General features: G+C 38.5%; 15 protein-coding genes, 2 long non-coding RNA genes, 2 other non-coding genes and 2 pseudogenes across 27 annotated transcripts in view; 14 read left to right on the top strand and 7 right to left on the bottom strand.

Moving 5' to 3' along the window:
• Positions 1-1,029, top strand: part of LOC109187451 (subtilisin-like protease SBT1.4) — a 2,536-nt gene extending 1,507 nt beyond the window's left edge. The window contains exon 1 of the mRNA XM_019337638.1: positions 1-1,029. This exon is cut by the window's left edge and continues 1,507 nt beyond it. Coding sequence (XP_019193183.1) covers positions 1-1,029 — 1,029 coding nt within the window.
• A 1,842-nt stretch (positions 1,030-2,871) lies between these two features.
• LOC109187724 (subtilisin-like protease SBT1.4) lies at positions 2,872-5,486 on the top strand. Its single transcript, XM_019338019.1, has one exon. The coding sequence runs from the start codon at positions 2,995-2,997 to the stop codon at positions 5,290-5,292; it is 2,298 nt and encodes a 765-aa protein (XP_019193564.1). The 5' UTR covers positions 2,872-2,994; the 3' UTR covers positions 5,293-5,486.
• Positions 5,487-9,706: 4,220 nt separating this feature from the next.
• Positions 9,707-9,788, top strand: TRNAS-GCU. Its single transcript has one exon. It is a non-coding gene; the product is annotated as a tRNA-Ser (tRNA).
• Positions 9,789-12,334: 2,546 nt separating this feature from the next.
• On the top strand, positions 12,335-13,318 carry LOC109187452 (subtilisin-like protease SBT1.4). Its single transcript, XM_019337640.1, has one exon. It carries the CDS (start codon positions 12,335-12,337, stop codon positions 13,316-13,318), a length of 984 nt encoding a protein of 327 aa, XP_019193185.1.
• A 3,350-nt stretch (positions 13,319-16,668) lies between these two features.
• Positions 16,669-16,750, top strand: TRNAS-GCU. The gene has a single exon. It is a non-coding gene; the product is annotated as a tRNA-Ser (tRNA).
• Positions 16,751-17,785: 1,035 nt separating this feature from the next.
• Positions 17,786-21,892, top strand: LOC109187726. The gene is made up of 2 exons (XM_019338022.1): positions 17,786-17,880; positions 21,422-21,892. The coding sequence occupies exons 1-2, from the start codon at positions 17,800-17,802 to the stop codon at positions 21,752-21,754; spliced, it is 414 nt and encodes a 137-aa protein (XP_019193567.1). The 5' UTR covers positions 17,786-17,799; the 3' UTR covers positions 21,755-21,892.
• A 14,577-nt stretch (positions 21,893-36,469) lies between these two features.
• On the top strand, positions 36,470-52,570 carry LOC109188246 (annotated as a pseudogene).
• On the top strand, positions 39,371-39,829 carry LOC109187453 (classical arabinogalactan protein 6-like). Its single transcript, XM_019337641.1, has one exon. The coding sequence runs from the start codon at positions 39,371-39,373 to the stop codon at positions 39,827-39,829; it is 459 nt and encodes a 152-aa protein (XP_019193186.1).
• On the top strand, positions 42,113-42,583 carry LOC109187454 (mucin-1-like). Its single transcript, XM_019337642.1, has one exon. The coding sequence runs from the start codon at positions 42,113-42,115 to the stop codon at positions 42,581-42,583; it is 471 nt and encodes a 156-aa protein (XP_019193187.1).
• LOC109188245 (linoleate 13S-lipoxygenase 3-1, chloroplastic-like) lies at positions 43,607-48,036 on the top strand. Its single transcript, XM_019338836.1, has 6 exons — positions 43,607-44,074; positions 44,163-44,443; positions 45,351-45,588; positions 45,669-45,995; positions 46,080-46,575; positions 46,826-48,036. Exons 1-6 carry the CDS (start codon positions 43,711-43,713, stop codon positions 47,847-47,849), a joined length of 2,730 nt encoding a protein of 909 aa, XP_019194381.1. The 5' UTR covers positions 43,607-43,710; the 3' UTR covers positions 47,850-48,036.
• Positions 48,494-50,953, bottom strand: LOC109188248 (annotated as a pseudogene).
• Positions 52,423-54,927, bottom strand: LOC109188247 (subtilisin-like protease SBT1.4). Its single transcript, XM_019338837.1, has one exon. It carries the CDS (start codon positions 54,910-54,912, stop codon positions 52,627-52,629), a length of 2,286 nt encoding a protein of 761 aa, XP_019194382.1. The 5' UTR covers positions 54,913-54,927; the 3' UTR covers positions 52,423-52,626.
• A 5,155-nt stretch (positions 54,928-60,082) lies between these two features.
• On the bottom strand, positions 60,083-62,181 carry LOC109188466 (putative receptor-like protein kinase At1g72540). Its single transcript, XM_019339164.1, has 5 exons — positions 61,653-62,181; positions 61,426-61,561; positions 61,208-61,344; positions 60,993-61,116; positions 60,083-60,800 (listed from the first exon to the last, which is right to left on the bottom strand). Exons 1-5 carry the CDS (start codon positions 62,043-62,045, stop codon positions 60,190-60,192), a joined length of 1,401 nt encoding a protein of 466 aa, XP_019194709.1. The 5' UTR covers positions 62,046-62,181; the 3' UTR covers positions 60,083-60,189.
• A 5,056-nt stretch (positions 62,182-67,237) lies between these two features.
• LOC109187988 lies at positions 67,238-84,569 on the bottom strand. The gene is made up of 3 exons (XR_002055340.1): positions 83,345-84,569; positions 81,076-82,642; positions 67,238-67,249 (listed from the first exon to the last, which is right to left on the bottom strand). It is a non-coding gene; the product is annotated as an uncharacterized LOC109187988 (long non-coding RNA).
• LOC109187987 (probable GTP diphosphokinase RSH2, chloroplastic) lies at positions 75,163-79,342 on the top strand. 2 transcript variants are annotated; one of them, XM_019338440.1, is made up of 7 exons: positions 75,163-76,287; positions 76,374-76,559; positions 76,862-77,322; positions 77,440-77,598; positions 77,687-78,038; positions 78,260-78,494; positions 78,839-79,342. In XM_019338440.1, exons 1-7 carry the CDS (start codon positions 75,559-75,561, stop codon positions 78,907-78,909), a joined length of 2,193 nt encoding a protein of 730 aa, XP_019193985.1. In that variant the 5' UTR covers positions 75,163-75,558; the 3' UTR covers positions 78,910-79,342. The 2 variants fall into 2 exon arrangements, with proteins under 2 accessions (XP_019193985.1, XP_019193986.1); XM_019338441.1 differs by lacking the exon at positions 78,839-79,342 and having other exon boundaries at positions 75,164-76,287; positions 78,260-78,736.
• A 112-nt stretch (positions 84,570-84,681) lies between the features above and the next one.
• LOC109187989 lies at positions 84,682-86,027 on the top strand. The gene is made up of 2 exons (XR_002055341.1): positions 84,682-84,733; positions 85,742-86,027. It is a non-coding gene; the product is annotated as an uncharacterized LOC109187989 (long non-coding RNA).
• A 755-nt stretch (positions 86,028-86,782) lies between these two features.
• LOC109187315 (AP2-like ethylene-responsive transcription factor AIL1) lies at positions 86,783-89,780 on the bottom strand. Of its 3 annotated transcripts, none has more exons than XM_019337498.1 (8): positions 89,320-89,780; positions 88,794-89,241; positions 88,618-88,709; positions 88,429-88,517; positions 88,244-88,317; positions 88,070-88,120; positions 87,783-87,859; positions 86,783-87,354 (listed from the first exon to the last, which is right to left on the bottom strand). In XM_019337498.1, the coding sequence occupies exons 1-8, from the start codon at positions 89,507-89,509 to the stop codon at positions 86,963-86,965; spliced, it is 1,413 nt and encodes a 470-aa protein (XP_019193043.1). In that variant the 5' UTR covers positions 89,510-89,780; the 3' UTR covers positions 86,783-86,962. The 3 variants fall into 3 exon arrangements, with proteins under 3 accessions (XP_019193043.1, XP_019193044.1, XP_019193041.1); XM_019337499.1 differs by having other exon boundaries at positions 89,374-89,779; XM_019337496.1 differs by having other exon boundaries at positions 88,794-89,231; positions 89,310-89,779.
• Positions 89,781-90,833: 1,053 nt separating this feature from the next.
• On the bottom strand, positions 90,834-92,733 carry LOC109187306 (ubiquitin-like protein ATG12). The gene is made up of 5 exons (XM_019337485.1): positions 92,531-92,733; positions 92,320-92,378; positions 91,529-91,597; positions 91,389-91,451; positions 90,834-91,175 (listed from the first exon to the last, which is right to left on the bottom strand). Exons 1-5 carry the CDS (start codon positions 92,550-92,552, stop codon positions 91,116-91,118), a joined length of 273 nt encoding a protein of 90 aa, XP_019193030.1. The 5' UTR covers positions 92,553-92,733; the 3' UTR covers positions 90,834-91,115.
• A 769-nt stretch (positions 92,734-93,502) lies between these two features.
• Positions 93,503-96,698, bottom strand: LOC109187312. Of its 4 annotated transcripts, none has more exons than XM_019337493.1 (9): positions 96,450-96,698; positions 96,035-96,118; positions 95,852-95,910; positions 95,594-95,689; positions 95,400-95,477; positions 95,110-95,172; positions 94,857-95,030; positions 94,487-94,582; positions 93,503-93,714 (listed from the first exon to the last, which is right to left on the bottom strand). In XM_019337493.1, the coding sequence occupies exons 1-9, from the start codon at positions 96,634-96,636 to the stop codon at positions 93,631-93,633; spliced, it is 921 nt and encodes a 306-aa protein (XP_019193038.1). In that variant the 5' UTR covers positions 96,637-96,698; the 3' UTR covers positions 93,503-93,630. The 4 variants fall into 4 exon arrangements, with proteins under 4 accessions (XP_019193038.1, XP_019193037.1, XP_019193036.1 ...); XM_019337492.1 differs by having other exon boundaries at positions 95,852-95,913; XM_019337491.1 differs by having other exon boundaries at positions 95,852-95,916.
• Positions 96,699-100,141: 3,443 nt separating this feature from the next.
• On the top strand, positions 100,142-104,530 carry LOC109188221. Of its 3 annotated transcripts, none has more exons than XM_019338803.1 (9): positions 100,142-100,404; positions 100,597-100,750; positions 101,167-101,341; positions 101,647-101,744; positions 101,953-102,762; positions 102,897-103,010; positions 103,609-103,899; positions 104,019-104,075; positions 104,198-104,530. In XM_019338803.1, exons 2-9 carry the CDS (start codon positions 100,619-100,621, stop codon positions 104,369-104,371), a joined length of 1,851 nt encoding a protein of 616 aa, XP_019194348.1. In that variant the 5' UTR covers positions 100,142-100,404; positions 100,597-100,618; the 3' UTR covers positions 104,372-104,530. The 3 variants fall into 3 exon arrangements, with proteins under 3 accessions (XP_019194348.1, XP_019194346.1, XP_019194347.1); XM_019338801.1 differs by having other exon boundaries at positions 100,143-100,404; positions 102,888-103,010; XM_019338802.1 differs by having other exon boundaries at positions 100,143-100,399; positions 100,599-100,750; positions 102,888-103,010.
• A 901-nt stretch (positions 104,531-105,431) lies between these two features.
• Positions 105,432-110,693, top strand: LOC109188222 (developmentally-regulated G-protein 2). Its single transcript, XM_019338804.1, has 12 exons — positions 105,432-105,586; positions 106,655-106,739; positions 106,829-106,896; positions 107,134-107,210; positions 107,658-107,838; positions 107,954-108,010; positions 108,090-108,164; positions 108,762-108,881; positions 108,986-109,156; positions 109,697-109,810; positions 109,946-110,116; positions 110,270-110,693. Exons 2-12 carry the CDS (start codon positions 106,670-106,672, stop codon positions 110,363-110,365), a joined length of 1,200 nt encoding a protein of 399 aa, XP_019194349.1. The 5' UTR covers positions 105,432-105,586; positions 106,655-106,669; the 3' UTR covers positions 110,366-110,693.
• Positions 110,694-113,668: the final 2,975 nt, after the last annotated feature.

The following is a 113,668-nucleotide window of genomic DNA, read 5'->3' on the forward strand; positions in this document are numbered from 1 at the left end:
ATTTCTAACGTGCGTCATCAAGGCTACGAGCTTGTCGCCAATGCTGATATGATTCCCACGGCAGTGGTTACCGCAGCCGACGGAGATATAATCTATGATTATGTAAAGAACACTAAATCGGCAACTGCCAGGATTGTATTTAGGGGAACAGTAACCGGAAATTCTCCGTCTGCACCGCGTGTGGCTGCTTTCTCAAGCCGGGGACCCAATTTCTTGACTCCTGAAATTCTCAAACCAGATGTGATTGCGCCAGGAGTTAACATTCTAGCGGCCTGGACTGGTGCAATAGCGCCCTCCGAAAGCACCAAGGATAATAGAAGAACGGAGTTCAATATTATGTCCGGCACCTCCATGGCATGTCCTCACGTCAGTGGATTGGCCGCCATGCTTAGAAAGCTCTATCCAAGTTGGAGCCCCGCTGCCATCAAGTCTGCGCTCATGACAACTACTTACACTCTGGATAATTCCGGGAGGAGTACTCTCATAGATCTTTATACTGGTTACCCATCCACCCCCCATGCTCATGGATCTGGACACGTTGATCCAACCAACGCAGCAGATCCGGGTCTGGTCTATGATACCGGAGTTAATGATTATGTGGATTTTCTATGTACCATTGGGTATGATAGCCAGAAAATTGCCCTGTTCTTGCGGAATTCTCCTCTGGTGGATTGCAGAAATCGGAATTTGGGTAATCCAGGCGCGCTAAATTACCCTTCCTTTGCAGTTGTTTTCAAAAACAATCTCCAAACCATAACATACAAAAGAACTGTTAAAAACGTAGGGAAGGTGAAGAATGTTGCTTATCAGGTAACAGTGCGTACGCCCTCAAATGTTCGTGTGAATGTGTCACCGAGTAGGCTGGTGTTTAGTGACAGAATCGATAAACTATCTTATGAGGTAACTTTTCAAAGCGTTCCGCAATTTGCTGATCCTTCATTCGGTTCTTTAAGCTGGAGTGATGGGACACATCTTGTTACTAGTCCAATAGCTGTAATTTGGGAAGCACGTTCGGTCTCTGATCTCTAAACGTATGCACGGATGAGCCTATCTAGTTTTTTTCTATGTAGTCCATGCAATAAAATAAATTATCTATTATAGTGGATATATCCTATCCATAAATAAATGTATGCAAAAATGGGCCTAGTTCACTATTATGTAGCCCATGTTATGAAATAAAATCACCCATAATCTATTTAGTCGTTATATCATGCACCGCGGTGCATAATCGATTATGCATCGCGCATCAAAATGGTGTCGTTTCTGCAGTTATAATATAGTGACACTACAGTGTGTCTAAATTGACAGTGTCTCACGTATTATTTTTATATTATCAAATTAAACTGCAGATATATTAAAATGATACTGTAGTTGTGGTAAAATGAAACTACAGTATATATAAAATGAAACTGAATAACATTTCACATATTTGAGTGTATATTGTACAATGAAGCTGTAATTATATTGAAATGATTATGTAGTTGTGTTTTAATGAAACTATAGTGTATATAAAATAAAATTAATTAACATTTTCACATATTTGAGTGTATAAATTAAGCTGTATATCGAAATAAAACTATAGTAGTGTTGAACTGAAACTGCAGTATATACAAAATGAAATTGATGAAGAACAGAGTTGTTTTTTGCGAAGATTCTGTTTCTTTTCATTAAATTAAACGACGTCGTTTTGATGCGCGGTACATGCATAATCGATTATGCACCGCGGTGGACGATATAATTTGCCTAATCTATTATGGTGGGCAAATGTTTTCATGATATTGTTTTAATAACTATTGCAATATATTGTCATTAATATATGTAATTATATATTTTATGAGTTTACCACCAAAAAAATCCACACATAACTTGTTGTGCTACTCTCGATCATCTCAAAAAGGGTTCCTTATTAGTGCTGGAAATCATCCAAGAATCTCCTCTCTTTTTTTTCACTTCCCTTGTGGTCGAACCGTCGAAGATAAAAATTAAACACCTAAAGATGAGAAATAACACTAGTAAGCCTTATGTGCAATGAAATAAATGGGCCAAATTAAGCACAAACTTGGTTAAAGAATGGGGGTAAAATATGGAACAAATTAAATACACTTATCAGTATCAATAATTGTAATACTTTTATGTATGAATTATGAATCATTAATACATTCAACTACGTACCAGGCAAGTTCAATTTTTGTTCCCATGCTGAAAATAGGACCATCTGCAGTTGATGGTGAATTTACAGAATAATGGTGGGAAGAAGATAAATACACATACAATGACAAGGGAGTGTATTGACGATATGATTGTTGAGAAATTAAATTAATTGGACCACAATATAATAATGAGAAATTTGGGTGAATCACATTTAATTTATAGGAAATAGAAATCGTGTTTCATGCAAAACTTCCTTCATTCTTATTTGCATCTTCATGAGCTAGCTTTCTGTGCATGTAGCATTCACTCATACCCACTCCGTCCCTTCATTCTTATCTGCATATATATTCATCAGCTTTCTGAGGGAGAAGCACTCATTCATACTCACCTTCATAGTCGTTACTACCATGCATGAATCCTCATCATCAATTGCTTCTCCCTCTCTCGCTTCCTCCTTCCTATTTATGTCAATTCAACTTTCAAAATTTAACTAGTAGTGGTCCTCCTGGAAGGACCATGTGCGATTAAAATTTAATAGTACTATACAGTTGAAGGGATGATTAACTCAGATCAATATAATAGATGGTAACAATTTAAAAATCCAAAAATTTAGAACTAAACGGGGCACTCATCCTAGTTTTGGACATTACATTTGTGGACCACGGTCCCCGCAATAGCAATTGAATAAGCCATGTATCAGGCCAGCTGGCTTTGCAGCTACTACAATAATTATTTTATGTTCCCGCCTTAGCTTCTTCAATTCAATTCGCCTCTATATATATCCACACCCACTGCCATGCAGAAAGGCATCCTCATCATCAAATCAACAATATAATATATATAATGGGAGTTCTCGCTCCAAGTTCCTTTCTCTTCATATTCATCTTATGTCTCCTTTCAGTCTGCAGGGTTTCGGTTTCTTCATTGGAGGAACCCAAGAGCTTCATCGTTTTCATGATGAAATCTGAGAAGCCTCAGCTTTTCTCTACCCATCATGACTGGTATTCATCCATCATCCATACCCTTTCTCCTCTCTCTAACCACTCAAGATCATCTGAGCTCTTGTACACCTATGAACATGTTGCGCATGGTTTTTCTGCACGCCTCACTCCCTCCCAAGCGTCTGAACTAGCAAACGTTCCGGGAGTGATCTCTGTCCTTCCGGATCGCCTCGTCGAGCTCCAGACCACTAGGTCTCCTCAATTCTTAGGCTTAATTTCTGGGTCATCTAATCTGGGGCCTAGCTCTGATTACGGAGCTGATATTATAATCGGTGTTCTGGACAGTGGAATCTGGCCAGAAAGGTCTAGCTTCTCCGACAGGGGTCTAAATCCCATTCCTAACAGCTGGAGGAACAAGTGCGAGGTTGGTCCAAATTTTCCGGCGACTTCGTGTAATCGGAAAATCATTGGTGCTCGTGCTTATTACAGAGGCTACGAAGCTGAAATTGGAAAGCCAATAGTTGGTGAACCTAAATCAGCGAGAGATGTGAACGGGCATGGCACACATGTTGCCTCTATTGCAGCTGGATCTGCTGTTGCGAACGCTAACGTAAACGGACACGCACGGGGTGAAGCCAGAGGCATAGCCACAAACGCCAGAATAGCAGTTTACAAAGTTTGCTGGCTGGGAACGTGTTCCAATGCCGATATTCTTTCCGGGATGGATCAAGCTGTTGCAGACGGTGTGCACGTGCTTTCGCTTTCCCTTACTTCTAAGAGTAAGACGGGCTTCGCTCTGCCGTACGATGAGGATCTCATTGCGATTGGAGCTTTTGGTGCGGTGCAGAAAGGTGTGATCGTCTCCTGCGCTGCTGGAAATTATGGCCCCGATCCATATACTGCCGTCAACCTTGCGCCATGGATTCTGACCGTCGGTGCTTCCACTATTGATAGGGAATTCCCGGCGGTGGTGACACTAGGGAATAGCCGGAGCTTCACTGGCACCTCCTTGTACTCCGGCGTACAACCAAGCCGAATCCAAGTTCCAGTGGTCTACGGTGGTAGCGCCAACAGCTTTTACTGTTTTCCCGGACAACTTGACGCTTCAAAAGTCAGGGGCAGGATCGTGTTTTGTGAGCAAGGAGACGATACTTCCATTGTTGATAAAGGAGTTGCTGTAAGTCAGGCTGGTGGCGTAGGAATGATCGTTCCTAACCTACCTAACGAAGGCTACCAGCTTGAGCCCAACGCTGATAGGATTCCCACCGCCGTCGTTACCGTAGCGGACGGAGAAATAATCCGGCAATATGTAAGGACGGCTTCATTTCCAACTGCTAGAATTGAATTCAAGGGAACAGTAATCGGAAATTCTCCGTCTGCACCGCGTGTGGCTGCTTTCTCATGCCGGGGGCCCAATTTCTTGACGCCTGAAATTCTCAAACCAGATGTGATTGCACCAGGAGTTAACATTCTAGCTGCCTGGACTGGCAGCTTAACGGAGTTCAATATGATCTCCGGCACCTCCATGGCATGTCCTCACGTCAGTGGATTGGCCGCCATGCTTAAAAAGATCTATCCAAGTTGGAGCCCCGCTGCCATCAAGTCGGCGCTCATGACAACTGCTTACACTGTGGATAATTCCGGGAGGGGTACTCTCATAGATCTTTACACTAGACAGCCAACCACCCCCCATGCTTATGGATCTGGACACGTTGATCCAACCCACGCAGTAGATCCGGGTCTGGTCTATGATGCCGGAGTCAATGATTATGTGGATTTTTTATGTACCATTGGGTATGATAGTCGGAAAATTGCCTTGTTCCTGCGGAATTCTCCTCTAGTGGATTGCAGAAATCGGAATTTGGGTAATCCAGGCTCTCTAAATTACCCTTCCTTTTCAGTTCTTTTCAAAAACAATCTCCAAACCGTGATATACAAGAGAACTGTTAAAAACGTTGCCAAGGTGAGGAATGTTGCTTATCAGGTAACAGTGCAAACGCCCTCAAATGTTCGTGTGACTGTGTCACCGAATAGGCTGGTGTTTACTGACCGAATCGATACACTATCTTATGAGGTAACTTTTCAAAGCCTTAGACAATCTGCTGATTCATTCGGGTCATTAAGGTGGAGTGATGGGACGCATCTTGTTACTAGCCCAATAGCTGTGAGTTGGGAAGGACGTTCGGTCTCTGAACTCTAACTATATGCACGGATGTCTGCCTTGTTTATTCCTATGTAGTCCATGCAATAAAATAAATCCATTATAGTGGATATATCCTAATCCTATCCATAAGTAAATGTATGCAAAAATGGGCCTAGTTCACTATTATGTAGCCCATGTTATGAAATAAAACCACCCATAATCTATTATGGGGGACCTATGTTTTTATTTTATGATATTGTTATAAATCCACGCAAGAGACAGACACATGTTTTAGTGTTTTACAATATAAATAAAATTAAAATTTAAAATTACATCGTTCATGACTAGGGCGGTAAATGAGCCGAGTCCCAAGTCGCTCGCGAGCTACTCACGAGTCGTTAGGTCAAAGTTCGACTCGAGCTCGGTCAAAATTGAGCTCGAGCACTTTGTTTGATAATCGAGTTCAAGCCAAGCCTAAATATTTTAAGTTCGTGGCTCGTCGAGCCGCTCGCGAGCCGTATAATATATAATATTTATAATATATAATATAACATAATATATTATAATATATAAAAATAACAATTAAAAAGTTCAAGATCAAGTTCGAACTCGAGTTCGAGCTTGAGCTCGAACAATCGAGCTAGAACTTGAGCATCAGTTCTTGAGCTCGAGCTCGAACCGAGCTTCCATTAACGAGCTCGAGCTCGAGCCTACCCAGGCTCGAGCTCGGCTCGGCTCGTTTACACCCTTATTCAGGATCATAATCCACAGTGCACTGTGGGTCCTAGTCCACGGTATAACAACTACTTCACATGTAACAATTTAAAATTAAAGTCGAAGAATTTTAAACTAGACGTGGCAAAATCACTATACTCTGAAGACCTCATTTCATCTAGATGGTATTAACCACTAGACTAAGCAAGCAAAAAGACTTCTGCTGTTAAATACGCATACAATGGCAAGAGATCAAGTGTATTGACGAAGAAATTCAAAATGTTAATTGTTAACGTAAGGATCAAATATCCGCTCTATAGATGTAAATCGCGAGTTGTGAAATCAATTCGCCAGTCAGATCATATATAGTCTTTATGTGCACACAAAGGGTCTAATGATAAGTGCTTATTTGTCTATATTTTCCCCCTCTTTCTCTAAGCCATTTTGCATATAGATCATTCCAAATTTCATGAGATTGGGACTAAATTGTGTTATTTTGCAAGGAGATTGGTTTGGAAAGCATTGGAAACAAAGATGAGTATTTTCAGGTATTTTGGTGGACATTGGAGTCAAATGGAGCGTTTTGGATGGATTAGGAGTCCATGGGAGCCAATGAGAAGTTAAGAGGATGGACAAATACTTCCAAGGGAGCCTAAGAGTGGTGTATTCAATGGTCTTAGTCATTTGGGCAAATCAAAACAAAAGAGGAGCAAAAGATCAAGACATTGTAATTTTCGCTCATTTTGGATACTGTTTGGTTTTTTGACCATATCTCGGCCTATGAATGTCCAAATGAAGTGATTCTTGCACCATTGGAAAGAAAACTTAAAGGGCTACAACTTTGTCGAAGACCATAAGTGCCAATAAAATGGTTTTAGAGGAGGAAAATATCCTAGAAGTCAAGACAAGTGCATAGAATTCTGTTTCCAGGAGCCTCGTACGCCCTGTCGTACGCCCGTACGCATGCCAGTACGCATCTCTTCGCCCTGATCCAGTTTTCACTGGAAATGCACCAAAAAGCGTACCCCCTGGCGTACGCCCATCCAAGAGGCCGTCCCAACCTGCTCTGCCTCCTTTTAACCCCGTTTTCTCTCATTTCTACATGGTTTTGACCCATATCATGGTTGAGCCCTAGCTTCTCTCTCTCACTTCCTTTCATATTATAGTGTTAGATTAGGTTTAGATTTAAGTTTCTTAACATTTTTCAAGCTTGTAATCAAGGATTCAACACTTGGATTCCAAGATTTACCATCCATTTCTTAGTGAAGTTTTCTTCTCCCTTTTATCTCTTTATCTTGCAATGTTTATGTTTTACATTTATGTTTTTGTGTTCTTTATGATATTGAATCATGAGTAGTTAGTTTATGGACTTGAGTTAGGGTTGTATTATCTATCTTGATGCTTGATTTGTGATTATTGCAAAAAAAGGGAAAGAACTCCAACCTAGGGTTCATGTGTTTGTGAAGGTTTTGTATTTATATCTTGTTAATGTTTGATGTACACATTCATTAGCTTGTTTTTAGAGGATTCCTTGCCTCAACGAGAGTTGGATGATGAATCCAAGCCACCCCTTGCATAGACCTGATTTTTCCTATGAAAATGGGGGAAATTTGGGGCTTTAGATGCTTTGTGTGCCTGATGGACTTGGAATTGATTCACCACGAAAGCGGGGCAATTCCTTGTTCTAATCCTTGTTTATTAATCACGAGAATGGTTCGTAGACTAGGATACCTACGTGCATTCCCGCTTGGTTCCTTGGTTACTTGTTCTCCCTAATCCCTTAGGTTGTTAAAGCATTTAGATGATAATGCTCCCTAGTTTGAGTCCTATTTCTTTATTTCGTATTTATCTCTTGTTCATATGTGTTTTTGGTATTTTGTTTAGTTACCGTTGTCTCATCCTCGTTATGGTTTGCTTAGCTTCTTGTTGATTGCCTAGTGCTAGTGCCTAGTTTCTTGTGATTGCGTATTGCGTGTCATATCCCCCAATCCCTTGAGGACGATTTTTCACACCTGAGCTCACATCTTATTTTTGCTACATCATCTAACTAACCTCAGCTCGACCTTCTAATATTTTTGGACAATTTTTCCTATACATGTTTCCAATGAGATTTGAATTAAACTTCACAATGATCCCACCAGTTATGATCGCGACAAACCAACTATCCTAAATCCCGGAAGAATATCCTAATCCTTAGCACTACAATGTGGATATCTTAGGTACACTTAATTTTGAATCATTAATTCATTCAGCTACCCAACCTCCTTTAAAATGACAAGGGGGTGTATTGACGAATGTAGAGAAAGTGGACCACATCCAATAATGAGAAATTTAGGTGAATCACATTTAATTTATAGGACATCTTCATAAAATTTAAATTAGTTTGTTTACATATTAAAATTTAACATTTCGTTTTCCAAAAAAAAAGTAAACACTTTTTAAAATAAAACTATTAGCATGATCATGATCTAGCATTCCATAATGAAGTAGCAATATTGTTGCGAATCTCCTTCATCTCCATAGAGGTGTGACTTAAATTTTCGTTGATGGAGATATTACTACTTGAATCTTGAAGTTCATCGGGCGGTATGTAATCTGGATGCTGCTCAAGCACATTAAACATCATGTCATCTTGTGAATTCTTCCGAATATAATTATGTAGTGCAAATGTGGCCATAATAACATCAATTTAGATCTCCTCACTAAACTGCGACATTTTAGCAAATATTTTCCATCTCTTATTCAATACTCCAAACGACCTCTCAATACAACTTCGAAGAGAAGAATGTACACGATTGAATGCTTCTTGAGCATTAGTTGGCGGCTCTTGTTCAATTTGAGATTGAAGCCATATTGGTAATTTTAAAATAACATTAATAATAATAATAATAATAATAATAATAATAATAATAATAATAATAATAATAATAATAATAATAATAATAATAATAATAATAAGCTAAAGTTTCAACATAATTGTTTAGCAGGAAACAAGACTAAGGAAGGGATTGACGTAAAAGTTGGGATAGGGGAAGAGAAAGTGTTTTAATTCATAAGGTTAAAATATGTCATTATTTTAAAATAATAAGGGGTAAAGATGGAAAAAAAGTTAGGAAGCTAGTAGCTTATTTTGAAACGCTACCTAAAGTAGCGTTCCAAAATAAACTCTTATTTTGAGCTAGGAGCTTATTTTGGGAACATTACCAAACAGAGCTTATAGCTTATTAGTAGTTTAAAATAAGCTATAAGCTCCTAGCTTAGCGTTGCCAAACAGAGCCATAATCGTGTTTTTCATGCACCATGAGTACGTGGGAATCGTGTTTCATGCACGACTAATGTGTGCACGCATGCAAAAACCAGGTCAGGCCATAGTATAGGTGATTTTACGTAAAACTAAACGTGACAAAACAACCATACTCTAAAGACCTCATTTCATGTATTGATGAAGAAATTCAAAATGTTAACTGTTAATGTAAGGATCGGATCAGATATATACTCCATAGATGTCAACCGTGAGTCGAGAAATCACTTCACCCGCTAAACCATAGTTTTTATGTGCGCACAAGAAATCCAATCTATTCTGACCTTTTAATATTTTTGGGCAATTTTTTCTATACATGTTTCTCATGAGATTCGAATTGAACCACATTGAGAAATATATTGTTTATAAAGTAAGAGTGAATGTTCCGTCAAATATATAGGGAATCAAACTATTTTATTGTATAATCTATATTTTTCACAATCAAGACAGTGTGAAGATGCTTTGGCCGAGTGGTTAGGGCGTGTGCCTGCTAAGTTCATGGGGTTTCCCCACGAGAGTTCAAATCTCTCAAGTGTCGGCTCATCTCCTTCTGGTTTTCTTTTTTGTTTGTTTTTATTCATGACACTTAAAATACTCCGTTCCATGTTCCTCCAATTCTGGGCAAACTATGTTGTGCATCCGTATGCACCATGCATGGTGCATACGGATGCAAAAACGAATACTCCGTTCTATGTTCCTCCAATTCTGGACAAATTATGTTGTGCATCTGTATGCACCATGACGACGTCGTTTTATTAAAAACGCGCGTCTCCCCTTTAAAAAAAAATTCAGGTTCGATTCCCTGCAACAACATATGAACTATAATTCCATAATCGATGAACTATAATTCCATAATCGATGAACTATTGTTAGGAATAATTGTAATATAGTTTTGATGAGCCAAATTGTATTTTTAGAATTCCCCACATTTTATTTTGAGTCTAGTGTACCAACTTCAAAATAGGCTTGAACCAAATATTCTACACAATTCAAAGGAAAAAGAAGTCCTCTCAGAATATTGGTACTTAAGATATGTTTGCAGAATTTATGTCCAAAGGTTTTAGTAGGTCAATGGACAAGGCATTGTTTTACTTGGTAGAGAAGTTGTGTTTGAATCCCTGTGGTAACTGTTTTGCTTGGAGCTGAAGGTTGAAGACTTGAAGTGCGAGAACTACACGCTACTTCTGGTAATCTTGGTTGATAAGAATTTCAGATCACTACACAACCAAGAAGTTGTAATGGAGTATTGGTGAAAGGTGAGGATGATATTGCGAATAGGTATGGGTTCAACTCTCACCTTAAGCAATTTTTGGTGTATGCATGCTGCTTTATGCTTATCACGTGGAAGTGAAGATGGGCTACAATAAATTCATGTCAGAAGCATTTATTAGGGGAGAGTTACGGATAATTTTACATAATTAAATTGAACTACAGTCTCAATTTAATTAAAGAAGAGCCACGGTCTTATTATGATTAAATTGAACTACAGTCTCAATTTAATTAAAGAAGAGCCACGGTCTTATTATGAGCTACGGTACATAATTAATTCATGGAGATGAGCTACGGTCTAAATTTATTAAAAAGAAGGAGCCACGGTTAACAGTGAAGGAGAACCAGGGATCAAAACTCATCAGAGACATTTGAAGAGTGAAGGAGAACCAGGGACCAAAACTCATCAGAGACATTTGAAGATAAGAGCCACGCTCTAAATTTAATAAAGGAATGAGCTACGCTCTAAATTTATTAAAAGGAAGGAGCCACAGTTGAGAGTGAAGGAGAACCAGGGATCAAAACTCACCAGAGACATTTGAAGAAAGGATCCACGCTCTCTATTTATCAAAGGGATGAGCTACGGTCATATTTTAAGAAAGAGAAAAATTAAAAGAATCAGCCAAGGATTTAATTCATGAGCTAAGGATTATTGAGGCAAGCTAAGGTCTTAATTAAATTAAAAGCTCAAGTCACGCTATCAGCCAGGGAAGATCAAGAAAGATCTCTGACAAGTTTTAATTACAAAGTATGGAGACCCATTACAAAGTATGGGGATTACTTGCAAAGATCAGAGAAATCACACAAAGTCAAAAATCATCCTGACATCTGAAAATATTTTTTCAAAATTTCTAAGCGGCAAAATCCTAGTACAAGATTTCAAAATTTGAAATTGCCTATCTCCAACGGGCAACTTCAAAAATTCTCAACTATAAATATGGGCAAGGATTGAAGACTTGAAGCAGAGGAAATACACACGATCAGAGAGCAAGATTTGTCAAATATCCAGTGTATTCATTTGAGCTTTTCACGTAGAAATCTTCAAGTCTAGAAGAGAAATTTGTTTTCTCTATAAAACAATTTTCTATAGTGTGTAGAAAGAGGGTTGAGTGTAGCTGTGTGCAAAACACTACCCTGTTGAGTGTAGCTGTGTGCGAAACACTCGGAGTTGCTAAGTGTAGCTGTGTGCATGATGTAGCAAAAATAAGATGTGAGCTCGGGTGTGTAATGTCGTCCTCAGGGGATTGGGGGTTATGGCACGCAATATGCAATCACAAGAAACTAGGCACTAGCATAAGGAAATCAACAAGAAGCTAAGCAAACTACAAGTTTAAGGAAATGATAAAACTAACACATATACACAAAGATAAACACAAAATAAGAAATAGGACTCAAGCTAGGGAGCATTATCATCTAGATGCTTTAACAACCTAAGGGATTAGGGAGAACAAGTAACCAAGGAAACAAGCGGGAATGCACGTAGGTATCCTAGTCTACGAACCATTCTCATGATTAATAAACAAGGATTAGAACAAGGAATTGCCCCACTTTCGTGGTGAATCAATTTCAAGTCCATCAAGCACACAAAGCATCTAAAGCCCCCAATTTCCCCTATTTTCGTAGGAAGAAATCGGGTCTATGCAAGGGGTGGCTTGGATTCATCACCCAACTCTCGTTGAGGCAAGGAATCCTCCAAAAACAAGCTAATGAATGTGTACATCAAACATTAACAAGATATAAATACAAAACCTTCACAAACACAAAGAGCTTCCTAACAAGCCTATCCAAGGCAAAGAGCTTCAGGCATATGCTGATATGATTCCCACCTCATTTGTTACCTCAATCGACGGAGCCATAATCCGGAATTATGTACTGTCGGCTTCATCCCCAACTGCAAGATTTGAATTCAGGGGAACAGTAATCGTAACTTCTCCGTCGGCACCGCGTGTGGCGGCTTTCTCCGGCCGCGGCCCCAATTCTGTAACTCCTCAAATTCTCAAACCAGATGTGATTGCACCAGGAGTTAACATTCTAGCGGCTTGGACTGGCGCAAGAGGCCCCTCCAAGAATAAAGCTGATACAAGAAGAACCGAATTTAATATTATGTCCGGCACCTCCATGGCATGTCCTCATGTCACTGGATTGGCTGCCATGCTTCGAAAGATGCATCCTTTTTGGAGCCCGAGTGCCATCAAGTCTGCAATCATGACAACAGCTACCTCTTTGGATAATACCTTAAGGACTTTCATAGATCTTTCCACTGGACTAACATCTGTGCCCAATATTTATGGATCTGGACACGTTGATGCAGTCGAGATGCTAGATCCGGGTCTGGTCTATGATGCTGGAATTAATGATTATCTGGATTTCTTTTGTAACATTGGGTATAATAGTACCACAATTGCCAAGTTCGTGGGGAGTTCTTCTCCTCCCGTGGATTGCCGCAGGCGACAATTGGGTAATCCAGGGACTCTAAATTACCCTTCCTTTTCAGTTCTTTTCACTAATACTCTACGCACGGTAACCTACAAGAGAACCGTTACAAATGTAGGGCAGGACAAGAACACACTTTATGAGGTAAGTTGGAATATATCCCCCGCCACCGTTAATGTGGTTGTGAATCCACGTTTCCTCGCATTCACTAATGCAGTCACTGTACTATCTTATCAAGTAACTTTTACAAGCCTTACCCCAACTCCTAAAGGGGCATTTGGGTCATTACTCTGGAGTAATGGGTTACACAATGTTACCAGCCCAATAGCTGTCATGTGGGGAACATCTTTGCACTCTGATCTCTAAATGTATGTATATATGTATGTACAAATGGGACGGGCCTAGCTACTTTATTCCCTATGTATTATACATGTATGTATGGGCCTAGTTCATTCCTATCCTACCCTATCCTATGTAATGAAATAAATAAATCCACACATAATTTATTATGGTGGACAAATTAGGGGGCGTTTAGTTCACGGAATCTTGAATTACCTTAGGTAAGAGGATTACTTCCAAAAAGGTGATGTGAGATTTTGAAAATGTAAGATTACCTTGTGTGTTTGGTTTGGATTGTATAATATAATATTACTTTGTTTGGTTAAAAGTTATATTTTAGGTTATATCGACGATCAACTTACTATAATGTCCTCAATAATATATATATATATATATATATATATATATATATATATATATATATATATATATCAATGCTTAAATATTAAAAACCTAAATATTTAAATATACACACATGTATATTTAATTATATAAACATATTATTATTATTATTATTAATTAAGAAGGGCAAAGTTGAAATAATTCAAGGTAATCTAAGATTACCTAAGAAAATGAGGGTAATCACATTACCACCACATCAATTTTGAGGTAATATAACATTATCAGACTCAGATGACCTGAACCAAACGTCCCTAAATATAATGTTTTTTTTTTATGATAACGTTGATACAAATGGCTACTTTGGTACTTGGTAGTCAAATGGCTTTGCGTCATTTTGAGCCAATGACCTAGGAATATGTAGTACACATTGTTAGATCCCAATAACCATTCTTTGGATAATGAGTTTACAATCTACACTGATTCAAATGGCTACTTTGGCGTTCACTCAAATGGCTTTGCGTCATTTTGAGCCAATGACCTAGGAATATGTAGAGTGCACATTGTAAGAGCCCAATAACCATTTTTTGGATAATAAGTTTGTAACGTTTTATCCGTTATTATTATTATAACATTAGGATAAGTTATGGTAATATTTAGTGTTTGATATGTGGTGCAACACTAATAACCTAATAGCTAGACTACCATTATGATTAGGAGTTTAGTTAGGGTTTAGGAGACCTAAAGACATACAACTACAATGATGGCCAGTGGTTATTTAAGGTCATTATATTAGTCCTCTCATTGCTCACACTACATACCTCATATACCATCTAGAGAGAGCTGAGTAAAGTGAGAGACAAAATACTCGTGTTATCTCTGCAGCAGTCCGGATCGTTCAACCTTCTCAAGAACTATGGCGGGAGGTTCGTTCAACCTTCTCAAGAACTATGACTGGAGGTTAGTCGGTCCTGTATCACATGCATATTATATGCTTGTGATATATTTAGTCTAACAAAAGTTTACAATCTACACTTCTTTTTTTTTTTTTCTTTTTTTCTTTTTTGGTTTTGGTGAGGTTACAATCTACACTTTAAATGTATGTAAAACATGACTAGTTCTTTTTTATGTATCCCATGAAATTAATAAAATAAATTTAGATACAAATTATCATGATGAAGAAATATATACTTTTAAAATATTAGAATAGCTATTGCATTCTTGTTACTATGAGTAGATATATTATCCTACTTATGATATTAAAATAGTTATTGAATTGCAACCTCGTTACTATGAGTGGATATTTCCTACAATAACGATAAAATGTTATCCTGTTTTAATTTGTAATTAAGCATAAGCATTCAAATTTTAAAAATTAAAAAGATGTAACCCGAGTTAGGGAGGCCGCATTAGAGAAGACCGCTGCCGACCAAGGCCCTCGCAACAGCTTGCCCCGCATGGGACACCTATAGTCATTCCTATTTCTTGTTTAAAAATCTAGCTTGTCTCATTATTATAAATTGTATGTAAGTATGTTACCAAATAATCCGTAATATTACCAGGATTATATGGTCTAATGGTACCCGGGTTGGATTTCTATTTGGAAGATTATGAGTTCGAGCCTAAGTGGAGGCGTTATTGGTTCTTTGTGAACAGATACTACAATGTAATAGAGCCAGTAATTTTCAAAAAAAAAAAAAAAAAATCCGTAATATTTTTATCTTGGGAAAATGGCACTTTTTACCCCTGAGTTATATACTTATAGCACTTTTTCCCCCTCAATTATTTAGGTAAGCACATTAGCCCCCTCAATTATTCTAAGGGGGCGTTTGGTTCAGGTTATATAACATAACCAAGGGAATGTGACATTCCAAAGCTCACATTCCGGTGTTTGGTTCATATTATCTTAGGGAATCTAACATTCCCAAGGAATGTCACATTCCCTCCACATAGGATTTTGAAGGGAATGTGATTCCCTTCAAAATCTTAGGTAATGTAAGATAACATTGGTTATCTTAAGGATATTATAGTGTGTATAAAAGATAACCCTAAACCAAACATGATTATATTACATACCCCAAAACACAGGAATCTAACATTCACAGGAATCTAACATTCACAGGAATCTAACATTCACAGGAATCTAACATTCACAGGAATCTAACATTCACAGGAATCTAACATTCACAGGAATCTAACATTCACAGGAATCTAACATTCCCTAAGGTAATCTGACATTCCGTGAACCAAACGACCCCTAAAAGTGGTGCTTTTTCCCCCTGATATATTAAATTGACATTTATACCCTTAAAGTAAACATTTTATTTATTTTACTACTCCAACAAATTATTGCGTATACGTAGGGATGACCACGGTTCGATTTGAATTGAACCGGATACTAAAGCAATCGAATTAATAGTTTACGGTTATAATTCAGATCTAGAATCCAATATTTAAATGTCAATTTTTATTAAAATTATGTATCAAAAAAATTGAATCTTGAACCGTGAACCGGTGGTTCCGGATCTGATTCGCGGTTTTAAACTGTCTTTATTTTAAAATTTTATTTTTTTAATTTTAAAATAGTCTAAATTCAACAATAAATGTATTTTATTTTTACAGTTCGGAACATGAACCGTCCGTTCCGGTTCACAAATTTAATAAACTCTAAATATCGAATTTCGATTCTAAATTGTAATTGGAATATTTCGGTTTGGTTGCTATAGTGTTTGTTTAGTTTGAACCAAATTATGGTCATAATTTGTTGGAGAAAAAAATAAATTAAATATTTAGTTTAAGGGTAAATATGTCCATTTAACATTTCAGGGGGAAAAACAACCACTTTAATAATTTAGGGGGAAAAAATGCTATAGATATATAACTCGGGGGGAAAAAGTGTCATTTTCCCTTTTATCTTTTGCGGGCATTCTTCTTAACTTTATATCTTTATCCTTTCATCTAATTGGGTACTGGTAAATTTTCTCCATCACAATATATTTTATGAATAAAATATTTCTTCACAATCGAGGCATTGTTAAGACGCTTTGGCCGAGTGGTTAAGGCGTGTGCCTGCTAAGTACATGGGGTTTCCCCGCGAGAGTTCAAATCTCTCAGGCGTCGAATTTTAGATTGATACTTCGTATTATTCATGACGCTTAAAATACTCCGTTCCATCCTCTCCAATTCTGCAAAATGCGCTTCAAGTGTGGATACAGAACTCATCAATCACTCCATATATTAATCTTTTGAATACATATTATTAATTATCATTTATCAAGTTACTTAGGTTTTGTATTTTAGGTATATGAGAAAATATCAACCTTGCTTTAATTTGAACTACACTACCATTTATCAAGTACTTTTAAACAAATTTGAACCAAATAAATTATAATTTGGTTGCCCATATTTCACCTGAATAAACTAAGGGTGGAACAAATAGATGTGTGTACAGTATATATATAGTTTAATAAATACGACGTTGCTCTCCCATGTAGCCGTGCGGACGTATCTGGACCATTGAATACATTCAGATCAATGGTTGAAAATTAATGAAGATGAGAAAAATTGTGGCGGTATTTTGATAATTTCCTGCACCTTGTATATTTCGGCGGTGTACCACAAAGTACTGATCTATGGTGCAATAATGACAAAAACACGGTGATATTTTTGTAATTTCTTGCAACAAGTTAATTATCTATGTGGTACATATATTAAGTGTTTGTTTTTTTAGTACTACTGACTCTGTTACAATGTAATATCAGTTCAGTGAGGATCGAACTCCAATTGGGAGAACCACTAGACACAAGGACGTCATTGGTACATTAAATGTTAGTATGTGTTGCATGATTTACATCCTCCCAAAATGCTCTGTCGGGCCGGGGGTGTGGGGCCCTTAAAGTTGGGGTTCAGCCTTTGGAATAATGTTTGTATGTGTTGCATTTAAGAATGATATGTGGTGCAACTAAAAATGAATACAAAATGCTTTTCATTTACTAGGGATGAATTTTATATATGTATAACAACTGTATATGAAAATAACCTGAGCACCTATTTCTTATCTTTTATATATATATATATATATATATATATATATATATATATATATATATATATATATGGGTCTTCATTAAATCTGCACCATTCTGAATTCTGCGTTCTCTCCCTAAATAATGGCTTCACACCCTAAAGCTTCTTCCAACAAAAGCTTCATCCATGCCCCTGCACAGCTCGCCCCCACCACCGCCTCCGCGGTGGCTTCATTTCGAGCGCCGGCGAGCCGCAGGAAGTTTTGCTTCCGGAAGCGGGGGAAGCTGCCAACGGCGCGGCTGGGAGGGAAGAAGCCCCGGCGGGGATTCTTTCTGGTGAAGCTTTTCAGGCGGGCGAAACTGCGGTGGCTGCGGCTGCACTACTCAACCATGCTGAAGAAGATCAAAGATTATTACCAGCGCCTGATAAAGGATATCGTCGACGGCGGCGGAGACATTGATTCCTTCCAGCAACGGCTGATCATGGAGACGTCTTTTGCCGTTCCGGTGATGGGACTTTCTTTCTACTCTTTTCCTAACCATTACGGCAAATAGCTCGCCGGCGCCGTATTTTCTTCTTTATCCGGTAACTCCCATCTCCTTCATTCTCATCTGTAACTTTCTCAAGATCAGATCTTCCCTGGGCAATAAACAAAAAATAAATAAAATGAAATTTTTTTCAATTTTCTTTTCAAGAAAATGATTTACCAAGTTATTCCCTAATTTTCTGGGAGCTGAACAAAGAAGGATACTGATTAGTTAATTAATTAATCTTGTATAGTCCACATTATTACACTCCAAATTTATTTTTAATTTTTCACAAATATATGTTTTTTATTTTTTGTATTATTGACTCTCTTACAATAGAATGGTTGGGTCAAAGTACCTATGAGGTCCTTGTACTATAACATTTTGTTCAATTTAGTCCTTCTATCTTAATTTTGTTCAATTTAGTCCCTGTACTTTAAAAAGTGAAACGATTAAGGACAATAATTGATATTTATGTATTTATTTTGGACATATTATGTAATATATTGGTGGTAAAAAGAAGTAATTTTAAATATTTATAAAATAATATATGAGTTGGTATGTAAGTATGATGATGTGACAGATAAGATGTCTACGCCATATCAGCGATTGTCCTTAATTGTTTCACTTTTTAGAGTACAAGGACTAAATTAAACAAAATTAAGATAGAAGGACTAAATTGAACAAAAGACTATAGTACAGGGACCTCATAGGTACTTTGACCGAATGGTTGTGTTCTACTAGAGAGTTTAACTTGGTGCCATTTTCACCCGACTACTCAAGGAGAATCGCCAAATGTGGAAATCGAACTCGAGTTATCCCGGACGTTGGATTGTGGCAATATATCAAGTTGAAATAAGAGTCAAATATATCATCCAACCGCACACGATAATGCAATTTGGCCACTAAACATTAAACAAAAAATAATCATTAAATCCCTAAACTAACATATTTCATACATTTTGTAAAAGGAATTAATACTTTTCGTAATATGAAATTTATCTAATCAGTTAAGAAAATTGACAATACACACATTACATCCATAATTAAAGGAGATTAAAAAAATTATGATCATTATTTCAATTCACAGATTATTATGCTAATTCACATATTATTATGTCCATACAATTATGCAAACTATTCCAATTCATATATTATTACACATATAGAAGTATGATAATGGTTACTTTTGAATAAAATTTTAATAATTATAGTAATTAATAAATTAATTCACACATTATACTTTCATTAATCTATATTTTATACTTGTCGTAATATAGATTGTATCTAATCAATTAAGGAAATTAATGGTACATATATTACGGACATAATTAAAGAAAATTAAACATACACATATTACATCCATAATTAAACAGACGTCATAATTAGCATAACATTAATTAAGAATAACATATACTCCTCAATTACCATATAGTAATAATCATAATAAAACGACCTCAATTTTATTGGAAATAATGATATTTTTCTTACCCATATAGGAAATTAAACATACACATATTATGTCCATAATTAAAGAAAATTAAACATATATTACGACGTCCATATTACCAATCTGTATTTAACACCTTAATTTTACTACGGTATTAAACATAGAGATTTCATTCATTTGATTATAGTATATTTTGTTACTTAAAATAATACGGAGTACAATTAGGAATGCTCTTTTTTTCTATTTTTGTTTAGACTTTTCCTAATATAATTTGTAAGTAATCAGTTCCAGCACTAACAGGACGTTTGGTTGGTGGGAATTACAATTATATTCCCACTTAATTCCGAAGGCAAGTAAATTCCTTCGTTTGGTTGGAGAATTTCATGACCCCCCCCCCCCCCCTCCCTCCCCCCATTGGTATTTCAATTCCATAAATTTTAGGAAGGAAAATATAACTTTTAAGACAAAATTACCCATCTCCTTCTTTAATCTAAAATTGGTGTTTGACCTCTCTCTTTCGATTATAGTTTGCATTCTTCTTCTACTCTCAACACAAAACGTCAATCAGTAGGTCAACCTCAATCAAATATGCTTTTTCAAAACTCCCTTATATATCTTATTGCATTCATTATGCAATTTTATAATTTATTTACAACGCGTGTTACATAAATTTTTAAAAACAAAATTTGAATTTGGTAATTTAGGATTAACAACAACAACAACAACAATGAGCATTTTAAACTTTATACTACTTATTCCCTTTCAATTCTCAGGTATACCAAACATTGAAATTGAAATTTCCAGTAATTTTATTCTTGTAAACCAAACACTGAAATTTAAATTTTCACTTTATTCTCCTTTCTCACGTAATTCTCTCACTGAAATTTAAATTCTCACTTTATTCTTCTTTCTCACTTAATTATCTCCATTCAACCAAAACGCCCCGTAATATACAAATCTTATAATTTCAAATATTCATGTTAGATCTAGCACTGCACTATGTTCACTTCCCCGGGGATCACTCATCGCGGGATTGCAGGACTTAACCACAGAGTTCTATGGTACCTGATTGCCATATCCTACTCAAAACCAATTGGTTCAAAACGTCAAAAACGTCACCCATCTCCGGCACGTCAAAATTTTTTTGTCAAAACGGACAACCAAGTCAAAAGTTATGCTTTCCCGAATAAATAAATAAATAAATAATAAACGCCGGTTCAGCCAGCTAGGCGATCAAGGCGGCCGCCTAACCGGCCGACCGTGGAGGATGCCGATTCCAACCTTCCACGTGGCGGCCGGCGGGCGCATACGTGCGATTTTTGCAACCATAGTATAATTACATAAATCATATTACATATTAATTTATTCTAAATAAATACAACAAATGAGTCATATATTATTCAACTAATTAATTGATATTTTTATAATAATTTTATAATCAAATAAATATAAACTTTCACATGTTAAAATTATTTATACTTTCATCTTTAATTTTATTATCTAAATATATAATTAAAAAAAATTATCCAGACACAGGTAATTTCTTAGTATGTATAACAGCTATATATGAAAATAACCTGAGCACCTATTTCTTATCTTATACGGAGTATTTTATTTATACTCCGTATTTTTTTTTGAAGCCATTTAATTTATATTTATATCATAGGGTCTTCATTAAATCTGCACCATTCTGCGTTTTCTCCCTAAATAATGGCTTCACACCCAAAAGTTTCTTCCAACAAAAGCTTCATCCATGCCCCTGCACAGCTCGCCCCCACCACCGCCTCCGCGGCGGCGGCATCTCGAGCACCGGCGAGTCGCAGGAAGTTTTGCTTCCGGAAGCGGAGGAAGCTGCCAACGGCGCGGCTGGGAGGGAAGAAGCCCCGGCGGGGATTCTTTCTGGTGAAGCTTTTCAGGCGGGCGAAACTGCGGTGGCTGCGGCTGCACTACTCAACCATGCTGAAGAAGATCAAAGATTATTACCAGCGCCTGATAAAGGATATCGTCGACGGCGGCGGAGCCATTGATTCCTTCCAGCAACGGTTGATCATGGAGACGTCCTTTGCCGTTCCGGTGATGGGACTTTCTTTGAACTCTTTTCCTAACCATTACGGCAAATAGCTTGCCGGCGCCGCCGGAGCCGTATTTTCTTCTTTTTTTTCCGGTAAATAACTCCGATCTCCTTCATTCTCATGTGTAACTTTCTCAAGATCTTCCGTGGGCAATAAACAAAAAAATAAATAAAAAGAGATTTTTTCGGTTTTCTTTTCAAGAAAATGATTTACCAAATTATTTCCTAATTTTCTGGTAGCTGAATACTAATTAATTAGTTAATTAATTTTATATTATCCACATTATTGCACCGCAATTTATTTTTCATTTTTCAAATACATGTATTTAATTTAATTCTGAATACACTATAGTTAGGACAATCTTAGCCAAATTAGTGAAATAAGTAACTTAGTAATTACAAGATTTTAAGTTTGACTTATATTTGAACGATCAGCTATTAAATTTATTTCCTTGAAATCATAATATACATTTCACTCAAAATATATTTCAAATCAAAGTTGTATATGTTCTTAAGCTATAGTTTCGTACGTTGCAAGTTAATTAGACGTAGGAGATCACATGCCTCGTTGACTCCTTTTGATCTTTGGGGAACCATATATTCCTTTTGTTCCCAAGTTGTGACAATCATTTTGGCATTATTAGTATGCCAGGAGGGATCAAATTAAATGTAATAAAGTGAGCTATATCTATATTATATTCTAAGCTATTCCATCACGAAGTAAATTCATGTATGTATATAATAATATCTTTAAACAAATTATATATTGAAAAGAATGGACTTAAACTTAGAATTAGTTCAACCTTGTAATATTTAAATACGAATTCGAAATGCAAAGAAATGCACACAACTTGTCAAAATAAATTGTTAAAAACTTTATCAAGTTAATTAGATTAATCCGAACATCTTACCTCGGCAAACAAATATTTTATATTTATTATCCAAAAAATATATATTTTACAAGTTAAAAGATGAATATTAATGTGAGGGTAAAGAAATAAAAAAGATCGAACCGTACGACTACTTGTGACATATGGTGTCAGCACTTCCGTCACTATTCAAATTTATTTATTATTGTAATTATACAATTAGGAGATTCTAAATATGACACTGATTGTACATCACAACTCAACAACTCTAAGAGCTTCACCAATAGTTTTTAAGAAATTTTGCATGTGTCACTAAAAAAGAGAAAATGATAGGAGAAAAAAAATCAAAAAGAAATTAAAGATTTACGCACCAGTCACGCTCTCACACACTTGGTTGGGCGCGATATTTGCCTCTCACGCGAGGCAAAGTTCCTTACCTTCTTTTTTGATGACGCCTACAGAGTTGACAAAAACTTAATCCTTTAACAAAGGCTAAGATTCCTCTATCTCCTCTCTCCTCTACTTAGCGTGACTTCCTTAAAAACTACGGATGAAAATGCTCTAAGCCACACAAAATTAAACTTGTAATGGGCGGATGTGTACTAATTATCTATCATTAATCTTTAATCTGTTCCAACTTCTACATTATCCTTTCTTTTTAGTGTATCATTAACCCGGCACCAAGTCACCAACTAAGACAAAATTTAATATGAATGATTAAATTTGTTTCGGACATGAACGTCGTAACAGTTGCAGAATTTTTAATAACGAGGTCAACGCTCATGGCTTTCCAGCTGTAAATGTATTATTTTCCCATATATTTGTTTTAATTTCGCCTGGGCAATGGGCATTTCCCAAAGAGTTAGAATGCAACAATTCAATCAATATAATAATCGTGGACGGCTACTTATATCAAATTTATTTCATTTTTGTTAAATCATAAGGCCATTCGCACCTATGAAAGGGTGCATATAGCCAAGGAATATATATATATATATATATATATATATATATATATATATATATTGATACTGCTAATTCTACGCAAGCAATATAAAATAAACCCGAGACCAATTAAAGCAAGTAAAAGATTTTATTGATCACGGTAAAGGCCCTAAGTACAATCTACTTGGTTGCTCTGAGTACCGACTGACTGCGGTCGGGATTCTCTAGTAACAACCTATCGATCGTCCAAAAGTCCCTTCCACTGTAGCTACTGTGGCTATTTATAGCCGCTATGCCGGGGACAGGATTCCAGCCGTTCGGCATGTCCTCCACGTAGCCACCACGCGTCATCCTCCCGGGTGCCCTGTCTGTCATCGTAAAGAGCCGCCACGTGTCCTTTTGTCAGCTCTCTTGCCAAAGGGCTATCGCTCGGCGGTCGACACCGATGCTCGGGCAATTTCCGGTTGCTTCCCGACCGGGTTCTTCATAAAAGCCCGACCTGTTACCTGCAAAGACAAAAAGACAAAGACAAAGGCAATCCGGTCGTGGTGGAGCTTATGTCGGTCGGGATATTCCCTACCAAAAGCCCCCCAGCCCGGGCCTTTTTGACCATCCGGGAAAAAACGGGACGGGATGAAAAAGCCCAACCGTCAGCCACCAAACCGACCGGCCAGCTGTCATTCCCTCCCTCGCCACGTGTCGGCCACTGCCGGCCTCAGAATCAGTGCGGGTCGTATCACGCAAGTGGATTGGTTTCCCGCCTAAATGCTCTCCTATAAATAGGCCCTTGAGGCCTCCATTTGAACTTTCCTCAATCCACTGAAGCAGTCGGTACCCTCAGAGAGTCCCGAGCAGCAATTCAGCGAACCAGTCGAGCAAAGCCAAGCTTCAAGTTCTCTTCAAAGTACCAGCAGTCAGTAAGCTCTTGATCCCTTAGCTTTTTACTTTGTTTTTAGCTTTGCGTAGGAGTAGGATAGGACTAACTCTGAACTAACCTCCCGACTCTGTACTAACCCCGACCGACCTTTAGGTAGAAAACATGTCGGATTCGGATAGCCAGAACGCCTCGATCGCAGACTACGACAACGCAATCGAGCACAGCATCGAGGAGGTGGACATCATGTCCTATTCCCCAGAGGTCGAACAACGACCACAACCCACTCCCGATCGAGCCCCCGAGCCAGCAGGGTCATCAAGCTCGTCAGGGACCTCAGGGTCGAGCTCCAGAGGGTCGGGGAGCGAAGCAACGTCCACGAGCGGACGAAACCTCCCGGACGAAGGTGTTAGGGAAACGCCTACGAGGGTAATAGGGGATTACCCTCGAGCCGAGCCTGAGGGCGGAGACCGGGCCAACGAAGCCGAAGCGGATGAAGAGGACCCGACCGGGGCGGCGCCGCCGGGCGGGGACGGGTTTGAGTTCCTCAACAGCGAGAACGTCGAAGGCCAGAGGAGCTTGCTGACAAAGGGAGAAGCCAGCAAAATCGCGGCAACTCTCGCTGGTCGGGTCGAGTTCGACACCAGCAGGCAGCTCGGAAATATCATCGAGCGGCACTAGGGGAAGTGGATTGGGATGCATTACGATTCGCTAATGGCCCCGATCACGTTCCCCTTTTCCAGCCTTCTCACTGCATTCCTGGGCTACTACCAGGTTATGCCCGGGCAGATTTGGCCGAACGCGCATCGGATCATCGCGTGCTTTCCCCAAATCTGCAGTCGGCACGACGTAGCCTGCACGATGGAGCTCTTCAACTTCGTCTACCAAGTGAAGGTGCTGGCGGCTGCGTACGGGGGTGGATTTCTGATGATACAATCCCGAGCGGACAAATGCTCGATCGAAGGGCTGCCCGGGAACAACCGGGGGTGGAAAAACCGGATCTTCTCAGTGAAGTATGATTCGTGGATCCTCCCGGTCGAGAGGGTCTGGAGTCAGCGTTTCCGAAGACAAGTCATCCCAATCGAGACCCAGGCCCTTATAGACGCCGTCACCAAAATCTCGGGCGAGATCTACGAGTACCAAATCTTCAAGACGCCCGAGTCCCTCGAAGCGGCTGACTTGCCCTAGCCCGTATATGATATACCTCATAAGTACAAGCCCGAGCCCCGGGGCGTTACGATCGCAACGATGCCCGCCCGGGGCAAACGAAAGGGCAAAGGTGTGACATTAGCCCTTTTCTCCGAACTCAAAAGCCCGACTGGGCCTTTAGCTCGACCTAACCTACTTTGTTTTGTTTGCAGAAATGGCCGGTTTCGGAGACGAGGACGTCCCTCTGCGCCCAGTGGCCTAGATCTCTCTTGGCAAGAAGAAGGGCCAAGCTAAGCCGGCCGGGGAGAAAGAGATCCCGGTTGCCCGACCCATAGGGGCGTCGACCGTCACTACGACCGAAGGCTTCGTGGTGGACGCCTCGGAGGTCCTGGTCACCCGAGTGGCGGTCGGGAAGGGGAAAGAGAAGGTGGCGGAGAAGACCGCCTCAGAGACCGGGGCCTTGAAACGGCGCCGGGAACAGCACAGCCCGACACCCTCGGGCGGGGGCAACAAAGGCGGATCCTCGATCCTCGCCCGGATCGGGAATGCCGGGTCGGCCAAGGAGGACCTCTCCAAGCTGACCCCGAGCCAGGTAGCCGAGAAAATCGGCTATGACTTGGCTGAGGTAAGCGTATTTTCCTTTCTTGAATTTTTTTTGGAGTATTGCCGTTCGGCTAACTTGATTGTTCGCGTATGCAGATCTCCCGAGCGGCCCAGTTTCTTCAACAGCGAGCCCTTCAGGCCAACGAAGCTGAGGCCTTGAAGAAAGTCGCCAACCGGCGACTACAGGAGATCCGGGACCTGGAGGCTCAGCTGAAGAAGGTCAAAGCTGAACGGGATCTCTCCGAGCAAGTCGCCCAACAGGCGATCGGGGAGGCAGCCGAGCTCAAGGCTCGTCAAAACGACCCGGATAAGCTCGCCCAACATCTCTTCCAAGATACCAAATCGGGCGCTCGCTTTCTCCAGTCCGTTCGGGGCACAGAGGTCGGGGAAAAGCTGATATGGACGTTTGGCTGGTGGGCGTACAAAGCCGGTCAACGAAAAATGCGCGACCAAACCAAGAAGATCATGGAGCAGGCCCTTGAAGGGGATGATCTTCAGCTGGTCTTGACCACACTCCCCGACGACGTAGCCGACCCGGGGCCAGCACCTTTTGATCCGAAGGATCGGGCTACGGAGAGCGGAGCTGAAGCCGCTCCGAGCGGGGGGGAAGCGCCGAGGAAGGGCGATGCCGAGGCGAAGAAGTAGGATAAATTTTAATTCTGCTTCTTTTGTGTGACATCAATCGGGAGCCCGGTCCCGAATTTGTACCGGGCACTCTTTTCAATCAATGAAACTCATTTTTTGTTAAACTTATGTCGTTCGTCCCTCCTTCCGTATCTTTATTTTTAGTCATGCACATGCCGACCCTTAATGCTCGACCTCATGGCCTTTTGGCCCGGTCCTGCACTACTCGACCCGCTCGACGCCCGACCTTATGACCTTATGGCCCGGTCGTGCGTCCGAGATTTCGACGTCCAACTGGCCAACCTGATCGGGTTTACCCGATCTCCAGGCCTTGTCAAAATTTTTGAAAATAAGTAAGCCTCTACGGTCGGGATACTTCCGAACGATTTTTGAAAATAAGTAAGCCTCTACGGTCGGGGATACTTCCGAACGACGGGCCTGTAGAATAAGTAAGCCTCTACGGTCGGGATACTTCCGAACGACGGGCCTGTAAAATACTTCCTTCATCCCAGCCCCCACACTATTGTGCGCTCGAGGCACGAGTGGGTGCAGTCGTGGAAAGAAGTTGGACGGATCGGGGAATTATGCTGAGAGCTCCTGGCTTCCCGATCAGTGGCGTGACTCGGATGTCCGCCGATGTGGAGCGCATCTGACCGGTCGATAGATTCGCCCGGTCGGTATAGCTTGAAGATAAATGGATCTGCATGCACTGGAAGTATAGAGAATAACCGATCGGGCCGCCGCATGCAAGCGGTCGAGCAATCACCGATCGTACATACATTAATTCTTTCCGCTCGCAGGCGGTTTAGTAAATATTTACAAACATTGAAATTTTAATTACAAACGACGACCGGGACCTACACGCAGATCAAGCCCCCACTTCGTCCAAAGATTACAAAAAATAGGCTTAATGCCTAAACATAACGAGGTGCTCGGAATTCCAAGTCCCCTCGATTACCCGACCAGTTGTCGTCTCCAATCGGTATGTACCCGGCCGTATGATCGCGCTGATGATGTACGGCCCTTCCCAGTTTTGAGCTAGCTTTCCGCCCTCTGAAGGTTGACTGGCCTCCCTTCGTCGTAGAACGTAATCTCCAACTTGGAAGTAACGAGGGTTGACCCGAACGTTTTTCGAACTCTTAACACGCTTCTGGTACTCGGCCATACGCCGAGCGTCTAGCTCTCTTCTTTCTTCGACTCCGTCGAGATCCACGACCATCGCATGTTCATTTTCCTCCGCGTTGTAGGTTCTTTCTCGATCGGTCGGGATCCAAGCCTCGATCGGGAGTCGGGCTTCTGCTCCATAAACCAGGGCGAAAGGGGTCTCCAAAGTAGCTTCCCTCGGGGTCGTCCGATAAGTCCACAACACATATGGCAACTCATCGGCCCAACTACGACCAGCCGAATGTAGCTTCTTTTCCAGACCTTCCAAAATCGTCCGGTTTGCATTTTCCACTTGACCGTTTCCCTGCGGGTAAGCCATCGACGATCGGACGTGAGTCGTCCCGATCGTGGCCAAGAAATTCTGGAAATATTGGCTTACGAATTGGCGACCGTTGTCGCTGATGAGATGCACGGGCACGCCAAAGCGGGAAACCACATTGCGCCAAAGAAAACGAGCACATTGCTGAGAGGTGATCGTGGCTAAGGGCTCGGCTTCTATCCACTTGGAGAAGTAATCAATGGCGACAATCACGAATTTTCTCCGACCGGAGAGCTGAGGGAAAGGACCCAAGATGTCTACCCCCCACCTAGCGAAAGGAATTGCGGTCGTGACTGGCTGATAGAAGGTTGCCGGTCGTCCAGGCATCCGGGCGAACAGTTGGCACGTCTCACATTCCCGAGCTAACTTTTCACAGTCTAGCTGGAGGGACGGCCAATAGTACCCGATCAGCATGATACGACGGGCCAGGGATCGGCCTCCTTGATGTGAAGAGCAAATTCCCGAGTGCAGTTCCTTCATGACTAAATCGGCCTCAAATGCGGTCAAGCAGCGCATAAGAGGGCCTTCATACGATCGCCTGTAGAGACGACCGTCCAAAACTTGGAACCTTGGGGCTCTAAGCTTGGCCTTCCGAGCACGTTGTGGGTCGTCTGGGAGGCGACCATGCTCGAGGTACTCTTTCAGATCGGTGATCCAATTGTCTTCTACCGGTTGGATTGGATTGACCGGTAGACGATGAATGCTGTGTCTCGGGATCACCAAAATCCGAGCTATCTTCGACATGTATTCCGGGGCGTCTTGAGCTAATTTAGATAAGATATCTGCGTCGGCATTATCCAATCGGGGTATGTGTCGGACGGTATACCCCCTGAACTGAGCAAGCTTCTCCATGGCAAGGTCTCGGTACAGTTGCAAACGCTCTCCATTGACTTCATAATCCCCGAGGACTTGCCCGACCACAAGCGTGGAATCTGTTTGAGCTCGGATGTATTCAGCCCCCAAGTCCCGAGCGCACTGTAAGCCATTAACAAATGCTTCGTATTCGGCTTCATTATTGGTTGGGTGGAACTGATACATGAGAGCGAAATAAACCTTGAATCCTTCCGGGCTCGTGACCACTACTCCTCCCCCGGCTCCTTTCTTGCTACTCGACCCGTCAGTAGCCAACGACCACCACTCAGCCTCGGGATCCGCAACCTCGGGGGGTCGGGTATCCCGGGCGGTGCACTCGACCAAGAAATCAGCAAGGGCCTGACCTTTGATAGCCGGTCTCGGTCGGTATTCGATCGCGTACTGGGTCAGCATTAACGCCCATTTGACTAAACGTCCGGATGATGAAGCAGTTCGGAGGACTGGCCCGATCGGCTGATCGGTCAACACGCGGATTGCTCGACCTTGGAAATAGGGAGCCAACTTCTTTGCGGCAATGTATAAGGCGTAGACGACCTTCTCTAGCCGGGAGTACCGGAGCTCAGGACCATGTAGCGCGTGGCTTACATAGTACACCGGTCGCTGGACCCCTTCCGGATCGGTTCGGCACAACACTGCGCTTACTGCACGATCGGACACGGCGAGGTACACGTCTAGCTCTTCTCCGAGCTCGGGCTTTGAGAGCACAATTGGTGACATGAGATACTCCTTTAGCTCATCAAAAGCCGCTCGGCATTCTTCGTCCCAGACGAATCCATTGACCTTTCGCAATACCTTGAAGAAAGGTAAGGAGCGCTCGGCTAACTTGGAGAGGAATCGGCTGAGGGCTGCCAACCGACCGGTCAATTGCTGGACTTCCCGAACGGTAGAGGGTGGTTGCATGTCCAGAATCGCTTTCACTTTCTCCGGGTTGGGCTCGATTCCTCTCTTGGTCATCATATAGCCGAGGAACTTGCCGGTCTGAACCGCAAATGTGCACTTAGTCGGGTTCAGCCGCAACTGGTACTTCCTCATGATCTGGAAACACTCCCGGAGGTCCCGAGTTTGGTCGGATCGGTCCCGACTCTTGACCAGCATGTCATCGATGTAAGCTTCCATCGTTCGTCCCAACAGATCGGCAAAGAGCATGTTGACCATCCTCTGGTAGGTCGCTCCTGCGTTCCGAAGGCCGAACGGCATCACTCGGTAGCAATACAGCCCATCCGGGGTCACGAAGGCTGTCTAGCTCTCATCTTCATGGTGCATCATAATCTGATGGTACCCCTTGAAGGCATCCATGAAGCTCATTAACTCGGCCCCGGCTGTTTCGTCGACCATCTGGTGAATGCTCGGTAGAGGATACGGGTCGAGCGGACAGGCCTTGTTGAGGTCGGTGAAATCAATGCACATCCTCCAAGCCGGAGGTTTAGGAACAAGGACGATGTTCGCCACCCACTCGGGGTACACCACCGGACGGATGTGCTCGATCGCCGCCCTCTTTTTGACTTCTTCTCTCACAAACTCGCGGCGATCGGATGACAGGTGTCGTGTTTTCTGCACGACCGGCTTGGCTGCGGGGTCGACGGCCAATTTGTGACAGATAACCGATCGATCGATCCCGGGCATATCTTCGGGCCCCCACGCAAAGATATCGGCGTACTCCCGGAGTATGGCCAAAACTTCCGCTCGAAGCTCGGGGGTGAGGGCTCGGCCAATCTTGATCTTCCTATCCGGGCGGTCCTCGGATAGGGGAACTTCTTCTATTTCTTCGGAAGGCTCAGGTTGTTCCTTCCGATCCTTAGCCTCTTCTTTGGCTATGGTGTTCACCCGGGAAGATGGACCGGAGTCGCGTCTATTAACCGCTCGGGTGTAACATTTCCGGGCGGATTGGACATCGCCACGGACCACACCGACCCCATTGGGGGTGGGGAATTTCATGCACAGGTGGGGCATAGAAATTATCTCACCGATCTTCATAATGGCAGGTCGGCCCAAGATAATGTTGTGGACGCAATGGAGGTTCACCACAACAAATTCCAGCTCCGTCTTGATCGACTTTGGGGGTGCGCCGATCTCGACCGGGAGCGTTATTTTTCCCTCGGGGTAAATAAGAGCCCCGGTAAATCCTGACAGTGGTACACCGACCGGAGTCAGCTCCTTCCTGTCGAGGCCAAGCTTCTCAAAGACGTCCAAGTATAGGACGTTCACACTGCTGCCCGTATCAACCATAACCCTCTGGACGTCCGTCCCCTTAACGTCAATCGTGACCACGAGCGCCTCCATGCCGTGGTCACTGCTTGTAGGTTGGTCTTCCAGGGTGAAGGTTATGGGTTCCATCTTTTGCCTCTTCCCGGTTTCCCGAGAATCCACTATAGCGACCGGGCAATTGCTTCGCGGTCGGGAAGCGTCTTCCAATCCACCGAAAATGACGTGGATGGTCGGCTTTCCTGCTGGTCGGCTGCTAGACGGAGGGTCAGGGTCCCGTCGGTCATCACGACGATCATCTCTTCGATCGTCTCTTCGGTCCTGACCTGACCGATCGGAGCGGTGATGAAAGCGCCGCTGTTCTCTTCGATCGGTATTCCTCTTGGGGTCTTCTCTCCTCCCCACACACTTGTCCAACTTCCCTAGATTGAGCAGATCTTCCAACAGTTGGAGCAAGTGAGTACACTCTTCAGTGTCATGCCCAGCACATCGATGGTAAGCGCAATGCTTACTCTTGTCAGGGCCATCTCGATCGGGATGGGGAAGCTTGATGAAGTTGCATGACTGGGCATACTGCATGGCCTCCGCTGCGGATCGGTTCAAGGCCGTAAACTCACCAGTCCTGGTGCGGGATCGAGGGTGGTCATCACCCGATCGGTGTTCCGCCCGGCCGGCCGGTTTACGAGATGAAGACCCGACCTCCTGCGAGCGCTTTACGGCGTTCGCCTCGCCAGCGTTGGCATAATCTGTGACCCTTCGAAGGGCCTCTTCATACGTGGCCGAGGGGTGTAAAATGAAGTCCTGATATAAATGCCCCGCTCGGAGAGATATGTGTAACATGTGGGTGGCGGTGGTATCGTCCATGGGCTCTACCTCCCCGACCGCTGCCTTCCATTTGGTGAGGAAGTCGGTCAAGCTCTCGCCTTCAAGTTGCTTGGCCTTCTCCAGATACATATAAGGCTTCCTCACCACTTTGGAAGTGATGAACTTCCTCACAAACTTGACCGCCAGGGTGTCAAACCTGTCGATCGAACCCGGCTGTAGAGTTCGGAACCACTCCGCCGCTCGACCGGTAAGCGTGGAATAGAAAGCCCTGCACATCACGGCATCTGACACACCCTTCAGCGTCATATTGCTGTAGAAATCATTGACGTGAGCCTCAGGGTCCGTCCGACCATCGTAACTTTTCTCTCCAGAGACCTTTAGATCGAGCGGGTAAGGCTGAGCCATTACTGCCGCTGTGAAAGGCGTCTGGTGCAGGGTCGGTTGTCCAACCGGGGCTGCTGCAGGGTGCGCATTTCTGAATTGCGCAAATTCCGCCTGGAGGTTATAGAGTAATCCTCGGGTCTCGTTGAGCTCAGCGGCTTGGGCGGCTTGGGCTGTATCCCGAGCGCGTCGCCGTCAGTGAGATCTCGACCCGCTATACCCAGATGAAGCCTCCTGGCTAGCCTCCTGCATCTGTACGTCTTCTTGCCCGCGGTTCGGGTCTTGGGGTCCCAAACGCTGGCGCATCTCCGGTCGAAGGCGATCGCTTGCTGGGCCTGCGCTGGTGCCTCCATCGCATCAGCACCCCCCGACCCCAACCGCGAATGAGCCGAGCGTCGAGCCCGAGAGGCTGATCGACGCTGCGGCTCTACCTGTGCGGTCGGCTGTACTGGAGGGGCGGCGGCTGGAGCTGTGTAGGCAGGCGTGTATGGTGGATAACCAACCGGGGGAGTGTAGTATATCGGTTGGCCTGGCCAATACCCGTACGGCGGAGGGGGGGCCGGGTATGGATATTGACCGGGATACATCATCGGCTGCTGCTGATATGGTTGGCCGGGTGTTGGGTATCCCGGTTGTATGTAGTTCACCGGTTGTTGGGCGACCGGGTATGTGTTAGATGGGTGTGGTGGTGAGAGATTGAGATTCAGCTCTACCGTTTGACCCTGCTGTTGGGTGGCATGGTGCCCAGATGAGCTAGCTGCATCCGCCTGGTCGTCGGCGAAGTTGTTTTGAGCCCACGGATACATTGTTGCAAAGAGACCGAGTGCTCGTCAAGACGTTGCTTTCTCGCACGGATCCCCACGGACGGCGCCAAAATGATACTGCTAATTCTACGCAAGCAATATAAAATAAACCCGAGACCAATTAAAGCAAGTAAAAGATTTTATTGATCACGGTAAAGGCCCTAAGTACAATCTACTTGGTTGCTCTGAGTACCGACTGACTGCGGTCGGGATTCTCTAGTAACAACCTATCGATCGTCCAAAAGTCCCTTCCACTGTAGCTACTGTGGGTATTTATAGCCGCTATGCCGGGGACAGGATTCCAGCCGTTCGGCATGTCCTCCACGTAGCCACCACGTGTCATCCTCCCGGGTGCCCTGTCTGTCATCGTAAAGAGCCGCCACGTGTCCTTTTGTCAGCTCTCTTGCCAAAGGGCTACCGCTCGGCGGTCGACACCGATGCTCGGGCAATTTCCGGTTGCTTCCCGACCGGGTTCTTCATAAAAGCCCGACCTGTTACCTGCAAAGACAAAAAGACAAAGACAAAGGCAATCCGGTCGTGGTGGAGCTTATGTCGGTCGGGATATTCCCTACCATATATATATATATATATATATATATATATATATATATATATATATATATATATATATGGAAGTATTCAGGTGCGGGAATGGCTTTTCGTGCGATTGGACGCACTTTAAACATTAAAATGACGCACATTAAGTATTAACTTTGCACGTCTTAGTTTATAACACGGACGCACTTAAGCATACCAATCACGCACCGGCCTTAAGCACACTACACACGCACATTAAGCGCAAAACTCACGCACATTAAGGACTCACACACCTTAAATTATAACAACTATTCACATTACGCACCTTAAGCACTAACCCCACGCACCTTAAGCACAAACTCCATGCACCTTAAGCACAAACTTCACGCACCTTAAGTTTCAACAACTACGCACATTAAGCATACAACCCACACACTTTATGCACAAACCCCACGCACCTTAAGCACAAACCACACGCACATGAAGCATAAAACTCACGCACATTAAGCCGAAACCCAAGTACCTTAAATTTACCTAGATGCAAAAATTACAAAATTACCACCGCGTTTTTTTTTTAATTTTGGTAATTTTGGACGGTGATTTAAGCAAGATCAATGGCTCAGATTTAACCGCACAACCGCACCAGAACCTAATTCTATGTGTGTGTATGTGTTTATATATATATATATATATATAAAGTGAACAAATATATCACTACACTATTGCACCACAGCATTGCACAACTACACAACTGCACCGGATACACCATTGCCCTACTCATCAGATCTCAACCGTCCAAATTCACATACATCTCAATGGTGCATAAAAGTTTACAAATTCACACTCAAATAGTGGTTCTCACCTGAACCGGACTCTATATATTATTTGTTTTAATCGCATAAAATTAATACTCCGTATTACTATGGACCCATTTTGTTACCGCTAATTATAAAGATGAAATCCATCGTCCATGGCTCAGAAATTTTAAAAACTAAAAATAAAAATCTCACAATCATGATTATACATGTTAAATTATTGTACAATCCATTATAGGCCCAATCCATTAATGACTCAAATAGTCCAAAGTATAATTTGCCGCTATTTTATAAATTTATTATAATCCATGATTGGATTGGATTTCGTTGGATGTGGACCAAGATAGCTATTGGGTTTGGACAAAAGCTGCTATTTGGCAGCAAAAATTACCATCATCATAGTGAAAAAAAACAAGGAAAAGGAAATTTTCTTTCCTGAAAATTCAAGACTTTCAAGGTGGCCGGAGGACTTTATCTATTATAAAATAATGTATATTCAGTACAAAAATAATATATATTGTATATAGTGGATATACATTATTTTTATTTTGAGTGTATATTATATTGTATAATGAACATTCAGTACAAAAATAATATACATTTAGTATATTAAAAATATACTTTTTGTTATAATCCACATAACATTGTGTGGACTATGGTCCATACAATAATTTGCCCAACCCAAGAGTATGTGTCCTTCTTAGAGCAATGTTACGTCCTAATTACTAATGAGTTGTAGGCTTGTAGCAGACAAGATCTACGGCTCTTCCATGTATGTGCACTCAACTGATTCTACTTGGTTTGGAGTTGAAGTGCTACATTGGTGAAACATATATAATTTATACGAGGTTGGTTCAACTTCTATTTCTTTTTCATTTATTATTACATTCAACAATTCTTTCAATTTTTCATTTCACAAATAATACTGATTTAATGTGCCAACCGAAGTAATTGACAAATTAACGTTTAGTCTTGCTTTCAATCGTTGCCCTTATTTTAACTATAAAGTAATGGCTCAATCAAATGATGGTTCGAATTCCACTGAAAACTTCAGCCATACAAAACAAATTATAGCATGAACGTAACAAGGATCCACTTTGCATTATGAACTTTGGTCCGAAATGACATTCAAATTATGTGACCTCATTTAACATATTATGGGTCTGTTTATTTCAGAAAAATATTATATGTTTTCTAATTTTTCAATTTTCATTCTCTGTTTATATAAGTAAATGCAAGTAGAAAACATATATAGAAGATGGTGATAAGTAAAATAAGATGATACCGAATGTAATCATAGTTATAAATAAATATGTATGTAAATAATAATGGTGAGAATGTAGTTATGGACTTATATACTGATATATATATAGCCAAAAAGATTATAGATGGTTTTGTTTTCTATTTAGAAAATAATTTTTAAAAGTTTTATAATTTTTTAGAGAGGAGAAAACTGAAAAATATTTCATAACTAATGCCAAAGCTTGAACTATTGACCTTTGGTTAAAAATGAATGAGTTCCTTCCACTCAACCCCACCCTCTAGATTGTAGATACATATTTTATTAACTGAAAGTATGAAACTACATATTATATAGATACATAATTTTTAGATTTAATCTATATAAGGTAAACCATGTACAAGGTATAACAATTGTCCATGCGGTACATATGCGTTGGGGAGGGTACAAATAAATAATAATTTTGTATACCAAGTAAGTAGGCTCGTGGTGATTTTTGTAGAATCACTTTCGTTTTCAGAGCCTATAAATAGAGCTTTTTGTTTGTAATAATATTCATACTCACTAACTCACCTCCACATACATCAATGGCGACTCCCTCTTTTGCTTACACCTTCCTTCTCATATTCTTATGCCTTGTTTCAGTCGAGCTCTCCACCTCATCGGAGAATCAGGAGACCTTTATCGTCTTCATGTCGAAATCCAAGAAGCCCCAACTTTTCTCCACCCATAATGACTGGTATTCCTCAATCATCCACCGCCTTTCTCCTCTCTCTCACCACCCATCTGAGCTCTTGTACACCTATGACCGCGTCGCTCACGGCTTTTCCGCTCGCCTGACGCCTTCCCAGGCGTCTGAACTGCGAAACATCCCCGGCGTGATCTCCGTCCTGCCGGATCAAGCCCGCCAGCTCCACACCACCCACTCCCCTGAGTTTTTAGGCTTAACTGAATCGTCTGGCCTCTGGCCAAGCTCTGATTATGGAGATGATGTTATAGTGGGGGTTCTCGACTCTGGAATCTGGCCGGAGAGGCCTAGCTTCTCCGACGAGGGTCTATCCCCCGTTCCCTCCAGCTGGAAGGGCAAGTGCGAGGATAGTGCAGACTTTCCGGAGACTTTGTGTAATCGGAAAATCATCGGCGCTCGTGCTTTCTACAAAGGCTACGAAGCTGCTAAGGGGAGTCCGATTGATGAATCGGTAGAATCGAAATCTCCGAGAGATAGGAATGGCCATGGAACGCATACTGCCTCAACCGCCGCCGGCGCGATTGTTGCCAACGCGAGCGTTTTCGGATACGCGCAAGGGGAAGCCAGAAGCATGGCGATAAAAGCCAGAATAGCGGTTTACAAAATCTGTTGGAGCACAGGCTGTTACGATTCCGATACTCTCCGCGTTCGATCAAGCCGTTGAAGATGGGGTCCACGTGATTTCGCTTTCCGTTGGCGCCAAGGGCTACGCGCCGCATTACTTTAGTGACAGCACTGCAATCGGAGCTTTTGGAGCAATGGAGAACGGCGTTGTCGTTTCCTGCTCCGCCGGAAATTCCGGTCCCGGTCCATTAACTGCCGGCAACATCGCGCCATGGATTCTAACGGTTGGTGCTTCCACCATTGATCGGACATTCCCGGCTGACGTGGTGTTAGGAGATGGCAGGATCTTCACAGGCGTGTCCTTGTACTCCGGTGAACCGCTCGGCGACTACAAACTTCCGCTGGTCTACGGTGGCGATGCCAACAGCACTTACTGTAACTCCGGAGAACTCATCGCTTCCAAAGTCACCGGAAAGATCGTGTTCTGTTTGCCCGGAGGCAATCTCGACGTTGAAAAAGGATTTGCTGTAAGAGATGCCGGCGGCGTTGGAATGATCGTTGATGGGAATGTTGGATGGGGTGAACTCATTCTTGCAAGCGCACATGTGATTCCGGCGGCAAACGTCGACGAAACGGACGGAAAAAAAATCAAAGAATATATACAATCGGATCCGTCGCCAACTGCCGCAATTGTATTCAGGGGAACAGTAATCGGAACCTCGCCGTCGGCGCCCCGCGTAGCGTCTTTCTCAAGCCGCGGCCCGAATCTCAGAACACTTGAAATTTTAAAACCTGACGTCATCGCTCCGGGGGTTAACATCTTAGCGAGTTGGACCGGCGGGAACAGCCCGTCGGAAGCAGAGTTGGACCAGAGACGGGTAGAATTTAACATCATCTCCGGCACGTCCATGGCGTGTCCCCACGTCAGCGGTTTGGCTGCTTTGCTTAGAAAAGCTCATCCAACATGGAGCCCAGCCGCCATCAAATCCGCACTCATGACAACTGCTTACACCGTCGATAATGCCGGAAACAATTTTATCGATCAAGCCGCCGGCGAGCAATCCGTCCCGTATATTCATGGAGCCGGCCATGTAGACCCGAATAGAGCATTGGATCCGGGTTTGGTTTACGATCTGGGAGTGAGTGATTACGTGGCCTTCTTATGTACCATCGGATATGACATACATCAAATATCCCTGTTCGTAAAGGATTCCTCCACAATAAATTGCGGCGTGCAGAATCTGGGCACACCCGGATCTCTAAACTACCCAGCATTTTCAGTTATTTTTTCGGACCAAAACGAGGTAAAATACCGGAGATCAGTTAAAAATGTCGGGAGCGAAATATATGCTGTTTATGAGGTCAAAGTGAATACTCCATTAGGGGTAGATGTAAGCGTATCACCAACCAAATTAGTGTTCGATGAGACGACTGATACGCTGTCATACGAAATAACTTTTATCAATGCTCGCTCAGGAAGCTATGATAACTCATATGGGTCAATTGTTTGGGAAGATGGGGTGCACGTTGTTAGTAGCCCAATAGCCGTTCTTTGGAAAAATGCAGCACGATCTGCACTTTAAATGTATGCAAAAATGGACCAGTATAACCTATGTATTAAAATAAATCCACTGTACAAATTATTGTGGACTATCTATTAATGAATAATGATGGTTATGCAAAATCATTTTTATTTATTTCATATTATTTTCTAAAATATATTACATTTATTTTTATTTTTATGTTATTTTTATCTGATGATATTACATAGTTTAATTAATTACAAAAATAATAGGCCAAAGTTTTTTATTTGTTTATCGAATAATTTTTTTCCTTAGAAAAAATATAGGTATATTTTTTTTATAAGTTAAAACTTAAAAACAAAACCAATCTCCACCATGCATGCAAAGATTTTTGATCCGCAAATAACTTTGATGAATATTGGATATCGGAAATGAAGCTTATCCACCGCTTCCTCCGCCATCTCCGGTGCCGTTCCGCCGTATAAAAAGCCTCCAAACATCACCGTTCAATTCACCCTTTGGCCGTGCAGTATTTCTCTATACTTTTTTTCCTTTCTCCATTGTTTTAGAGAAATACTGCCATAACAAAGGATCGGAAAGCAACAATAATGGCCAACCAGGTTGTTGTTTTTGCTCTCCTATTCGTCGCCGTTGCCGGAATGGCCTCGGCCGCCAGCTCCCCGAGCAGCACCGCGTCATCTTCTCCTTCCGCCGCCCCAGCTGGCGCACCGAAGAAAGCTACCGGTGCTACGGCAGGCGCACCAAAGAAAGCTAGCGGTGCTCCCGATGCAGCCTCTCCGTTGGCGGGCAGCCCATTGGCCGGATCTTCGTCGGAATCCCCCGCTGCCGCCTCACCTAAGACTGGATCCTCGGCAGGCTCCCCCGCCGGATCCCACGAAGCGGAGCCCTCATCACCTCCATCCCCAGCCAGCGCCGGCAGCCCAGCAGCTGATGAGGTTTCCGATTCTCCTGCTGAGGCACCCGTAGATGACTATGACAGCGGCGCCGCAGCTTTAAAGATCTCTGCTGCTCTCGGAGCTGCTGCCGTTGCCGGATTCTTCTTCTAGATCCCGTGAAATCTTAAAGAACTAAAATGCCAACCAAAAATAAAATAAAAAAAAGTTCCATACTACGTTGTTATTAGGCATAAATTCTTACACTCTAAGGTGGTGACTCCATTGTCAAGTACTGATGAGGCTCAAGTTTACGGCTACTATTCTCCGGCAAACGGCGACATTATTCTTATTATAATCCCCTAGTATCCACTTTATGGATGTTAGTTGGATCATGAACTCTTGTGTTTCAATGATAAAAGAAATACAACTTATTATCACATGGCATGCAATTGTTGGTGTGAGAATTTTTTTACTTTCAATTTACTTACTAGGTGTTCAAACTCTTAATTGAATCATAATCACTAGGTGTTCAAACTCTTAACTGAATCATAATCTTCCAATCTAACTTTACTCATGAAATTAATTAGTTTGAATGTTATCAAGAATCAAACTTTTTAAACTTCTAGTACGAATTGAACATGGGGTGCACATTGTTAGTAGCCCAATAGCTGTTTTTTGCCTATATGAGAATCAGATCAATCCGCAAATGTATGCAAAAATGGGCCTACTATAACCCATGTATTGAAATGAATCCACTATATAGCCAATCGTTATGTTATGCATCCGTATGGATGCAAAAACGACGTCGTTAACTAAAAAAAAAAAAAAATTAGAATTGCATAACTACACATCCATAATTTCATAACTATACATCCAGAATTACATAACTACACATCTATAATTTCATAACTATAAATCTAGAATTGCATAACTACACATCTAACTATACCTCCATAACTTCATAACTATAAATCCAGAATTGCATAACTATACATCCATAACTTCATAACTACACATCCAGAATTGCATAACTATACATCCATAATTTCATAACTATAAATTCAGAATTGCATAACTATACATCCATAACTTCATAACTATAAATTCAGAATTGCATAACTACACATCCAGAATTATAACTATACATCCAGAATTTCATAACTAAAAATCCATAATGAATGAACTAAAAAATGAATAACATAATGTTGTTGCTGGGGATCGAAACTGTTTTTTTTTTTTTTTTTTAAGTAGGACGCGCGCTATTATGCAAAGTCGTTTTTGAATACGGATGCACAGCATAATTTGCCACAAATAATGATGGTTATGAAAAATCATTTTTATTTATTTCATATTATTTTCTTTAATTTATTAATATTAAACAAATCAATTTGTTACTTAAATTTAAAAAGTAGTGATGGTTATGCAAAATTATTTTTAATTCTTTATTATTTTCTTTTATATATTTGAATATAATTATTATCATTTTAAAATTGAACAAGTTCACTTGTTTGAAACTGCCAATGACCTTGTAGTCTAGTGGCAAGTGACTCTCAATTTTATTGGGGTTTTACTTCATGCAATTTTAGTATTTTTGTTGGCCCTGCTTGATAATTTATCTCTAAAAAGAAACCCGGTATGCGCGCTTAAATGAATTTTTGACTTTTTTTTTTCTTTTCTTTTGATGTTAGCGTTTTTTTTCTTTGCTTCTTCTCTCCTCCTCCCTCTCTTTCTTACATGGAATGACAAAAATCACTAAAAAAAAAAAAAAAACTAAGACTAGTGTGGATGCAATGATGCATGTTAGATCTAAATAATTTAACGATACAGAATAATGATCTACGAGAAACCTGACCTCGTAGTAACGGAAGCGTCTGTGTTGCATCTCGAACGGTAGATCGTTAACTTTTTTTTATTCCATACTTGACTCAGAACCACGGATGATACGGTGTGTTGCATCTCAAACGGTAGATCGTTAACTTTTTTTACTCCATACTTGACTCAGAACCACGGATAATACGGTGTATTGGTGCCTACTAAGGAGTCAATGTTTATATTAGGCCAAAGTTTTTTTTATTGGAGTCTATCGATGATATTACATACTTTAATTGATTAAAAAAATAATAGGCCAAAGTTTTTTATTTCTTTATCGAATAATTGTTTTCCTTCTCAAAAATATAGGTATATTCTATTTTGTTTTTGTTAGTTAAAACAAACCATGCATGCAAAGATTTTTGATCCGCAAATAACTTTGATGAATATTGGATATCGGAAATGAAGCTTATCCACCGCTTCCTCCGCCATCTCCGGTTCCGTTCCGCCGTATAAAAAGCCTCCAAACATCACTGTTCAATTCACCCTTTGGCCGTGCAGTATTTCTCTATACTTTTTTTTTTTTTTCTTTCTCCATTGTTTTAGAGAAATACTGCCATAACAAAGGATCGGAAAGCAACAATAATGGCCAACCAGGTTGTTGTTTTTGCTCTCCTATTCGTCGCCGTTGCCGGAATGGCCTCGGCCGCCAGCTCCCCGAGCAGCACCGCGTCATCTTCTCCTTCCGCCGCCCCAGCTGGCGCACCGAAGAAAGCTACCGGTGCTCCTGCAGCATCACCGGCAGGCGCACCAAAGAAAGCTAGCGGTGTTTCCGATGCAGCTTCTTCGTCGGCGGGCAGCCCATTGGCCGGATCTTCGTCGGATTCCCCCGCTGCCGCCTCACCTGAGACTGGATCCTCGGCAGGCTCCCCCGCCGGATCCCACAAAGCGGAGCCCTCATCACCTCCATCCCCAGCCAGCGCCGGCAGCCCAGCAGCTAATGAGGTTTCCGATTCTCCTGCTGAGGCGCCCGTAGATGACTATGACAGCGGCGCCGCAGCTTTAAAGATCTCCGCTGCTCTCGGAGCTACTGCCGTTGCCGGATTCTTGTTCTAGATCCCCTGAAATCTTAAAGAACTAAAATGCCAACCAAAAATTTAAAAAAAAAAAAAAAAAAAAAAAAAGTTCCATACTACGTTGTTATTAGACATAAATTCTTTAACACTCTGAGGCGGTGACTCTATTGTCAAGTACTGATGAGGCTCAAATTTACGGCGACTATTCTCCGGCAAACGGCGACATGATTCTTATTATAATCCCCTAGTATCCACTTTATGGATGTTAGTTGGATCATAAACTCTTGTGTTTCAATGATAAAAGAAATACAACTTATCACTTGCCATGCAATTGTTGGTGTGACAATTTTTTTTACTTTCAATTTACGTGAAAGGTGTTGACAATAATCAAACTCATAACTGAATCATAATCTTCCATAAAATTAATTAGTCTGAATAATTGTCAGGAATCAAACTTTTTAAACTTTTAGTACGAAAATGATGCTCTAACAACCCCTGCCAACTTTTTTGAATAGAATGATATTATTATAAGCTTCAACTTTAGAGCAAGTGATTAATTTAATTGTTCCGATCAGTTGGGTCTCCGCAGCAAAACCGACCACTTCGTTCACACAAGCTAGCTCAGACAAGGTGAAGTGGACGACTGGACGGTGGATTATATTTTGCGGCATTCTCGACGACTACTTCAAACTATGCTCTAGACAGAGCTCCATAATCTTATCTTAAATATAGTTAATTAACACTAACAATATAATATGTATATTATTGTTTCATTTTTCCAATTAAAGGATTAAGAAATTTTTGATGATGTGATAGCCTAAATGCATATTACCTTACCGGCTGGTCGGTGCTTGCAATGCAGAAACCTTTTAATCTACCGTTTTATCTTTTTCTTGTTTTGTCAACTTCTCATCTTTCCCATAAACATAAAGTTCACTTTAGTTGACACTAGTAGAGCAAAAAAGGATCATCATACTAATTTTACAGATATGACATTAATTGATTAATACAACATCGTACATGGTTTGTGTTTGTCACTGCCAAATAATTGTAAATTTAACGGCCTTAATAAACGACGCTCCCCATATATATATAAAAACCCCCGTTTGGGTGGAGAGGAATCGAAACCGACAACCTTAACTTCTGGGTCGAGATCGAAAGCTAAGCATGGCTCTTGCGAATGAATTCTGGGGTTTATCTGTGATGGACAAGACGAAGATGAAGACGAAGGCAGGTTCATTCCTTTCTTCATCGAGTGGGATGGTGAATCTTGAGAACCGGGTTCACGTGAACCGGCTGCGTTTGAAGAGGGGCGTGAGGATCGCTCCAATGGCGTCTGTCAGCGTTGAGCAGAGAGTGTTTAAGATGGTTCCTGAGAAAGCGGTGAAGTTTAAGGTCAGAGCTGTGGTGACTGTGGGGAACAAGAAGGAGGCAGGGTTTAAGGAGGCTTTGATCAAACGTTTTGATGCTTTCACTGATCAGTTGGGAAGGAATGTTGTGTTGGAGCTTATCAGCACAGAAATTGATCCTAGTAAGTTCATTCCTATACACAATGTTACTTTCGTGTTCTGGTGTGGTTTGTTTTCTGAGATAGAATCGAAACTTTTTTGTTTTTGCAGAAACCAAGGGTCCGAGGAAGAGTGAACCGGCGGTGTTGAAGGACTGGGCGGTTAAAACTGGGATGAAAACAGAGACAGTTAATTACAGTGTTGAGTTTGAATTGGACACCAATTTTGGGTGTCCAGGTGCTATAACGGTGGTTAACAAACATCAACAAGAATTCTTTCTTGAAAAGATTACTGTTGAAGGGTTCTCTAGTGGTCCGGTTCATTTCCCCTGCAGTTCATGGGTTCAGTCCAAGAAAAACTATCCCAGAAAGAGGATTTTCTTCTCCAATAAGGTATATCTGCTTACTTTTTCTTGCTTTTCTTCGGGTTCTTCTCTTTTCGTTAGCGTCGGTGATGACCCCAACAATTTTTTTTTTTTTTTCCTTCACCCTACCGCTGCAATGTACATTTTTATTAATTCGTACATGATCTTAACTTGTAAAATACATTATTCTAACTCATAAAATATATAAGTACATTATTATAATTCATAATATTCAATGATGTTATTTTGGACTGTGGTCCACACAATTATATAATGCACGATCACACAATAATTTGCCGTGATAACTCGAGTTAGGCATATGGTGGTTAAAGAAGGCAATTTATATTGTGGACCAAGGTCCACCACTATGTACCCTGGTCTAATACACAGAAATTGACTTCATAATGTTCATAATGTACAAAATTTATGTTCATAATACATACACATAAATACGATATAATGAAGACACATAAACACTTAACATTCGCAGAATTCATATTCATAATGTACAGAATTCATGTTCATCATAACATGTTTATATGTATGTGTATTATGAACATAAATTCTATGTATCATATATGAACATGAATTCTGTACATTATGTAGTCAAATTATGTGTATTGACATGGTCCACGATATAACGATTGGGCTAAGAAAACAAAACTAAAGTGAAAAGAAAGAGCTTTTTTTAAAGAAGGTTTGAAAAGTTAGGAAATGGTGAAATAAAGGGCATCATGATTTGTGGTAATGTTGATGGGATATGCACTAATTTTTGGTAGTCTAAAGTAGCCAACGAAGCATTCCATGTTGTTAAAGTGCATTTCATTTCAAACACGTTTTCCATGTTTGGTTAGGGACATTGAAATCTGGGATAGTTTTGTTTGAGTAGTAATAATAATAATAATCGAAATGATGTTTGGGTTTTTGATTGGCAGCCATACTTGCCTCATGAGACACCTGAAGGTTTGAAAGCGTTAAGGGAGGAAGAGCTCAAAGATTTAAGGGGAGATGGCAATGGCCCCCGGCAATTACATGACCGGATTTACGATTTCGATGTGTACAATGATCTGGGGAATCCTGATAAGGGTATTGATTTTGTTCGTCCCACGCTCGGCGGTGAAGCCATTCCTTATCCTCGGCGTTGTCGGACTGGTCGCCCGCCATGTATCACTGGTGCGTTTTTGTTCTCTGTTTTCTGTTTTCGTACAAATTTTGATTTGGTTAATGATGTTTTATTGATGTGGTTTGTTTAGACCCGAGTTGTGAGAGGCGATTGGAGAAGCCTGCACAAATGTATGCTCCAAGGGACGAGCAATTCGAGGATCCAAAGCGCGATGCTTTTCTGAGTGCGAGGCTGAGGGGAACAATGCACAATTTACTTCCAGGGTTACAGGCGAAACTGTCGGAGAAGAACATGGATTTTCAAGGTTTCCAGGATCTTGACAGCATTTACAGTGAAACCCTCTTTAACAAGCTGGGAATTAAGGAAGATGTCGTGGAGAAACTCCCACTGCCCAAAATCGTCCACAAGTTCAAAGACGCCGACGTTTTCAAGTTCAACATTCCCACCATCCTCGGAAGTAATCCCAATCCCACCATTCTTCTTTAAACCTTTTTCTGTTTCTGGGTCTTACTTTACTCTGTTCTGTCATTTAATTTCTCAGAGGATAAGCTGGCGTGGCTGCGAGACGGCGAGTTTGCCAGGCAAATGTTAGCAGGGATCAGTCCCGGCCATATCGAACGGCTTCGGGTTTTTCCTCCGGTCAGCAATCTTGATCCGGCGGCGTACGGGCCGCTGGAATCTGCGCTCAAAGAAGACCACATTCTTCCTTATCTTAACGGGATGAGTGTCCAAGAAGCCCTGGATTCAAACAAGTTGTACATTGTGGATTATCACGACGTGTATTTGCCGTTTGTTGATCGGATTAATGCCCTTGACGGCCGTGCAATTTATGCTACCCGGACCATATTTTTCCTGACGGATAATGAAACGCTTAAACCAATTGCTATAGAGCTTTGCCTCCCGGCCAACGGCCCTGTTTCCCGGTCGAAACGGGTCGTCACGCCGGACGGCAATGCAACCTCGTTTTGGATGTGGCAGATAGCTAAAGCTCATGTCTGGGCAAATGATGCCAGTGTTCATCAACTTATTCACCATTGGTAAACCTTATCACACACAACTATAATTAATTCGAGATAAATTAATTGAAGCATGTGTTCCATCTTAACTAAAAGTTTAACCTGATAGTTGGATTGCATATTAATGTGGCTTTGATACCAAATTGAAGTATGTGCTCCATCTCAACTAAAAGCCTAAGCTGATAGTTGATTGCATGATTATATGCTCAACAAACTGTTAGAAGTTGTAGTTTGTCTTTGAGATTAATGGATTTTTGTTTGATAAATGCAGGTTGCGGACCCATTCGTCCATGGAACCTTTCATTCTATCTGCACATAGACAATTAAGTGCGATGCATCCAATCTACAAGCTTCTTGATCCGCACATGAGATATACGCTGGAAATCAACGCCTTGGCTCGTCAGACTTTGATCAATAATGAGGGCGTTGTTGAATCTTGCTTCACTCCCGGGCGTTATGCGATGCAGATTAGCGCGGCGGCTTACAAGAGTTTCTGGCGATTCGACCTTGAAAATCTCCCGGCGGACCTGATTCGAAGAGGAATGGCGGTGGCGGACCCGACGCAGCCGCACGGGCTAAAGCTTCTGATCGAGGATTATCCGTACGCGGCGGATGGGCTGTTGGTTTGGGAGGCGATTCAGAAGTGGGTCACGACTTACGTGAACCATTACTACCCAGATTCCGACGGGGTCTGCAACGATCGGGAGCTTCAGGCGTGGTATTCCGAGGCAGTCAACGTCGGCCACGCCGACCTGCGTAATGCGGAGTGGTGGCCCACTTTAGAATCTCCGGCGGATTTGGCTTCCATTCTCACCACCATCATTTGGCTATGTTCCGCCCAGCACGCCGCGCTAAATTTCGGGCAGTATCCCTACGGTGGGTACCTGCCGAACCGGCCGACGCTGATGCGGCGATTAATCCCCGACGAGAACGACCCGGAGTACGCCGTGTTCGTCTCCGACCCGCAAAAGTACTTCTTCAAGGCGCTGCCGAGCAAGCCGGACGCGACGAAGCTGATAGCCGTCGTGGATACACTGTCTACTCATTCCCCGGACGAGGAATACTTGGGAGAGAGACCGCATCCTTCGACGTGGACGTCGGACGCTGCCATGGTTGAGGCGTTCTTTGAATTCTCGGCGGATATTGGTCAGATTGAGGAGGAGATTGATAGCCGGAACCGCAACCCGAGCCTGAAGAATAGGTGCGGTGCCGGCGTTATACCTTATGAACTTCTTGCTCCGAGCTCCGGTCCCGGGGTTACATGTAGAGGTATTCCCAACAGCGTCACTATCTAATTGTTCTATATATAAATCTAATCATGAATGTAACTATGCAAGTTTATTTTGTGTGGACAATATAATGTTGAATATGATGTATCTATGCTTATTTATGGTTTTATCTATGTGTTTTTCTGTAAAAGTGAATGTTTATGTGATTCAAACTCTTATCATTTTTATTTTGGTAAAATTTATGACTATTTTTGTACTCACACGGGATCAACTCGAAGGGTCACCTTGAAAACATTTTATAAAAAGTTGATTCACTTTTGATATATTAATTTATGTGGATATTACTTTTGATTTGATTCAGGTTGAAATATATAGATTTGAATTCTCCTAGATGAAAGACTTCAAAGTAATATTTTTTTCACATTAAAAAAATAAATGGGATTGCATATTCACAATTCATCTTTTTTAAGAAGTTTAAATTGTTAATTAAGAGGTTCTATCTTGCTAATCTACTACATTGTACTATTGTCAGTAGTACTATATTAATCAACACCATGTACTCAGATGTCATGTTGTGATTGAGCCTTATGGAGGCGGTGTTGACTCTTTGTGATTTAACAGGTTGAGAAAGTATAGATGAACAAATATTACAATGTAATAGAGTCCATAGCTTTCAAAAATAAAATTAAATTAAAGGAGATATTAAGAAATAAATAAAAATGATTTTGCATAACCATCATTATTTATGAATAGATAGTCCACAATAATTTGTATAGTGAATTTATTTCAATACATGGGTTATACTAGGCCCTTTTTTTCATACATTTAAAGTGCAGATCGAGCTTCATTTAGCTAAAGAACGGCTATTGGGCTTCTAACAATGTGCACCCCATCTTCCCAAGCAATTGACCCATATGAGTTAACAAATCTCACTGGTTGAGCATTTGTAAAAGTTATTTCGTACGATAGTGTATCAGTCATCTCATTAAACACTAATTTGGTTGGTGATACACTTACATGTACCCCTAAGGAGCATTCACTTTGACCTCATAAACAACATGTTTTTCACTCCCCACATTTTTAACTTATCTCTTGTATTTTACCTCGTTTTGGTTTGAAAAAACAACTGAAAATGCGGGGTAATTTAGAGACCCGGGTGTGCCAAAATTCTGCACGCTGCAATTCACTGTGGAGGGATCTTTTACGAACAGGGATATTTGATCTATGTTGTATCCAATGGCACATAAGAAGGCCACGTAATCACTCACTCCCATATCGTAAACCAAACCGGGATCTAGCGCTCTATTCGGGTCAACATGGCCGGCTCCGTGAATATACGGGATGGATTGATTGCCGCTGGCTTGATCGATAAAATTGTTTCCGGCATTGTCGACGGTGTAAGCAGTTGTCATGACTGCGGATTTGATGGCGGCGGGGCTCCATGTTGGATGAGCTTTTCTAAGCAGGGCAGCCAGGCCGCTGACGTGGGGACACGCCATGGACGTGCCGGAGATGATGTTAAATTCTACCCGTCTCTTGTCCATCTCCGATTCCGATGGGCTCCTCGCGCCGGTCCAACCCGCTAAGATGTTAACCCCCGGAGCGATGACGTCAGGTTTTAAAATTTCAAACGTTAAGAGATTCGGGCCTCGGCCTGAGAAAGATGCTACGCGGGGGGCCGACGGCGAGGTTCCTATTACTGTTCCCCTGAATACAATTGCTGCAGTTGGCGACGGGTGCGACTTTATATATTCTTTGATTTTGTTTCCGTCCGTTTCGTCGACGTTTACCGCCGGAATAACATGTGCTCTTGCAACAATGAGTTCACCCCAACCAGCGTTCCCATCAACGATCATTCCAACGCCGCCGGCTTCTCTTACAGCAAATCCTTTATCAACGTCGAGATTGCCTCCGCGCTCACAGAAGACGATCTTTCCGGTGACTTTGGAAGGGATGAGTTCTCCGGAGTTACAGTAAGTACTGTTGGCATCGCCACCGTACACCAGCGGAAGTTTGTTGTCGCCGAGCGGTTCACCGGAGTACAAGGACATGCCAGTGAAGATCCTGCCATCTCCTAATACCACGTCAGCCGGGAATGTCCGATCAATGGTGGAAGCACCAACCGTTAGAATCCATGGCGCGACGTTGACGGCAGTGAATGGACCGGGACCGGAATTTCCGGCGATGCTGGAGACGACAACGCCGTGCTCCATTGCACCAAAAGCTCCGATTGCAGTGCTGTCACGGAAGTACTGCGGCGCGTAGCCTTTGGCGCCAACGGAAAATGAAATCACGTGGACCCCATCTTCAACGGCTTGATCGAACGCGGAGAGAATATCGGAATCGTAACAGCCTGAGCTCCAACAGATTTTGTAAACCGCTATTCTGGCTTTTATCGCCATGCCTCTGGCTTCCCCTTGCGCGTATCCGAAAAGGCTCGCGTTGGCAACAATGGAGCCAGCGGCGGTTGAGGCAGTATGCGTTCCATGGCCTACCGTATCTCTCGGAGATTTCGATTCTACCGATTCATCTATCGGACTTCCCTTAGCAGCTTCGTAGCCTTTGTAGTAAGCACGAGCGCCGATGATTTTCCGATTACACAAACTCTCCGGAAAGTCTGTACTATTCTCGCACTTGCCCTTCCAGCTGGAGGGAACGGGGGATAGACCCTCGTCGGAGAAGCTAGGCCTCTCCGGCCAGATTCCAGAGTCGAGAACCCCCACTATAACATCATCTCCATAATCAGAGCTTGGCCAGATGCCAGATGATTCAGCTAAGCCTAAAAACTCAGGGGAGTGGGTAGTGTGGAGCTGGCGGGCTTGATCCGGCAGGACGGAGATCACGCCGGGGATGTTTCGCAGTTCAGACGCCTGGGAAGGCGTCAGGCGAGCGGAAAAGCCGTGAGCGACGCGGTCATAGGTGTACAAGAGCTGAGATGGGTGGTGAGAGAGAGGAGAAAGGCGGTGGATGATGGAGGAATACCAGTCATTATGGGTGGAGAAAAGATGGGGCTTCTTGGATTTTGACATGAAGACGATAAAGGTCTCCTGATTCTCCGATGAGGTGGAGAGCTCGACTGAAACAAGGCATAAGAATATGAGAAGGAAGGTGTAAGCAAAAGAGGGAGTCGCCATTGATGTGGATTGTGGAGGTGAGTATGAATTATCATTACAAAAAAAGCTCTATTTATAGGCTCTGAACGCGGAAGTGATTCTACAAAAATCACCATGTAGAAGAGTCACATTTATATTGTTGGATCACAAGGTATGTGTCTATTATATTTATGTATAATGCATTAAACATGTGAATGAAATTAACATATTATGTGTTTTCAATTTATTAAGTGTACATAATTTGTTAACTAGAAACACATAAAGGACTGTTTACTAACTAAAAAAATTTTAAATTTTTAAAAAATTTAAGAATTAGAAAATATGAAACATAAAACATGTTTACTAGCATAATTTTAAAATTTGAAAACTAAAAAAAATTATAAATTGTTTTCTAAATGAAAAAACAAAATAATCTTTCATCTGTTTGGCTATATATATGAGGCCGTCTTACAAGAGTTTCTGGCGATTCGATCTTGAGAATCTCCCGGCAGACCTTATTCGAAGAGGAATGGCGTGGCAGACCCGATGCAGCCGCACGGGCTAAAGCTTCTGATCGAGGATTATCCGTACGCGGCGGATGGGCTCTTGATTTGGAAGGCGATTCAGAAGTGGGTAACCACTTACGTGAACCATTACTACCCAGATTTCGACGGGGTCTGCAAAGACTGGGAGCTTCAGGCGTGGTATTCCGAGGCAGTCAACGTCCGCAAATTATGCTGTACAACAGTGTGCACCATGCAAAAATGACGTCGTTTGGACTAAAAATGTACGTCCCACTTAAAAAAAATCATGTTCGATTCCTAGCAATAGCATTTTTTGGGGCATAATTTGAATTATATATCCACAAATTCATAACTATATATTCACAAATTCATAACTATATATCCACAGTGAATGAATAACAAAAAACCCAAAATGAATGAACTAAATATCCAAAATGAATTAACTAAATATCCACAATAAATAAACTAAATATCCATAAATTCATAACTATATATCCACAATAATTCATAAGTATATATCCACAATAATGTTGTTGAGGGGAATTGAAACTGATTTTTTTTTTTTTTAAATGTGACGCGCGTTTTTAGTCAAAACGACATCGTTTTGCATCCGTGTGCACAATGCGGGTCACCTCGAAAACATTTTATGAAAAGTTGATTCGCTTTTGATGTATTAATTTATGTGGATATTACTTTTGATTTGAGTCACGATGAAATATATAGATTTGAATTCTCCTAGATGAAAGATTTCAAAGTTACATTTTTTCTCACATTAAAAAAATAAATGGGATTGCATACTCATAATTCATCTTTTTAAAGAAGTTTAAATTGTTAATTAAGAGGTTCTATTTTGCTAATCTACTATATTGTACCAGAGTCAGTAGTATTATATTGACAAGCACTTTGTGCTCAGATGACATGTTGTAACTCTCTCATATGGGAGGTAATGAGATTGAGCTTCAATGGAGGCGGTGTTAACTCTTTATGCTTTAACAGATTGAGAAAGTATAGATAAACAGATACTACCATGCATAATCATCATTATTTATTAATAGATAGTTCACAATAATTTGTATAGTGAATTTATTTCAATACATGGGTTATACTAGGCCTATTATTTATTAATAGATAGTCCACAATAATTTGTATAGTGGATTTATTTCAATACATGGGTTATACTAGCCCCATTTGTTCATACATTTAAAGTGCAGATCGAGCTTCATTTAGCTAAAGAACAGCTATTGGGCTTTTAACAATGTGCACCCCATCTTCCCAAGCAATTGACCCATATGAGTTAAGAAATCTCGCCGGCTGAGCATTTGTAAAAGTTATTTCGTACGATAACATATCAGTCGTCTCATTAAACACTAATTTGGTTGGTGATACGCTTACCTGTACTCCTAAGGGAGCATTCACTTTGACCTCATAAACAGCCCGTTTTTCACTCCCGACATTTTTAACCGATCTCTTGTATTTTACCTGATTTTTATATAAAAAATCAAGTGAAAATGCTGGGTAGTTTAGAGACCCGGGTGTGCCCAGATTCTGCTCGCTGCAATTTACTGTGGACGGATCCTTTACGAACACGGATAATTCATCCATGTTGTATGCAATGGTACATAATAAGGCCACGTAATCACTCACTCCCAGATCGTAAACCAAACCCGGATCAAGCGCTCTATTCGGGTCAACATGGCCGGCTCCGTGAATAAACGGGTTGGATTGATTGCCGGTGGCTTGATCGATTAAATTGTTTCCGGCATTGTCGATGGTGTAGGCAGTTGTCATGAGTGCGGATTTGATGGCGGCGGGGCTCCATGTTGGATGAGCTTTTCTAAGCAGGGCAGCCAAGCCGCTGACGTGGGGACACGCCATGGACGTGCCGGAGATGATGTTAAATTCTACCCGTCTTTGGTCCATCACCGATCCCGACGGGCCAATCGCGCCGGACCAACCCGCTAAGATGTTAACTCCGGGAGCGATCACGTCAGGTTTTAAAATTTCAAATTGTAAGGGATTCGGGCCTCGGCTTGAGAAAGACGCTACGCGGGGCGCCGACGGCGAGGTTCCGATTACTGTTCCCCTGAATACAATTGCGGCGGTTGGGGACGGGGCCGAGTTTATATATTCTTTGATTTTGTTTCCGTCCATTTCGTCGACGTTTGTCGCCGGAATCACATGTGCGCTTGCATAAATGAGTTCACCAGTTCCAGCCGTCCCATCAACGATCATTCCAACGCCGCCGGCTTCTCTTACAGCAAATCCTTTATCAACGTCGAGATTGCCTCCGCGCTCACAGAACACGATCTTTCCGGTGACTTTGGAAGCGATGAGTTCTCCGGAGTAACAGTAAGTGCTGTTGGCATCGCCACCGTAGACCAGCGGAAGTTTGTTGTCGCCGAGCGGTTCACCGGAGTACAAGGACATGCCAGTGAAGATCCTGCCATCTCCTAACACCACGTCAGCCGGGAATGTCCGATCAATGGTGGAAGCACCAACCGTTAGAATCCATGGCGCGACATTGGTGGCAGTCCTTGCACCGGGACCGGTATTTCCGGCGACGGTGGAGACGACAACGCCGTGCTCCATTGCTCCAAAAGCTCCGATTGCAGTGCTGTCACGGTAGTAATCCTCCGGGTAGGCTCTGGGGATGGCAACGGAAAGCGAAATCACGTGGACGCCATCTTTTACAGCTTGATCGAAGGCAGATAGGATATCGGAATCGTAACAGCCTAAGCTCCAACAGATTTTGTAAACCGCTATTCTGGCTTTTATCGCCATGCCTCTAGCTTCCCCTTGCGCGTATCCAAAAAGGCTCGCGTTGGCAACAATGGAGCCGGCGGCGATTGAGGCCGTATGCGTTCCATGGCCATTCCTATCTCTCGGAGATTTCGGTTCTACCGATTCATTTATCGGACTTCCCGTAAAAGCTTCGTAGCCTTTGTAGAAAGCACGAGCGCCGATGATTTTCCGATTACACAAAGTGTCCGGAAAGTCTGCACTATTCTCGCACTTGCCCTTCCAGCTGGAGGGAACGGGGGATAGACCCTTGTCGGAGAAGCTGGGCCTCTCCGGCCAGATTCCAGAGTCGAGAACCCCCACTATAACATCATCTCCATAATCAGAGCTTGGCCAGAGGCCAGACGATTCAGTTAAGCCTAAAAACTCAGGGGAGTGGGTGGTGTGGAGCTGGCGGGCTTGATCCGGCAGGACGGAGATCACGCCGGGGATGTTTCGCAGTTCAGACGCTTGGGAAGGCGTCAGGCGAGCGGAAAAGCCGTGAGCGACGCGGTCATAGGTGTACAAGAGCTGAGATGGGTGGTGAGAGAGAGGAGAAAGGCGGTCGATGATGGAGGAATACCAGTCATTATGGGTGGAGAAAAGATGGGGCTTCTTGGATTTCGACGTGAAGACGATAAAGGTCTCCTGGTTCTCCGATGAGGTGGAGAGCTTCACTGAAACAAGGCATAAGAATATGAAAAGGAAGGTGTAAGCAAAAGAGGGAGTCGCCATTGATGTATGTGGAGGTGAGTGTGCATTGAAGTTGTTATAAATAAAGCTCTATTTATAGGCTCTGAACGCCTAAGTCATTCTACAAAAATCTAAAAATTATGTATCTAAATAATTAATAAAATATGTGTATACTACAAATAATATATTATGTATATGCAGTACATGTAAATGAAATTAACATATTATGTATTTTTAATTTATTAAATGCACATAATTTGTTAACTAGACACACATAAGGTCCATTTACTAACTAGAGAATTTTTTAATTTTTTGAAAAATTGAAGATTTAGAGAATATAAAACAGAAAACATGTTTACTAGTACAATTTTAAATTTTGAAAACTAAAAAACTTTTGAAAATTGTTTTCTAAATGAAAAAACAAAATTATCTATCATCTATTTGACTATATATCACTATAAGTCTATAACTACATTCTCACCATTATTACCTACTTACATATTTATTCATTACTATGATTACTTTCTTTATCATCTTCTTTTACTTATCACCGTATTCTATCTTTTCTACTCGCATTTACTTATATAAAGATAACTTATTTGATTACGCTAAGTTATATATTACTCATATTATCAAAATCAAAACTTGATATCTACATACACCAAGTTTTAGATTTTTATTGAACTCAGTAGATTATCGGTTCAGATATTTTTAGTTATGTTATATCGTAATGCAAGTTTTGTTTTTTTTTTTAGTATGTCCAACTATGGTAGGGAAACATATCTTCATTATTTAGTTGGGCATTAATTGGAACCAAAAATTGATTATTTAATATGTCCAACTAATGATGGGGATTATGTCTTTATTTGGTAGTTGGTCAAATCAATTATGGGTATGTATATTATTAAATTCACTTTATTAATGTCGCTAAAGAATATCTTAATCAGTGGGAGTAATCATTTAGAAAAAGATCATTAAGTTACTCCACTAAAGATTAATTCCTTTAATGATATAGTAAGCAATATAGTTGATATTGAACTTTCACATATATTAGACTTCAAAATATGTGTGTGTGCGTATGTGTGTGTAGGCTAAAAAAAAAAAGATTAATATTGTCTAAACTAAATTTTATGTGAACTTAATATGTTACTGGTTCATACATCAAATGTAAAAATCTTACATATATTTGACTTAAAAGTAAAAATATAATTATATTTATTCTTTTTTTTTAAAAAAGCACAAAGAGCGAATAACGCCTCCACTAAGACTTGATGAACTCAAAACCTCCCATATGAAAATCCAACCCAAGTGACATCTATGCACAAGGTGCTTGTCTTAATTATATTTATTCTATTTAAATAAGCACATTTAAAAATATTTTAAATATAAGGTTTAAAAATCATTTGAAATTAAACTTGTGTTACTTTTAACGTATCTAAAAAAATAAATTTGAAAAAATGAGTGTTACTAAACTAGTTTTCTAAACAGAAAAGATAGAATAGAAAACAGATAATGAAAATTAAAAAATTAGAAAACAGATGATAGTTTTTTTGAAGTAAACGAACCCAAAATATGTTAAATGATGACACATAATTTGAATGTCATTTTGGTCTAAAGTACACAATGCAAAGTAGATTCTAGTCTATGATATAATTTGCCGCATATGGTTGAAGTTTTTAGTGAGGTTTGAACCATCACCTTGATTGAGCCACTACTTTATAATTGAAAATAAGATCGATGATTGGAAGTAAGACCTAAATGTTAATTTGGACTTCGATGGGCACATCAAATCAATATTTGTGAAATGAAAAATTGAAAGAAATGTTGAATGTAAAATGTAAAATTTTGAAATACTTTTTACTAATAAAAGAAAAAGAAATAGAAGTTGAACCAACCTCGTATAATTTATGTTTCACCAATGTAGCACTTCAACTCGAAACCAAGTAGAATCAGTTGAGTGCACATACATGGAAGATCAGAGCCGTAGATCTTGTCTACTTCAACTAATTAGTAATTAGGACTTAATATTGCTCTGATAAGGACAGTAAAAAAAAAATTACTTCTCTTTGTTTTTCAGTATGGCTTGCAAGCTTGCAATAATTCCATCTTTGTCAAAGCTAAATTCATAAGAAACTTTGCATATTTACTTTCTTCCTTCAAGACATGAGAGACCTTTATAAAACCCTGGTAGGACAATAGCTTTTCATAGGGTAAAAGTATCTATGAGGTTCTTGTACTATAGCGTTTTATTCAATTTAGTCCTTATACCTTTATCTTGTTCAATTTAGTCCATTTACTTTCAAAAGTTGTGCAATTAAGGACAATAGTTAACGGTGTTAATATTATCGTTAACTTATGATACGTGACGCTAATGATATTTATATTCCTAGTCATATATTACTTTATAAATATTTAAAATTAATTATTTTTACCACTAATATATTAAATTAGTATGTCCAAAATAAATAATTACAACTATGTTCTTAATAAGATTTAGACAATTATCCTTAGTTTCACCACTTTTTAAGGTAGAGAGATTAAATTGAACAAAATAAGATAGTACAAGGACTTCATAGGTACTTTGACCCTTTTCATAGTCTTTTGGAGCCCATAGCAGTATAATCTTAACAATGAAACCAATAATTTAATTACAAACTGATTAATCAAATTAATTTGATTTGGTTAGTTAGTTAATCAGTTTTTAATCAAATTATATACACCAAGAGCATCCTAAGTCAAACAAATAAGAGGATGGTCCAACATAAGAATGCCCAAAAATAAAGAGAAAGCCTATGTGGAAATAGCCCATTAATCAACACCATAATGGGCTATGGACCTTGATTAATATGTATATGTCTAATGTTATGAGTTTTTGTGTCTTATGTTATAAAATTTTGTATTTCAAAAATATAAATTTTGTACCTTAAACAAATTAGTAATTATGTTTTATGTTATGAATTTTTGTGTCTTGTGTTATGAAATTATGTATCTATGACCATAAACTATGTATCTAAATTATATTTAAAAATTAAGTAAACATATAACATGTGTATGTGCCTTATGTTGTGATTTTTTGTGTTTGTATTATGAAATTTTGTACCTCATTGTTTCGATCTAAAATTTATAATATTATGTAGGCCTGGGTCCATGATATAAATTGTCCCGTTTGATTAGGTTTACCTAATCAGAATCTGGGATAGTCAAGTCCCAAAAATTGAGCCTACAGAAAACACATTATGTCGTTTTCGGACGTTGTGGAAGAATGTAAACACAGGCTTTTGAACAGGAAAATTGGAGGGCACTGATCTTCTCCAACACGTACGTGCATATATACTCCAACCAATAAGCAAATATTATATATACATTCTAGAACTTATGATTTGTACATTTCACTTATCCATAGAGTCCTCATTATTGAAGGTAGAAGGTTGTTAGAACATCAACTAATGAGCATTGACAATTTTGTTCGTTATTTATGGTGCCGGAATTTGTTAAGTTGTTCTGATTTTGCTTGAATATGTTACATAATATGGTTTACTTTTTAAAGTAAAAATAATATTGCGGAGATACAAACAATCTTATTTTTCTTTCAATGTATATATTGTATCAATCTATAAGAACGTTACATTCCTAAATATCATTTTCTTTCATCATTATTCACTTCTCACTATCTATACATCTTTATACTTCCTAAATCTCTTTTCCACTCCCTAAATACCTTTATATTTCCTAAATCAGATCTTCATTCGGTTAAACATTCCACTCTACCATAAATACCCAATTACCATTAGTATATTACATTACCATATGCTACTACTATTTCACTATAAAAGACCATAATCAGAGATAAGAAAACGACATCCTCCTCTTGATCTTCAACATCTCTCTATCTACTCGATCAACTTCTCTTCTTCTCAAAAATTATACACGTATTGAAATTACTGTAATAAGATTAGCAGATTTTGACTTGACATCGTTGAAAAAGACACATAATTTTTACGTTAAAAATATTGTCTCAATTATTTTTCCCTCATCTTATATATATTCTATCTATTTATCTAAACAGTTGTGTTGGTTGATCATCAACTACCTGTTAGTCATAAAACCAACACAACTCAATTTTAAAAACTTCAAGTAAAAATATTAATTGAACAACAAATAAAAAAATATATTTGCCAACAATCACAATGTGCAAAATCGGAATCTTACTAAATACTAAAAGGCATTAAATTTGCCTCATTATGAATTCAAATATATAAATATTTGAATATTAATTATTCAATAAAAACACATTTCATAATCTATCTTATCTATCCGTCTTTAGACAAAAGCCTCACTCTTACATTTAGGTTTCAAAATTCAAACTTATAAAAAAATTCAAACTTATAAGAGAAATCTCCTAATTCAACACTTCCAACTTTTGTCGGTCATTGGCGTTTGATTATTTTTATTATGAGTATTTTTTAAAAAATAATTCTTCATTGCGTGTGCTTGCAGTGTACCGTACAGGAATTTGTGTGTTCTTTGGCAACTTGCACTATTGTATACTATAGTGCACAGTATATACTATTCATACGACGAACTTTTAATATTAATTTAAACATAAATTCTTGGAAAACATAGTTTAAGATTCTGGTCAATAGTTTTAATTAATTTTTCCTGCAAGAACCAAAAATTAAATAAAAAAAAAACTCATATGCATGTTAGGGTCACAGAACCGATTTCACCCTAAACACATATTTAGATAGTAGTTGGGGATCTGGACTTTTCATAAATCAAAATAACTAGTCAATCTCCTTGTAATCATTTACTAACTATGATCACGAGATTTAAGTAGAAGTCGTAAACTTTTCCATAAATCAAAATAACTATTCAATAATTTTAATTAATTAAATTTCCATCAAGAAACAAAGAACCCATAATAGTCAATGGTCTTCGTAATCACCCATTATCTTCTTATCTTAGTTTCTGGAAACCTTGTGGAGTTGTGGACATTAGACAATGACGTTTAATGTACACACGCCTTGGGAAGAATGTTGTTGGGGAGTTTGTTACTTTTGCACTAGCTAGGCTTTAAAAGACTTATTTGTTTTTTTAAAAAAGGCTTTAAAAGACTTTGAAAAATGGGGCATATATATGCAAGTTGCAAGTCTGAATTTTATGTATATATCTCACCTACCACCTTGCAGGAGATGGCACAAGGAATCTTGAATAGAAAATATCCCCACTCCAATCATTACTCTATTGCACAGTAATTAATGAACCTTAATTAACATGATTAACAAACAAAGTAATTAATGAACCTTAATTAACATTTAATTAACATTTATTTAGTTCTATTCTATTTGGTTCACTGTATTTCGTAGGTTTTAGCTCATTCCTTAAAGTTCTGTATAGAGCTGTGTCGGAATAAACAGCAGCTAACTTCGTTCTGTGGTTGTGTCTCTCACCATGTTTGCGTCGTTGCTTGCTGTTCTCTTGTTTCTCTGCTACTTTCTTTTCATCTTCACATGGAGATTTCTCCATTGTTTCTTCCTTTTTAGCTTCATCGCCATTACTAATTGGTCCCTTTTGGCTCGTCTCCGAGGGTGCAACGTAAACAAATGTTCCAATTGGAATGTCCTTTAAGTCCAACACGGGCTCCAGCCTCTTGACCACATGGCTCATTGTGGGCCTGCATTTTGCATGGTGGCTCAGGCATTGGTATGCCAATGCAGCCACCCTCTTGGCCCCCTCGGTCGAGTATTGATCTTCGAGCCTCGGGTCCAGTATCCTGTCAAGTTTATGTGGATCTTTCAGGTATGGCTTTGCCCATTCCACCAAGTTCTGCTCCCTGTTTGGCCTCTTTTTGTCCACAGCTCGTTTCCCGGTTATCAACTCTAGTAGAACTACCCCGTAGCTGTACACATCGCTCATAGGTGTCAAATGACCTAAAATCCAGTAAAATTAGAAAGTGTTAGTCTCCATTATTCGATGGAAACCCGCCTTGCGACTTTGATATCTAAATCAGCATAAGTTGTCATAGCTGATTGACACAATTAAGAAAGTCAATAGAGAGTGGAACTTGTAATTGTGGTTTTAGTGACATCCTTAATTAGCTTTTAAGGATTAAGGAAATTTACCGGTCATGAGATACTCTGGTGCAGCATAGCCATGGGTGCCCATGATACGAGTTGTGACGTGGGTGTTATCCCCTTCCGGACCGTCCTTAGCTAGCCCAAAGTCGGAAAGCTTGGCAGTGTAATCCTGAAAATTGTAAATCGTCCCCCATTACAATGAATCCCACACATCATCATAGTAAAAAACATTGTTACAAATGTCCTGGAATTCCTCGTACCGAGTCCAGCAGGATGTTTGAAGCCTTGAAGTCCCGATATATCACCGGCTGTTCTTCCCCGTGGAGAAAAGCCAACCCCTTGGCGGCGCCGACGGCAATCTTGATCCTTGTCAGCCATGGCAGGCAAGCAGAACACCCTGCAGATATCAGAGAACCAGTAAGTTAAAGCTTATATTATCAGACATTGCAGATCAGAACCAGTTAATGTTGTTTCTCACTTCCGAATAAATGGTTTTCTAGGCTGCCTCTTGTCATGTACTCGTAAACCAGCAGCCTATCTTCATCTTCCCAACAATATCCGATCAACTTCACCAGATGTGGGTGTTTCAGTTGAGCAAGGATTATGACTTCAACCTGAACAAAAACATTAGAACAATCAAGAAAACATGGAAACCTCAACTAAAACAAAGTTGTTAGGTGGAAAGAATGGATGTTTAATTCTTACCAGCCATTCTCGGTGACCTTGAGTTCCTTCCAAATCAAGCCGCTTAACAGCGACGGTCTGAGCTTCTAACCCGGGCCGGCTCTTGTCAACAACGAACCCTTTGTGGACCGGCCCGAACCCTCCTTCCCCGAGAAAATTCGCCGCCGAGAAGTCGCCGGTGATCACTTTCAGCTCCGACAGTGTGAAGATATGCAGGTTTGAACCTATAACAGAATTGGAGGACAGATCGTTGGCAGATAATGGCGAGCCGGGATCGCTCAGATCGGAAACCGCCAGCCTGTGGCGGCCGGAAGGCTGTTGAGAATCTTGAGTTCTTGATTCGATGGCGGGATAATGATTCCTGGCCTTGAAGCAACTGGGGATTATATGATTCATAACAAGCTTGAGAGTCATATTTTTTGGTTCTTGATTGATTGATAAACTTGAATGTATGTAATTAAACAAAAACTGATCAAAACTGGTGAGGTTCCTTGTCAGAGATGGGACCAACAAGGAAATTTTGAAAGTGAACAAGGCTGCTGATTTTCAAGCAATATCATTCCAATATATACACACGCAGAGAGAATGCATACATGTATATGTATATACTATACGTATGAATACGTGTATGTGTAGTTGTGTACTGAGTATAAAGTCTTTCTACACGGTTCTTGACTTGACTTTGAAATGGAGCACGTGTAGAAAACTATATGCATATATATACTATGAAATATTACAACTTAGTTGAAGCTTCTATCCATAATAATAAAAAAAATTCTTATGAATTTATTATTATATGTATTATTCTAATTGGATATATTATTATAGGCATGATTGCAGTAGACATTAGGCACTAGTCTGGTGGTAGAGTAGCACCTAAACGGCGTAGGTGATCAACTAAAAAAAAAAAAAGAAAAAAAGTGCATGTGTAGGTGAATATATGTCATATATATATATATGCATATATATATATATATATATATATATATATATAATTAACAAGGCCGAGTCAGTCAAATTAACCCGGCTAATCAATTGAACTCCCCTACTGATCGGGAGGGAGGATTTTAATTTGGCAATAATCAAATAAATAATGTAAATTATACTAGCTAAAAAAATCATAAATGTGTAACGAATTTGACCTAAAAGGTATTGATGGGCTTAACATAGACTATAAGATATAGGTAAGAATCAAATAAGTAAGATAAATCACATTAGAAATAAAATAATATGCTCTATTCATCTTTTTACTTGAAACAATTTAAAAGTTTTGGGGATCTTGTTACTCGACACTTGTGCGCGGCAGCTCGCTCGACCAAAAAAAGGGTGAATAATATATAAAAACTATTGCTAAACACATTTTTAGTGTACTTTGTCTGGATTCCACTTTTTATGATGATCTTGTTTTTTGTTATCTTTAATAATGTCCCTACCATCTATAATCATCCTTATGTGTAATGATGTGTCGCGTTTCAGGCCACTACCATGTAGGAGATTTTGAAAATGGAGAATGGTAAAAAGGTAATTAAGGAAAATGGAATTTTGTTTTCAGGTAATAATAGCTATAAGCTATGCATTATAATAATATTTAAATTTTTAATTGAAGTAGTAAAACATGTATTTTCTGGGGTTTGGATATTTGAGATTATTGTGCTGGATGGATGCATGAGTTGATAAAAAATACTTGATGAAATTAAAGATAATAAATCCGACATCGTTCACAATTACTTTCTCAACTTACCACAAAAGGTCAATATCCATTTAGAAGATCAGACTCATTTTGTGCCACTAAATCACAAAATCATTGGCATAAAAAATTTATTTTTATTAATATAATAATAATAATAATAACATTTAAAAGCCCAAAAACAACTTTTTAAAATTAATTAATTAATTCATTATTTATTTATTTATTTAGATTTCAATTCATATTTATTACCAAACAAAGTGACTCATTGTACTTAAACTCATTACCATTATCAAATATTTGAGTTCCATTACTATTTCGATTCTAATGTTCGAACCAAACACCCTTTACTATAGTGATATTTTTTGTTCCTTGCATCCTTAACATACTAAAACTCTATTTTACTGTCTAATTTAATTATTTTATTTTGAACTAGTTAGTTCTGAAATCACACTTCACCCAAATAAATCTTGTATGTTTTATCATATCAAATTTTTTTTTCCCAGTGTTTGGACTATGACACCATGCATTCTTCGTGTAGAGTTTGTCAATGCAACCTGTTGAAAAATATAATGAAGAAAATGGTGACACTACATTTTGGAATATTTATCAGAGATTTCTTTGGCGGAATCATCATGCATATGAAAAACAACAATCACAAAAAGGCGAAATCCAAACCGCTTCCATACTTCCATATCAGCACACAACAATTTAATACATTATCTTACTCAAGAAGTTTTATTATTCTGACTCATAAAGTACAATATTTTAACTCATAAAATACATTATCTTACTCTAGAACATTCATTAGTCCATTAACTGAAAAACAAATTTTTATTTTTATTTGTTTTGGATCGTGATCCACCCAATTATGTGGATCATAATAATTTGCGGATCTAGATTGGTCGAGACTTTTTTTTTTTTTTTTTTTTTTTTTTGGAAATAGATTGGTCGAGACTAAGAAGTCCTCTTTGAAAAATCCGACATTTAGCAACTGAAATAATTTTTAAATAAAAATAATCTCTTTATTACAAAACATTAACCACAAAAAGTCTAGGTTTGTTTTTTGATCGGCTATAGCCTATATGTATGCGTACATATAATTATTACGACATATTTCCGCCAAATTTGAAAGAAGGTAGCTAGGGGTGAAGATCGAAGAGAAATGATGGTAGTTTTTAGCCACTTGATCAAAATACTAATTATTAGTGGGTGGATAAGATGTATAATTTTCATTAGATTGACTATATATATATACGTGCAATTTGAATTCTATTATCTTGGTTTGATTAAGTGGAAAATCTTTTATAGATTGCATCCGCAGGATGCCTATTTAGAATGTTTCTCAGGTTGAAAAGAAGCCATGGAAATCAATGAATAAATAAAACCTAGTCCAAAAATATAATAACATAATTAATAACAACGCATTATCAAAATAAACATGACTCGATAAATACAAAAAAAAAAAAAAAAAAAAAAAAAAAAAACTAAAAACTAAAAACTAAAAAAAAAAAACCTAAAATATAATAATCCGTGCATAAAAATGTGTCATCACTTTCTCCCAAAAAAAAAAGTACAGTGTTGTTCTGAGAGTGACGACTAAGTGGGTGAAACATAATTTTCATATTAGAAGATCAGATTACGAGTTCAATTATTGTTAATGTCCTCTCAGTCAAGCTCATTGCACGGTGTCTTCTTAACTAGTGTGATTTATTTATCTTATGTAGTTTGTGTGTTACTACATATGAGCAAGGTTTACTCCGAATAAGTTTAGCACTTTTTGGGGAAGTTTCACAAAAGTAAACATTGAACCCCCCCCAAAAAAAAGGTTTATTAAGAAACTAAATTGTCCAATTGCAGTATTGTGAAGTTGAATGATATGATGATGTTTATTATGTTCCTACGGGGGAGCTGATCGAGAAACCACCATAGAGATTATACGGAGATTGATTCAAGCTTCGTCCGAGTCAACTCGCCGAATATGAAGCTTTTCGTTCACATTTTGGATGAATATATGGTATCGTTTTAGTGAGAATATATATTACCACAATAATAAATGTACTAATTAATACATGCTTGACATAGCGTGTGTGATATAAATAGTTTGGTTGATCTTCATTCAAAATGATATCTTGTACTCACTTCAGTACATACATTTCAATCACTTATTGTACTTAATTGTCCAGAATTTCTTCACTGACTAATTAGTATCTGATATATAAGCACTTGCTCTACTTCATTGTTCGCATCGATCGTAGCAAACTCTCTAAACTCTGGTCTAATTTATGCTATATATCAATCGCTATACAAAGATGATTGATAACTAGTTAGGCAGAGAAACGTTTTATATTACACGTTTATAGAGAGTATAATTAATTTTCTAGCGAGCACTTTCCTACTCCTTGACCATAAAGATTTGTGGGTACCCTCCCCTTCCTTCCCCTCTTTTGTGACTATTGAGTAAGTTGAGACCATATAGGATAATTAAGTGTCCCTTGTAGGTTCAAATTCAACCATTTAGGTATGTTCTAGCTTGTGGAAGAATCTCTGATCTGTGGGAGATCAGACGTACCACGTTAAAAAGGCAACACGACAAAGGTACTGTGGAAGAACATGGCATAAGATGAAGTTGATTCCCATGGAAAGGACCTACAAGCTAGAATCCAAATATGTCACAATAATTGCTATGAATACACACCGCGTATATACTATTGCTTTCTCTCCGGTCTAGCCCATGATAGATGTGAAAATTTTCCATTGTCAAAGAGGACTGAAATCACACCAAAATGAAACAGTAGTGACTGTGCCCAATGACTTCAAAATTCTCCATGCCAAGTGCTGCAAGAAAAATGCTAGCTAGGGGTGTGAAATGAAAAATATTTTACATCTATTTCCCATTTGATTGGGCGAAACATAATAAAAGAGGGGAAAAAATCTCTTTCATAAGTTAAGAAATAATATCTACTTTGAGTTTTGCCCGTCTTTACCCAAAAAAAAAAAAAAGGCTATGTCTGCCCTTATGAGGTGGTAGATGCTAATTTTTTTTACTCTTGTTTTTGGTCAACTAACAGAGCCAACCTAGTCCTCGATCAAGTGGCAAACTCCATATCCTTGACCCCCTACCTTTGGTCAAGTGATGATAGGTGTACGCCAAATCTTAGACACCTATCCTCGGCCTAGTGACAAGTACAAGAACACTTAGAGGGACAGAAGTCGAGATGATAATAAGAGTTTTCTTCAAAAGCTATCTTCGGCAAGTGTCCTTAGTCAAACAATTCAAATCTTGACGAATCTTGCCTGCATCTAGTATAATGTTTGTGGGCAAGTCTAATGCTTGTAATTTCATTACTTTGATCGTTAAGTATTAATGATTAAAAATAATTTTTATTGAATGTCCATGATGGTATAAAAATCACCAAATACAATAAAGAGGCAGAGACACGTTGTTCTAATTCAAACAACAAAATTGAATCTATGAATCAAGTATTTCACAAGTATTATATTCTCTCTATAAGTACTTATTCTCACAAGAAAATCTCTAATACACATTTTTTGAATTTATGTTAAATTACTCCCAATAAAACCAACAACATATAAAAACTTTTTTTTTTTATGGAGTCATTAAAATTGAATTACCTATACCAAATTAGTGCAACTTTTATTTTATTTATTTGTATCTAGTAATAATTATGTAGGGAAAATGTGGTGTTGCCAATCTGAAATAAACCTCCGTCAATACCTACCAACTTTAATTTAATGAATTATTTTCAATTATATTTACAATATATTCTCTTCATTTGATTGGCATTGACTCGCCGCCTGCTTTCTTGGAAATTCACCCATTCCTACGGCAACCGGCATGAACCACTCAAGTGTCAAACCATATTCCTATTCGCATAAATTATTTCTAATGCAATTTATTTCTCTTTATCTTTTTTTTTCTTCTAAATTTTATTTTACAGGCTATTACATATGAATGGAGATTATCTAGTGCACACTATGAAAGAAAAAATGAAAAAGTAATACTCAATAATATTATTGATAATATGTTGTTACGATCCCCATAATATTTGTCTAGTGATTGAATAAGAAGTCTCATTTAAGACTTATTTTCAGTGGCAAGATGAGAGTTTGATCTAGGGATGGCAATTTCAATCCGACCCGTGAATATCCACCCGAATCCACCTCGCATGGATCGAGTTTTTTTGGGTGATGGTGGGTGGTGGGTCGGGGGTGGGTCTTAAAAAATCAAACCCGCGGTGGGTCGGGTTGGATTCGGGTTCTATGTACAAGACCCGCCTAGAACCCCACCCGACCCACCATATGCGTGTGTATATATATATAATAGTAAAATAAGTACTAGTATGTAGTTATTTATAAAAGTTTATATAACTTCGTGTATCTTTTTACTATTTTTTATATCAAAACTACTAATTTTATTTTAAAAAATTAACAATTTAGTTATTATATTTAAATATTTCAATTATTTATGTTTTAGTATCACTAATGAATTTTATTTTTTTATTATGTGTAAATAATTTAAATATTATTTTTTAAAAAACATAATAAGATGATAAGTGGTGGGTACCCGTAGTGGGCACCCGCACCCGGTGGGGGTGGGGGTGGGTTCTGAAAAAGTCCACCCGATGCGGGTTGGAGGTGGGGGTGGGTGGAGAAAATATAAGGTGGGTCGGGTGATGGATGTAGCCCTCCCCGACCCACACCCGACCCATTGCCATCCCTAGTTTGATCCTACAAGAAACATTAGGGTTTGGGGTTGGATTGAGCTCTTTATGAGTACGTATAAGTGTATAATTCAGTGTTGCGTCTCGAAACTAGATTTATCTCATCATGAGCATGGGGTTTGTGTAGCGGATTCATGGGGTTTAGGATATAGTCCAAGTTAATAGAGCAATGATTCATTAAAAATTTAATACTTGCTAACATCCTCTAAATTAAACTCGATGTATAAAGTAGCAAGTAAAAGTAAGAACACATATAATTTAGAGTTAATTTCATTTTGTGTCCTAGAATTATAGGTGATAGTTTACTTTTTGTCATTTTTTATTAGAACATCCCCTTTAGTCATAGTATTAGTGTGTCATGATCATTTTTTGTCCTCTATCAACAAAATCATTGAAATGTCGTTAAATACAAGGACATTTCAATATTTTTAATATAAAGTGTATTGACCCGTTATATTTTTTATTTTTATTTTTTTTTTGAAAAAATTCATAATTAAAAACCGAAATGTCTCTATATCTAACGTCATTTAAACTGTTTTGTTGATAGAGGGTCAAAATAATCATGCCACAATAATACTAAGACCAAAGAAAAATACTTTTTGAAAAGCTAAGGGACTGGACTGTCACTTATAAATTCAAGATAAAAAAAATGAAATTAACTATATAATTTATCATAGAGTAAAGATAAAATAAAATACCTTAGCTTCACTTGTCATATTCCACTCAAGACTTTTTCTTTTCTCTTCTTAATTTCTCCATTTCATATTGAATTATGTTTTTTTTTTCATATTCTAATATTATTCAATCACGAAAGCTTTCAATTTGTAACGAAGAATGCAACTGGTATTATTATTACTTATTATTAAAAACTAAACCTTTTATATATGTGAACACACAATTACAATAAATTTTAGATGATCATAAATTTTGTAATTTCTACAACTTTTTGTCCTTTTCTCAATGCAACAAGGGGAAAAAAAAAAACAATGAAAAGATTGATAGCACAACAAAACAACAATATATAGTATCAACCAAGAGAAAATTTTAGATATTGTGTCATCTTTTTATCTAATAATTAATTACTTTGAAAATCTATGCACAAAAATAAAAGTTATTACTGTGTCAAAACCTAATCATCCAAATTTGAAATGAGAGCTTTGGTTGGTTTAATTTGAAAATTTTGCATATTCTAAATTCACTAAAATCCCAATCCACAAGTTTACATGTCACATCAACATCAACCGGTCCAAAACATCACAACACACATATTATGTTTTATCAAAATTGAAATCAAATTTTCTTAATAAGAACTATTTCAAGTCCATCCACTAAATGGGAGAAAAATATACATGGAAGATTCAAATAGATGAGATAGGATTAGATATCCTATAATACTACGTCAACATTCGTTCTTGTGTAATAGCTCAACCGAGACTCCAAGAAAGTATTAGCAATAATTAAACTCATAACTTTCTAGTACAAGAAGTATGTTCTACCTACTTGGTCACCCTTTTCAGGACAAATTTAATGTAGCAATGTATTATTAATTGGGTCAAATTTTAATGTGGTATTTCAGAAATATCTACTATTATTTCCCTAGTTAGCTAGGATGTTTGGCAATTAATTACTTTAAACTTTGATGTCATCTTTAATTGTCAAACATAGGAATTGCTGAGCACAAGGTTGTAGCGTGTGCTGCGTTCAAACTCGGCAAATCTTTCTAATCATCATCATATATATGTTGTTTTAACCACCAAATCTGTATATAATTTATTAGTTTGTAGCCAAGAAAGTTTCTTTGATCCCTTTTTGGTTGGTGAAAATTGAGACGAACTAAGTTGAAAGTGCTAAATATTCAACCTTATAGCGTCAAGATTGCGCACAAAATTACTAGGTGTTACGAGGAAAGTGTGGTTACCACAACCTCTTTACACTTTAATTAGGTGTTGTTTTTTCCTCTTTTTTTTTTTTTTTTTGGTTTTTTTCTGTTTGATAGCTTAGATTTTCTTACTTCAAGGTATTATATTTTAGACATCATGAATCCGTCCTACATCCTTAGAGTTAATTTATTTTCGAGACTCAACACTAAATTGTACACTTTTACACATAAGAAGTTCAACCCAAACTCAAACCCTCGTGATAAGAATTGAACCACTGCTTACTGCTAGAAGTAAGTTTTGTATGAGACTTCCCATCCACTAGTAGGGGTGTTTATTTTGTTAATTCAGTTAATAACTGAATCGAATTAATCGAGTTTGAAAAATGTTTTAACCATTAACCAAACTAAAATTCATATTTTTAAATTAACTTAACCAAAACCTATTTTGGTTAACTGAAATATTTTATTCCAATTTAAAAAACTTTAAAATTTATAAATCAAAGTTGTAAATTCATCGTTTCACACCACAAAATAGTCATTACAAGTTACATGAATATATAAATAATAAAATTTGAAACCCATTAATGAATTATAAAAAAAAAAAAAAAAATTAAAACACACACACACATTATGCACACCCAGAATGGCAACTTCAATAGATAAAATTTTTAATGAGTTTTTGTCGGTCCAAGTGGGAGATAGGACTATAGGAGAGAGAGGAAAAAGAGGTTTAAAATTTTTATTTTTTTTTTAAAGTAATAATAATAATAGTGCTAGTTTGGGGGCTTAGGGCCCATGGGCCCTGTGTTGAACCAACAGAGCACAAAATGCTTGGGCCTATGGAAAGGTTGAATCTTCCTACAAATTGCGGGCTTGATGATTGGGCCAATCTCTCTACACCAACTTTGTACTAAATGTTTTATCGTTTTTTTTTTAGAAGAATGTTTTATCGTTGAGTACTTGGAATTGCTATACCATTCATCCTATTTATTTTTTAGAACTATCGGAAAAGTGGAAAACCCTAGTATTTTGCAGAGCTAAATCAAATTATTAGTTTATTAGGGATTATCAATTTAGTTAATCTACAGACATGTTTAATTTCAAATAGGTGAAATTCTTGAAGTTTTACCTCGATTGTTGTAACTTTTTTAGTATTTTTCAAAAATAATTTTATGTAATTTGAATTATGTTATTTTTAAATATTCGAATCTAATTTACATATTGATATAAGATAATAATTGTGAAAAGGAAATAATATTTATTATAAAAAAATAAAAAAGACTTTTGAAAAATGAGTTTGAATTGCATGGATATAGGAAAAAGAAAGTGAGAGGATATTGCAGGAATAAACCTGGCCTAATAATATTAGTGAATTGCTTGGATACAAATAATATATTTTGCTATGAGATATTATATTATGATAAGTAGAGCCGACTTTGAGGTCACAAATTCAATTCCCAACTAGGGACAACCTATTAGCCTATCAATTGAACCGATTAACTAGCGGGTTTGTCTATACTAGTTTATTTTTTTTTAAAAAAATAATTGTGAGTTATGTTCTCGATGACGATTTAATTTTATCCTATGCACATTCAAACATCCTTAGATCTACGGATATTTTCATAAAACAAAGAGTAGAGCAAAAGTAATTCTAATAAGCACGCAAACTTGAGAAAACGTGCATACATAAATGGAAAAACCTGGAAAGGTGTTAACGTCAAGAGAGAGCGACACTAAACAAGAAAGTTGATTATGGGTGCCTGCAAAAACGCCCATCAATTTATGCATCATTATATTGTCCAATTTTGCTTGCTACAGTTCATCGTTCATCCATCTTTATGCTTAACTTGCACGTCTCGCAAACCATTGGTCCTACGTTATTGCCTGTTGGTCCATATCGCCATACGCCTCCACGTGCCGCCCAGCCAACATTCGTAGATGACACAAATATTTCATTTTTTTCAATATTAACGTTTACTTATTAAATAAAAAGAAAATTATAGTAAAAAGCACAAATAATTAGGTTGAGTTTGGAATGAGAGTGAGAGATGAGAGTAGAAAAACAAATTAAAGGCCAATATAATTGAGCTACGTGCCGGGCTGGGCTAGAATTCGAGTTTCTGATTTGGCACTACGTACAGCATTATATTTGATCTGCATATATAGTACGCCAACGCACAACGTTGACAACAACAACGTAAAACTCTGACTCAACCAACGAACCACGACTAAAATGCAGAAAACAACAACGTATGAACGTAGCCGGCAGCTGCGTAGAAATAGGCTATAATTGAATTGGCGTTCCAAAATTCACTATTCACATGAACAAGTCTTCTAAACGTCCTATTCACAAGCCGGCGGTGATGGCGGATTGGACCTTGGGGAATGAATCTATTTGAATCTTTAAATAATCTACCATCCTGGCATGGTTAATCGAATCAGCATTTTTTTTACTATAACTACTTTTTGAAAGTATATACAGATTAAACGACTTTAATTAGTAAATAATTAAGGTATACCAATTCAATTTAGATTCATAGTAACAGTCGAATTTATAACTTTATGATTATTAAGTCAGACTCAATTAGCTGATTGTATACTATGTTTTGGGACAAGTGGTTGTGTGGGTGTGGATTTTTATTGGGCCTAGCGGAGAAGATGCATGGAGGGGAAATGAGAGTGGTCTAGTGGATTCGGAATGGTCCCATGAATCTACACTTGTCGTGTCGGAATTAGAAGAAGAATCTTTTGGTTATGTGAATCCAATCCGATGGAATTGAAGCCATCCGATCCGCACCATCCAATATAATGGTCAGAGGCTCAGAGCAGCGGAGAACACACATTTGTTTAGGTATTGCCTTACGTTGCCACTGTTGACCACGTGTTCACTTGTCGCTTGTCCTAAGCGCGACACGATCCAAACCTCTCCTTCCACTTGTAGGTACGTTCTTTGCTTGATCCTTCTCCATTTTTCTTTACAAATGTGGACTGACATAAATACCCTTCTCATCTCATCGGATTTCCAATTCAACCAATCCAGTAAAGTTGGTCAAAGAGTTATTTTGATAATCACAAAGTCTCAAATTTAACTTTTTATGAAAATTAAAATTCTTAGCTTTCTTGATTGAATTATTCATAACAACTTATGCTAGATTATCTTTTTATAGCCTTTTCATAGGTTAGTTTAAATTAGCCAGAACAATCTAAACGGTTTTACATCCTTATGATTCTTTGTTAGCTAAAGACATATTTCATCCGAAACATACATTTTTTATTAGAAAAAACCAATGTTTTTGTCCTTTAATTATTTCGCAACTGTTAAGGTAGTTCTTAGTTTATAATTTGAACTAAGTTAATCCTTGAATTGTTTAAAATTTCGTCAATTAAATTTTTCCGGTACTGTTTCGTCATTAAGCCGCTTATGACCCCGTTTTTGGATGGGCATTTTAGTCTTTTTCTATCACTTCCCTTTTCCGGTGAGAAGCTAGTGGCGGTGGCTAATCCGAAGTCATAACAATTTAATGACGAAACAGTGTCAAAATGATTTAATTGACGAACTGTTGAACAATTTGAAAATTAAATTATTTCAAATTGAAAAATAAGAACTACATTAACAATTGTAAAATAAATGAGTGATCAAAACATTTATTATTATTATTATTATTATTATTATTATATTTTGCATGATGAATAATAAATATATTGTTAACGTCATTTAAGGGTGAACTACAATAAAGTGGAGGTATATTTTCTGTAATGGACATTAAATCTACAAATGCTATAAAGTGGAGGGAAGTCAGGGAACATTATTATTATTATTTTACTTTAAACAATGCAACTTATACGGAGTATAATTTTGGACACAATTTAGGGCAGATACATTATTGATTATTTCCTATAGCATATTAATTATGCAAGTGATGATGTAACGTTCTTTACTTTATATTAGTCCAGATCTACTTATAAAATTATTCATTGTTCGTTCCATTGTGTAAGCATCACATTCTCTATTTTTATTCTCACTTTATTATTATATTAATAAGCTAAGAATGATATATATATATATATATATATATATATATATATATATATATGTGTGTGTGTGTGTGTGTGTGTGTGTGTGTGTGTGTGTTACCATAACAAACAAATATAAGTAATATATGATATCAAAAGAGGTGAGTAAATGGATAGAATATTACTCTCATATTTGAAAGGTCATGAGTTTAATTATTGTCAATATTCGATAAAATTTATAAATTTAATTCTTATCAATATTTTATTAATGAAATTTAACTGTACATCTTTGAGTAATATGTAAGTCTGTCATATATAAGATGTTAATTAAGCAATGCATAAGTCAACTTAACTTTGATTTATTTATATAATGATTACACACTAAAAATATCGTCCAATTGTCTTAATGCATAATGATAAAACACTCGTCAGCAAAGCACCCTTTATTCTTATCCAAACGCTGTTTGGTTACTTTATTTGGTTTATTTTATTTATAGATCGCATTCAAGATAAGAGTTGCGTACAAATTTTTTAATCAAAATAAGTAATAAATCCAATACAAGATAACTTATTAATATATGTTGGCTCCAGCTAAATGTAAGTTTACATTTAATAATCTGTACTATTAACACGGTATGTATTTTTGTCGGTCCACATATAAATTTTTAAAAAGAAAATTGTAATTTATATCTCTTTTTAATATATTAATGGTTAATGTTATTTCTGAATTATTAGTAATGTAAATATTGTCTTTCAATTTTTAATACGATACATATATTATCTTTCCTGTAGAATAAATGTCGCTCTTACGGTATATATATTGCCCTTCTCGTACAGTACGAGAGGACAATATATATATACCGTTTTAAAAATTGAGTGAACAATATTTACACCACTAATAATTCAAAAGTAATATTGACATTTGATTTATTATGGAGGAACATAAATTACAATATTTTTTTTGTAAATTATAATTTTGATACCAGAACATCACAAATATAAATAATATAAAATATAAAATATCTTTAATTGTCAAATAGGATTTCCTCGTTACCCTGGCTTGAACAAAACCGCGTCCTTGTTGGCCAGAACATTTTCCGTTATTTCAGGTATTTGTCGAGGCTATTATCGTCATTTCACAGTCGCTTCAGCCGGTCTTGAACAAGTGCTGATATAATACGAGAGAGATTAGCGTGGTAAAATTTGATAGAATATGAGAGCAATAATTATCGACCAGAAGAAGGAAGAAACGAAATCCCTTTAAAATTCGTCGAATTTACAACAATATTTTTCCACTCCGATTAATCAGCTTTGGAATTTCAATTTCATTTCCTCTTTTTTAGGTTCAAAAAAGTCAAACAATTCTCTCAGATCTGAACAAATTCGGCTATTTATTCCGCAATTCACTTTTTGAATTTGCAGGCTGTGATTTTCTTTTGTCTGAATTTTCTTCACGTTTGAAACGTGGAATTGGCAATTCCTTTTTCCTGCATATAAGCATCAGAATCTAGGGTTTCCTTGGGTTGTGATACAGTTGGGGGATTGGATTGCCTTTGATTATTTTTGTGTGAAAGTTGATCTGATCCTCGGTTGGGTGAAGCAATGGCGGTTCCGACGATAGCACTGTACGCGAGCCCGCCGAGCAGTGTGTATTCGACGCCGTACTCTTGTCAGATCAACTCGCACGCCTCCCACGACTTCGATTTCAACAGCAGATCGTCGTCGTCGGCGTCGACGACGACGTCTTCGTCGCAGAAGCCTGCCGTTGGCGGGTTGTCGTGTTTGTTCTCCACGCAGTCGGTGAAGCACGCCTCGTCTTCCTCCAGTTTTTCTAGCGGGACTGAGGATTTGGGGTCGTTGTGGCATGATAGAGGCGAGGAATTGAGCAGCTCGTTTCGGGGTTCGTCTCTGAGCTCATCGTTGAAGCGAGATCAGGGCCATCACAGCCCTATGACTGTGCTTCAAGGTCCGGGGAGTAGTAATGGTAGTGGTGGGATTGGAGCGTGTTCTAGAAGTCCTTCCAAGAGAATTGGCGGGGATTTCTATTCGTCTCGATCGGGAAGTGGTGGGTTGTTTAATGGGTTCGTTAGACACGCACTGGGCTCGTGCGTGGACTACGATCCGGTGAACTTACATTTGCGGGATTCGGATTCTGCTCCTCCTGGCCTGCTAGATGAACTCACGTTTAATATAGACGATGGTTTTGGGGATTCGAAGCTTGAGCCTTATGCTAAAGATTTGCTTTTGGATGCACAAGCAAGGCATAAGATATTTCATGACGATCTTGTGGTTAAGGCTTTCTGCGAGGCTGAGAATGCTCATAGAGGCCAGGTGTGTGTGCTTGCTTTTGTATAGGATTTTGATTCAAGATTTTACCTTTTGAATATATCAAGAATTGCTATTGTTTATGTATGCAGATGCGAGCCAGCGGGGATCCTTATTTGCAGCATTGCGTGGAGACTGCCGTCTTGCTAGCAACTATTGGAGCTAACTCAACAGTCGTTGCTGCCGGTCTTCTACATGACACACTTGATGATACATTCGTTACATACGACTATATTTCCTTGTCATTTGGAGCTGGGGTTGCTGATTTGGTTGAAGGGGTATGAAGACTAACTTTGTGAATTCTGTGTTTCTGTACATTGGATAATTGAGAATGTGATTTGCCTATGCATATCTTAATCTACTGATATGTGGACACTCTATAAGGTTATATTGTGAGAAAAAAAAAAAGGATTTTGATGATGGTTAGGTCATTGATTCCGTAACCTGTGATTGGTTGGTGACTTTTGATTGCTTATAGGTGTAATAATGTAAATATAATATCTGTTCATATTATTCTGATTGGACTATTTGGTTATGATTTAATGGCAACTTGCTTGATATTAATTTCTGGTTTCTTCAGGTGTCAAAGCTTAGTCATTTGAGCAAGCTTGCACGTGAGAATGACACCGCAAATAAAATTGTTGAGGCTGATCGATTGCATACAATGTTCCTTGCAATGGCAGATGCCAGGGCTGTTCTAATAAAGTTGGCTGATCGGCTGCATAATATGATGACCTTGGATTCTCTACCTATGATCAAGCAGCAAAGGTTTGCCAAGGAAACATTGGAAATATTTGCTCCGCTGGCCAATCGTTTAGGTATCTCAACTTGGAAGGAGCAGCTCGAGAATCTTTGTTTCAAGTACCTTAATCCTGTCCAGCACAAGGAACTAACTTCAAAACTCGTGACATCCTTTGATGAGGCCATGGTTACTTCTGCTGTTGAGAAATTAGAACGAGCGCTGAAGGATGAATCCATATCTTATCATTCTCTCTCAGGGAGGCACAAAAGCTTGTACAGCATCCATCGCAAAATGTCAAAGTATATTATCTCTTTCTTATATATTCTTATAACAAAGACATTTATGCATTGATTCATTATAGATGTTGCTTTAAATCATTCTATTTGAGGTATTAATGTCTGTCTTGTATTGTTCAGAAAGAAGCTCAACATGGATGAAATCCACGATATTCATGGCTTGAGGATAATTGTTGAAAATGAGGAAGATTGTTATAAAGCAGCAACAGTTGTCCACCAGCTATGGCCTGAAGTTCCTGGAAAGTTCAAGGACTATATTCTGCATCCCAAGTTCAATGGGTAATTAAGCAATATATTATTGTGAAGATGTGTCTTTTTTAATTTATGATATTAAACTTTATAATCCTAATTTATGTTGAATTTGAAGGTATCAATCCCTGCATACGGTAGTTACACGAGAAGGCATGGTACCGCTTGAAGTTCAGATTAGGACAAAAGAGATGCACTTGCAAGCAGAGTTCGGTTTTGCAGCTCATTGGAGATACAAGGAGGGTGATTGCAAACATTCTTCCTTTGTGCTTCAGATGGTCGAGTGGGCACGTTGGGTCATAACCTGGCATTGTGAAGCAATGAGCAAGGACCAGCCATCCATTAGCCATTCCGACTCCATCAAGCCACCATGCAAGTTTCCTTCTCACTCCGAGGATTGCCCGTTTTCTTGTATACCCGAGTGTGGGGCTGACGGACCAGTTTATGTGATCATGATTGAGAACGACAAGGTTTGCTTTTGATGTTTTCACTACATTTTGTTACTTACACGTTATCTCTACATTCAAAGTAGAACTAATTGAAGCATGTGCTCCATCTCAACTAAAAGCCTAAGCTGATAGTTGGATTGCACATTAATGGCTATATGCTCAACAGAACTCAACCTAAAATGTCGAGACTATTAATCTTGTAATTTTGCACTGATGTTTTCAAGTAACTCTTGTTTTGGCAGATGTCAGTACAAGAGCTTGCTGCACATTCGACAGTCATGGACCTGTTGGAGAAAGCTGGGCGTGGGAGTTCTCGATGGATCCCTTATGGATTTCCAGTAAAGGAAGAATTAAGGCCACGGTTGAACCATAGTCCAATTATAGATCCCACCTGCAAGCTGAAAATGGGAGATGTGATAGAACTCACTCCAGCCATTCCCGACAAATCCCTAACAGAATACAGGGAAGAGATCCAACGTATGTATGACAGAGGTCCGAATGTAGCGACTAGCACAACCATGGCTGGCTTAAGAAGCTGACCATGGATTCATTGTTTTACCCACATTTGTTCATTGAAAAATTTGAAGTTGTAGCCAGATATTCATGTATATAAACCATAAACTATTTGTACAGAACAGCAGATCTGTTATTATGCTAACTGGATTTGGGAATGTTCTTGTTCAATTCATGCACTGTATATGAAGCTTTTCTTTCTTAAATCTTTTGCTTTTCCAGTTTTTATGTGAGCCGTTGGATGAGCAGGATATATGCACAAGAAGCTATCACTTGTTAACAAGATTTTGCTTTTATTGCTTTTGTAGGAAGGTATAAACTGAAACTAGAAAGAAGAATACAGAGGAGGAGCTTCGTCCATTTCTATGTCCAGAAGTAATGCTGCACAGAAGACTGCCATGAAAGCACACATATGAGCATGATCAAGATCCCTGCAAGTCCCCACGAGGAGCTCCCGATTCTAAACACCGACGAAGAATCCGGTGACAGGAAAACCGATGATGCCCGTGTCATGCTCTGGACGGATGAGGCTGTCTTGATGGCAACTATCAGTCCTACGAGCACCGCAGGTAACACTAGTCCACCGGAGCTCCACCTTGTCTCGGCTTTTCCCCGGTCCGTGTACAATGGAGAAAGCACCACTGCAGAAACCATGGCCAAAACCATTGCCACCCCTCTCTGGGAAGAATTGCTGTGTGCATATGAATCGTAGGTTGCCATTGTTGAAGGTATCAAGGATTCAAGTGTTGGTTTTCTTGGACTGTTTCTAAAGAATGAAAGCTGATACTTAGGGATGACAGTATTGACACTAACACGGGCATTTATAGAGGGGTGAAAGATGAGGTGGAAAAGGAATCTAGGTGGAAAGCATGGGGTTAGATGACAAAAGTCTGTTAACAGCCGCCCAAAAAGCAAAAAAAAAAAAAAAAAAAAAAAAAAAAAAAAATTAATGGGGCATAACTCATATTGCGTGTACAAATTTTGGGGCATAACTCCTGTCACTTGTATAAATTTTATTGGATAAATAAAAATGAATGAACAAAAATAGTAGTTTATTTTGTTATTTAAATCAATCAATCAAAGGATGACATCTTAGTAAGGAGTTAAAAATGAAATAGAAAGTGGGAATAATGTAATATTATTCAAAACAAAAAGAAAGAAAAAGTCACACCTGACAATCACGAGTGCAGAGTTTGATTCATACTAAAAGCAGTATAAAATTAATCTTGTTATGAAACTAATATTCAAACACTTTAAAAAACTTATAGATTATTGAGATGAATCTTTCAATTTAATTCTTTTATCAAAATTTTAACAAAAATAACTTGAATTTTTAAGATTGGAGTGCAATTCTTTTGAAAAGGAAAAGTTGGATCATACGTTGGAGAAAGAGCCGGAGAGAAGGATAAAAAAGAAGGGTAATAAAGGTGATGTTTAGACTCAAAGGAAGCAAGGTATCATCACAGTGTCTGGTTTCCATGATTGCTCCATTAAGAAAATTCCAGAAAGTTTAATATTTTAACTTTGCCAAAATGAACATGTTGACACCTGATTGGGTTTATGTTTTGTTCTAGCAGTATATTACCTTTGAAAAAGCAAATGGGAGTTAGCTGTTTCCTGATATTGCCGTTATTGCTCTGAAGCTGTAAAGCAACTAAGTATCTATATGCATAGATAACAAGATTCATTTTTGAATTTAATCAAATTGATCAGACAATTGCCTTGATAATTACAATATTTTAAATTTGATTCTCTGTGAAAGTTATCAATTGGCCTTCTTAATTACAATTTAGATTAATTTACTTTTTATGATTCTTTGATACCTAAGGAACGTTTGGTTCAGGTAATCTTAGATTATGTCAGTAATGTGATTTTGATAATATTATATTATCTTGTGTCGCGTTGGCCGAGTTTAGTTTCCGTTAGATTCGAGATCTGACACTGTGGCTTATCATGGGGGATGTGGTTGAATGCCTGCATGGACAGTTCAATTGGTCATATGGATGAAGTTTGGGAAGAATCAGACTGTAGTTAAATGGGTAATGTCCACCTACTTATATGATAACCACATAGTTAAAGAATTCTATGGTTAAGCGTGCCGGGCTTAGATCCAACACCTTGTTTGGATTATCTTGAAATATTCCAAAGTAATCTTATTACGTTCTTGGAGGTAATCTTACATTCTTACTACTGGGGATAATTCAAGATTCCTTGAAAAAAAAAAAAAAAAAAACTAAACTAGATTCATTAAAAAAGTGAACTTTGTAACAATGACTTGGAAATGTGTATCCAATTCTACAAAAATTATACTAGGAAGGTGATAGATAACAAAGATGAACTCTGTAAAAGCTAGTGGCAAATTTCATGCATTCAGATTCGTCTTCCACAGTGAACAGAAGGATACAGGCTGCCCTTTCCACCATAAACAAACACAATCATCCTTCTCTTCCACCTTCATCTCCCATTTGCTTTCATGGTGCTTCTTTAACCACGCCCGCGCTGTGTAAATTGCATCTTCTGCAAATGCTTGGCCTACAAACCCAACACTCATCATTCTCTGGCACCATTTCTCCCACATTTGTCAATGCCTTTGCTGCTTCTCCTTCCATCATCCTTCTTTCTTCATTTTCACGTCCTCTATACGCCGCGCTTGTGGAGTCCAGGAACCTCCACAAGTACTCCACCCTCCTGGAGAATCCATTGACAAAGTCCCCGCAATGGCTGCAGCTACAATCTGCATTGTTCTCGCTCAAAACGACGCCTTTTGGACCCAAACTCCTCAGCCCTCTCAAGAACTCTGACCTGTCATCTTGGGAGTGGTGGCTCAAAACCACGTCACTTTCTTGTTTCCCGGTTTCCTAACCGGAGCCCTTTGTTACACACCTCCTTCCCCATCACCACCTGCTGCTTTTCGCTTCTTTGACGAATCCAACGCCTCTAGGCCTTGGAAACAAGGCACGTTAGCCTGCACGGGTAGCTCAGTTGGTTCTTGGATGACAGATTGTGGACAAATAAACTGCAAGTTATCATTGTTGTTGATGATCTGATCTTGTTGGCCTAGACTTGGAATGGACCAAGATTCATCGTACAAAATGTCTAGGAACAATGGATCATAGGATAAAGAATCTCCGAACCAATCTAGTATTTGATCATTGGAGGGGGGATTTGGGTCTGGATCAATAGTCATTGCAGGATGAAGAGAGTTAAAGCTTGATGATTAATAATATGGTTTGCTATTATGTTTATAGTGGCAAAACAATAGGATTTGAGCACTAGTCTAGTAGTCTTTTTCAAAACAGACATAAGGCGGCATATGTTAAGGTCATTGCTTTACTGTTTTTTTTTTTGGAGTTCTTGATGTTTCATTTACACTTTCTTTATTAACCTTCCATGAAATGGGAGTTTAGATTCCATTTTATGGTTTGACTTGTTCCTTGGTGTGGATTGGGTTGGGTCTAGTTTGATATTGCGAGAGACGGATATATATATATATATATATATATATAGTTCTCACATTGCTTTCATTGTTGTCATTGGGTGTAGTTTGCCATTTAAACATTCAAGTTGGTCAGGCTATTGGCCTGGAAATCACAATATTTCAAATTTAACTGTCAATGAGACTAACGTATTGGTCTGACCTGAACCGATCAACTATGGGCAATCGAACAAGCTAATCCTTATGTGGACCAGAATGCAGAAGCACATGGAGGGGTGATTTTTGGAGAAAGGGGAAAAAGAGGAAGAAGAAGATAAGGTTGACAGCTAGAAGTATGATGCCAAAAGGGGTTAAATGCTATAAATTCAATGCACAGCAAGCTGGAAATGGAAAAGAATCTGTGGACTGGGGAAACTGGGTTTTGGGTCAGTTTTTCATTCATACATGTTCACTTGTAGATGTAATGTAATCAGCTACACAAATATATTGCCTTATATTATATAGTAGGGTATTACATATAGATTTGGTGATAACACTTCTCCAACAACATTAAATACTTAGGACTTCATGTCTCACCCACCAAGCAATCGAAAAGGCAAATGTCTTCCTGCTCCTCTCCAAAACAACCCCCAAGTCAGATCAGATTTGATCTCATCTACAACTTTGTTTATCTCACCTACAATGTCAAAAGCCACAACCATAAGTTCCCAAGCTTGGAATAAACGTACTACAAATTCGTGCAAGGAGCAAAAATAAGCGAACGGGCTCAACTGAATTTCATGCCCTGGTTATCACAAAGAGGACGACTTCCACTAAGCCAATGAACCCTTCTCTAATTAAAGAGAGAGATTCGAATTCCATACAAGACTGTGAGCAGAATCTTAAAACGCTCCACAACTCATAGAACCAGATTCACAACGAGATGAAATAACAGGGAAGCTATTTAGTCATATAGCAAGGAAAAACTCATTATGGAACACGCTACACTAAGGTAGTAAGGAGTTTAATTACAAACGTCTATGGATGATGGTTTCATCCACTTGCGAATACAGTGCTAACCCTTCAATTCAAAAGAAATGATTTTTGTGAACACATGAACGATATCCCACCAAAATCACAAAAGTAGTAGAGTTTTAGAGTTGGTGACATAAATGGAAGTAGTCTGTAATAGGTAAATGAAACAAAAACAGGATATTGCTGCCAAACTATAAATCATTCACTATCATAAATGTTAAAACTATATTCAAAGTACAATCCCAATGGATAGCTTGGTAAGATAAGGAAAACTAATTCTAGTCATAAATCAAGTGGAAGCCAAAAATTGAACAGAGAAATGTAAGTAAGAGCAAACAGGGAAAGAAAGCTGTTGAAGATTTACCAATTTACATGAGCGACAACAACAGATGTGGAGGCCAAAACTCCAATGGATCGAGGCGTTATGTTATGAATCAATTCATATCCTTACTCATTGCCAAGCCGCTCGTTAAAGAATTTCAATCAGTACAACTCCAGTTAAGTGTAAAACACTCCCACCAAAGAAAGAGACTAAACAGAAAGAAAGAAAGAAAAAAATCTGAACTTTTTTTTTTTTTTCACACGTCTTTATAATCTGCTCTCAGCGGTTAACAATTGTCTCCTCTTGATTACCAAGAATGTTACCACAAACACCTGCAAAAGTGCAGCAATGCCCACAAATAGCAATCCCAGTTTTTTTCCCAAATTCAGTTTCTTTTCCTTTGGTGAATGGCTTGACCTTCCATGTGAAGTATGACTTTTTCCTTTGGCATTGTGTCCTTTATGTGAGCCCTCTCGGGGAGACCGGGCGGAGTGATGGGGAGGGGGGGAGAATTTTCGCGGACGGGAGGTGGGGGAAGGGGGTGGAGGTGGGGTGGGCGAGGTAGGCGGGGGAGGAGGCCGCGGTGGGGGAGGTGAAATTGGAGGTGGAGGAGGAGGAGACAATGGCGGTGGTGGCGGAGATTGAACAGGCGGCGGCGGCGGAGGAGGCGAAACTGGAGGTGGCGGCGGCGGGGACTGTGATCCGGGAGGATTCACATTTTGCTGCGACTGAACGACGATTGCTAGGAAAAAGAAGAAAAAACCGAATTTATTAACGATTGAGGTCAGGAATGGTGAATCCATATACAACAAACACTTGATGTCAAGACGAATAGGGGTGAGGCCGTGATCCCCAGAGGCCTCGCATCTGGATCAGACTCCGATTCACCCTAAACCTAACCCAACCCTCCTTCAACAAACTAGGGTTGGAAAATCTTCTTCAAGGTAACAGAACAGAACCTAGTTCCAGAAATCCGTCCCGATCTCTCCCTGAGAAACAATCAAACGGAACCACAAACTGTCGATCTCTCTCTTCCGCAAACGAACAGAAGGTGACAGCGCGCAACAACTAGGGACTAGGGTTAAGCATTCGCGTCAGAAAATGGGATCATGGCGCCGCGTGCATCCTATGTGATTTCCACAGAATACCGTATACAATATGAAATCCGATACCGGAAAATCATAAAAAATGGATCTTTCTGCTTGCTGCCTTTCCCCTTTTCTTCGTGATCCCCCCGTTTCTCAGAAATGGCTTAGGCGTAAAAGATAGAGAAAATGGGGGAACGAAGGCGGGGGAGAGAGAGAGAGAGAAAGAGAGAGAAGAGAAGAGAAGAGAAAAGGCGAAGTCGTCAAAAGAGTGACAAAAACAATGTAAGGCAACGGCGGGGGATTCAACGGTTGGTCCAATACGGACAATCAAAATCAATCAACGGTGAATTCCACCAAATTATTTTTCCTTTTTTTGTTCTTCTCTTTTATTTATTTTTTAAATTTACAGTTGAAGTAATTGGAGTTGTTTTACAAATTATACATATATTTATTACTATGTGTTTAAAAGAGTAATTCATACTCAATGATCTTGTGACCAAATGTCATGAAGTGGAGCATCAATGGGGGCTTGGGCGATATTAACTTTTTGTACTTCCAGTAGATTGAGAAAGTAGATATTGACAGATACTATATTGTAATAGAGTAAGAACAATTGATAAGACGGTCAAAAAGTTATTAGAACGAATTGTAATTAGCACAATTTATCATCATTTGAATCACACTAGTTTCAATAAGAATCCAATACGAATTTAATCACGTTATCATCATGATGACTATTTTAACATTATCATTTCCTCAAACGTAGATTATCATTTTTTCCACTATTAGTCCTTAAAACTTGATTTTTTTTTAACTACGTTTAACCCTTTCAGAATGTTTTCCAACTAAAGACTACCTAAAAACTAAACTTACCAAAAAAAATTAATTCATATGATGTTTGGGTAAAAAAACTTACCGGAAAACCAAAAACACTAAAAAGAAAAATGACTAATAGTGTAAACAATAATAGTTAAGAACTATAAATGAAAGTGTTATAAATGTCAAAAGATTAAAATTGAGAATCACCAACTTATTTAGATGTCACGATCTAATAGTTCTTTTGTGTGGCGAGAAAACTCCACAGTCACAATCAAATAGTGCGCAATAAGTAAACCTCACTCTTGTATAATAACTCATAAACCACATTAAGACAAATTCAACTGTCAGAATGTTGTGAATAATTGAATTCATTACCTTTTAAGTAGAATCACAACTTTTATAGTTGAGTTGCATACCCATTAAGGCAATAAATAAGAAGATGGTTTCCCCAATTCAGAAATGAATGTTATTTTTGTAAAAATAATTGATAGTATACCGACATGCATGCATGATTTGAAATAGAGATTTGCAGGCCAGATTGGAGATTGGAGATTGGAGAATGTGAATAATTAAAGGAAATAAAATCTAAGACGTGCAAAGTTGTTCCTCGTGGATCAGAGATACCCCATGCTACAGATGTTGTACTCATGATCAGACAGTACTGTATACATCTGCAGACTTCAGTAGATCACAAGTGCTAACCTTACCTTTTCTATATTTTATCAAACTAACTCCCTGGATAAAGTCAAACACTACATTATTCCCCACAAGGGAATCCAAGATCTCTGTACAATAAATTAATTATTATGGTTTTCACACAAGTAGTGTTTGGTGTTCTTTTAACTATGAGATCCTAATATAAGTTTACTGCTTAATTTGGGATTGAAATCATAATCAATGGATTAAGGTTATAATTCTGATAGAAATGAGCTTGTTTGCAAGAATTAGATTCGTGATTTTAAGATACAAAACTTATGTTTTACTAATTTAGCCATCCATTTTTGGGCAGGTAACCTCTTTTTGTGTGTTAATTTGGTTGAGAAATTTACCTGTGGTTTGGAATAGGCTTTTGGCCCGTTTTATGTTGCTTTGCTTGGACTATAACATATGGACCACTCCTTATCTGGGTTAGCTTACATTTAAAGACAATGACTAGGCCACATACGAGGCCTAACAACTGTAGATTGGCCCACATTTCAACCCAGCCTCGGACCTAACCTATGGCGATAGGGTAACAAGTCAATTTTGGGGTCTACTCGCTCATATGTAGGGGTGACCAAATTACATGTTTATTCCAATTAAATTGAAGGGGTGACCAAATTAGATGTTTAATTAAATTGATCGAACAGTTAATTTGATAGCAATAAACTTTTAAATTTAACCCTGTACAAGTTATCTAGCGATTTAGATGGTTAAAATCATAAGATGATATTATTCAGAATGCATTTTCCTGTAAAATTTTCTGACTATCTTTTTTATAGTTCTTTGAAGATTCATCTTTTTTTATAGTTCTTTGCTTACTAAATTACGACAATAAACTTAACAACTGTAAACTTTTCCAAATGAGGCACTCTTTAGAATACTTGGTTGTAAGATTCTATCATAATTTAACCCATTCTTGAACTCTTCTCTACCTTCTCTCTTTCACTTTCCCTTCTTTAACATTAGGAAATGGTTTCTTCTTCTTCTTAAGTTTACACAGAAACCTACAACTATACATCTGTCACTGAACTAAGTTCCTTCTTTCAATCCTTCACTCATTCAACAATGCAAACATGGGTGCTGGGTGAACAATACTAGGATTATTATCACCTTCATTGTTGCCATCCTCGTACTGGGAAGGACCTTGCAACGCGTAGTAACCCCGCGAACAATCCATATCTCCCCCCGAAGCCGAGCTTTCGCCAGCTAGGATGGGTTGAGAAGAAGCAGCAGAAGGGGATGCACCAGAGCTAAACTCGTCGAGGGGATTAGCTGGATTTCCATGACCCGAGGATCGCTTAGCAAGGTCTCCACCAATGAGGGTTGTGCTCGAGCAAATGCGCTTAACATCGTACCTAGTAATATCAAAATTGGTCACTGCACTTGTTCCTCTGAACTTTATCGCTGCAATGTCGTAGGCCTCTGCAGCCTCTTCTTGTGTGCCTAACCACATGGCAGTGTTATGAAGATTCATAGAGGGACAAGAACAAAAACTATGATATTGGCAAGTTTAATGAATCTCAACAACATAACTGAAAAACATTGATTGGTATTAGACCAGAAAACGCTAAACTTGTAACTTTGTGGTTACCAAGTCAAGAAACAGCCTGACCATATTTAATTAGGTTGTAATGTCTGGAAAAACCATATGTCAATGTCAGCATATATCTTAAATGAGGCATGGCTGATGAGTGGTCGATAACGAATTCAACGAATGCATGGTAGGTAGGGGTTATAAAGTCGATTTGCTGTAAATGAGGTAAACAACAGACATATACAAAGGACAATAATATCTGAAAAATGACTGAAGAAGGGTTGTAGACAGTAAAAAAATGAAAGAGGACTCAAGGACAGAAAGCTAGCTAGCTTACTAAAGGTGCCAAGGTACAAGTCCTTGTTCCCAGCAACTCTCCCTATTCGAGCTTGCCACCTCCCGTGCTGATGATGCCTGTAAGCCGGTTTTCAAAAGCATTCATCACAACCAAAAAAAAAAAAAAAAAAAAAAAGGTATGTAATTATTGAGGACCATAATTGCTAAAGCAGACGATAATTTTTTTTTTTGAAAGCTACTGACTCTATTACATTGTAGTATCTGTTCATTTCATTAAAGCAGATGATAATACAATTGAATTCAATCATGAAAGCGGGATGGGCAAACCTTGTGACTCCCCTGTACACAGAGGCTCCCCTCGAGAACCCACTGCTTTTCCTGTTTAACACAAAAACAGCAATGCAAAACATCATAAGCTGACATTTTGTCCTAACCATGTTTGGTGCTTTTTCATGTAATAAAAAAAAAAAAAAAAAGGAAATTGAAGGAATATATATTCACCTTCGTAAGTGTGCAACATACTCTTGCCTAGACATGTTTTTCATCTCCTCCAGCTCTTTCTCATACATGCTTATCTAAGATTTAACAAAGAATATTTAAACTAATCAGATAATTAAGCATTAACAGGGGTAAATTATAAATTATAAATATGATGGGCTTATAAAGGAGCTTATAAAGGAACTTACAGGAAAGTTGATATGAGTAGTTGGACCCCAGTACTTGAGAGCAGCTAGATCATAAGCTTTTGCTGCTTTTTCCTCCGTGTCATAACCCCCTGGGATTATCATTATTCTTATAAAAGAGCATATATACTATATACGTAACGAAGTTCCTTGTGTGTTTTCAAGACAAGAATAAAGTTTTTTTTTTTTAACCTAGATAGACTTGTCTTCCTTTTCTGGTTTGTCCTTCCTTTCTGCAACTGTTGTCCCACAGATGAGCTTCGTATCTCCCAGTCCACCTGTGTCTGAATGGAACAATATAATAAAACATCACGTCAGCAAAAATGAAGAAAATTAGAAAAAGTGATGAAATTTGGGAATGAAGTAACCTGGTAACACCACGGTACTGGGAAGTTCTTTGGCCGAAGGTGTCAATGGATTTTCGCGGGGCGGCGGGTGGTGTCTTCTTGGCGTCGGAAACCGCGGGTTCCGGGTGAGAATAAGTAGAAGGGGTGACGGCGAGGGAAAGAGGTTGAAACGGCGGCGGCGGCGGCGGCGGCGTTTGTCTGAGCCAAGATTTCAGGCCGGAAATGGAAGTAGAAGAAGTTGCAGCAGGCGAGGGGGAGGGGGAGGGGGCGTTATCGAACAGGAAAGGGTACATGGCGGCGGGGTTGTTGGAAGGGTGTGGGTAGTGGAAAGGAAGCGGCGGCGCGGCCGTGGGTGGGAATGAGCTGAGGTGTTCTCCGGTGGGGATTTCAGGAGGAGGAGTGTAACAGCTGCCAAGAAAATCTTCCAGCTTTGGAGTCTCCACCATGTTTTTCTCGTACCTCCTCCAATCTACAGTACGTACAGAACATAAACACCAAACCAAAGATATATAATAAAAATGAATGGAGTGTGAAAAGAGAGAGGCACCTTGGTCGAAAAAGCCATGAGAAGGGAAAGACATGAGATTAGCTAAACACCCACCTTCTCCTTCTACGTCTCCTTGTTGCCCAACGTTGTTTGTAGCTGTTGTTTCTTCTTCTTCTTTTTCTTCATTTCCTGGAAAATCTTGATTACCATCATCATCTTGAACGACAGAGAATCCCAACCAACTATTCATTTTTTATTTTTTATTTCTTTTTTTAAAGAGAATCCCAGGGGTGCTACGTATGAGCTCAAAGTTCAAAGCTGGGGAGAGGCAAAGAACAAACAAAAGACAGAGAGAGAGAGAAAGAGAGGAGTAAATGATATGCTGCAGAATCTAAGGATTTTATCGTTTAGTGGGGAGGAGAGTTTGGTTTCAGGACTGGGGGGTTGCAGGAGGCGGTAGCAGCACCACCCTGTTTTCTGTTCTGTTCTCTTCTGTTCTCTGTTTTAATAATAATAATAATAATAATAATAATAGGGATGTAATAATAATAATAATAATAATAGGGGTGCAAATGTGTCGAGCAGTTCGTAAATCGCTCGATTAAAATTTAGCTTGAGCTCGGTTAACTTTAAATTTAAGTTGAACTCGAGCCAACTCGTTACATAATCGAGCTCCAGCTTGAATTTGAATCTATCTATTATTTATTATTATTTAAACTTGGCTCAGTTTGTTTACACCTCTAACTAATACGGAGTAATAACGTGGGAATAGGGCGGGGTGAAGAAGGGCCTCGGTTTTCGTTACTCCCTCTTTCATTTCGTAGTTAATAGTTATGGCATTGGCAGACTGTGGGGGTGGCCTTTAGATAGAGTCATTTGAGTTTATCTGTACACAACCAACATTTTAACTTTTAATTATGCGCGGCCAGCTGTAAAAGATATTCAAACTTTTAATTATCTCACATGGGTAAATATTGCGACTTATTTTAAATTACTAATAGGCTAAAATTACTTAAATAATATTTCAAAAATAAATTACTAACTTCTTAATTTTTTTTCATATTTTATCATTATTATTTTAAATAAATGACATCATTTATTTTTCTTAGTTAAAATCCTTTTTAATTTTTTACATTTATGAATTTATCAAAAAATTAATTTTACCAAACACTTTTAAATATTTACATTTATAAGCTTATCAAACTGTTAATTTTACCAAATACTTAACATAATCAATTAATTAACAGATCTTTAGTTTTTAACTTCTAACTTATAATTTTTCAACTTTCAACTACATTTCTAACTAGATTTGTCAAATATAGCCATATGCCTATAGCTCCTTCCTTTTAGTAATTATTTAGCATCCAAAACAATGGAAACCAACATCGCCTCGCCACTCTGCTCAGCAACATTTGACAACTAAAATGCCTTTCCAGAATAAAGCAACAACTGCAGTGGAATGAACAAGTCAGATTATCAAACTAACTTGGGAAAGCTGGTGAATTCTCCATCTTCACATTGGTGGTTTATACAAAAGTTTAAGCCGAATGGCGAAATGAGGGGGGAAGGAGAAATAGGGAACTTTGCAAACCTTTCAAATTATGAAATTCCAAACACAAATACAGAGCTATGAATCTATGACACTGTCAATGATCAACAGCTTTCATCATTCCATTAGTATGTGCAGTTATGCAATGTAAGATGAGAGGAATTGACTTAACTAAGCAGACAGTTTGAATGAGAACCGATATACTTGTCATACACATTCACAAATAAAATGGGATTGAGGGACTGTACAAAGGCAGGCGTTAATCTACTTGTATATCAGACCCAGAGCGCCAAACCACTGCTCATACTTAGCCCCATGCCATGGAGCATGCATAGTTCACCACCAGCTTCCCATCAAAACCAAAGTTCTGCAATGTATGAGACAGAATTAAATTACACAATACATGCTGAATGATGAGCTCACATACAAGTAAATGCACATCATAATGTATCCAGGGATAAAACTTGTTCGTTTCTTCTATCTAGCATTAACTTTCCTGGGGAGAGGTGGGCAGATGGGGGTCTTGCAGACATCAAGCCAAGGAGTTTGAAAAGCATAAACAATAACCAACTAAACTTACATTATATAGGTCATTTATCAACTCATCTGGATTTGGTGAGAAGGCACTGTTGACATACACAAACTGGAGAGACAATATTAGGCAATTACTTGATTTACATTTATCAAAACAGTTATAATGGCAACAATAAAAGAAAGTACCAGCGTCTCCCTGTGCAGTTGCCGGCACAGAAAATCAATTACTTTAGCGAACTTGTCATTCCCACCAATCTGGGCATAAAAAGAAATTCAGGCGTTAAACAAAAATATCATTATTGATATCTAATACCATGAGATAATTTGATCTGAGCATTATCTGCAGAACCTAAAATAAAAAGTAAGAAAGAGATTTGACGTCTTTTCCATTCAAATCACCTTAATTACTTAATAGATATCCTACTCTCTTCTACTCTTTTTATTTTTTTCCTTTCTCTTATAAAGAAACTACACATGCTAAGCATATTTTAGTAAATGCAAACGGAAAGAAGTGTGAGGATTAGGCTCAAACATGACAGCAGTCAAATATTTTTAACTTTCACACGAACTATTGAAAACACCTCTGTTGGCCATTAACATATGACTATGAAGCACAAGCAATCATAAGTATTGTCTTCCAGTTCACATACCCCAGAATCCAGATCCCCTTTGACAGCTTGGTAGCAACAATTTAAATGGTCTCAACTCAAAAGTATCAAGAGGTTACACAAATGATAAGAGTATAACACTTAAGACCCAAATGTAATTAATCTTCTGGTGTTCCGGAAGAAACAAAAACTGAATCCAAGCGTCTTCACTCTTCACCGTTTTAAAAAAAAAATTCAAAAAAAAAAAAAAAAAAACAACAAATCACTATGTAAACACATCTATGTGCACGAAAGTTCGTCTAGGGATTTGGAGATATTGAAAGAACCACTCTGAACCTTTCTGATCAAATCAAGGACAAGAGCACAAACCTTGAATTTAGACTGTTTGAGGATAGGAGCATCACCAGTAGCTCTCAAATGAACAATCACTACCAAAACAAAACATTACGAAATCGAAACTCGCTATCAGCATTGCGGCAGGTATCATTAATCAACGCATAGATTTTAAGATAATATCACACAGTTAAGCAAATTTAATCAACAAAACGATCAAGGATTGAGCTTAAACATCTTTACTAACCTTTACGAGATTCCGTAGTCATGGATTTATCCCACTCGCAGAAAAAAAATCCAGAGCTTTACGAGCCTTGTTGCATACTCTATTTTCCGAGGTTTGAGCTTCCTTCTTCGTGCAAGGCTCCGGGAGTGTTTAAATCGGATCCGGTCTGTTGGTTGAACCTGGCGTAATAATCCCTTTTAATAGTTTTATACGATATTTCTTATACTCCGTATTTTATTGTATTTTTATTGTATTGTGTATTTCTTTGTTTTTAAATTTAAAAATAAAAAACTTGATACGGAATATACTAGTACGACCGGACGTATTTGTATGATACCAGTCTCGGTTACTTTCGACCACTATTAGCTGTATTGTCTGACCAGAGTTCTCGATCTTGATGTGCACCCGATTAATTCTCTCATATACTCCGATACTTGTGCCACACTCGTCTCTCCGAACCATACTAGACCGGAAACCTTGTTAGCCTAACTGGACACTGAGTTTTCTTCTTCCTAACAACCATAAAGGTTTTACCTGACTGAAACGACTAGGCATGTTACATCCTTTCACATCTCATCACCATTTTTCAGCCATCTTAAATACTTGCATAATAACTATGATAGTCTAACCCACATTCAACATGTGTCTAACATGTCGGCATCTTGACATGTTTTACCCGCCTCGCCTATAAAATGCGCATTAATTGCTAATGGGAGGACTTTGAACCCTTTTCATACTCTCGAATACATTTGACCACGTCACCTAAGAAAACCATGTACATCACTTAGAAACTAATTACTTTCGAGTCTTCCAACTGTAACCCCTAATGGGGTATTCAAGCAGATATATAATTGGTGCAACCCATCATAATTGGTCAGACACTCCATAAAAAAAGAGCCTAATGATTTTCTTGAGGTCACAACTCACAAAATAAGCTTCATCCAAAATGCATATTCAGATAGCGACTGCATACTTTCTCGTAAATCAAAAGTATATAAGTGAATAAGCTATGTTGGTATTATTATTAGATGGAGGAGACAATAACATTCACTATGAAGTTCAGTGATTGCATTTGTAATATGATACAACAATATACTAGGACACATCAATTCTTTGTACACTCATAGAGGCTGGTTCCCTGATTTCTCCATTAGGTCTGCAAAACACTTCTTCCAATCCAAAACCTTCTCCTTGCCATTAACCACCTGTTGCATAACATCACATTTCAGTAACTCTATGACCTCAACACACACAAAACTTGAAGGAACAAACCAACATTAACATTGAAAGCATATGTTACAGGCGGGGTATCTGGGATCGCCTTCTTTTTTTTTTTTTTTTTTTTTTTTTTTTTGCCTTCCATGTTGATACTCTCAATGAAAGCACCTGCATGGTTTGACCGAGATTAGAACCTGTAATGGCGTGTAAAGAGATCTCTGGATTGCCGGCCACCAACTCCGGAAGAGGATTTTATGAACATTATTTATGACTCCAGCGGTTGACCGCCCAAAAGTCATAAAACCAACAAGTATCAAAGAAGAAGAAGAAGTTTCCTTGCCTTCTTAATAGAATTCTAATCCATTTAAGACTGACCATAACATGCAGATGTAAACCTAGAAGCAATGAACCTAACACGCGAGAATCTATACTAAACAGTTCTTCCCCGGCTTTCCATTACTCCTTGTAGAACTTTGCATAGTTTTCAATTCTCAGACTTTGTTTTTTAGACCCAAGAGTAAAGACTTAGGCAAAATAACACTTCTACAGTACTCGTGTGTAGAGGTGGGAAAATCAAAATTAGCATCATATAATATATGCATTTTCTAGGTTACTAGTCACAAATCTTTTCTAAATCTTCCTTTATGTAAAACCTTGAAAGGAAAAGGTCATTTCCGGGTTCCAATGTTGTCAGAGAATAAGACGGTTATTTCAGGACTTATATCAAGTGAGATCTCAAAATGCAGTGAAGTAGCTAACCTCAAATATAAGTCCTGTTTGTGGTACTGTGTTCAGAGCCTCTACACATATGAAGGCGGCATCTTCCTTGCTAAGACTCCCTCGTCCTGCGCTACCCTGAGATGAAGATAGTTGAGGCAATTAAACCATTACGAACAATGTGTAAACTCCATAAATTGTGCAAATCAACATACCAAATTGCTCAGAACACCAATTGATATATTAAGCACCGGGTTTTGACAATTTAGTTGTGTTTCTTTACCAACTTTAGATTTGGTACACTGCTCATCGAACTGAAGCTTTAAACTAGGAATATAATTTTCAAAGGGAAGATATGGCTTTTCAGTTTTCACATGATGAAGCCGATAAAAGGCATGTTGGCACTAACTACCTCTTCAAAGCTGAAACCTTGCTGCCCACCCGGAGTGTTTGTCAATGAGCCAGTTCTAATTATGGTGTAAGGGATTCCCGAGGCCAAAACCACCGTTTCATCTTGCTCTGCCAGTTTTCTTGCATTGCCACTCAGCATTGCTTGGATACCACTAGAACCTCTATAAACAGATAGCTGCAACCTTATCAAAACACAATATCAAACATAAATCATAACCGGAAGTGCCTGCATATACATGAAGGGCACTGGCTACCTGGGATAATAGGATCACATGTTGCAAACCCTTCCAACTATCAACGTTAGATATAAAACCTTCCTACAAAAAAGTATAGACACAAGATTTTGTTAACTTGACCCAAAGAAGATGAATGGGTATATATTTCAAGTTTCATTTAGAGCAAGTAGGTTAATAGAGATGTTCAGGGTCACTGAGAGTAGGGAGAAGTTGAGAACAATCCTTATTAGAAGACGATAAAAAGAGTAAATTCAGATTAAAAAATGATAAATGGGAAACTTCAAAGAAATTATAAGAGACAACCATACATTTGGGCATATGATCGCACGAACACCTTTGAGTGCTTTCTTTAAAAATGACTTATTCTTGACATCTCCGGCTATTGGCTTCATAGAAACTCCATAAAATTTATAGTTGCCATAATAATAAGACAGACTGCAATGCAATGTACAACATTCTTACAAATTGTGCATTATCATCAAAAGATCCATCGATGCCTAACCTCAACATAAGTGCCAAAGGCCTCCAAAGCAGCCTTCTTATCCTTCACTAGCACTTTTACGCTAGTTCTTTTGACTATCAATGACAATATAATCATCTGTAGAAATTATACAACAAGAAGTCAAAGTCATGCTTCAAAAGACTGATTCTCTCACATAACAGCTACATCAGTACCATCATTTCAGCGGGATTTAGTGTAAGAAAGATTTAGTTCATTATTGCATTTCGGGAAATAACCACGACCACTCCATGTACAAACCTGACCAATCTCATTATCCCCGTCAGTTACTAAAACTGCATCCCGAACTTGATCTCCATCTGCTTCTTGATCAACAAATAGGCTTCATTATAACATCATATTTTTTTTTATTTTTTTTTTTTTTTGGGGGGGGGGGGGGGGGGGGGGGGTATATAAACGTACAAAATCATCCATTAAAGCTACCTGAAGCCTCATCTTCCACCCGCAAAGATTCATCTTTGGTGAAGGGGTCAGGTGCCCCATACCATTTCCTTAACTTTGGACCCCCTAAAATGAACAGGACAGAATTTCAAATTGTCAATCTAAACATCAGCATCGCCAAGCTTCAAACTTTATCCAATTCAAACGCCATTGAATCCCCCGGGGAGCTAAAATTCTCTGCCCATCACCCCCAATGGAAGAACGACTATATAACTCTTCGAAATGAGGCTGTTCAACTAAACCAAAATCTTTTTGGTTTATTTATTTATTTGTTGCTTTTAGCAGTCAATTCACGTTAGTTCACCACTGCTTCTTGCTTGAGAATGCAACCCTAGTTGAGAACACTAATGCAGAAATTGAAAATTCATAAAAGGAACAACGAAGTATTATACAGTACCTTCAATGTAGTCAAGAATTTGGTCCATGAAACCCAGTTTCTTCTTGGAAGCAAAGCAAGTCAGAGAAGAAAGCTTCCGAGCTTCCCCACCTGAGAGCACGAAAGTGGGATTCTTGTTACAGTTCCTGTACATGGAGCAATGCAGATGAGAAAATAGGGAGAGAGATGATGATGCTGAGCCCGCCATAGCTTTAAGCTATTATCCTTTCGCTCAGTCATTAAAATTTCGGAGCGGTATTTGGTCAGCAATCACCGACCCCTCAGGTTTAAGAAATATCATTTAAAACCTCTAGACTTTTGGATATTGCTCCATACTACTTTTGGCAATGTTTTTTTTTTTTTTTTTTCCCTTTTGCGTTACGAGGAATATTTGTAGTCATTATTTGATGATACAGACAGAATAAATATCTTTTTGTGACCTTAATCAGTACAGAATAGCAAAATAATTTAGATTGGTCACTAACTCAAATCAGGATGACTAATAAGTCACTCCGTCGGGAGTCAAACAGTGATCTTGTGATTATTAAGTTAATAGAGTTAATATTATCTAAGGTCCTCCAAGTTTGGTTATTTCGTCACGTTTAGTTTTAAACTTTCAAATCGATTACTTGTGATCTTTCGAGTTTCGAATTTCGATCTGTCGTAGTCCTTCCGTTAACATATGTCGCCTACGCCGTGAAAAGTCAGAGCAAAATAGTCTTTTTTTTTTTTTTTTTTTTTTTGTTTCAAACCCAACCAAAACAACTCATTTTCCTCAACAATTAGCCATAATCTCCAAACAAACTCACCCATAAGATATTGTAACATATTTAAATCAAAGTTCAAGAATATGAATGATGATCCAATTGACATTGACTAATCCATTAAGCCTTAGCATTATGTACGATTTGGAGATTAAGGCTAATTGTTGAGGAAATTAGTTGTTTTGGCTGGGCTTGAAATAAACAGACTGTTTTGCTCTTACTTTTCACGGCGCATACGACATATGTTAACGAAAGGACTACGGGGTTGAAATTCAAAAATCGGACACATATGTTCGATTTGAAAGATTAAGACTAAACGTTATGAAATTACCAAACTCAAAAGACATTAGATAACATTAACTCTAAGTTAATAACTTACTAAATTTGGTGATGTGGTCCTCACTTGTAGTAACATTTTATAGATAATGCGGAAAATCTATAATTAGATAAATTTGTCTTATAATCTTAGTCAGTAAAAATGACAAAGAGTTAAACTAATTAGATTGTTCATAGACTACAGAATGGCTACATACTGATTGCGAGACGCTACAACGCTACATATGCGCACCGGATACCCCGTCCAAATCATATGTTGGATATGCTATCGATAGTTGCAGGAATTATATGTCTACTTTAAGCTTTTGCTCAATCAATTTTATTCATAGACTACATAATTTATTAGCACATACTTTAATTACTTTAGCTTTAAATTATGCTACAGTTATGTACTGGGACGATGTTCCACCGAACTCTATTTCAATTTATTTATAAATACAATTACATTGGTTGAGCTTCAAAAAATTAGATTGTTCATAACTAAGTCATCTATTCCAAGAAAGTCAACATACCAGAGTTGAATAAGTAAACAATTTGATCAATTTTTGATCGGAATTGTCCCACTTTTGATAAAGTTTAGACCGACGGGTCACGGGTCTAAACCCTAGCGGCCCATTCAACCCTCGTTCACCTATAAGAATCTCTCAATGGCCTCTTGCATACACAGCTTCTCATTCTGCTCCCATTTCTTCCACTCTCGTTTAGATGGCTCCTTAAGATGAGCAAAAAATGGCAAGGTTGGTAGCTTAGAGAGATGGATCTCTGTGTGTTTATACTATATTTATATTTATATGCTGCGTTGTCGGGTTGAGCTTCAAAACGAGCAGAATGAAGATTGGTTGTTGTACTGGTGTAGATGGTGGAGTCTGATGAATACTTTGTTGATAAATTTTTACATTAATCTGCTAAATTTGATGATTTTATGGTATTCTTCGAAGATCTAGCATTGGCATTTATTGCTCTTCCCCACCACTGGGACTAAGAGCTTTCATACCAGTGCTGATATTAAGCAATGGAGATCGGTTGGCCCCTTGAATTGTTTCCATTTCTTTGGGGTTTTCATAGGTTTCCTACATTCTGAATGTATTAAAACTTGAGATTGCTTTCTACTATCTGCTCAATTTTAGTTCACTGAACACGTTTATGAAGCATTGGTTTTACTAGAATGCCGCATTCCGACAGAGTGGGATGATAAGGTTTTGACTCAATGCTAATATCATATTTGTGGAGATCGGTTGGCCCCTTGAATTGTTTCGATTTCTTCGGGGTTTACATAGGTTTCCTACATTCATTGATCGAGTATGCGCTTGAAACTTGAGATTGTGTTCTATTGTCTACTTCTGTGAGTCTGTCATTCCTTTTTACTCAATTTTTTGGCCATTAAACATGTTTGTGAAGCTAGCATTGGTTGTACTAGAATGATACCTCATTATGACAATTGAGATGATAAGGTTTTGACTCAATGCTGATATCAAATTGCTGGAGATTGGTTGGCCCCTTGAATTCTTTCTGTTTCATTGGGGTTTACATATTTTTCCTACATCCATTGCTAGAAGAATTGTTTAGTGGTTGGTGTATTACAAGTTTGATTCTCAATGACTATTTTGATTTTAACTGTCCAGTTATGGACAAACTAGGATTACATGGTTGAAGATTTTCCTTGTCACTAAAACAAAGAAGAATTGGTTAGTGGCTTGCCTGTGTGTCTGCAACAGTATGAAGCAATGCTCCAACTGAAATGAACCAAAAGGATCATTGCAAGAACAGAGATGGAGGTTTCATCTTCAATTTCACCAAAAGCAGAAGTGGGATTTTGCAATGCTGTTGTTGTATTGTTACTGGGGAATCACACTTTGCCAGCCATGTTCTATCAGAGATTACCAGCAGAATAGGCTTTATATTTTCCCACTTTTAATTGGTTAATTGTACATATAAGATGATGGGTCAACATATTGTGTATAAATACATATGTGCAAATTCAGTTAGCATATCAATTACGCAGTAAAATTTTGAGTTCTAAAGATTTTTATATTGCAAATTTAAGGAATTGCTATGGTTGAGGTGTTAATTTGTACTTGCCTATAACTATCTATAAATTTGTAGTTGTATTGAGAAGTAACTTTTTGGATACATTAGATTTCCAATTTGTGCTAAGTTAATCGTTTTTGTGACTCCCTTTGTTGAGTATACAGTCATTATGTGTAATCTAATTATAAATTTAGACTTTTAGTTGAGATGATTTTGATTTGGTTTCACCGCACAAATTTAATTATCAGTTTAGACTTTTAGTTGAGATACTTCGATTTGACCGCACACGCTTTTTTGGAGATTGAAAGGGAGATACTACGGATGAAATAAGGCAAATAAATTTTAAAAAGTGCGCATTTAGATTAATTAAGGGTGTTCAATTATTATTAATACATTTTTAGAATTAAGCCCAATGTGTTATTTCTAATACTAAATGGGTAATTCTGTCAATTCTTATAATGTGTGAGCAACTAGTGAGCTACGTAGCCTGCTGTCATGCTGCCGTGGTATACTCCTCTGCTAGGTCACCGACTCACCGCGACGGATTCTACGCGCTATCTCGCGTCCAAATTCATAACAGCTTTCGATTCCGGAACAGTGACGGTAGGCCCAGCGTAGTGGAAAAGCAAATTCCCCTTTTGAAAACGCTAACGCGAGGAAAATCCGTCGGATAAAAAATTTCCCTCTCAATTTCTCCGTTACTAAATCTAAAAAAATTAGAAAACAAAGAAAATTATTCATCTATTGTTTCCGTGAATCAATTCTTCGAAGCGCAGTTTTCAAGATACCTTACACCCCCGGGATAGGCAATGTTCATTTCTGAATTGTGATTGCAGCTCAGAGGTCAGTTTAATTTCATATAATTTTAATGTTTTCATTGTTAATTTTGCTTTATTTCGAAGATTATTTGAGTAGTTGTCCGCTAATTGGAATTTGTGTTGCATGCGGTGATTGAAATTTGTGTTGCATGTGCGAATTGGAGCTTCGGATTTTTTTATTTTATTTTATTTTTTTTTCGTTTTTTAAATTTATTGCATTTCAGTTGTATATGCTGGATTTCCGATGGAATCAGTTATTGGAGTGGAGACAGATGGTGAAGCTAAAGTTGAGGATAGTGTGGTTGAGGCAATTAACAGTGTCTCGAGTTGTTTGCCGGAGGAAACTGCTGATCCCATTGTCTACAAGCTCGTGCGGGTATGCATTCAGCTCAAAGAGATTCATTAATCTCATTTTTTGATCCTAAATGTTAAACATAGCAATTTTTCTTTGTTGCTCGATCAGTAAGTGTAGCTATGTGAGGAGAATGATGCATATTCATGAGTCTAGAGTTTTTGAGGCATAACTGTGTAAAGTGATTGTTTGGTCAAGGACAAGACACCATTTCCTTGGTGTGAATTTGAAACTTTGGGAAGGATAAAAATTATACTGAGCTACTCCACTTTTAGGATATACCTTTCACTCTTTCAGCTAACTCAAAATGCTAGCCTTTACAGTAAATTGTGATAATCATGCCATGCATTGCATCCAACCTGAAGCAAGGGAGTAGTTTGATGGGGGCCTTGACTCGTGAGGGTTTATTGAAGCATAGTTATGCTTTATGAAATCTGTAGGTTGACGGGGATGGCCGACTAGTGCCTGCAACTGATGATGAAGTGATGGCAGTTGAAGACTTGCTTGAAGATGACAAATGTGAAGTTGGTCAGGTCATAGATGCTGAGCAAACTGTAGAGTGCAACAAAATTGAAGCATATCATTTGGGAAAAACTCAGTTTGAAAACCCACAAGGTCAAAGTGCCTTCGATTTTTCATTTTGTTTGGCTTATTTCATTGCATTGAAATTCTTTTACGACATTTATGCACTGTGTTAGCAAAACTTATTTCCTCAAAACTTTATTTAACTCTGCCAATTTATTCAATGTGAACTGAAAAGTTACAAAACCATTCACTTTCAGTAACTATCAGTCTAGTTTTGGGTACTATCCCTTATCTGGCGTAGTGCAGATTTTTTTGATTTTTTTTTTTTTTTCGTTCAATCTTATTGTAGTCTAAATGCTTGTCTCTGATTTGAAAACCTTTGTCTTGGGGCCCAGGACAACCATTTTCTGAAATACATGAAGCTGATGTCGTAACCTTCAATGTATCGCACAAGTTGTTGCCTGATACAGACAATGTAAATGCTCAAGGAAAGGTATATGGCTTGGTGTTTTTTGAATGTTTATTTTCTACTATGATTTATTTATTTATCTTTGTTTGTACTGAATGAGAATGCATTATGTATGACAACTAGTCTTCTATCTAGAAAAGTGTGATTTCAATATTGTAACACCAGTGCTGTGGTGACTATTTAAGTTTCTTCTTTCCTGTAATAGAGATTCCAATTTAGAATTGATTTGCAGGCAACTGTCCCTCCATTGACTTCAGAATATAGCACTGTTGACAAATCTGGGAGTGCTGAGGGATGTTCAGCCCCCTCAGATGCATTTAGTGAGAATAATTTATTGGCTTCCAAAGCTGGGGCTAGCTGGAAGCCTGATTTTTCTAAGTTGAAGGGGGAAATATGTTTGGAGAATTTAACAGTAAAAGAACTTCATGAAACTTTTAAAGCAACCTTTGGAAGAGATACTTCAGTTAAGGACAAGCAATGGCTTAAGAGGAGGATTTCCATGGGGTTGTCAAATTCATGTGATTTTTCTTGTACTAGTTTTGTTATTGAGGACAGCAGAGTGGTGAAGAAAGTTAAAGAAAACATTGCAAGTGTGAATGGTTCGATTTCAAAAGATCCCATAGTTGCATTGCCAAATATTAACTCAGGAAGTTCATCTGGCCATGATGACAAAGTAGAGAGTCCAGCTAATATTACTGAAGGGAATATACCCAACTCAACATTGGAAGGTTGTATTGTTAGTGAGGGCCATAACATGGAACAAACTGCAGCTAAAAGGGTTCGTAAACCTACGAAACGATATATTGAAGAACTTTCAGAAGTGGAATCCAGGGAATCTAGTGGAAAGTCAATGTCTTCAGAGAAAATTTGTGGTTACAAATCAACACATCCAAGTAATCATGTGATATCTATTATGAAAGCCCGGCCGGATGGGAAACCTTTTATTATGCGGCAAGATTCACTTGGAGGTTCTGGAGTTCAAATTCCATGTGTTTCTCGGATTCGGAGGGGACGTCCAAGGGAAAATTTTATGAATCTTTTGGTAAGCTAACAAGAGTCTTTTCAAGTGTTTTTCATGTGTGGGTCAATTTTATTTGTGATCTCATGAAGATAGGTTGTTGACCTCGTAGATTTATTCTCTAATGTGCTTTAAGTTTTTATTTTTAGAAACTCCAGCCCAATGGCACAGACATGGCAGCCGAACTGGTGAAGAATGTTGGTGACACCCAAATTGATCAAACAGATGAAGTCTTGAAAACAAGTTTGTCTCCTGGATGGATTCAACAACCAGTAAGTTGTTTTTGCATTTTTTTACTGTCACTCTTCAATATGCAACATTTCATAGAATATCTGCTTCTTTTTCAGTGTCCTTTGAATTTAGCAATAGCTGGGACATAGTGGTTTCTATGATTGAACATTTCTGCTGTGGCATAAGTTCTTTGTACTCCCTGTGCTCTAGTCCCACATGAAGTGACGGGATGGGAGTAAAGGGAGTACAAGCAGCATTCCTCTTCTTCTGCTTTTATCAGAATCTAAACTTTAAATGCCTGTGTCAATGCTTGCTAAATATAACCCTTCTGTTTTAGTTGCATTCTGGCAGCCTATTCCTTGCATGGCATTATCTCTCTGCATTCTGATGTAATTTTGTATATTCAAAGATTACTAATGAAGCATTTAGTGGCATAAACTATACTGAAATACATCATGAGTTTCATTTTGGAGAATTAGCTTCTTTAATGTTTACATGTTATTTCTGATTTACTGATATGCAATAATTAGTTTGTATTACATGTTGATTTTTTTCTCATTCATTTTGAATTTGTTTTATTTTATAAGTGATGAAGATGCAACACCATTAATAGTGAACTTTCTTTATCTTATCTTATAGCTTATTACTTCTACTGAGGAAGGTAAGCACTTCCCTGAAAGTAAAATAATAGAAGTGGGGAGTAATATGGAGCATGAAAATATGGATTTGTACGAGGATCATTCAGATGATAGTATGATGGCCATGCCCACACCAAAGGGTGGAATGAGGAGAAAACATCATCGACCTTGGACTCTCAACGAGGTTATCAAATTAGTTGAAGGTGTATCTAGGTATGGGGTTGGTAGATGGTCCGAGATTAAACGGCTTGCTTTTGCAAATTGTCCCTATCGAACTTCTGTTGACCTTAAGGTAGGCTTAAAAATTGTGTACATCAGACCACTTTGGGCTTTTAGAGATCAGTGGGAAAAAGTGTAGTTGATTGGGCCTTTGCTTTCATTGTCACACTGAAACATGTAATTCCATTGCAGGACAAGTGGAGAAACTTACTGAAAGCTAGCAATGTACAGTTGCCTGCTGAAAAAGGGGTGAGAGCTCACTGATTATGATAATGATAGTCCTTCCGAATTTGTATTACTTGTTTCTGCATTGTGAATTTAATATCGTGGTTTACCTTCTATTTACACCCTGTTTGTGATGGATGATGCAGATACAAAATTCTAGGAAACAAGCAGCAATTCTGATCCCCACCTCAATTCTATTACGAGTGCGAGAGCTTGCAGAAATGCAAGGGCACATTTCGCCAAGTCTCAACCAAAGCAAGTTTGCTGGTCTTGGTTCTGGAGGTAGAAGTGCAGATGAAGGGAGAGTGGGATACTTATAGCTTTGTGAATATTTCGTTGATTTAAACTAGGAATAAGCTTAATAGGCATACAAGCTACTCGAACTATACTCTTGTATATACAAGCTTCTGTTATCATGTTAATTGTAGATTACTTATTCTGGTGATCAATTAGTGGTGAAATTATCCTTTGCTTTTTCAGTCGTTATTACTCCGTATTACGGAGTATTATTATTGGAAAACATAGAGCGTTCACCGGAAAAAAAACCACTAGTTCAGTCAAGTTTTAGAAAGAGTGAGTTACATCAAAATCAGCCCCCCGTTGTTGCAAGTGATGAGTAATGCTTCATTGAAAAAATATTAGTGCCTCATTTGAAATGGTCTTATATACGGAGTAATTAATTAATTTTTTTTAAATGCATAATATTATGTGACTAAATTTGCTATAATATAATACTCCGTAATTTTTAACGACTTGATGAGTAAGAAAAATATAGTTCAATAACAAGTCCACCAATTTGATGGTTGTCTGGATGAGCTTAGCTCAATTGTTCAGTAAGTAGTATTTGAGAGAAGACATTAATGTTCGAACTTTGACAGTGATAATGTGGGGATTATGTTTAAAGTAGGCACTGAGCAGATTGTTTGTGTGTATTGACATTTGACTCTGTCTACTAAGTTATTGAGTTATATATCTTTCTACATACTCTATCGGATTGGAATGTGGGAAGTCTTTAAAATTAGGGATTCAGCATTTTAGGAAAGATGGATTAACACATTATATTATTTTATTTATTTATTTATGTATTTGGGATTAATTTAATAGATTAATCACTCAAACAAATTAATTAGGAAATTTAAAAGTTGAACAAAACAAAATTGCGAATTGTCTGGTTGGTTTCTCCCTCCACCATGAAAGTTTCACTCTGCCCATCCCTTTTTAGTCCAATCGATTTTTGAGTCAGTAGTATTTAAAAAAAAAAAAATTACAATAACGAGAATTTGAAAAGAGAAAAAAATCATTAAACATATAATTGTGGAATTTGTATAATTGTCAAAAGAAGAGGGCAATATGTATAAAATAAATAAATGTTTAGATTCAGGAATTCTTTCTTTCATGCCCTTCCGCAGCCTCTCTAGCACTCTCTTTGTTGTTCCACAATACGACTGTTCTTCTCGAACCTCCGGCACGGCGAACTGACTGACTCTCTCACACTATCCTCTCCTCTCACCATTCTCGGCTTGGAGCAGCATAAGGTTACCGGCGTTCATTGCCTCTTTCTCCCTCGCTGTAAATACCTGTGTGTATATATGTTTCGCCCGTAGATAAAGTTGTCTTTCAATAGCTTTTGCAGCTGATGCTTGTATGCTTCCTAAATTATCCTCGATGTCTCTGGATTCCTAATCTTTATTTTTCTGCCTGCTACCTGAATTTGATTACTTCTTGTTGCTGTCTGCTGCCTAAATTCATCTCTCCCAGCTCGTATTTACTGATTGTCGCGTTAATTACTTCAAACCTGGAACATTGTGCCTTAAATTCCATTCCTATTTATAGAATCGATGAAGATCATCATTTTTCAAAAATAAAATAAAATAGAGTTTAGTGATTCAATATATTAGAGATTTTTCAGAGTTCAATTGATGTGGAATAAGTTATCTTCAATGAGTAGATCTTATTATATGAGACTGTCTCAGTATATTTTTAGCTAAAAATGTACCATACATTTTAGCTAAAAATATTATCTTTCACATGCTAATCGGTCTTACACTAGACTTAAGATCTTAGTTATAGTGCCTAACATTTACTTTACTGATGGCTGTAGGCCTGGCCATGTCATTCTATTTATTTTTTTTTAAATATTCTGTAGTTTACTAATTACTAGTATCAGCATGCTTAGCTTCATCCCTTTAACTGTTTGGATCAAGAATATCGCTTGGTACTTTCTAGTTTCTACTCTTGTTATTCTTTCCATTTTTGCAAGGCTGGAAGTCCCTCATCCTTATGACTTGGAATTTTCGCTCAAATAGTACCCTAATGTTCTAGTAATAACTAATAAGGTGGACAGAAAGTCTTTTGGATTGTGAGTTATGGTCTCTTGGCATTTTCAAATAGAATTTTCTTCTGCCAAACTCACATATTTCGCACAGCGGATTCATTGCTCAGATAGCCTCTGATTATCATAACTGTTGAATTTTATTAGTTACTTACCATTGTTGGTTTCTTTTTATTGCACATAACATGAAAAGTGAGTTGGGGATATCATACTTGTTCACTATGAAGCAGTATTTCATGATCATGAAGTTAGCTTTCTTTTCCTGTGGCAGTTAAACTAAGGAAAAATGGGTATCATAGAAAGGATTAAAGAAATTGAAGCTGAGATGGCTCGCACCCAAAAGAATAAAGCCACAGGTTAGTTATTTAGAGACTAGATTGTCCTGTGCCACTTCAATTTTTGCATTAGGTTAACATTTTGCAAATTATATGTACTTTGAGTGCAGAATATCATCTGGGTCAGCTGAAAGCAAAGATAGCAAAGCTAAGGACACAGTTATTGGAGCCTCCAAAAGTATGTGTTTATCTAAGTAATTTCATAGTTGATCAGAATATGCTTTGATAATATATACTTGGATAATATATACTTGGAATCAGTTTAGTTATATGTTTTTTTTTTTTTTTTTTTTTTTTTTTTTTTTTTTTTTTGTTAGTGTAGTGGTTTTCATACCAGTTACAATCAGTTTTTCATATTTTCTGTATTTTATTTTGCTAATCTCTTCATGTTATCATTGTTCATAATGATGAACAGGGTTCTAGTGGAGCTGGAGAGGGTTTTGAAGTCACAAAATTTGGTCATGGACGTGTTGCATTAATAGGATTTCCCAGGTTTTGTCATTTCATTTGATTTTCTTGTACCCCCTTTTTTTATGCTTTAAGCCAGTATTTGAGGAGAAGTCAATAGGGGAAAAAATGTGATCGGGCGCTCATTCTTGCTTAACTAGATTTAAGAATGATATTCCCTTATAATCTCTCATGTAATATTTGAATGTAATGACTATCCAGCTTTGTTATTGGGTGCTTACTGGTGTCATGCTTGTTCTGAAAAGAATATTTAGTTATCTTGCTGTGGGCACTTCATTCAGCATAATTTTTAAGTATTCACATAGCTGAAGGATATTGATATGAAATTTAACTTTGCCAGCTAGCTCCACATCATTGCCACAGCTCCTGGCCTTTATGTATTCTTTTCTTGGTCTTGTAGTCTACATTTTCCTTAGTTCCAAGTACCAATTTTTAGTAGTTTTTATATTACTAACTTTTTACCTTTGACAGTGTGGGAAAGTCAACACTCCTGACAATGTTGACAGGAACACATTCTGAGGCTGCATCATATGAGTTTACCACACTTACCTGCATCCCAGGTATTATCCACTATAACGATACTAAAATCCAATTGCTTGATCTTCCTGGGATTATCGAAGGTGCGTCAGAAGGAAAGGGGCGTGGTAGACAGGTAAACATTTTTATGTTTCTTTAAGATGGTAAAGGGAACAGATAGAACTTTGCTCAAATTGTTTTGGCTCTATGGTGATGATTGAAATCTGAGTGAATATTGATTTTGGTAATAGGTCATTGCTGTATCAAAATCATCTGACCTAGTGTTGATGGTTCTGGATGCTTCAAAAGTAAGTATTAATCACCATTTTGTTAAATTAATGGCTTTACTGCTATATTTACTATCTTCACTAACCAAGAAAACCTTAGAGTGAAGGGCACCGGCAAATCTTAACAAGGGAGTTGGAAGCTGTGGGTCTTCGTTTAAATAAGAGACCACCTCAGGTAATTTATTTCCACTGTTGTGACACCCTATTTTCTCTAGATTTGTTTGGTATCTCTTATATACCCTATAAATACATAGGCTCTTGTGATTTATCCTTTCTTGTAATATATCTATTTTCATGTCTTATCTTTTCCTTTGTTGTCATACTCTCTTTTGTTCACAAGATAATGCTTCATAGGTCCACCTTATCAGCACTGGACCTTTCACCACATTATTCTTTAACAGTATTTTGCTTTTATATAATTATTATTATTATTATTATATAGAAGGGACCTTACTAGTTACTAAGATTTCTACTTCTGCACTACAGAGTTCAGATATTTTTAGATTTTTTCCCTTTATTTGCGATGGAACTTGCTTACAAGATTTAAAAGTATACTATGGACATCACTGTTTGGGAATTTTGTGAACTTCATAGCTTAAAAAGAAAAAAATCCCTGACAACTTGTTCTCTTATTGTTTAGGAGTTCATTGCATTCCACACAGTAGGAAGTTGTACATTTCTCCCAGCACCATTGGATATTGCATTTGTGTGTGTGTATGCTTTCTCAGGGATAAGTAACAATGGGTCTTATATTAACTTCTGATGGTGACAGATATACTTCAAAAAGAAAAAAACAGGCGGAATTTCGTTCAACAGCACACTACCATTAACTCATGTGGATGAGAAGCTCTGCTATCAAATTCTACATGAATACAAGATTCACAATGCTGAGGTATTTTGACTTAGCAGCCTAGAACTAAATTTGGGGTGTTGTAAACATATGTTATATTGCCCTTTTCCCCTACTTTCGACCTTCTGCTTTGTTGTCTTTCTTAGGTCTTATTTCGTGAAGATGCCACAGTAGATGAGCTTATTGATGTTATTGAGGGAAACCGTAAATACATGAAGTGCGTTTATGTCTACAATAAGATTGATGTTGTTGGTATTGATGATGTGGACAGATTATCCCGCCAACCAAACTCTATTGTAATTAGCTGCAACTTGAAGGTATGCATTGTCAAAATTTTCCATTTAATGTTCACCACTCACCAGTTTAATAGGAACATCATCTACAAGGTTTGAGTTTTCTGACTGCCAAGCTATATGTTAGCTGGAGCATTCAATGTTACGAGCTTTAGTGATGCTAAGGTGAAATGAGTAATTCAAGATACTTCAGGTGACTGTAATATGCACGAACAGTTTGCACTAATCAAAATTCTTTGTGTTGAATTAATGAAATTGCAATTTCACTGTTCTACCCTGTGGTAGTTAAAAATGCATCTTTTGTGGCCAATTGCCCTCTGATGCAAAATTCAATGGTTTTAGGAGCCCGAACCCTCTCACATTGTATTGCTTCAGTTCTGTGAGAGACCAAATTGATTCATTAGCTATTCTGTCAAAATTTTCAAGCCCTTTCTATTACTAATAAATGCCCAAGTGCCCAACCATTGGGTTCAAATTTTATGGTGTGGTCTGGGTTTTTAGTGTCAAACTGCTTGAGTGCCTGCTTCTGAGAAATTAACAGTGTGATTGTTTTATGTTGAACAGCTAAACTTGGACAGACTACTTGCTAGAATGTGGGAAGAAATGGGTCTTGTGAGAGTCTATACAAAACCTCAAGGCCAGCAACCTGATTTCACTGATCCTGTTGTTCTTTCTACTGTATGTTATCAGTCACATCTCTGTTTTTTCTTTCCCCCTTATTTATTGTCTATGGCACGTTTACAAAGCAACTTTATTATTTTCTTTTTATATTATTCATTCATCTCATTGATTGTCTGTGCTCAACACTTTCAGGATAGAGGTGGCTGTACTGTTGAAGATTTTTGTAACCATATCCATCGGAGCCTTGTGAAGGATGTGAAGTATGTGTTGGTATGGGGCACTAGTGCAAGACACTACCCCCAGCATTGTGGCCTCAGTCACATTCTTCAGGATGAGGATGTGGTTCAGATAGTTAAGAAGAAGGTACCCGTACCGTACCCATATTCTCCCTACAACAGCTTTCACTTTCACGTTATCAAGTTCATTTAAATACTGGGGATTTCTGTTTGATTATTATGATAGCTTTGGGTTCCTATAAAAGCAGTCTCTGACAGAAATCATTCACGCATTTTGCAGGAGAAGGAAGAAGGGGGGAGAGGCCGGTTTAAATCTCATTCCAATGCTCCTGCCCGTATTTCTGACAGAGAAAAGAAGGCTCCATTAAAGACATAAGAACCCATACAACATAGTAATGTCTCCTTTACAGCATGTATTTTGTATTCACCAATTACTGCACCATCTTTTTCTGAAATCTGGCCGGCGAAGACTATAGCTTGAAAACGTTTTCACAACATAACATATTGTTCTTTTGCAAAGCCCCTAGAGAACAGAGTGACTGTTTCCACCCTCATCCCTGTGCAATATTCAGTTTGTCTAGCCCCTCTCCCCACAAGGCCCAATACCCATATAACCAGTTCTTTTGAGCTTGGGCTAATGGCCTTATTATTCTCCATATTTCCCTACTCTTCAAGATGGAAGGACAATGATTGATCTTACCTTATTGGAATGTGTTTTTTTTGGGTGACAAGAAAACCCGCAGTCACTACCCAAGTGTGCACAGGTAAATTTTGCATTGTGATTCTAACTGACAAAAAATTATAAGGATGTAAATCAGCCTAGATTATTCATAGTTGATCAACTCAAATTAAGAAGGCTAATACATCGTTCTTACTAGAAATTAAATTTAGATCTTTATGGTTACTATCTATGCTAAACTAATAGTATGCCCAACTTGGTTGGGTTGTTCGAATATGTTATTTTTTCAACTACTGAAATTAATGAAGGGTGATGATTGTAGAATTGCCTAACAAATAATGAGTAGGAGAAAATAAAAGTCGCCCAAGATCTTCACTATAATCACATTGCCTAGAATTCAGTGATTGTATTGTGAGGGCAGTGGGCATGGCCTAACTTTTATTCAACACACATAATTTCTAGTCTCAATAATTTCCTTAGCTTACTCCTAGCCTTATTAGCGCGTAAGTGCTGTGTCTAATCAATCCCGTCAAGTCCAAATCATATCATTTACAATCTTACATTACGGCTAAGATGACGACAAAACAAAACATTAGTTTTACAGACTAATAAAATTTTCTCAATGGAGCAGTTGCATTGGACCATAAGATTCCACCTAATATTTCCTTTTAATAATGAATCCATTGATGGGGCTCAGATGGTGTAACGTAACTCTCTGCAACTACTGCTGTTAAAGTTAGATCTTCCTCAACAATGATTTTTTTGATGGTTTTTGTCATATAATAAACTTAAAAAGATAGTTTTTTGTTGATGTGGGCAATGGCTTTTGAGGTGGTTTTTTGTGCTGAAATAACTAGTTTTTCGTGGGTCCCAAATGAGAGAAAGATGGCAGAAGGCTATTGCCCTTGTGCACGTTGGGTGCACATTCAGCACCCAGCCGGGCGCGTCGTCTGCTTTTTTTTTTCTCCCCTCCTCTTTCTCTCCCCTAATTGATATCTCAAAAACCACCAAAAAAAAAAAAAATCAATACTATTGGAGATGCTCTTACACTCAATCCATCCCTGTTGTTATCACTTTCGCAGCCCACACGGACAACTCAGTTGATTCCAGTCTTGATAGTCGTGCAATGTGAGAGTTACACCTAATATGATGGGCTCCTTGCAGACACCAAGCAAGTAGGCACGAGTCATTCCACCTAATGAGCGTTGAGTAGTCAGCGTGATTTAATTTACCCATCCACTATCTTGTTGGGTCGAGAGAATTATGTCTCTTGTAAGCTATCATTTTCGTGGTGGAATGATTGGAGTTAGAGACAGTAGATTAATTATTAGGTAAATAATAATGATAACAGTTTCATGTTTTAATTTACACAATGAATAGATGGCTCATTATATTTTTTCCTTCATGGAAGGGGAAAAGTACTAAAGTGGGACAGCATGCATATATATATATATATATGTAAGTAGCAAAGTGTTGCTGTCAAATGTGAGTTGAATGACACTGCGTTCTCAGCAGCCCAGCTAGGTAAATGTTGGTGAGTGAAGTAAAAGGGGTTAGTAGATAGTTACCCACTGCACCCATCAAAAGATTCGGTCCTTTCACCAAGACAACAAATAATGCATCTCTACTGTTGTGAATGTTAACCTACAATGCTACAAGATTTCCTCGGGATTTGGTACTCAAATGATTTACGAGAAATTCCACAATCGTTATGTAAAATTCAGTCTTCTGATATGATCTTAACCGATAAATGATCACCAAGAAGTAAATCAGATATACATAGAGTCGATCAAACTTGATTTCTTAAAACTTATGATCGAAACCATATTAATGTTCAGCTCAAAGTTGGGTAGCAAATTGACGTGATGATTTAATATTAACAGGAAATTTTAGGCAAAGAGTCTTGTCATATAGATAATTTCAACTCTTTTTGAGAAAAACTACAAAAAGACAGGACTTGTATTGGTAGTTGTTCGATCCGAGGAATTTCAATGATGCTGTAGTAGTGACTACATAATTACAATGGTCTCATCAATTGAATTGAATGGCATGTAGTGTTACAGTTCATAATGTGGCATTTTCGTGATTTGATATGGATGTGACTCCAGTCTCTTGCTTAATGTTTTGGATTGTATTTAGTTGTAGAGTGAAATCAGTCCAATTTAGCTGCCAACATCTATCAATTGGGCAAAGATTGATGGTGCCTGAATTGATTGAATTCGAGTCGAGCTTCTATCTTCAATCTTGAGTTGGCAACATTTAGACTTGCATCGTTTTTTACTATACTCCTAGTTATGATTTGATCGGGTTAGGATCGGATCGGAGTTAAATCAATGTCCTATGTATATCTCAAAATTAGAATGTTTGTATCCATTTGGATTTTGATCAAATCAGATCACCATTTTAACTTCCAATATCTCCACCACTAACATGCGGCCTCGATCATGCTTACAAACTTTGATTCTTATTCAAATATAAATGCCAAACTCAAAACTCTTTAATAAGGCTTGTCCATCTAACCTAACTATAAGACTAATCCATGCCACCTTGAGAGATGGCGAAACCCATAACTCTTTAACATGACATGGGGCCGTATCCAAAGCTTTTTATCATGATGTGAGGTTGGACCTAAGCTAACTATAAGACTAATTTACTTCGGGTAAGGCTTGATTGAAAACTATTTAAAATGATGCAAAATATATATATAAGGGAAGATACAGAAATATTATATCACACTAGAAATTAAAGACCCAAGGTAGCATGAAAGGTCAAACTTGTGACACTCTAAAACGAAAATCATATTACACTCACTCAGCCACATTTTTGGGGCCTAACCCTCTTGTTTTCCTCCTCATATATGATACTTGTTGTTTTGGATCACATTATACACATCAAGATTTAATTTGCACCAAAAGAAAAATATTATTGTAGTGGTTGTTAGAAAGTGGGGATTGAAGGCATGCAAGGCAAGCGTGTGAATTGTGATGGAGATAAAGTATG

This window comes from Ipomoea nil, unplaced genomic scaffold, assembly GCF_001879475.1.
Source record: "Ipomoea nil cultivar Tokyo-kokei standard unplaced genomic scaffold, Asagao_1.1 scaffold1421, whole genome shotgun sequence".
In the NCBI taxonomy this organism is placed as follows: domain Eukaryota; kingdom Viridiplantae; phylum Streptophyta; class Magnoliopsida; order Solanales; family Convolvulaceae; genus Ipomoea; species Ipomoea nil.

Bases quoted from the DNA above. Each gene is read 5' to 3' on its own strand.
- LOC109187724 (XM_019338019.1), top strand. From the start codon at position 2,995: ATGGGAGTTCTCGCTCCAAGTTCCTTTCTCTTCATATTCATCTTATGT.
- LOC109187454 (XM_019337642.1), top strand. From the start codon at position 42,113: ATGGCCAACCAGGTTGTTGTTTTTGCTCTCCTATTCGTCGCCGTTGCC.
- LOC109187453 (XM_019337641.1), top strand. From the start codon at position 39,371: ATGGCCAACCAGGTTGTTGTTTTTGCTCTCCTATTCGTCGCCGTTGCC.
- LOC109188222 (XM_019338804.1), top strand. From the start codon at position 106,670: ATGGGTATCATAGAAAGGATTAAAGAAATTGAAGCTGAGATGGCTCGC. The intron at 106,740-106,828 runs GTTAGTTATTTA...CTTTGAGTGCAG, and splicing joins CCAAAAGAATAAAGCCACAG to AATATCATCTGGGTCAGCTG. The intron at 109,811-109,945 runs GTATGTTATCAG...CAACACTTTCAG, and splicing joins ATCCTGTTGTTCTTTCTACT to GATAGAGGTGGCTGTACTGT.
- LOC109187987 (XM_019338440.1), top strand. From the start codon at position 75,559: ATGGCGGTTCCGACGATAGCACTGTACGCGAGCCCGCCGAGCAGTGTG. The intron at 76,560-76,861 runs GTATGAAGACTA...TGGTTTCTTCAG, and splicing joins TTGCTGATTTGGTTGAAGGG to GTGTCAAAGCTTAGTCATTT. The intron at 78,495-78,838 runs GTATGTATGACA...TTGCTTTTGTAG, and splicing joins ATACAGGGAAGAGATCCAAC to GAAGGTATAAACTGAAACTA.
- LOC109187726 (XM_019338022.1), top strand. From the start codon at position 17,800: ATGGCTTCACACCCTAAAGCTTCTTCCAACAAAAGCTTCATCCATGCC. The intron at 17,881-21,421 runs GTGGCTTCATTT...ACCACCGCCTCC, and splicing joins CCCCCACCACCGCCTCCGCG to GCGGCGGCGGCATCTCGAGC.
- LOC109188245 (XM_019338836.1), top strand. From the start codon at position 43,711: ATGGCTCTTGCGAATGAATTCTGGGGTTTATCTGTGATGGACAAGACG. The intron at 44,075-44,162 runs GTAAGTTCATTC...TTGTTTTTGCAG, and splicing joins CAGCACAGAAATTGATCCTA to AAACCAAGGGTCCGAGGAAG. The intron at 45,996-46,079 runs GTAATCCCAATC...TTAATTTCTCAG, and splicing joins CATTCCCACCATCCTCGGAA to AGGATAAGCTGGCGTGGCTG.
- LOC109187452 (XM_019337640.1), top strand. From the start codon at position 12,335: ATGATTCCCACCTCATTTGTTACCTCAATCGACGGAGCCATAATCCGG.
- LOC109187315 (XM_019337498.1), bottom strand. From the start codon at position 89,509: ATGAATAGTTGGTTGGGATTCTCTGTCGTTCAAGATGATGATGGTAAT. The intron at 88,518-88,617 runs GTTAAAAAAAAA...TGATAATCCCAG, and splicing joins AGGAAGACAAGTCTATCTAG to GGGGTTATGACACGGAGGAA. The intron at 87,860-88,069 runs GTTTGCCCATCC...ACCGGCTTACAG, and splicing joins GTGTACAGGGGAGTCACAAG to GCATCATCAGCACGGGAGGT.
- LOC109188466 (XM_019339164.1), bottom strand. From the start codon at position 62,045: ATGACTCTCAAGCTTGTTATGAATCATATAATCCCCAGTTGCTTCAAG. The intron at 61,117-61,207 runs GTACGAGGAATT...TACAATTTTCAG, and splicing joins CAAACATCCTGCTGGACTCG to GATTACACTGCCAAGCTTTC. The intron at 60,801-60,992 runs GTAAATTTCCTT...ACTGGATTTTAG, and splicing joins ACCAGAGTATCTCATGACCG to GTCATTTGACACCTATGAGC.
- LOC109188247 (XM_019338837.1), bottom strand. From the start codon at position 54,912: ATGGCGACTCCCTCTTTTGCTTACACCTTCCTTTTCATATTCTTATGC.
- LOC109187312 (XM_019337491.1), bottom strand. From the start codon at position 96,636: ATGGCGGGCTCAGCATCATCATCTCTCTCCCTATTTTCTCATCTGCAT. The intron at 95,478-95,593 runs GTTAGGCATCGA...GTTTCTATGAAG, and splicing joins CCTTTGGCACTTATGTTGAG to CCAATAGCCGGAGATGTCAA. The intron at 95,173-95,399 runs GTATGGTTGTCT...ACTTTTTTGTAG, and splicing joins GTGCGATCATATGCCCAAAT to GAAGGTTTTATATCTAACGT.
- LOC109187306 (XM_019337485.1), bottom strand. From the start codon at position 92,552: ATGACTACGGAATCTCGTAAAG. The intron at 91,598-92,319 runs GTTTGTGCTCTT...TTTTATGCCCAG, and splicing joins TCAAACAGTCTAAATTCAAG to ATTGGTGGGAATGACAAGTT. The intron at 91,452-91,528 runs GTACTTTCTTTT...TTGTCTCTCCAG, and splicing joins AACTGCACAGGGAGACGCTG to TTTGTGTATGTCAACAGTGC.
- LOC109188221 (XM_019338801.1), top strand. From the start codon at position 100,619: ATGGAATCAGTTATTGGAGTGGAGACAGATGGTGAAGCTAAAGTTGAG. The intron at 101,342-101,646 runs GTCAAAGTGCCT...CTTGGGGCCCAG, and splicing joins TCAGTTTGAAAACCCACAAG to GACAACCATTTTCTGAAATA. The intron at 103,011-103,608 runs GTAAGTTGTTTT...CTTATCTTATAG, and splicing joins CTGGATGGATTCAACAACCA to CTTATTACTTCTACTGAGGA.